Source organism: Dendrobates tinctorius, unplaced genomic scaffold, assembly GCF_039654945.1.
Source record: "Dendrobates tinctorius isolate UK_male_01 unplaced genomic scaffold, ASM3965494v1 ptg000046l, whole genome shotgun sequence".
Classification (NCBI taxonomy): Eukaryota; Metazoa; Chordata; class Amphibia; order Anura; family Dendrobatidae; genus Dendrobates; species Dendrobates tinctorius.
In genome coordinates, this window is record NW_027361714.1 from 73,160,134 (window position 1) to 73,304,312 (window position 144,179).

Consider the following 144,179-nt stretch of genomic DNA (forward strand, 5'->3'; position numbering starts at 1 on the left):
TTTTATTGTGTGGCGATACAAATTCATTCTTGCTCTAAGTGTTTGCCCTGTGTCCCCAACATACAGAACCACAGCTGGACATTTGGTATATAATTACCAAATACACCAACTACAAAAACTTGGTGTCTGACCCTACACAGAACTTTTAGAAGAAACAAACAAATCCATGAGCCGATGACCTGATACCAGAGAGTCCAAGAATAGGTACATTCTATATGCTTTCCAAATCCACAAATCTGAAAAGCCAGGGAGGCCGATTAATTCATGTGTGGGCACGCTTACTGAGCAAGTTTCTGGATGGGTAGAGGGTATTCTTAAACCTCTGGTAAAGGATACACCCAGCTACATTCAGGACACAAGTGACCTATTGAATAAACTAGCAGCAATAGGTCCTCTACCAGAAGGAACCATCCTGGCCACCATGGATGTGGAATCCTTGTACTCTAATATCTCACACCAGGATGGATTTAATGCCTGCAAAGTCTTCATGGATAATTCAGGAATTGATGTTGATTTTGTGGTGAAACTTACATAATTTGTTCTCACCCACAACTACTTTGAATTTGATAACTACATATATCTACATACAGTGGGGCAAAAAAGTATTTAGTCAGTCAGCAATAGTGCAAGTTCCACCACTTAAAAAGATGAGAGGCGTCTGTAATTTACATCATAGGTAGACCTCAACTATGGGAGACAAACTGAGAAAAAAAAATCCAGAAAATCACATTGTCTGTTTTTTTTTTCATTTTATTTGCATATTATGGTGGAAAATAAGTATTTGGTCAGAAACAAAATTTCATCTCAATACTTTGTGATATATCCTTTGTTGGCAATGACAGAGGTCAAACGTTTTCTGTAAGTCTTCACAAGGTTGCCACACACTGTTGTTGGTATGTTGGCCCATTCCTCCATGCAGATCTCCTCTAGAGCAGTGATGTTTTTGGCTTTTTGCTTGGCAACACGGACTTTCAACTCCCTCCAAAGGTTTTCTATAGGGTTGAGATCTGGAGACTGGCTAGGCCACTCCAGGACCTTGAAATGCTTCTTACGAAGCCACTCCTTCGTTGCCCTGGCGGTGTGCTTTGGATCATTGTCATGTTGAAAGACCCAGCCACGTTTCATCTTCAATGCCCTTGCTGATGGAAGGAGGTTTGCACTCAAAATCTCACGATACATGGCCCCATTCATTCTTTCATGTACCCGGATCAGTCGTCCTGGCCCCTTTGCAGAGAAACAGCCCCAAAGCATGATGTTTCCACCACCATGCTTTACAGTAGGTATGGTGTTTGATGGATGCAACTCAGTATTCTTTTTCCTCCAAACACGACAAGTTGTGTTTCTACCAAACAGTTCCAGTTTGGTTTCATCAGACCATAGGACATTCTCCCAAAACTCCTCTGGATCATCCAAATGCTCTCTAGCAAACTTCAGACGGGCCCGGACATGTACAGGCTTAAGCAGTGGGACACGTCTGGCACTGCAGGATCTGAGTCCATGGTGGCGTAGTGTGTTACTTATGGTAGGCCTTGTTACATTGGTCCCAGCTCTCTGCAGTTCATTCACTAGGTCCCCCCGCGTGGTTCTGGGATTTTTGCTCACCGTTCTTGTGATCATTCTGACCCCACGGGGTGGGATTTTGCGTGGAGCACCAGATCGAGGGAGATTATCAGTGGTTTTGTATGTCTTTCATTTTCTAATTATTGCTCCCACAGTTGATTTCTTCACTCCAAGCTGGTTGGCTATTGCAGATTCAGTCTTCCCAGCCTGGTGCAGGGCTACAATTTTGTTTCTGGTGTCCTTTGACAGCTCTTTGGTCTTCACCATAGTGGAGTTTGGAGTCAGACTGTTTGAGGGTGTGCACAGGTGTCTTTTTATACTGATAACAAGTTTAAACAGGTGCCATTACTACAGGTAATGAGTGGAGGAAAGAGGAGACTCTTAAAGAAGAAGTTACAGGTCTGTGAGAGCCAGAAATCTTGATTGCTTGTTTCTGACCAAATACTTATTTTCCACCATAATATGCAAATAAAATGAAAAAAAAACAGACAATGTGATTTTCTGGATTTTTTTTTCTCAGTTTGTCTCCCATAGTTGAGGTCTACCTAAGATGTAAATTACAGACGCCTCTCATCTTTTTAAGTGGTGGAACTTGCACTATTGCTGACTGACTAAATACATTTTTGCCCCACTGTATATCTACAAATCTTTTCATAGCCAAGCTTGAAAGTGATTACTTGTCCTCTTGTCCCATCAGGCCTCTGGCCTACTACCATTACGTTGACAATATTTTAATCATCTGGACAGAGTGAGAGCAACTGTAAGGAGGTGGCAGAAACCCTCACATGCCTTCTCTCTCCAGGACACTGTTCGCATGGTTACATGCGACACCTCATTGTTATTGATGTGATATGTAATGTAATGCTAATATACTGTGATGTCATATACTGGTTATGGGATTAGGGGTAGAATAGGACCTTAGGTAGAATAGGACCATAGTGGGATAGAATAGAGGGGGCACATTAGAGACATATAATAGTATAGAATAGAGTAGGACACCGGCAGCACAGGGGTTAACTAAATGGGAGGGACAGCACAGAGCAGGGAAGTATAGTTGGGACACTTGCTGATTAGAGTCAGAAGCCCGGGCAGCCTGCCCAGGGCAGGGTGCATGCAATGTATGAGACAGTTACAGGCCATGGGGATAAAGCTGCGGATGGCAGTAAGGGGCACCAGGCTGGAGAGTAGTGCAGGCAGGCACCAGCTCAGCAGGATCATCTGCAGGAAGGATCCAGGGTCTACGACCAGGGCGGGAGTTGTTAAGATGGCACTCCTGGCACGTTTCCCATTTGGAACCGGACGTGTGGCTGACAGGGAGCTGGTGACGCAGGAAGTATGGATTGGACGGATTGTCCATGGAGACGGCAGGGATTGCCGGGAGAACAAAAGGAGAGAATATGGAAGGAATGGAGTCTGCCCAGAAGGCAGGGATAGAGCAGAATATTAGGCTCTGTGTGAACTGTGCTGCCAAAGTGATAAATGCCCGTGCTAACAGTAAAGTTGAACTGTTTGAAAAGGACTGTGATTCTGCAGTGTTTTATGGAACCTGGAATCCTGAAGCTGGAGTGACAGAGACCAAAGGGACTTCAGCAACTGAAGTGAGTACTGTACATACAACAGAAAAGACTCTGCATTCTATCTCTGGGGCGCCAGGGTGTGGGAACAGAACAGCCCGATGCCATGACTACCACCCTGGCCACCTTACACAAAAGTTAAAGATGTTCCATGAACACTTTAATCAATTTCATGCCACCATCAACTTAACACTAAACTACTCCTGTGCTGAAATTAACTTTTTGGACACCATCATTAAGCTACAGAACATTAAAATAGAGACATTCCTGTTCCAGAACCCACTTGACTGTCCAACATACCTTAAGCCTAGCCATCAGATACAACAGGATATGTTCCAACCCAGTGGACAGAGACAAACACCTTGGTGGCCTGAGAAAACCTTTTTGAACCAGGGCTACCATCCAAGAACAATTAAAAACCAGATTACAAAAGCCACCAGAATATCAAGGAATCATTTTCTACATTCCAAAACAAAAGAAGAAAACAGCCAGATGACTCTAGTAGTAACCTACAATGGAAATTTTGAGGTACTAAAGGTAGCTGCACGGAAGCTACAACCTTTATTACAAAAAGATGGCAGATTACAATCTATATTTCGAGATCCCCCACTTCTGTGTTTTAGGCAGCCCTCAAATCTAAAGTAACAGTGGCCTTTATCCCGGCGAGTCAGCGGAAGTGTGAGACTCTAATGTGCGCCATCTTGGAGTATTTTGCTAGTACTGTTCTACTTGTTGTCTGCCTGTTATGTGGTTCAATATAGTTATAGTATTACACTGTTTTACCCTCACCCTGTGTTGTCTCAGTAACATTACGCCCATGTTTAAGGGAGAGCAGGCGTTTGGTGGGACGATCCCTGGTCCATGTAGTTTCAGCTAGCGGACCTGGGCGTCCGATGACCCCTATGTCTTCATTGGCCCCATATAATACTCCATACATTAAGGGCCCCAAATATTGCTCCATACAGTATGGGCCCCATCAGAGGCGCAGATAGGGTTTTGGTTCGGGAGGGGCGAAGGTTCTGAGTGGGCTCCTAACCAGGTAACCTGGATTACAACTGGGTGACGCAATCTAATAGTGGAGGAGAACCTCAGCAGATGACCACGCTGTTGCTGAAAATAATCTCTATACAAAGACTAACATAGATATTACCGCCATATGGTCAGTGGCAAATACCAGTCCTACGGAACATATAAGTGATTACAGCATAGTTACAGATGGTGAATTACCGCTGTTGTTCTTTCTGATGGAATTGTTCACTTTTCTGGTCTTTTCCATCTGGCCCAGACCAACACAACTTCGTCCACCAACAGGGAGCCTGTATAGTACAATGCACGCCCATAGGCAGCCTGTATCATATAAAGTATTCCCCATAGGCAGCCTTTATAGTATAATGCACCCCCATAGGCAGCCTGTATAGTACAATGCACCCCCATAGGCAGCCTGTATAGTATAATGCACCCCATAGGCAGCCTGTATAATATAATGCACCCCCATAGGCAGCTTGTACAGTATAATGCACCCCCATAGGCAGCCAGTACAGTATAATGCACCCCATAGGCAGCCTGTATATAATGCACCCCCATAAGCAATCTGTATGGTATAATGCACCCAGATAAAGAAATAAAATCCAATACTCACCTCTCTTTCTCCTTATTGTTCCCATGGTGCTCTGAGCACCCGCACATCTCCAGACCATGGGTGCTGAATACTGACGTCATTGCGACCCCCTGTCAGTGTCAGCGTCTGTGACGTCAGACTCTGAGAGGGGGGTATAATGGGAGAGGGAGCGTAACGCTCCCTCTCTCATCAATGCAGTCAGCTATATCGGCATCTAGCTGATACAGTTGACCCTGCAATGATGAGGGGGGGACCCACTGCTGGCACAGGGCTCCCCACCGTCTCCTCAGAGGCCCCATAGTGACCGGGTGGTGGAGCAGGGAGATCAATTCTCCCTGCTCTGCTGCAGAATGTAACTGTATCGGAGCGATATGCTCGCTGATACAGTTACATAGCGTAGCTCCGGGTGGGCCCCCTCAGAGCGTGGGGCCTGGGGCCCCTGCTCCCGGGTAGCTATGCTACTGGACACCAGATAATGCTCCATACAGAATGAGTCCCATCTAATGCTGCATACAGAATAATAGGCCCCATATAATGCTCCATACAGAATGGGCCCTATGTTGCTCCATACAGAATGGGCCCAATATAATGCTCAATATAAAATAATGGGTCCCATATCATTCTCCATAAAGTCTAATTGGCCCCATATAATGCTCCATACAGAATGATCCCCATATAACGCTCCATACAGAATGGGCCCATATGTTGTTCCATACACAATGGGCCCAATATAATGCTCCATACAGAATGTGCACCATATAATGTTTCATACAGAATGGACCCCCTATAATGCTCCATACAGAAACATCCCAGTATATTGCTTGAGTTATATTTGGCTCCATATATTGCTCGATACAGAATGGGTTTCATATAATGCTCTACACATTAAAATAAAAATAAAAATCCAATTCTCACCTCTCCTTGATGGCCATAGGTCTGTCTCTTCAGCAACTCTTCCTCTCTGCATTGCTCAGGACAAAGGGCACACTGTAGTGATGTCATCATACCCTCTGCCCTGAGACATCACCGAGTCACAACATACGGAAGAGACCGGACCTGTGGCCAGCGGGGAATGAGGAGAGGTAAGTATTGCAAACAGTTTATAGCACGAGGGGGCCTTACGGGCCCCATAGCTTGCCTGTGTTCCCAAAGGCGAGTAGGCCCCTCCCACTGCTCAGGACCCTGGCACTTGCCAAGGTACGCTGGATGTGGGTCACATGGACTTGCATGTGATTAGCACAAACACATGGTCCATGTAAAAATAGAGAGGTGTGAGGATCACCAAAGATTTTAATGTGCGTGCATGTGTCTCCAGTATGTATGAAAATGGGCACAACACATACAAAAAAAAACACGGACATGTGAAAAAATGGACGCCACACATATCGGAAAAACAGACTTGTGAAGGGGGCCTTACATTGTGTAAACAAGGCCTACATTTTAATATTAGATTTTTTTTAGATCGAACTGTATGCCCCCCAACAGAAAGTAGCATGTTTGCTAATGAAACTGCAAACAAATATTGCCTTACACCTTCTTATCGCTAAGCCTGCATGCTTTCAGTGACTTTCTTTAGGCATTCAAAAAGCATATATAAAAATTGTTGTTTTCCTTCAAAGTGTGCTTTGCAATTTTAAGCTAGACACTTTCTGTGAAAATGTATTCTGGTACTTTCTATGTGAGCAACATTTGATTTACCAACCACAATGGTAGGGTGTACTGTCTTCTAATGGTGGCTTTATTCTTTCTTCACAATTTGTTTCTGCGTTGAATATCTTCTAAAAGAGAAATGTATGTCATTCATGTGTAATTGCTGACAGGATAGACGTATAGCTATTTTGTTATGTTTTTGTACATTTTTACTGCGCTTTACTTCAGAATAGTCTTGTCTATGCAAAATATTTATTAATCATTTCTGTGAGATTTTAGCGTTATTGCCTCACATATCAGTCTGGTACAGTACAGTTAAAAAGGCTTGGTGCTTGGTCAGGTTTTAAATACATTAAAAAGGCTTGGTGCTTGGTCAGGTTTTAAATACATTTATGAAAAAATGTGAAAAAAAAGAAATTTAGTAACAAATTACGAACTAACACCTAGAAAGGTATTACCAAATGTACAGAGGGGGTAGTATAGTAGAAATCAAGTGAAAAAAACTATATGAAACCCATAGCAATTTGTACTTTTAAATATTTCATATATAACTTATAGCTTATATCAGTACAAAATGCAGAAACAAGTTTATATGTAAGGTGCTAGTACAAAGAAATTGCATAGTCCCACAATGTAAAGTATATAGAAGGTGCTAGTGCATTATCAGCTAATCTATATAAAATCCACATGTATACATGCGCCAGTGTAAAAAGGCAAAGTTGCAATTATGAGCATATTGAATATACCAATTATAATCACATAATCACTTTTCCTGACACATATCTGTCATGTGTGAGCCAGTACCCATCACTTGTAGCGTTCATCATCACAGGAAATGAAGTAATATAAGGACTTACACTAACAAGCTCCCTCTTCCGAGTGGCGTTGATCCCGACGCGCGTTTCGGCTATCGCCTTTGCCTGACGTTCACATTAGTTTTATATGAGATATTTAAAATATCTGTATATTTGGTAATACCTTCCTGGGTGTGTGTCACTTGTCCCATCAGATTATGCCTGGCTACACACACAGACACCTGCAGACAGACACACACACAGAGACACCTGCAGACACCCGCAAACAGACACAGACAGACATGCACATATTCTCCACTCACACATAGTCTCCAACCACACACATATTCTCCGCCCACACTCTTCCTCCTTCCTTTCCACAGCATTTTTGGCTGGTAAATCCACAGCACGTCAGCAGGCCTTTTTACACCTGTGGTTTAGCTGTGGATTTGACTGACTCAATGTAAGTCAATGGGTGCAGAAGCGCTGCAGATCTGCAAAAAGAGTTGACATGCTGCGGAAAATAAAACGTTACAAATCAGTGCAAAATTTTCCACAGCATGTGCACACCAATTCTGGATTCCCATTGATTAACATTGCTTGAGCACTCCTTTGTGGATCTGGTGCAATTCCGCATGGAAAAAAGACTGTGGATCCGCAACAATATCCGCAACATGTGCACATAGCCTTACAATTCCAGCAAAGTGGATGGAATTTGTAGAACTCTCATTCCCACTGTGCTTTTCTTAAACTGACCTGCGGTGCGTGTTTTCAACATGCCAATTTGTCTTGTGGGTACTCTGAGTTTTATGTGCAGATTTTTTAAATAGAATTGCAATAGATGCAGAAAATCAGCAGGTAAAAAGCACACATGTATTTTTAGGGCTTTTATGAAATGGAAATGCATAAAAAAAATGCATGTAATCAGCACTTGACTGTATCACTTTAGTTTTATCAAAACCAAATGCCAGAAAGTATCAAAAACAAATTTAAAACATGATATCTCAACAAGAGACAAAAATACAGCATCAAAAACACAACAAAAACGCATATAAATACCCGCACTAAAAAAATGAAATAAAAAACCAAAGTAACCTAATTTACTTAAAAGGAACTGTTGATTCTGTGGATTCTGCCACTCTAGGATGTGGCCCGTCTTAATTGTCTGTGGCCGAATTTCCGAATAAATGGAAATGGACCCCATTGAATTTTTTTTCTTTTGGGGAGTACTCAAGGACAAAGTTTATAATCGAAAACCAAAAAGAGTCAGTGATTTGACAAATTACATAAGAGAGAGATGCATTTCAAGAAATTAATACCCAAAGAAACATGTGCAAAAATGTTTGTCGAAGTGTAAGAGGCAGACTTCAAAGCTGTGCAAATTGTGATGGAAAACAGTTTGAGCACCTGCGTTGTTAAAATTTAATGGCTTTTGTATTATTGTTCAGAATAAAATTTACCGTATTTTTCGGACCATAAGACGCACTTTTTTCCCCCAAAATTTTGGGGGAAAGTGGGGGGTGCGTCTTATGGTCGCAATGCACGGTACCTGGTGCGGTGGTGGCAGCGGGCGAGGCTCTGCGGTGCGGTGGTGGCAGCGGGCGGCGCTCTGCGGTGCGGTGGTGGAAGCGGGCTGTGCTCCGGTGCAGGGGCGGCGGCTCCGCCGGCGTTTCTTCGCAGCCCGGAGGCCCCCGCACACCCCTTGCTGGGCGCCGCCATGTTGCGGTGGCCTCCGGGAGCATGGACGCCGGCAAGATGGCCGCCGGTCCGGGGACGGCGCATGCGCAGCTTCAGATTTCGTGCCGAGATCTCGGGGGACGAGATTCAAATCTCGGCAACGAGATCTCGTCCAACCGCACCGGAGCACAGCCCGCTGCCACCACCGCACCGCAGAGCGCCGCCCGCTGCCACCACCGCAGAGCCCACCTGCCCCAGCACAGCTGCCCCTGCCCCAGCCCACCTTCCCCAGCACAGCTGCCCCTGCCACAGCTGCCCCAGCACAGCTGCCCCTGCCCCAGCCCCCCTGCCCCAGCACAGCTGCCCCTGCCACAGCTGCCCCTGCCCCAGCCCACCTGCCACAGCTGCCCCTGTCCCAGCACAGCTGCCCCTGCCCCAGCACAGCTGCCCCTACCCCAGCACAGCCCACCCGCCCCAGCCCCAGCGCAGCTGCCCCAGCGCAGCTGCACCAGCACAGAGCCGCCGCCACCGCACGAGCCTGGACTACTGAATGCCCCCTGTGACTTCTCCACCTGTGCCGGATCCCTTCCCAGGTAAGCTGAATTCGGCCTGTAAGACGGACCCCCATTTGACACATTATTATTTTTTTCCCTATTTTCCTTCTGAAAATTGGGGTGCGTCTTATGGTCCGGTGCGTCTTATAGTCCGAAAAATACGGTAATTGTCAATGTTATGCTTGTGTTAGTAAATATAATTTTAGATATAAATCAAAATAAATGTTATTATTTTCTGTCCACCTACTTTTGAACCACCCTGTGTGTATATATTGTGGTGTGGTGACCACTGTGTCCGCTAGGGGGCGCTGTGTCGATGTCCGAGGAGAGAGGATGAATGGCAGAGTCATGAATGACCATTATGTATCTCAAGGTGGGTGGCCTTGAGATGGAGACTGATGTGTGTGTTGATAAGCAGTGATACTGCTGACGTGTTGTGTCAATGTGTCAGGGAGAAGTCTCCAGGTAGCTGGGGAGACGGGAGGCCCAAGTTACCTACAAACCCACCCAGGGGGTGTGTTTAAGAACGCTATTCCAAAGTGTGTGTGAATGGTTCAAGGACCTGTGATGAGGTCATAGCCATGTGACCCGGTGGGCGTGGCTATGGACAATGTAAGGTGGCCAGGGTAGGTCACATGTGGTAAATGCAGGGACCCGGTTGGTCAGTTTGGAAGGTCTCACTGGGAGATGTGTCTGCCTCCCTGAAGTGCCTGTGTGTAATGGCTGCAAGTGTCTGAGAGTTCCCAGAGGAGGGAATGGACGTCTGCAGCATGGAGAAGCAGCCATGAGGTAAAACCCTGATGGGGTGAGAACTGTGAGGCTAGAAAGCCTGCGCAATGGACATTGCATAACCTGTGTGAGTACAGGATAATCAGAGTGGAGCTCTGGCATGGACGCTATGCTGATTAAGTGAACTTTATGTTACTGCTGTGGGTTTATGGTGCTGAATAAACCTCATGGACTATGATTGTTTTGTTTAAAACCCGTGCCGGATCTGGTTTTGTGGCGGCTAAGTGAATATCCCCTACGTGAATAACAGTGCTACCTCACAATATATATATATATATATATATATATATATATATGTATATATAGCCATACACACATACATGTATGTATATATTACATAGTCTCCTTTATAATGTATATTGCCATCCCTTATTGTAAAATGCCCACTCATTATGTACAGTACTGTCCCTTACATGTTCGATTATATAGCGCCCTGTTTTTTATTACATACCGTCCTGTCTTGTTAGCTGTATACTGCAATGATGGCTGATGGAGCATGGGAAAGCTTCTTTTCTAATAGAGGAGCGGTTGGACTGGTCGTCTATCTGATGGACTGGTTACCGGACCTTCCGTCAGCAGTCATTTTATATCTAAAAAGAGAGGGGACTATGTAATAAAAGAGGGCGCTGTGAATAACAAAAATAGCAATACACTATGTAAGAGACAGCACTGTACATAACAGCAGCAGAAGCTATATAATAAGGGACAGCATCATATATAACTAGAGATGATGGTATGTAATAAGGGACGGTGTTATCCATTATAAAAGCGGAAACTATTTAACTAAGGATGCTGTTATACAGAATTAGTGAATACACTATATACTAAGGGACTGTGTTATACATAAGTACGTACACTATATACTAAGGGACTGTGTTAGACATAATAAGCGATAATAATGTCTTCCTCCACCTCTCCCTGTTCCTAAGTCCATTATAAGTCCCCCTTCCTCCCATCCCAATCCCTCACACCCCTAATTGTCCTCCTCCCCCCGGATCCCATTATTGTCCTCTCCCCCACCCCATCATTGCCCTTTCCACCACCTCCATCATTGCCTTCTCTTCTACCACCCCATCAATGCCCTCTCCATCACCGCCATCATTGCCTTCTTCCCATCACCCCATCATTACCTTCTCCCCATCACCCCCATCATTGACTCATTGCCTTCTCACCATCACTCCCATCATTGCCTTCTCCATCACCCCATCAGTGCCTTCCCCCATCATTGCCTACTCCCCATCACTCCCATCATTGCTTTCTCCCCATCATGGCCTTCTTCCCATCACCCCATCATGGCCTTCTCCCCATCACCCCATCTTGGCCTTCTCCCCATCACCCCATCATGGCCTTCACCCCATCATGGCCTTCTCCCCATCACCCCAACATGGCCTTCTCCCCATCACCCCATCATGACCTTCTCCCCATCACCCCATCATGGCCTTCTCCTCCATCTACACACACACATACACAAACACATCCACACATACATACACACACACATCCACACATACATACTCACACACACACACAGTGACAGCACCTCTCACCTGTCTGCAGCATCACCGCCTCCGGCTGCTTCCTCACTCTGGCACAGAGGCCACTGAATGATGACATCATTCAGGGGCGCTGCTCTCAGGAAGCGCTGGCGCCAGGCAGGAAGCGGAACGTATCCTTGCAACTCCGCTCCTGCTTCCTGCCCACTGCACATGAGGGTAATCTGGTCAGGGGCCCCCCAGAGTCTCGGGCCCAGAGAAACCGGCCAGATTGCCCTCATCATTAGCCGCCCTGCAGGGCCCCCCTGGAGCCTCTGGGCCCCGGTGCAATCGCACCGGTTGAAGCGGCGGTATGTCCGCCCATGACCTGCAGACAGTGTCAGGTCAGCGCCGTTATACTGATTAGGGCAGAGACACACTAGCGATTAAAAAATCTGTCTGATATTGATGCAGGAAATTCGGACGAGTGTAGTACAATTGTCATGCGAGTGTCATGTGTTTCTTATGCGACTACAATCCGATTTTTCACACCTAGCATCCGATTTACATCCAAATGCAGTGTGATTGCTATCAGACTGCAATGCGATTTTAACATGAGCTTTTAAATAGAGAAATGTTCTAAGTCATTTACACATCGTTTTAAAATGAAATATTCTTCAAAATATATATATATCTTAGATAGATAGATTAAAAGCCGGCAAATGATCTGCCGGGTACAGTATAGAATAAGTAATAAAGGAATATATATATATATGTCATTGACATACACACTGTTAGGCGTCGGATTTCTGAGACTGCACAACAGGAATCCAGAGCCGTACATCCAGCGGTCTCCCATTCCTCTCCAACCGCTCAGAGACCTGCTCAGCAATCCTGGCGATCCAGGCGTCCTGCTCAGACTCGCTCTGTGAGTCTGGATGTTGCTGCCACCTCTGGTGCAGCAATGGTAGCGCAACCTGCTTTGCAGGGAACCGCTCCAGAGGCTAAGTCCTCTCGCCGTGCTACTGGGCATGCCCGCAAGATGACCTCTCAGTGGAGAGCAGGGGTCACATGCTCAGGTCCTGCGTCGGATCTGATTGGTCCTTCCCAGAGTACTGGAAGGTCCCGGAAGCGCATGGCTATGAAAGGCCCGCATGGCGGCTCGGCCATGCGCTAGTGTAGACTAATAATGCTATGTGTGAATGGTGATGGATGCATGTGTCTGGTGACTGACTTATTTGAAACCCCTACCCTCTGATATTACGAATGGTAACAGAGTGTTGGTTTTAGTCAGCGCCAGGTAGTGGCTAGCTATGCGCCACTGAGCTTACCATGCCATACACTAGCGTCCGACGGTGACCGGTTCCCCGGCACTGTTGTTAAGCGGCTACAGTTTACAGCCGCGCTGCAGTCTGCAGTACCTTTTGGCGTTTGCGGCTGCGACGCCACACGCCGGCAGGTCCTGTGAGGTTAACAGGCCCGGCGACTACACCTAATTTCCTCTAGGGCATCTCTGTGCCTGTAACAAGAGATTGTCCTAGCACCTCGGGTGACGCTAAGCCGAATGTAGTGCTCCGCCTCATAGCGAGTCTGCTATTATCCAGCAGCAGTCTTTACATCTACCGCACGGTGGACCCCAGGCGGCGAACGCACCTCCTATTATTTATATTTGGTGCGTTCCGCCATCCATAACACACACAAATACATACATATATATATATATACAGTTGTGGCTAGAAGTATTGACACCCTTGCCATTCTGTCAGATAATACTCAGTTTCTTCCTGAAAATGATTGCAAACACAAATTCTTTGGTATTATTATCTTCATTTAATTTGTCTTAAATGAAAAAACACAAAAAGAATTGTCCTAAAGCCAAATTGGATATAATTCCACACCAAACATAAAAAAGAGGATGGACAAAAGTATTGGCACTGTTCGAAAAATCATGTGATGCTTCTCTAATTTGTGTAATTAACAGCACCTGTAACTTACCTGTGGCACCTAACAAGTGTTGGCAATAACTAAATCACACTTGCAGCCAGTTGACATGGATTAAAGTTGACTCAACCTCTGTCCTGTGTCCTTGTGTGTACCACATTGAGCATGGAGAAAAGAAAGAAGACCAAAGGACTGTCTGAGAACTTGAGAAACCAAATTGTGAGGAACCATGAGCAATCTCAAGGCTACAAGTCCATCTCCAAAGACCTAAATGTTCCTGTGTCTACCGTGCGCAGTGTCATCAAGAAGTTTAAAGCCCATGGCACTGTGGCTAACCTCCCTAGATGTGGACGGAAAAGAAAAATTGACAAGAGATTTCAACGCAAGATTGTGCGGATGTTGGATAAAGAACCTCGACTAACATCCAAACAAGTTCAAGTTGCCCTGCAGTCCGAGGGTACAACAGTGTCAACCCATACTATCCGTCGGCATCTGAATGAAAAGGGACTGTATGGTAGGAGACCCAGGAAGACCCCACTTCTTACCCCGAGACATAAAAAAGCAATGCTAGAGTTTGCCAAAACTTACCTGAAAAAGCCTAAAACGTTTTGGAAGAAAGTTCTCATAGAATCATAGAATCATAGAATCGTAGAGTTGGAAGGGACCTCCTGGGCCATCTGGTCCAACCCCCTGCTCAAAGCAGGATTCGATAAACCATCCCAGTCAGATGTCTGTCCAGCCTCTGTTTGAAGACTTCCATTGAAGGAGAACTCACCACTTCTCGTGGCAGCCTGTTCCACTCATTGATCACTCTAACTGTCAAAAAGTTTTTTCTAATATCTAATCTGTGTCTCCTCCCATTCAGTTTCATCCCATTGCTTCTAGTCTTTCCTTGTGCAAATGAGAATAAAGTTGATCCTTCTACAATGTGACAGCCCTTTAGATATTTGTAGACAGCTATTAAGTCTCCTCTCAGTCTTCTCTTTTGCAAACTAAACATTCCCAAATCCTGCAACCTTTCCTCATAAGACAGGGTTTGCAGACCGGTCATCATTCTGGTCGCTCTTTTCTGAACTTGCTCCAGTTTGTTGATGTCTTTTTTAAAATGTGGTGCCCAAAACTGGACACAATATTCCAGATGAGGTCTGACCAAAGAGGAGTAGAGGGAAATAATGACTTCACGTGATCTAGACTGTATGCTTCTGTTAATACATCCTAGTATTGCATTTGCCTTTTTTGCTGCTGCATCACACTGTTGACTCATATTCAGTCTGTGATCGATTAGTATACCCAAGTCATTTTCACATGTGCTGTCACTTTGCCCTATTCCTCCCATTCTATATATGCTTTTTTCATTTTTATTGCCCAGATGTAGTACTTTGCATTTCTCCCTGTCAAAAACCATTCTGTTAGTTGCTGCCCACTTCTCCAGTTTATTTAAATCTTTTTGAATCCTCTCTCTCTCTTCTCTAGTATTAGCTATCCCTCCTAGCTTTGTGTCATCAGCAAATTTAATCAGTCTACCCTCAATTCCTTCATCTAAATCGTTGATAAAGATGTTGAACAATACAGGGCCCAGGACAGAGCCCTGTGGTACCCCACTTGAGACATTCTTCCAACTGGATGTGCAGCCATTTACGACCACTCTTTGGGTCCAATCACTAAGCCAGTTATGAATCCACCTAACAGTTGCCTTGTCCATTCCATACTTAGTCATTTTTTCAATAAGGATTGTATGAGAGACTTTGTCAAATGCTTTGCTGAAGTCAAGATATACTATATCTACAGCATTTCCTTGATCCACCCAATCAGTGATACCGTCATAGAAGGAAATTAAGTTAGTCTGACATGACTTATTAGTTACAAACCCATGCTGACTCTGTTTGATCACTTCATTCTTATCCAGGTATTGACATACATGTTGTTTAATAATTTGTTCAAAGATCTTTCCTGGTATAGAAGTCAGACTCACCGGCCTATAGTTGCCTGGGTCCACCTTCTTCCCCTTTTTGAAGATAGGAACAACATTTGCTCTTCTCCAGTCTTCTGGCACTTCTCCTGTTCTCCAAGAATTTTCAAAGATTATGGAGAGGGGTTCAAAAATTTCTTCTGCTATCTCCTTCAGTACTCTGGGGTGTAATTCATCTGGACCTGGAGACTTTAATTCATTTAGGTTAGCTAAGTGTTTCCTCACTATCTTTCTGTTTATAGATATCCTGGATTCTTCTATTCCCTTAATAGGACAGTGAATAACAGTTGATGTTACATTTCGTTTCTGGGAGAAAACAGATGCAAAATAGGAAAAGTTCAGCCTTCTCAACATCCTGTCTTACCATTTCATCATTTTCGTCCTGTAAAAATCCTATAGCATCTCTGACTTTTCTTTTACTTTTGACATATCCCCAAAATACTTTATTATTGCTTTTGACATCTCTTGCAAGCCTCAATTCATTTTCAGCTTTAGCTAATCTGATTTGTGCCCTGCAGGTTCTGCAGACAGCATTATATTCTTCTTTAGATATGCCTCCCTCTTTCCATTTTATAAACATTTTTTTCTTCCTTTTTAGCATGTGCTTAAGTTCTGTGTTCATCCATCTTGGTTTCCTTAAATGCTTCCTATTCTTCCCTCTTTTCGGAATTGTTAACTGTGCTTTGAGAATTTCATTTTTCAAGATTTCCCATCCTTCCTGGACATTTTTGTCTTTAAGGATATCCAGCCATTGGATCCCTCCAATTATCTTTCTGAATCCCTTAAAATCTGCCTTTCTGAAATCTAACCTTGACGTCTGAGTCTTCACAGGTCTTCCGCCTCTAGTTATCCAAAATTCTAAAATAGCATGGTCGCTACCTCCTAGGGTTCCAGCCACTTTTACCTCCTCAACCATTTCCTCCCTGTTTATAAGGATTAGATCCAAGGTAGCAGTTCCCCTTGTTTTCTCCCCTACCTTTTGGAAGATAAAGTTGTCAGCAAGAGAGGATAAAAATTTCCTTGACCTGTTAGTTTTGCCTGAGAGAGATTCCCAACAAATGTCTGGATAGTTGAAATCTCCCATGACAACTATGTCATATTTTTTGGAGAACTTGGCCATTTGATGCATAAAGAGTTCATCCATATCTTCAGCTTGCACAGGCGGCCTGTAGTAAATGCCTACAATGGTGTCCTTTCCATTGTTCTGTCCTTGTATTCTTACCCAAACAGTTTCCACAGAACTCCCAGTCTCTGAAGCTTCAATCTCTGTGCAGATATACACGTTTCTAACATACAATGCGACACCCCCTCCTCGTTTATCAAGTCTGTTTCTTGCAAATAAGTTGTATCCTTCTAGTATTGTATTCCAATCATGTGTATTGTCCCACCAAGTTTCAGTGATTCCAATGACATCATATTTCTTTTCCTGTGTTAGTAGTTCCAATTCTCCTTGTTTGTTGCCCATGCTTTGTGCATTAGTATAGAAACATTTTAGTTTATGATTGGTTTCTCTTTCTCCAATATTTTTATTAATTAGATTCTTTCGTCTTTGTTCTTCCTTTCCACTTCTAATAGCAGAGTTCTCAATAGCATTTGTCAGGTGTATGGCTTTTTCTGGTCTTTTGCTTCCCTTCCCATGTTGTTCTAGTTTAAAGCTCTCCTTACAAGTGTAGCAAGGCGACTTCCAAATACATGCTTTCCAGTCTTCGTAAGGTGCACCCCATCTCTAGCAAGTAGTCCATCGTATAAGTAGTTCACTCCGTGATCCAGAAATCCAAATCGTTGCTGACGGCACCATCGAAGTAGCCAGTTGTTCACCTGCAGAATCTTATTCGACCTCCTTGTTCCATGGCCATCCACTGGGAGGATGGAAGAGAAGACCACCTGCGCTCCCAGTTCTTTCACTTTCTTGCCTAAGTCTTCAAAGTCTCAGATGAGACAAAAGTAGAGCTCTTTGGGCAAAGGCATCAACATAGAGTTTACAGGAGAAAAAAAGAGGCATTCAAAGAAAAGAACACGGTCCCTACAGTCAAACATGGCGGAGGTTCCCTGATGTTTTGGGGTTGCTTTGCTGCCTCTGGCACTGGACTGCTTGACCGTGTGCATGGCAATATGAAGTCAGAAGACTACCAACAAATTTTGCAGCATAATGTAGGGCCCAGTGTGAGAAAGCTGGGTCTCCCTCAGAGGTCATGGGTCTTCCAGCAGGACAATGACCCAAAACACACTTCAAAAAGCACTAGAAAATGGTTTGAGAGAAAGCACTGGAGACTTCTAAGGTGGCCAGCAATGAGTCCAGACCTGAATCCCATAGAACACCTGTGGAGAGATCTAAAAATGGCAGTTTGGAGAAGGCACCCTTCAAATATCAGGGATCTGGAGCAGTTTGCCAAAGAAGAATGGTCTAAAATTCCAGCAGAGCATTGTAAGAAACTCATTGATGGTTACCGGAAGCGGTTGGTCACAGTTATTTTGGCTAAAGGTTGTGCAACCAAGTATTAGGCTGAGGGTGCCAATACTTTTGTCTGGCCCATTTTTGGAGTTTTGTGTGAAATGATCAATGTTTTGCATTTTGCTTCATTCTCTTTTGTGTTTTTTCACTTAAGACAAATTGAATGAAGATAATAATACCAAAGAATTTGTGTTTGCAATCATTTTCAGGAAGAAACTGAGTATTATCTGACAGAATTGCAGGGGTGTCAATACTTTTGGCCTCAACTGTATATATATATGTTCTGTCCCCACGTGAGGCGAATGGAGGTATAGTTGATTGGGGCTGGGAGAGATTCCTAACTTCCGTTTCCTCGATGCAGAGCAGACAGGACCATTGTTGCTATTTTGCTGTTCATGTGTCCGGAGAGATGATACACACCAAGGATTGTGAAGTCCAGACTTGTTTATTGGAAATCTGGACATGCAGCGTAAGATTGGTAATGCAGTACTTCTCCACACATGCAGGTGTAACAACCAAGGTGGTATAGCAAAGTGTGTGCAGCAAGGTGTGGAGCACTTGTGCAGGAAATGTGCAACAAATGTGGTAAAAAAACTGATGCCTTTCACAGCTAGGTACAGGCGCATCTCTCCCGGGTGAAGTGAAACTAAGAATGGCAGCCAGCAGGAAGAGAAGGAGTGACTGACCCGGAAGTGGAAGGCATGTGCTAGAATTAATTAGCTGCAGGCTGCCATACAGAAAAAGGACAGCAGGTGGCAGCAGACCAAATGCAAGACTTATACAAAGAATGGTAATATAATTCAATCTATTAAACCATATAATCATAACTTAGACGGAACAGCACATTCCCCGTCTGAAATTCCGTGAGGGATTTCACTATATTATTTTTTGTTTTTCTTTAAATAAAGTTCAAAACCAAGAAAATAAACACAGATATGCATGCATGTAATAATAACTTCAAAACGAGGTAGGTAACAGACAGTTCCTGAGACAATCCAAAGATACAGATCTTCGGATCGGAGGAGCCGCACTAGGCCAAACTGCCTCCTACCCAACGGTAATCCAATGGACGAAGTACCAGGGCAGTGTTCTGTTCATGATTCATCCTACCGGAATGTCCTCAATTGGTAGTATCAATACGAGCTTGTGGATTGGCCTCTGAAATGTCTTAGGCTTGCCTTTCCTAAGGACCTTCAGCTCCACCTTCCGGACCTTACCGTCTTGACTAGGGAAAGTCTTTGTAACGATTCCCATAAGCCAGTCGATCCTTCGGGCTTGTTGTTCTTTCATTAGTACCACATCTCCTTCTTTCAAGTTCGGTTTATTCTGTCGCCATTTTCTTCTTCCTTGGAGAGTCACGAGATATTCCTTTCTCCACCGGTTCCAGAAGTAGTCAGCGAGGTACTGCACATGTTTCCACTCCTTCTGGTACGTGTTTGCGTGAGTAAACCCTCCATTAACTGTTAGCGGGTTCCCGGTCTTTTGGGTGAGAAGAGTAGCTGGCGTAAGAATGGTCGGTTTTTTGGGATCCATGGATACTGGGACAAGTGGTCTTGAGTTGATTATGGCAGAGACTTCAGCCAGAAGAGTAACCAAGGTCTCATGTGTAAGCCTTGAAGAATTTACGTCCATAAACATAGAGTTCAGGATGTTGCGTGAGATCCCGATCATCCTTTCCCAGGAACCTCCCATGTGAGAACTATGCGGAGGATTGAAGATTCAGGTGCAACCTCTTTCTGCCACTTGATCCTGAATTGGCTTGATGTTGATATTCAGGTCTCGACATGCACCAATGAAGTTGCTTCCGCGGTCGGACCTTAGCTGTTTCACCGGTCCTCTGATCGCTAGAAAATGCCAGAGGGCGTTGATCAGGCTGGATGTGTCCATAGACTCTATTACCTCTATGTGGACGGCACGGATACTCATGCAAGTGAATAGTACAGCCCAACGTTTGCTGTTGCGTGCAGATACAATCCATGGCCCAAAGACATCTAGGCCAACGTAGGTGAAAGGCGGTTTGGCACTCAGTCTGTCAGAGGGCAGGTCGGCCATTTGTTGATGAACCTGTTTTCCTCTGGTTTTCCAACATTGCACACAGCGATGTAGTGACCCTGCTACACGTCTTTTTATACCTATGATCCAAAGCCCTGCAGACCGTAACTTGCTTTCTGTGATCTGCCTGCCTTGGTGCTCAGTTTTTTTATGAAAGTGCCGGATCAGTAGATAAGTGATATGATGTTTACTGGGAATGATGCAAGGATGTTGCTCTGAAGCCGCAATCTTGGCTTGATTTAAACAACCACCGACTCTCAGCAAACCGAAGCCGTCCATTACTGGATTCAAGTGGGCAATGAGGCTTTTCAGAGGGATCTGCTGTTTGTGGTGTAGTCATTCCCATTCAGTACTAAATATGCTCTGCTGGACATAATGTATTATAAGGGACTCACAGTGAGAAATGTCCTCAGCAGAGTGGTTTATGGCAGACATGCCAGCCGTGACAGTCTTTGTCTCCAAGTGAGTTGTGATACGATCTCGCAATGTGGACTAACCTTGCTATAGTCTTGACGAGTTTCATCCAATTGGAGAAGCGTTCAAAGCGCTGGCAACCGAGGCTGGAGGTTGGTTTAGTGTTCGTCGCCAAAGCACTGACCTCGGAGCGGACTTCTGGATCACCATCCGGATCCTCTATGCTGAAGACTTCCTGGACACATTCACTTCCCTTCTATTCCAACAGAAACTTAGGACCTGAAAGCCAAGAAGAGTTAGCAAAGGACCTTATAGACATACAGTAGGTCTAGTGGCATGGTCAGCTGGATTAAGTTCAGATGGGATATAGTGCCATTGTTCAGGCTTGGAAGACCTCCTTATTCTCTTGATGCGGTTACTGACGTACACGAAGAAGCGCCTTGTTTGGTTGTAGATGTAACCTAAGACAACCTTACTGTCACTGTAGTATTGTACGTCGTCTATGTTGTTGTCAAGCTCGTGCTGTATAAAGTCTGCGAGTTCTACTGCAAGCACGGTCGCACAGAATTCAAGCCTGGGAATAGTGTGGTCAGGCTTGGGAGCCAACTTAGCCTTGCAGAAAACGAACCCAACGTGATCTTGATTGTCGGGTCCCATCACCTTCAAGTAGGCGACAGCAGCAATGACTTCTGTGGATGCGTCCGAGAACACATGGAGTTCCTTCCTAGTGCTAGCAGTAAGTGAGGTTCTGGCGTAGCATCTCGGTATGTGGATCTCATCCAAGGCACACAATGACTGCTTCCAGGTTTCCCATTTTGGTTCCTTCTCAGGGGGGAGTGGGGCATCCCAGTCCTTGACTGTTTCGGAAAGCTGTCTCAGAAGGGATTTACCTTGTATGTTAATTGGTGCTACGAACCCCAGTGGGTCGTATAAGCTATTCACCACTGACAGGACACCACGTTTAGTGAATGGCTTGTCTGCACAGTTGATTTGGAAACTGAAGGTGTCGACTGACAGGTTCCACCTCAAGCCTAAGCTTCTCTGCACAGGCGGACAGTCTGGTCCCAGGTCTATGTCCTTGAATCCTGGTGCGTGGTCACTTGAATCAAAGGCTCTCATGACAGCCTGGCTGTTTGAAGCAATTTTGTGCAATCTAAGCTTAGCCTGGTACAGCATACCTTGGGTCCTCTTGAGTAGATTGATAGACGCTTCTTCTATGGGTAGAGATTTTAGTCCATCATCTACATAGAAGTCTTTCTCTACAAAGTCACTGGCATCTGTTCCATATTCGGTCTCTCCTTCTTGAGCGGTTCTCTGCAGGCCATAGGTTGCCACTGCGGGGGAAGGGCTGTTCCCAAATACGTGCACCCTCATGCGATACTCCACCATCTCTTTGCTGGGGTCATTGTCCTTGTACCACAGGAACCTGAGGAAATTCCTATGGTCCTCTCTGACTATGAAACAGTGGAACATCTGTTCAATGTCGGCGGTGATGGCAATGGGCTCTTTCCGGAACCTCATCAACACTCCTACTAGGTTGTTTGTAAGATTAGGACCCGTGAGGAGGACATCGTTGAGAGATACGCCTTGATGTTTGGCGCTTGAATCAAAGACAACTCTAATTTGCTTAGGTTTCCGTGGGTGATAAACTCCGAATGAGGGTAGGTACCAGCACTCCTCGTTTTCCTTTAAGGGAGGCGCTGGCTCCGCATGGTTATTCCGGAATATCTTGCTCATAAAGGTGACAATGTGTTCTTTCATCTCCAGTTTGTTGCTAGGTGTGCGCTGGAGAGAGTTGAATCTGGACAAGGCTTGTTCACGATTGTTCGGGAGTCTTACCCTGGTAGCTCGGAAGGGTAGGGGAAAAACCCAGTGATTAGTCTCATCCTTAAGGAACTCATTGTCCATTACCCTGACAAATTCCTTGTCTTCCATTGACGGGGCTAACTTGTCATCCTTAGTTTTATGAAACACCGATCTTCCCAAGTCGTCTGCATAGGGAGAAGGAATGACATCAGGCAGCTGGATGGGATCTGAAGGATTCTCTTTCACCTCATAGTGATGAAGGCATGGTTTGCAGAAAGTAGCTTGTCCGTTTCTGCGTACATAGGTCTTAAAGGAATCGACTCTTGTTCGGTCCAAGCACACATTTCCTATGATTACCCACCCCAAGTCGAGTCTCTGTGCGTAGGGGGCATAGTCAGGACCATTATACTGTTGGCGGACCTTATGTATCCTTATATTGTCTCTGCCGAGCAGAAGTAGGATTTCAGCATCTGAGTCCATAGGTGGGATAACACTGACTAGGTGCCTTAGGTGTGGTTGGTGGAACGCAGTTTCTGGGGTAGGGATCTCATCCCTTTGGTCGGGTATTTGATCGCATTCGATTAGCGTAGGTAAGGGTATTTCTACGCCTCCGTTTACAGAAGCAATGAAACCTTGTGCCCTTCTGCCGCTAGTCTCTATACGGCCTGAGCAAGTGTTCAGATTATATGGCGTTGCTGGTCCCTTGATTCCAAAGGCTTCAAAGAACTTAGGTCCAGCTAGGGATCGATTGCTCTGATCGTCAATGATGGCATACATTTTTACTGCCTTCTCTGGTTGCCCTTTTGGATAAACTCTGATTAGGCATATCCTGGCACAGCATTTATCACTTTGGCACTCCCCACATACCTCTGAGAATGAGCAGGAGACAGCCGTGGTAGACTTGGCATTATTCTGTGGCTCTCCACCATGGCTTGCAGCCGGACTGGAGATAACTGTGACTGCTGGATCGCTGGTGGCTGAGGTTGGATGCAAAGCTGATGGGTGTTTGTCACTATGGCACTTTTCACACTTAATGGCAGAATTGCAGTCCTTGCCCAAGTGTTCTATTGAGGTGCAGCACTTGAAACATACCCCAAGTTACATAGTTACATTGTTTTGAAGGCTGAAGGAAGACCTTATGTCCAAATAGTTCAGCCTATTTTTAGTGCAGCTGTTCTGCATTGTTGATCCTGGGGATGTCAAAAAACCCACAGAGTAGCAGCCAATTTTCTCCATAGGGAAAAAAGTTCCTTCCCCAAAGCTGGGTCAACCATCTACCTATAATATTATGTTATTCGTAACCTTCTATACTGTTACTCACAAGAAAAGCATCCATTCCTTTCTTAAATTCATTCAGTGAGTTGGCCATCACCACTTCCTCAGGAAGAGAATTCTAGAGCCTCACTGCTCTTACCGTGAAGAACTCTCTTCTATGCTGGTGCAGAAATTGTTTTTCCTCCAAGCGAAGAGAATGCCCCCTTGTTCTTGTCACAGTCCTTGGTACAAACAGTTCATTGGAGAGATATCTGTATTGCCCTCTGATATACTTGTACATATATATTAGGTCTCCCCTAAGTCTTCTCTTTTCTAGAGTAAATAGACCTAATTTTGATAACCTTTCTGGGTATTGTAGTGAACCAACTCCATTTATCATTTTAGTAGCCCGGCTTTGAACCCTTTCAAGTTCAGTAATGTCTTTCTTGAGCACCGGCGTCCAAAATTGCACACAATACTCCAAGTGTGGTCTGACGAGTGATTTGTACAGAGGGAGAATTATGTTTTCATCTCGTGTCCCCAGACCTCTTCTAATGCATCCCATGACCCTATTTGCTTTGGTGACAGCTGCCTGACACTGGGCACTCCAATTTAGCTTCTTATTGACTAAGATGCCTAAGTCTTTTTCCATGTCTGATTTCCCCAGCAGTTTCCCATTTAGTAAGTAATTGTAGCATCTGTTTCTCCTTCCCATGTGCATAACCTTACACTTATCTGTGTTAAACCTCATTTGCCATTTTTCAGCCCAATTCTCCAATTTACTCAAATCTGTCTGTAGTTGCAAACTGTCCTCCTTTGTGTTAACTCCCTTACATAGTTTTGTATCATCTGCAAATACTGATATTTTAGTGTGTAAGCCATCCACTAGATCATTAATAAATATATTAAATACTAGGGGGCCCAATACAGAACCCTGTGGTACCCCACTGGTAACCCTGGCCCAATCTGAGTATGCACCATTAATAACCACTCTTTGTTTTCTATCACTAAGCCAGCTACCTACCCATCTACACACATTTTCCCCTAGCCCAAGCTTTCTCATCTTACTTACCAATCTTTTATGTGGGACAGTGTCAAATGCTTTAGAGAAGTCGAGATAAATGACATCCAATGATTCTCCTTGGTCCATTTGAGAGCTTACATCCTCATAGAAGCTGATCAGGTTAGTTTGACAGGAGCGATCCTTCATAAATCCATTTGATATGGAGTTAAACATTTATTAACATTGAGATATTCCATAATGGTATCCCTTAGAAACCCTTCACAAATTTTACCCACAACAGATGTTAAGCTTACCGGCCTATAGTTTCCAGGTTCCCTTTTTCACCCCTTTTTGAATATTGGAACCACATTTGCTTGCCGCCAATCAAAAGGAACAGACACTGTTTCTATAGAGTCTTTAAATATAAGGAATAGAGGCCTGTCTATCACATTACTTAACTCCCTTAATACCCAAGGGTGAATGCCATCAGGGCCTGGTGATTTGTCAATTTTAATCTTACTAAGGCGGTTCTGCACTTCTTTCTGGATTAGGCAGGTAATACTTAATGGGGAGTTTACATTATCACTCTGCATTTCCCCTGGCAAATCTTTTTCCTGTGTGAACACTGTTGAGAAAAAAGTATTTAAAACATTTGCTTTTCCCACATTGCTCTCTATGATTTCACCCTCATTGTTCTTTAAAGGGCCGACACCATCAATTTTAATCATTTTACTGTTTATATAATCAAAGAATAGTTTGGGGTTTGTTTTACTTTCCTTAGCAATGAGTCTCTCAGTTTCCACTTTTGCTAAATGTATTTGTTTATTACACATTTTATTTTTTTCTCTATAACTTTTTAATGCTTCTTCATTGCCTTCTTGTTTTAGCTTCCTAAATGCCTTGTTCATGTTATTTATTGCCTTTTTACATCCTTATTTAGCCACATTGGTGTTCTCCTGTTCCTAGCCCTTTTATTTCTGTATGGTATGGCTAGCTCGCAGTGGGTGTGTAAAACTGATTTAAATATTTCCCATTTATTTTCTGTGCTCCTACTTTTGAGGACATTGTCCCAGTCAATTCGGCGAAGGTCCTCTCTAAGCTGATCAAACTTTGCTTTCCTGAAATTCAGCGTTTTTGTAACCCCCTTCCAGGGCACCTTACTGAAGGACAAGTGGAATTGTATTATATTGTGGTCACTGTTCCCTAGGTGCCCATCGACTCGTACTTCTGTTATTCTATCTGGCCTGTTGCTTAAAATTAAGTCCAGAAGGGCTGTCCCTCTAGTTGGGCCCTGCACAAGTTGTGACAGATAATTATCCTTGGTCACTGACAGAAATTGGTTTCCTTTCTGAGATCCGCAGGTTTCAGTTTCCCAGTCTATGTCGGGGTAGTTGAAGTCCCCCATAATAATCACCTCATTGTGATTTGCTGCTTTGTCTATTTGTTTCAATAATACATTTTCAGTGGCTTCTGTTATATTTGGTGGCTTATAACAAACCCCTATGAGGATTTTATTACTTTTCCCTCCTTGTATCTCCACCCAAAGAGACTCCACCTCTTCATTTCCCTATTGTATATCTTCTCTTAGTGTGGGCTTTAAAGTGGACTTTATATATAGACAGACTCCACCCCCTTTCCTTTTTTTACGATCCCTCCTAAACAAATCATATCCTTGCAAGTTAGCGGCCCAATCATAGCTGTCGTCTAACCATGTTTCAGTTATTCCTACTATGTCGTATTTTTCCTCATACATTACCAACTCCAGATCTTCAATCTTATTGGTCAGGCTCCTTGCGTTGGTCAGCATGCAGGAAAGAAGTTTTGCTTCCTTTTCTTAGCTTCCTTCTGAGTACCCTGTCTGGGTCCTCTGTAGCACATCTAGTATCCTTGATTAGTTTGTCCTTCTGCTGCATGTTCTTGTCTGCTGTTTTTCCTCCCATCCCCTCTTCTTCTAGTTTAAAGCTCGCTGAGGATTTTCTTGCGCTCCTGCATGGTTTTGGACCTGAAGCCTCTACATTTGTTCAATGAGTGTGGTTTTTTGTGAATGGGACACTCACGATTGAAAGACTAATCTATCGATATAATAGTGTACTGTTTATCGGCAGTTACTGCAGGTGGTGGCAGGTTAGTCTTTCTGACACTTATACTGCTCCTCAAGTCCTTGCATCTATGTGAGGCGCTTTCATACCTTGATGACTGTGTTGCTGGAGCTGTAGTGTTAGACTCCAGGAAGTCTAGGCTAGGGTCATTCCTCATTTGGGCCTGTTCATCGACAAACTTGCAGAACTGAATAAACGGAGGAAAGGTGACATCATGTGACCTTTTGTACCTGGAAACGCACACTGTCCATTTCTCTTGCAGACTATGTGGCAGCTTTGAGACGATTGGGTTCACCCCATGGGCGATGTCCAGGTAGCACAATCCAGACAGATGCGGGTCTCTTTTTGCAAGTTCCAGCTCCATAAGCAGATCGCTTAAGTCCAGAAGCTTGTGGGCTTCCTTAAGGTTGATCCTTGGAACGTTCTGCAGTCTCTTGAGTAGGGACTTTTCTATGGCTTCAGCTCTGCCATAGGTTCTTTCGAGTCTCAGCCAGGCAGCAGCGAGACCTGCTTCAGCTTGCCCCACGTAGACGGTCCAAAGACTCTTGATACGGTTTGTGGAGTCAGGACCCAACCATTTTACCATGAGGTCGAGCTCCCGTTCTGCCAATAGGCTGAGGTCAGCAATGGTGGCCTTGAAGGTTGCTTTCCAGGCTCTGTAGTTCTCAGCACAGTCATCAAACTTTGAGACGATGGTGCTGGTTAGATCTTTGCTCACGATAAACCTGGCTAACTCGGGCATATCCGATCCTTCACTCCTTGTTACCATGTTAGCTTGTGTTGCCCCTCGGGCGTATAAGCTGTGTGGAGTGGAAGGGTGAATTGTTCCCTGGTAGAATGATGTTGCTGCAGGGTTGAGCTGTGGTTTAACCTCTGGAGATTTCGATGACTGCGGCTTGAACTGTGGAGATGGACTGGAGTGCATCTTGTGGTCGTCTTGTGATGATTGCTGGTCCTTAGGGGACACATTATGGCGTTGGTCTTGGGTCTCTGCAGATGCTGTGGGTAACACTGGCACCGTAGGTTGGGCTGACTTGGACGTTTCCACATTGTTGGGTTGAACGTCGCTGGAGAAGGTGTGTGCTGCAGATATCTGTTTCTGCATGTAATCACTGGTACGGATGGCTGGGTCCTCTTCTTCCAGTGCTGGTAGGCAAATCGGGTCGAGGTTTTTTGCTTCAATGCTTGCTCAAAAATTTTTACTTCAGCTAGCGTGATTTCTTCCTCCATTTCTGTTTGAAGAATCTTTGCCAGAGCCTCTACTTCTGTTTGAAGGATCTTTGCTTGGGCCTCAGCATCTGCTTTCTTGGCTTCTGCCTCTGCTTCTGCTTTCTTGGTTTCTGCCTCTGCTTTTGCTTTCGCTTTCTTGGCTTCTGCCTGTGCTTCAGCTTTCTTTTCTGTGTAGGAACGTCTTAGTTTGGATCGCTCTGCGTTTAAACGGGCCTGTAGGAGTCTGTCGCTGAGGGTTGAAGTTCTTGACCAGGATGATTTGAATGACCGAGAAGAGTGTCTGGATGAGCCTGACCTGTGGGATCTTGATTCTTGCAGATGAGCAGTACGGAGCTCCGCTTTTTCTTTGGCGTCTTGCACGGCGGTGTCCCTTTCTCTTTCTGTGGAATCCACTTTGCGTAATTCTGATGAGGCTTCATCAATATTAGAGTCTTTTAGGAAGGCAACGTACCTTACGAACAGTCTCTTGTATCTTTGTGGGCCATGTCTAGCCGTTTTATAGTGTCCTGTAGACTCGCTGCATCATTTTTGTGGCGCTGAATGCCTGACATGAGGGAGGTGACTCGTACCCATAGGTCGTCCAGGTTGTCAATGAACTCATCCTTCATATTGTGATAGTTTTCAACAGCCTTTATGGTTGGTTTGACAGAGCGTTTTGGTCATGAGTCTTGGTCTGTTTCCCCCTCTTCATAATGGACAGTATCGGGTTGTATTTGCTCTGTTTCAGCAGTGGGAGACTGTGCAGGGTCTTTTTTGGCCATTTTGATTTAAGGTGCACTGTCTCTTTAAGAAACTGGACTTTTGAACTGGGGGCTGGAAATCGAAGTGCAGCTTAGTTAAGACATCCTGACAAGATCCCCAATGTGTTTTTAGAGAATTGTGGGGTTTGCAGTCCGACAAACTGCAGCGATATTGTATAATATACAGAGAGTCTCTATGCACAATGCGGACTGGGGTGACACTGCAGAGCTTTTTAGCAGAGCAGGGCAGCAGTATGTGAGCGGGCAGACGGGTTAGGATATAAGGGTGATATTTTGCCCGGCTTCAAGGCAGTTTTTTGACTGTCCTGTCCCCACATGAGGCGAATGGAGCTGTAGTTGATTGGGGCTTGGAGAGATTCCTACCTTATATTTCCTCGATGCAGAGCAGACAGGACCATTGTTGCTGTTTTGCTGTTCATGCATCCGGAGAGATGATACACACTAAGGATTGTGAAGTCCAGAGTTGTTTATTCGAAATCTGGACATGCAGCATAAGATTGGTAATGCAGTACTTCTCCAGACATGCAGGTGTAACAACCAAGGTGGTACAGCAAAGTGTGTGCAGCAAAGTGTGCAGCACTTGTGCAGCAAATGTGCAACAAATGTGGTAAAAAAAACTGATGCCTTTCACAGCTAGGTACAGGAGCATCTCTCCCGGGTGAAGTGAAACTAAGAATGGCAGCCAGCAGGAAGAGAAAGGCTGTGTGCACACGATGCAGATTTGTAGCGGATCCGCAGCAGATTTTACCGCACAGAAACGTTGCATTTCTGCATTGTGATGTACAGTAGCCTTAAAATCAATCTAAAAAAAAAACGCTGTGCAGACGCTGCGGATTTTTCCGCGCGGTTTTCCCGCGGTACAAAATCCACAGCATGTTACTTCTTTTGTGTGGTTTTCCATCTCCCCTGTCACCAAATCCGCAGGGGGAAAACCACGATGGAAAACCGCACAAAAACCGCATGAAAACCGCATGAAAAATGGAAGAAATCCGCAGGAAAAATGCAGGTCATTTGACCTTTCCGATTTCTTCCATTCTGCACGGAAAAATCCGCAGGGCCAAAAAGTACGTCTGCACTCACCCAAAGAGTGACCTGACCTGGAAGTGGAAGGCATGTGCTAGAATTAATTAGCTGCAGGATGCCATACAGAAAAAGGACAGCAGGTGGCAGCAGACCAAATGCAAGTCTTATACAAAGAATGGTAATATAATTCAATCTATTAAACCATATAATCATAACTTAGATGGAACAGCACTATATATCTTTATAATGCCTAGAGATATAGATAGAAGATTAGCCCTTAATTCATTTGTCGGATTCTGTAAAATCAATGCAGAAGCCAACAGGATAGGAGACACGGTTTACATACAGTAAACCCATGCAGAATGGTTAGATTTATTTATGTCAGTGTCTAATACTGTATGTGTGTGTAATATTTGGGTCCTGTATGTATTTATGAAAAGATTCTTTTCAAAGAAAAAAATGGCGTGGGCTCACGCGCAATTTTCTGCACCAGAGAGGGAAAGGCAGTGACTGATGGCAGATATTATTAGCCTAGAGAGGGACCATGGTTATTGCCCCCCCACCCGGCTAAAAACATCTGCCCCAGCGACCCCAGAAAAGATGCATCTGTAAAATGCACCAATTCTGGAACTAAGCCTCTCTCTCTTCCCATTGCCCTGTAGGGATGGCATATGGGGTAATAAGGGGTTAATGTCACCTTTGTATTGTAAGGTGACATTAAGCCTGGCTTAGTAATGGAGAGGTGTCAATAAGACACCTCTCCATTACTAATCCTAAAGATTGTAAATGGTTAAATAAACACACACCCATGCAGAATAAAGTATTTCAAAGAAATGAAATAACACAGTTTTGCCATCTTTATTCTCTTGCTAATCCAAATGATGCCCTCGATCTCCTGTAATAAATAAAAAATAAAAACCAACAATAAACCATACCTGGACGGCGTAAAATCCCACGCTGTAATCTGTATCTGGAGCCATATACAGTTTACAACTAGGAGCGGTGCTAATGCGACCGCCCCGGCTGTAAACTACTGCTGAATGACTGATCTGATGCCAGTGTTTGCTTCAGAGACAAGCGCTGATGTCACTGAGTTTGCCCTCGCTGCTGGCCTGACCCGCGCTGAACTGCAACGTGGGAGAATGAACTGGCATTTTCCCACACTCCAGAGTTCACTGCGGGTCAGGCTGCGAGGTAGCGCGGCATCAGTGACTAGCGGGTTCTGCAATGATTTTACAGAAGCTGACAAATGAATTGTCGGCTATTCTGCTATCTATATCTCTATGAAATATAAAGATATATATATATATATGTGTGTGTCACTGACATTTTTCAAAGGACACAGGTGCGTAAAAATCGCACAGCACTCGCATGGTGCGAGTGTTGTACGATTTTTTTATCGCACTCATTGACTTCTATTGCGGGATGCGATCCGATTTTTGCTGACAATCGCTGCATGCTGCAAATTTTTTCCAGCCCGATGTTGATCCGATCCGAGTTGGAAAAAAAACGCAGATGAGCTCACCTTCATCGATTACCAATGGTCCGAATTCAATCCGATTTTTTATCGGATTGAATTCATCCGATTTCATCACTAGTGAGCATGAGTCCTTAAAATGATACCTTGGTTGATGAAATCTGCCTTGTGGTTGTTGTTTAACCCCTTTCCGACATCGGGCGTACAATTACGGTGATGTCGGACTCCCTCCCTTTGATGTGGACTCCAGCGGTAAGCCCACATCTTTCCAGGGACATGTCAGCATTTTGAATAGCTGACAGGTGCCCGTAATAGCGGCGGGTGGAATCGCAATCCACCGTCAGCTATTAACCAATTAAATGCCGCTGTCAAACTCTGCAATTCCGCCGGAAATACGCCCACCGGTGACCCACGTCACGTGATCGCGGGTCACTGGTGTGTTGGCATGACAACCGGAGGTCTCCTGGAGACTTCTATGGTTGTCAGTGTTGGCTTGCTGTGAGCGCCACACATTGGAAGGCGCTCGAAGCAAGTGAGTAAATCTGCTATATAGAGGCGATCTGATCATCGCCTCTATCTAGCAGAGCCGATCAGGTTGTGGCAGCTTCTAGTCTCCCATGGAGAATATTGACGCAAGCCAAAAGCAAAAAGAAAATGTTTTTACAAATATGAAAAAAATTAAAAAAAATATAAGTTCAAATCACCCCCCTTTCACCCCAATCAAAATAAAACATTGAAAATAAAATCAAACATACACATATTTGGTATTACCACGTTAAGAATCGCTGGATCTATCAATAAAAAAAGTATTAACTTGATTGCTAAATGGCGTAGCGAGAAAAAAAGTCAAAATGCCAGAATTCCGTTTTTCGGTCACCGCGGTATTGAATTAAAATGCATTAACGGGTGATCAAAAGATCATGTCTGCACCAAAATGGTATCATTAAAAACGACAGCTCGGCAAATAAAAAATAAGCATATGCATACCAGGATAGGGGGGGTGAGAGGACCATGCATATCAGGATAGCGGGGTGAGAGGACCATGCAAACCCGAATACAGGCGTGAGAGGACCATGCATACCAGGATAAGTGGGTGAGGGGACCATGCATACCAGGATTGGGGGGTGAGAGGACCATGCATACCAGGATTGGGGGGTGAGGAGGTCATGCGTACCAGGATACGGGGGTGAGGGTACCAAACATACCAGGATTGGGGGGTGAGGGGACCATGCATACCAGGATTGGGGGGTGAGAGGACCATACATACCAGGATAGGGATAAGGGGGTACAATGCATACCAGGATTGGGGGGTGAGGGGACCATGCATACCAGGATAGCGGGGTGAGAGGACCATGCAAACCCGAATACGGGCGTGAGAGGACCATGCATACCAGGATAAGTGGGTGAGGGGACCATGCATACCAGGATTGGGGGGTGAGAGGACCATGCATACCAGGATTGGGGGGTGAGGAGGTCATGCGTACCAGGATACGGGGGTGAGGGTACCATACATACCAGGATTGGGGGGTGAGGGGACCATGCATACCAGGATTGGGGGGTGAGAGGACCATACATACCAGGATAGGGATAAGGGGGTACAATGCATACCAGGATTGGGGGGTGAGGGGACCATGCATACCAGGATAGCGGGGTGAGAGGACCATGCAAACCCGAATACGGGCGTGAGAGGACCATGCATACCAGGATAAGTGGGTGAGGGGACCATGCATACCAGGATTGGGGGGTGAGAGGACCATGCATACCAGGATTGGGGGGTGAGGAGGTCATGCGTACCAGGATACGGGGGTGAGGGTACCATACATACCAGGATTGGGGGGTGAGGGGACCATGCATACCAGGATTGGGGGGTGAGAGGACCATACATACCAGGATAGGGATAAGGGGGTACAATGCATACCAGGATTGGGGGGTGAGGGGACCATGCATACCAGGATGAAGAATAGGGTGCCATGCTTACCAGGATTGGGGGGGTCAATGCATACCAGGATGAGGAATAGGGTACAATGCATACCAGGATAGGGATGAGCGGTGCCATGCACACCAGGATAGGAGTGGGGCAGCACATACCAGGATGGGAAACCATATACCAATAAAAATTCTCATCACACGGGTGTAGAACGGGTTCATAGCTAGTATATATATATATATATATATATATATTGGGAAAAAAACCTTCTGCAGGCGGGTGCTGGTCTGTCACTGTCCGTAAGTTACTGTGCACAATCCTGCTGACAGTTTCCCTTTAATAAGTGCAAAAAATCTGCAACATAAAAAGCTTACCAAATACTCTACAGGCTAAGTTCCCACAATGAGATTTTGATTTTGTTGACTTCTCGATTTTTCAGAATTGTTGTACCTATTATTTAAATTAGGTTACTTGCATTTTTTCATTGTTTTTGTGTGCGTTTTTTAACATGCGTTTTTATTTTGTTTTTGCAACTGTGGTTTTTGTCTATTGTTAAAGAGGTTGTGAGGTCCACTCTGTGTGTGACTGCAGACTTAGGCTAAGTGCACACGTACCGGAATTCTCGCGGAAATTACCGCGAGAATTCCGGAATTCCAGTCCGCGGGAAAATCGCATTTTAAATTCCCGCGATTTTCCTGCGGAAAAACTAGCATTTTGCAAGCGTAATTAGCTTGCAAAATGCTAGCGTTCTCCAAGCGATCTGTAGCATCGCTTGGAGAACTGATTGACAGGTTGGTCACACTCGTCAAACATAGTGTTTGACGAGTGTGACCAACTTTTTACTACTGAGGCCGCCTATGCAGCATCAGTAGTAAAATATAGAATGTAAAAAAAAAATAAAAAACGGTGTTATTCTCACCCTCCGACGTCCCGCGCATCCGTTCCCAGTAATCCTTTGCGAAAATGCCCGCGATGACGTCAGTTCTCGCGGGATCGCGACGTCTCGCGGTCATTCGCGATGACGTCGCGCGAATGACCGCGAGACTTCGCGATCCCGCGAGAACGGACATCATCGCGAGCATTTTCGCAAAGGACTACTGGGACCGGAGCGTGAAGAGAAGCGGGAAGACTGCGCGGGACGTCGGAGGGTGAGAATAACAATATTTTTTATTTTAAATTCTATTTTTTACAGGGATATGGTACCCAAAGCCCGGAGGACAGTCTCCTCTCCTCCGGACCATGGGTACCATCCGCAATTGTTCTGCTTACTTTCCGCATGGTGTGCACAGCCACATGCGGGAAATAAGCGGAACAATGCATTCCTATGGGTGCGGGATCGCCGCGATTCCGCAAATTAATAAGCATGCTGCGGTTTTTACCGCGAAGCGATTCCGCCGCGGTAAAAACCGCAGCATTAGCACAGCATTGCGGAATCCCATAGGAATGCATGGGATGCTTATTTTTCGCATTTTCGCGGCAAAATCGCGCGGTTAAAACCGCCGCGGAAACGCGAAAAAAATGCAACGTGTGAACTCAGCCTTATACACATGTGGTCAAAATTGTTGGTACCCCTCGTGTAATGACAGAAAAACTCACAATGGTCACAGATATAACTTGAATCTGACAAAAGTAGCAATAAATAAAAATCTATGAAAATGAACAAATGAAAGTCAGACATTGCTTTTCAACCATGCTTACACAGAATTTAAAAAATAAAACTCACTATATAGGTCTAGACAGAAATGAACCCATGAAAATAATGTGACAAAAGGGAAGTGTTAAATCACGGTGTGTCCACTAATTAGCATCACAGGTGTCTACAATCTTGGAATCAGTGAGTGGGTCTGTATAGAGGGCTACAGATAGTCACTGTGCTGTTTGGTGACATGGTGTGTATCACACTCAACATGGACCAGAGGAAGCAAAGGAAAGCGTTGACTCAGAAGATTAGAAAGAAAACTAGATGTGTATTTCCTGAAGGAGGTACAGATGGTGCTTTGAAATGGTGCCCGGGCTGCCCCTTTAAGAGAGACTTGCCTGCTGCCCCTGCAAGACTTTCAACTCAGGATCCATTTTAACTGTGGGTGCCTCTCAGGGGCCACTTTGGCCTGTGTGGCCCCTCAGGGTCTGAATTGGTGGGTGGGGCCCCACAGGATCCGATTCGGTGGCCTTGGCTCCTCAGGGCTTGAATAGTTGGACGGGATTCCTCAGGGTCCGATTTTGTGGCCGAGGCCATTCAGTGTCCGATTTGGTGGGTGGGGCCACTCTGGGTCCGATTTGGTGGGCGGGGCCACTCAGGGTCCGATTTTGTGGGTGGGGCCCCTTAGGGTCTGATTTTGTGGGCGGGGTCCCTCTGGGTCCGCTTTGGTGGATGGGGTCCCTCTGGGTCCGATTTGGTGGGCGGAGCCCCTCAGGGTCCAATTTGGTGGGCGGGGCCCCTCAGGGTCCGATTTGGTGGGCAGAGCCACTCTGGGTCCGATCTGGTGGGCTGGGCCCCTCAGAGTCCGATCTGGTGGGCGGGGCCCCTCAAGGTTCGATTTGGTGGGCAAAGCCACTCTGGGTCTGATTTGGTGGGCGGAGCCACTCAGGGTCTGATTTGGTGGGCGGGGCCCCTCAGGGTCCGATTTAGTGGGCAGGGTCCCTCAGGGTCCGATTTGGTGGGCGGGGCCCACTCTGGGTCTGATGTGGTGGGCGGGGCCACTCTGGGTCCGATTTGGTGGGCGGGGACCTTCAGGGTCCGATTTTGTGGGAGGGGCCCCTTAGGGTCTGATTTTGTGGGTGGGGCCACTCTGGGTCCGATTTGGTGGGCGGGGCCCCTCAGGGTGCGATTTGGTAGGCGGGACCCCTCTTGGTCCGATTTGGTGGTCCGGGCCCCTCTTGGTCCGATTTGGTGGGCGGGGCCCCTCAAGGTCCGATTTGGTGTGCAGGGCCACTCAGGGTCTGATGTGGTGGACGGGATCCCTCAGGGTCCGATTTTGTGGCCGGGGCCCCTCAGGGTCCGATTTGGTGGGCGGGGCCACTCTGGGTCCGATTTGGTGGGCGGGGCCACTCTGCATCCAATTTGGTGGGCGGGGCCACTCTGCATCCAATTTGGTGGGTGGTGCCCCTCTGAGTCCGATTTGGTGGGCGGGACCCTTCTGGGTCTGACTTGGTGGGCGGGGCCCCTCAGGGTCTGATTTGGTGGGCGGGGCCCCTCAGGGTCTGATTTGGTGGGCGGAGCCCCTCAGAGTCCGATTTGGTGGGCGGGGCCACTCTTTCCGATTTGTTGGGCAGAGCCCCATAGTGTCCGATTTGGTGAGCGGAGCCACTCTGGGTCCGATTAGGTGGGTGGGGCCCCTCAGGGTCCGATTTGGTGGGCGGGGCCACTCTGGGTCCGATTTGGTGGGCGGGGCCACTCTGGGTCCGATTTGGTGGGCGGGGCCACTCTGGGTCCAATTGGGTGGGCGGGGCCACTCTGGGTCCAATTTGGAGGCCAGGGTGGCTCAGCCTCCGATTTGTAGGCCAGGGTCGATCAGCCTCCGATTTGGAGGCCTGGGTGGCTCAGCCTCCGATTTGGAGGCCGAGATCAATCAGCCTCCGATTTGGAGCCTGGGGTCACTCAGCTTTCGATTTGGCGCGCCGGCCCTTTAAGACTCATTTCGGTGCACCGGCCCTTTTAAAATCACTTTGGCGCGTCGGCCCTTTAAGAGCCAGTTTGGCTCACTGGGCTTCTAAATCCACTCTGGCGCACATTCTCTCTCTGGGGCATGCGTCATGTGATGAAGCTAGATTTGCATTCGTGCTGTGGGTTTTGCTTTAAGAGCTGAAATTATCTGGCAGAAACTGTGTCCTGCTGGGGTCATGTGAAGTTCGTAGGCGTTGGCATAGTAACTGGGTCTGGCTGCGCATATCAAGAGCTTTACTGCCATTTAAATCGCCTCAGGGCATGTTTTCCCTGTGGCAAAATTTTCCCATTGAAATGCATTGAGACAGTGCATTCCAATGACGGGAAAAAAATGTTCAAATGCAAATTGCGCAAAAACTACAAATCCGATTGACACGAAAAATACTTAGCACACCACTCGTGGACGCTGGCTTCGAAACGACACCTCAACGGAGTCTGTGCGTGTAGCGGTTCGGGCAGCATTAATTGCGGAAATCAACTGAATAATAAGAAGAAGAAGTAGAAGAAAAAGTTAGCAGCATTCGGATTACAATATACAGTTGTGGCCAAAAGTATTGACACCCCTGCAATTTTGTCAGATAATAGTCAGTTTCTTCCTGAAAATGATTGCAAACACAAATTCTTTGGTATTATTATCTTCATTTAATTTGTCTTAAATGAAAAACACAAAAGAGAATGAAGCAAAAAGCAAAACATTGATGATTTCACACAAAACTCCAAAAATGGGCCAGACAAAAGTATTGGCACCCTCAGCCTAATACTTGGTTGCACAACCTTTAGCCAAAATAACTGCGACCAATCGCTTCCGGTAACCATCAATGAGTTTCTTACAATGCTCTGCTGGAATTTTAGACCATTCTTCTTTGGCAAACTGCTCCAGATCCCTGATATTAGAAGGGTGCCTTCTCCAAACTGCCATTTTTAGATCTCTCCACAGGTGTTCTTTGGGATTCAGGTCTGGACTCATTGCTGGCCACCTTAGAAGTCCCCAGTGCTTTCTCTCAAACCATTTTCTAGTGCTTTTTGAAGTGTGTTTTGGGTCATTGTCCTGCTGGAAGACCCATGACCTCTGAGGGAGACCCAGCTTTCTCACACTGGGCTCTACATTATGCTGCAAAGTTTGTTGGTAGTCTTCAGACTTCATAATGCCATGCACACGGTCAATCAGTCCAGTGCCAGAGGCAGCAAAGCAACCCCAAAACATCAGGGAACCTCCGCCATGTTTGTCTGTAGGGACTGTGTTTTATTCTTTGAATGCCTCTTTTTTTCTCCTGTAAACTCTATGTTGATGCCTTTGCCCAAAAAGCTCTACTTTTGTCTCATCTGACCAGAGAACATTCTTCCAAAACTTTTTAGGTTTTTTCAGGTAAGTTTTGGCAAACTCCAGCCTGGCTTTTTTATGTCTCGGGGTAAGAAGTGGGGTCTTCCTGGGTCTCCTACCATACAGTCCCTTTTCATTCAGACGCCGACGGATAGTATGGGTTGACACTGTTTTACCCTCGGACTGCAGGGCAGCTTGAACTTGTTTGGATGTTAGTCGAGGTTCTTTATCCAACATCCGCGCAATCTTGTGTTGAAATCTCTTGTCAATTTTTCTTTTCCGTCCACATCTAGGGAGGTTAGCCACAGTGCCATGGGCTTTAAACTTCTTGATGACATTGCGCACGGTAGACACAGGAACATTCAGGTCTTTGGAGATGGACTTGTAGCCTTGAGATTGCTCATGCTTCCTCACAATTTGGTTTCTCAAGTCCTCAGACAGTTCTTTGGTCTTCTTTCTTTTCTCCATGCTCAATGTGGTACACACAAGGACACAGGACAGAGGTTGAGTCAACTTTAATCCATGTCAACTGGCTGCAAGTGTGATTTAGTTATTGCCAACACTTGTTAGGTGCCACAGGTAAGTTACAGGTGCTGTTAATTACACAAATTAGAGAAGCATCACATGATTTTTCGAACAGTGCCAATACTTTTGTCCATCCTCTTTTTTATGTTTGGTGTGGAATTATATCCAATTTAGCTTTAGGACAATTCTTTTTGTGTTTTTTCATTTAAGACAAATTAAATGAAGATAATAATAACAAAGAATTTGTGTTTGCAATAAATTTCAGGAAGAAACTGAGAATTATCTGACAAAATTGCAGGGGTGTCAATACTTTTGGCCACAAATGTAGTGCTTTTTCAAAGCACTATAATAAGTTAGCAGCGTTCGGATTACAAGATAGTGCTTTTTTCAAAAGCACTATAATTATAGACAAACATGTTAAAGGTAAAAGATATAAGAACATCTCCAACCAGCTTGATGTTCCTGTGACTACAGTTGCACATATTAATCAGAAATTTAAGATCCATGGGACTGTAACCAACCTCACTGGACGTGATTGCAGGAGGAAAATTTATGACAAATCAAAGAGACGGATAATACAAATGGTAACAAAAGAGCCCAGCAAAATTGGGGTTGATGTCAGTTTTGCAATGTCAGCTGGCATCAAGTTCAAAGGTTAGTAATGGAGATGCTTCTATAAGACACCTCATTACTAACTCCATAGTCAATTGTAATAAACAAATAGACCGAGTAAAGTCCTTTAATTGAAATAAAAACACTCAAATTTCTCAGGCAGCGAGCGGCGACGTCAATGAGGTCACCAGAGTAGATTTGGTTTCCAGTACCATCTCTATGCTGATGACATTCAATTATACGCTTCTTCTCCTAACATCACGCCAGCCTTTCTAGAAAACACCGGCAATTGTCTAAACGCTGTGTCTAACATCATGTCCTCACTATATCTGAAACTGAACCTGTCAAAGACTGAACTCCTTGTGTTTCCTCCCTCTACTAATGTACCTATACCCGACATTGCCATTTCTGTGTGTGGTTCCACTATTACTCCCCAGCAACATGCCCGCTGTCTTGGGGTCATACTTGATTCCGAGCTTTCCTTTACCCCCCACATTCAATCACTTGCTCGCTCTTGTCATCTGCACCTCAAAAACATTTCTAGAATTCGATCTTTTCTTACTTTTCACTCTGCAAAAACTCTTACTGTTTCTCTTATTCATTCTCGTCTCGACTATTGTAACTCTCTTCTAATCGGTCTCCCTCTTACCAAACCCTCCCCTCTCCAATCTGTCTTGAATGCTGCAGCCAGGATCATATTCCTCACCAATCATTACACCGATGCCTCTACCTTGTGCCAGTCATTACACTGGCTACCCATCCACTCCAGAATTCAGTATAAACTTATTACCCTCACCCACAAAGCCCTCCATGGCTCAGCACCACCCTATATCTCCTCCCTTGTTTCAGTATACCACCCTACCTGCGCCCTCCATTCTGCTGATGACCTGAGGTTAGCATCCTCAATAATCAGAACCTCCCACTCCCGTCTCCAAGACTTTAAACGTGCTGCTCTAATTCTTTGGAATGCACTTCCCAGGTCAATACGACTAGTCCACAATCCCCACAATTTTAAGCGTGCCCTGAAAACGCATTTATTCAGACTGGCCTTTCTCCTCAACACATTAACCTAATCTATCCCTTTCTGGCACAGCCAAAAGTTTTACCATAACCAGGTTCCCCGCATCATGTTCCCACATGCTTTATGCATTCATTAGCCCTCTATGTCTGTACTGTTACACACTTAACATTATGGCTGGTCCATACAATCAGGGCATCTGTTACCACCCACCTTTCGTGTCTACCTCTTTCCTCATAGATTGTAAGCTTGCGAGCAGGGCCCTCATTCCTTTTGGTATTTGTTATAATCTATGTGATTATTGTTATGCTGTAATGTCTATTGTCTGTTCAAATCCGCTCTGAAATGTAAAGTGCTGCGGAATATGTCGGTGCTATAGAATTAAAATTTATTATTACATCTATGACGTCCAGTCACCTTTGCTGATGTCAGTGCTCGATACTGAAGCTGCGATCACACATGCAGCTCATTGTCTCCTGGATGCTAGCTGAGCAGTCGTATTTTATGTGACCATTCAGCAAACATCCAGATGTAGCTAAGTTGGACTCGTCGATGGACAGGTGAGGAATACTGTTATTTTTTATTTTACATTAATAAATGGGTAAAAGAGGATCAGGGAGTTGTTATTTCAAATAAAGGTGTTTGTGTTTTTATTTCAATTTAAGGACTTTGCTCAGTATGTATATTTATTACAATTGAGTATGGGGTTAGTAATGACGGTATTCTGTAGACACCTCTCCAGTACTATCCCCTGATTAATTTTACCTAACATTACAAATCTGATATTAACCACAATACTATTACCCCACTTGTCACCACACCATGGCAAGTGGGAAGCGCAGAGACTAAGCGCCAGAATTGTTGCATCTAATGGATGCGCCATTTCTGGGGTGGCTGAAAGCTGATGTTCTTAGTCTAGGAGGGTGCCTATAATGTTCTGATGTTATTAGTCTAGGAGGGTGCCAATAACCATGGCCCATTCCAAGGCTATTAATATTAGTCCGCAGCTGTCTGCTTATCCTTTACTGGTTATTAATTATAGGGGGGACCCCACGTAATTTTTTTGGGGGAGTCACCAATTGTTAATAACCAGTAAATGCTAAGTAGACAGCTGTGAACTGACATTATTAGCCTGGAAATATTCTATGTTTATTACCCACTTCCCTGACTATAAACACCAGCCCCCAGCTGTCGGCTTCCCCTCAGCTGGTTAAAAAAATAAGGGGGACCCCATGCCATTTTTTTTATTTATTTAATTCTGAGCTAAATGCATGTACAATAATCTGCAGTGCACTGATTATATATCTCAATGGCATCTATGTATCTGTCTATCTATCTATCTACAGTATCTATCTATCTATCTATATCTATCTATTTCTATCTATCTATCCCATATCTATCTATCTATCTATCTAAACAAGGAAAAAAGTAAGAGCAGCACAAAAATTACATAGAATCATAGAATTGTAGAGTTGGAAGGGACCTCCTGGGCCATCTGGTCCAACCCCCTGCTCAAAGCAGGACTCACTAAATCATCCCAGTCAGATGTCTGTCCAGCCTCTGTTTGAAGACTTCTATTGAAGGAGAACTCACCACTTCTCGTGGCAGCCTGTTCCACTCATTGATCACTCTAACTGTCAAAAAGTTTTTTCTAATATCTAATCTGTGTCTCTTCCCATTCAGTTTCATCCCATTGCTTCTAGTCTTTCCTTGTGCAAATGAGAATAAAGTTGATCCCTCTACAATGTGACAGCCCTTGAGACATTTGTAGACAGCTATTAAGTCTCCTCTCAGTCTTCTCTTTTGCAAACTAAACATTCCCAAATCCTGCAACCTTTCCTCATAAGACAGGGTTTGCAGACCGGTCACCATTCTGGTCGCTCTTTTCTGAACTTGCTCCAGTTTGTTGATGTCTTTTTTAAAATGTGGCGCCCAAAACTGGACACAACATTCCAGATGAGGTCTGACCAAAGAGGAGTAGAGGGAAATAATGACTTCACGTGATCTAGACTGTATGCTTCTGTTAATACATCCTAGAATTGCATTTGCCTTTTTTGCTGCTGCATCACACTGTTGACTCATATTCAGTCTGTGATCTATTGGTATACCAAAGTCTTTTTCACATGTGCTGTTGCTTAGCCCTATTCCTCCCATTCTGTATATGCTTTTTTCATTTTTATTGCCCAGATGTAGTACTTTGCATTTTTCCCTGTTAAAAACCATTCTGTTAGTTGCTGCCCACTTCTCCAGTTTATTTATATCTTTTTGAATCCTCTCTCTCTCTTCTCTAGTATTAGCTATCCCTCCTAGCTTTGTGTCATCAGCAAATTTAATCAGTTTACCCTCAATTCCTTCATCTAAATCGTTGATAAAAATGTTGAACAATACAGGGCCCAGGACAGAGCCCTGTGGTACCCCACTTGAGACATTCTTCCAACTGGATGTGCAGCCATTTACGACTACTCTTTGGGTCCGATCACTAAGCCAGTTATGAATCCACCTAACAGTTGCCTTGTCCATTCCATACTTAGTCATTTTTTCAATAAGGATTGTATGAGATACTTTGTCAAATGCTTTGCTGAAGTCAAGATATACTATATCTACAACATTTCCTTGATCCACCCAATCAGTGATTCCATCATAGAAGGAAATTAAGTTAGTCTGACATGACTTATTAGTTACAAACCCATGCTGACTCTGTTTAATCACTTCATTCTTATCCAGGTACTGACATACATGTTGTTTAATAATTTGTTCAAAGATCTTTCCTGGTATACAATAAGGTTGCAAGGCCCCCCAGGCATATAACAAACCTTAAAAATGGAGGCAGCGCACCGTTCTCATTCATGGATTTAAGGTGCTTAAGTTTAATAGCACATCACTGCAACCTTTCGGTCCTAGGTGTGGACTTCTATCTATCTAGCTATCTATCTATCATCTCTGTATAAGATTGTTTTATTAGTTCGCAAACAGGCTTAAAATGACAGAGAATTACTGTATGTAAAAGCTGATATTAAAAACGCATTGCATGAGGACTGCATATGCATGTCATACAGATGATAGGTGAGAAGAATTGCATTGTTCTCTCATGACCCTCATTTACATTCCAGGAACAACATCGGATCGTGAGTGAGCCCAAACACATACATACACTCTTGTCCTGGTTCAGAAACCGACAAATCCCCACAGTGCACAGTGCATGCTCTGGGAGGATTCATAAGTCTGCAGTCACACAGAGTGACTGCAGACTTATTGATTTGGACTGTACAACCCCTTTAATGTGTCATGCTTTAAATAAATGAGAAAATGGAAACGGTCTTAGGAGCGCAGGAAAGAGACTCAGACAAGAGATGGGTTTAAACCACAACGCGTTTCGACGGAGGATCCGTCTTCAGTTCTACCTGATGAAGACTGATCCTCCGTCGAAACGTGTTGTGTTTAAACCCATCTTTTGTCTGAGTCTATTTCCTGCGCTCCTAAGACCGTTTTCCATTTTCTCATTGCTCCTATCCTCCATTGGAGGTTTTCGGCTGGAGCTGCGGTGGAGACCAGACATCCTTGTCTGCCCCTGGGTTGCTTCCTATGCGCTCCTTTATGACCGCTTATCACTGACTCTTATGCTTTAAATAAGGTTGCTTTGTTTTTGAAAATTCCAGGTATTTGGATTTGACAAAAGTGTATTGATATACGGAGGTGCGGATTACAAGCGTTTCTGATGTGTTTCAACAGCAGAAACACGTGCATTTTTTACCTGCAGCATTTTTGTACCTAATGTAAGTCTACGGGGAAATTCCACCCAGAAAACTCAACCTAACTGCAAGAGAAATTGACATTCTGTATATTTGAACCACACAACACAGGTCAGCTTATGCTGTGCAAAAAGAAGCACAGTGGGCATGAGATTTCTATAAAGCCCATCCACATTGCTGGAACTGTAAGATGCTGCATTTTTGATACATAAAAAATACTTGGCATCATAAACGCACCAAAATCTCATTATTTGAACATAGCCTTATAGCTTTTTTTGTACAGTTTGTCATAGATAACATATACCTTTGAGAATAGAAGTCTAGAAAAACTCCAATATATTTTTCTATGATTAGGAATACTGTATACCGTAATTATTTTCACATTTTACTAACTTATTTACAACTACACATAGCACACGGTATCTACATGGTTACTGCATGATGAACATAAGTATAACACAGTTAATTGTTTTCAATTCTTTACATAGTTAAAAAGCATTAAATAGACATTCTCTCCATGATGATTGTGTCAGGAAAGGCAGATGTTCTTCTTTCCTTCTCCTATTTGCTGCAGGTGTTTCCCATACCAAGTCAATGTAGTCCATTACCTTTCCCATGACAGACCTTTCTTCAAAGGGCATTAGCATTGGTATATTACCACAGTAACAGAGTATGAAATCATAGTTTATATTTTCCACAAGACACAAAGTAGGATCTTGGTATAGACAATGTTCCACGTTAGAAACATGACTTAGAGTACATTCAAAATTGAATGGTTATGTCTAAATGTCTAAAAAGTATTCAGCTAACACAGGGGTGTACAAAATAATGAATACATATTCAAAAGAGACAGACAAGGAAATAAGGACAGGAAATCAGGGAAGAGTAATCCAAAGGATGACAGAGGAAACATTACTGAAACTGTAAAAGCTAAGGGCCCAATTCATTACAGCGAGCATGTCATCAGAAAAAGCTTTTTAAACTGCAAACATGGGCCCGAAACCGCAAGATCAGCATTGCTCATGCCTGTCTGGATGAGGAGATGTGCTGGAGTCAGACACTCCTGACTCATTGGGAAGCATATGACCAATATTGTAACTTGAATGTAATGGGCCCCAATGCGAAAAAATCCAACGGAGCCCTCAATTATTGCAATTCTTTAATAGTAATGGTATTGTCATATAGACCAAAGGGACTTTTGGGGCCCTTTAGGCACCAGGGGCCAGATGTGATTACAACCCTTGCACTCATTGTAGTTAGACCCAGGCTTATGCCTCTTCTTGACTCAGGAGCCTCGAACAAGCTGCGTAAACCTCTAAGTGTGCCTTGCCACAGATCCTACCCCAGTCCCTGATGTCTCCGTAGTGAGTGCCACAGCTCACCATGAATTAGACAAGTGGTAGTCGCCACGTCCCTGTCCCTTCCCACTTTGTTGGAGCTGAACGAAAATGCCATGAGAAAGCCCAAAAAAGTCACATAATTTTAGCCAACTGCTAGTTGTACCAAAATTATGCAACTTTTCAAAGCTTTTTACTCTTGAATACTGGCGTAATGGCTGTGATGAATTGGACCCATAGAGTTAGGGCTCATTCCCACCTGCGATGAAATCGGATTGAATTTAACTAATATTATTCTATGATTGTGTCTTCATCTGTGTTTTTTTTCCAGCTTGGATCGGATCATGATTGGACTGGAAAAAAATTGCAGCCTGCTGCTATTGTAATCAGTATTCGGATCGCATTCCGCAATAAAAGTCAATGGGTGTCCGATTTTTATGCACCGGTGTCCTTTGAAAAGCCTGCAATTTATGTGCGACTACAGTAAAAACACTGACAGCTTAGAATAGAATAGATAAATACACAAAAAAATACATATATATATGTCAGTGACACACACATATATATGTATTTATATTGTATAGAGAGCTAGATAGAAGAAAAGCCGGTAATACATTTGCCGGGTTCTGTAAAAATCACAGCAGGAGCTGACAGGATAGAAGAGATCTTTTACATACAGTAAAGACAAATGGAATAGGTACTGTAGATATATAGATGTCAGTGACACATACAATTAGTGCAATGTGTGTGGAAATTTCTGTACATGTATGTAATTAATAAAAGATTATTTTTATGACTGCTGTCCTAGGTCATCTGGATAATATGGTTTTGAGTGAAAAAATGCTACTTGTGAAGCGTTATATATGTCAATTAAACATCCAGATGGATTAAGAGCAGTCAATTGGTTCCTCCAGGCAAGTAGTATCGATAAACCAATGGCTGATCTGTTGATCACCCTATTGGAATTTATCTTGACCCACAACATTTTTAACTTCAAGAAAAAGATCTATTTGCAGCAACAAGGTACTGCAATGGGGACGGCTTGCGCCCCCTCATATACAAACCTCTTTGTAGGATATTGAGAATGTGAAATATTCCAGAGCAAATCCATTTCTGGTATTGATAAAATCCAGAAATGGATTTGCTATATTGATGGGTTTTTTTTTTCATTTTTGAAGGTACAACTAATGAATTGGAGGAACTTATGGGGAAATTGAATGATAACAGATTTAATATCAAATTAAAAAAGAGATATATATGGGCTTATTCATTTTTGCTTTTTTTGAGCAATATCATTATTTCATGTTAAAATTTGAGAATAGAGATGAGAGACTTTGCCTTTTTCGGGTCGAGTCAGGTTTCATGAAACCCGACTTTCGCAAAAGTCAGGTCAAACGCAATTGGCCGATTGTCATGAAAAGTGGAAGGCTGACTGAAACACGAAACCCAATGCAAGTCAATGGGGGAGAAAAGTCGGCAGTGAGAGGAGGACAGGAAACACACCTACAGTGCCCATTTTAATGCCAAAAACATCAATTTTCATTACTTAAGTTTGTCAACCTTAATTTACTTTATAATAATAGTTAGGCATTGAAAACTGGGGGTTATTTGGCTAAAGTTGTGGGGGGGGAAGGGCTGGCTCCAGATTTTGATGGGCCCAGGGCCAATGTGTTATGATACCAGTGCTGGATGACCGCACTTCTGGGGTTAATGTTTTGATCTCAGTGCAGACTCTTACCTGCACACCTGGTACCTATTATGGTGGCCTCTCATTGGTTCTGGGAAAGCTTCTTATAGCCTCAGGAAGCTCCCATCCCCCGTCAGTTATACTTTCGCCCTTGGCATTGTGTGGTGACCTCTGAGTGTGTTTGTGTTCTGGTTGCTTGATTCTCTGTGTACGACTCGGTCTGTTCTCTGGTTATTGCTTTGGATTCTGCTTGGTACCTTCTATGTCTGTTTGGTTTTGACTTCTGCTTGGCCCTGACTATCCGTTCTGTCTCATCCCTGGTACTTTACTGATATCTCTGTGTATGACCTCCGTTTTGCCTGACTCTGAGTATTTCTGTATAGTGTCCTGCCTTCTCTGAAAGCAGGATGCTAAGCCCCGCCCCCTTGCAGTCACATGACAGGTCCTGTGACTGCTTGCTAAACTTCAGCGTCCACAGGTCCTGTGTATCTGTACCTTCCGGCTGTACCTGACCCCAGGCCCCCCTTTAGTGCGGGCGAGTCCCTGTTCAGCGGAGGCTGCACGCCGGCACTGACAGGATCCTGACACAAAGAGTGTCACTGGGCTCCTTTAACACATGCCACAATTCATGATCCTCTGATACGGCAGAGAAATAGCGGTATTGTACAATGAAAAATACTTCACTTCTTACATCACATGACTGATGTACATTTTAAATTCTCCAATAGCTCCAAAAACGGACAGTATATTACTCCATACAGTATTATGGCCACCGCATAGTGCGCCATACAGAGTAATGAGGCCCACATATTTCTCCATACAGAATCATTTGGTCCCATATAATGTTCGATACAGTATATGATGAGCTCCACATAATGCTACCTACAGTATATGTTGGTCCCCATGGATGAAGCTCCACTGTCTTATGGGCCCAAATAATGCTCCATATATAATGGGCCCCATTTCTAATGCTCCAGTGTATAATGGGCACTGTAAATGCTGCTCCAGTGTCTGATGTCCACCTTTGGAATGCTCCAGTGTATGGTGGGCCCCATATATCATTCTCCAGAGTATAGTGCTCCCCAAAAATTGCTCCCAACCTTTAAAACAATTAAATAAGTCTCCTCGCTAGGGAATCCCTGTACTCTGGACTCCTCATCGTCCCCATCTTCCATCTCTCTGCACTTGGATTGTTTAGGCAGAGGGCGTACAGACGTGATGTCATCGCACTCTCTGACCAGAATGTCACTGTCAGGAAACGCGGAAGACATCACGGCGGTGGAGCAGGGAGAGGTAAGTATTTAAACTTTGCAAGTGCTGTGATCCTGAGCAAGCAGGAGGGACCCACTCGTTGGCGACGGCTCTGGCACAGGGCCCCTCATAGTACGGCAGTGTGTCTGACGGCGGGTGGGGTGGGAGACTCTTCATTGTACTATGAGGGACCCTGTGCCAGTGCCATCGCCCAAAAGTGGGCCCACCCACCTGTCCAGGGCAACGGCACTCGCACGGGTGTGTGCGCCAGGTGGTGACCCCGGCCCTGGGGGGGAGGCAGCCCAGTTAGGGAGGTTGAAAAAATGGCATATGTTGATGTTGGACATTCAGCAGCTGCAAATGGAGGAATTGGAGAAGTCCGAGGAAGAGGAGGACAAAAGCGAGCCATTTTTCTGGCAACCTATGTGTCATCAGGGGAAGGTGGGACAAAATCCTTTGAAACCCATGCATGGTTCATTTTAATGAAGGTTAGATCATCAACATTTTGGGTCGACAGACGGGTCCTTTTTTCTGTCAGGATTGATTCAGCAGCACTGAAGACTCTTTCGGATAGCACACTAGCAGCAGAGCAAGCAAGGTCATGTAAGGCATATTGTGCCAATTCAGGCCTGGTGTCCAGTTTACAGGCCCAATAGTCAAAGGGGAATGACTTGTGAGGGAGAACATCGATATGGGAGGAGAAGTAGTTTGTAACCATAGTTGACAACTGCTGTCTACTGTCACTTTCAATTGATGCAGTATTACCAGTCGTGTGAGCGGTACTTGAAAAATCAGTCCACAACATAGTCATGAAACCCCTGTCTCCAACGCCACTTCGGATGTGTGTACCATGAACACCTCTTCCATGTTGCCCCCTACGGCTCGTGTGAGAACCATCACCGCTGCTGTGTGCTGGGAATGCCTCAAGCAAACGGTTTACCAGAGTTGCTTGTTTGTTAGCCAATATTAACTCTAGGCTCTCCTGTGGCATGATGTTTTGGAATTTGCCTTTATAGCGTGGATCCAGGATGCTGGCCAACGAGTAGTCGTCATCGTTCATCATTTTGGCAATGCGGGGGTCCCTTGTTAGGATCTGCAAGGCATAATCACACATGTGGGCCAATGTTCCAGGTGTCAATGATGCACTGTGAGTGCTGGGTGGAGGAGCACTTTCTGGCAAATCCACATCCCTCCAGTCACGCACAAACCCTGTACCTGACCTTGCCACGCCAAGATTTTCTCTTGCCCCCTGAGAAGCATCCTCCTCCCTTAAATAATCATCCCCATCATCCTCCTACTTCTCTTCCTCTTCTTCCTCCACCTCGTCCAGGAGAGTTCCCTGAGCAGACAATGGCTGACTGTCATCAAGGCTTCCCTCCTCCTCTTCCTCTTCCTCCTCGGCTGCAGAAGCCTGCTCCTTAATATGCGTCAAAGTTTGCATGAGCAGACCCATAAGTAGGATGCTCATGCTTATGATGGCGTCATCTGCGCTTACCAGCCGTGTGCATTCCTCAAAACACTGAAGGACTTTACAGAGGTCTTTCAGCTTTGACCACTGCACACCAGACAACTCCATGTCTGCCCTCAAACTGCCTGCGCGTGTATCCTCCCACAAATGCATTACAGCCTGCCTCTGTTCGCACAGCCTCTCAACCATGTGCAGGGTGGAGTTCCAGCTTGTTGCAACATTGATAATTAGGCGGTGCTTGGGAAGGTGGAGCAATCACTGCAGCTTCTGCATACGACTGGAGTGTACGGGCGACCGGCGTATGTGCGAGCACAGTCTTCGCACCTTATGGAGCAGGAATGTTAACTCCGGATAATTATTGAGGAAGCACTGCAACACCAGGTTCAAGGTGTGAGCCAGGCAAGGTATGTGTCGGGGTTTTGAAAGGGCTATGGCTGCCACAAATTTCCAGCCGTTATCACTAACTACCTTGCCTGCCTCAAGATGTAGACTGCCCAGCCATGACTCAGTTTGTCGCTGCAAGTAGTCGGCCAGTACCTCCGCGGTGTGTCTGTTGTCGCCCAAACACATCATCTTCAACACAGCCTGCTGACGCTTACCACTAGCTGTTCGATAGTGGGACACCTCATGTGCAACACTGGCAGCTGCGGATGAAGTGCTCGTGCGACTGCGCTCTGTGGAAGAGATTTTGCTTCTGGAGGAGGAGGAGGGTCGAACGCCTACAGCCAACTGTTTCCTATACCGTGGGCTAGGCAGCACTGTCCCACCGCCGCTGTCCCCTGTGGACCCTGCATCCACCACATTAACCCAGTGTGCAGTGATGGACACGTAATGGCCCTGGCCATGCCTACTGAACCATGCATCTGTTGTGAGGTGCACCTTTACACTCAGTGATTGCTTGAGTGCATGGACAATACGGTCTTTCACATGCAGGTGGAGGGCTGGGATGGCTTTTCGAGAAAAGAAGTGCTGACTGGGTAGGTCATAGCGTAGTACTGCGTAGGCCATGAGCTCGTGGAAAGCTTTGCTTTTAACCAACCGGTAGGGCATCATCTCTAACGAGATTACTTTGGCAATGTGGGCGTTCAAACACAGTGTACGCGGATGAAAGGATGAGTACTTTCTTGTCCTACTCAGAGTCTCTGGTAGGGTGAGCTGGACTTGAGAGCTGCATATGGTGAAACTAGCGGTGGACATTGCGGACTGAGAAAGGGTTGGTGATGGTGTTGGTGGTCTTGCTGATGGCCTAGATTCAGTCTTTCATAGCAATAACATTGTGATTCCCTGACTGCTCTGGCCTTGCGACGACACCTCAACATTTGCTGCTGGTGGTGTGCTAACCGGTGGGCTTACAGTGGGGGAAGCGATGTAGCATTGCTGACTACATTCATTCGGAGCAGGTGCACATGTACGTGAGGTTTGGTAGTCCGTCCACGCTTGCAAGTTCATGGTGGTTAAATGTCTAAGCATGCAACTGGTATTCAAATTTCTCAGATTTTTCCCTCAGCTAAAGGTCTTTGCGCACTTCTTACAGATAACCTTTGCCTGATCATTAGGATTTTGTTAAAAAAAAGTGCCACACTACACTCTTCCTACTATGGAAGACATTTTGAGGCCTCGCACGCTGTGCTAATTTGACCATGTGGCCAAGCTGTCCTGCAACTCATTTGGTTTTTGTAACCCGTTTTTGAACTGCTACTGGTATTAGGAACGGCGGAACGCACTAAATAAAATAATAATAAAGTGCGTTCGCCGCTCGGGGTCCACCGTGCAGTAGGTGGTATAAGTGCTGCTAAGTGGTGGCAGACAAGCAATATGGAGGTATGATGCACACGGGTTAAACCACCCGGAGTGCGCAGAGCGGCCTCTGTTCACACACAGAGGAGCCGCAACAAAAAACATACAAGACGCTGAACCTGTTAGTGACACAGGCTTCAGGTAGATGCACACACGGTATCTGGTCACAGGAGCAGGACCCAAGACAGAGGAGCTGTGTCCCTCTAGACCCACCGTGTGTGCGGCATTGCTTCTGCGGACACCAAGGAGGGCTGCAACTGTAGCGCGGCGTAGGACACTGCCGCTCGACGACAAAGCAGAAAGCAAGTGCGACGTCGGACGCTAGCATAGCGGTGCGGTGAGCACAGTGGCTTAAGACTTGCCACTGACTGTCGCTGACTACTAAACTAATTCCCTATCCACATGTGTATTATCAGAGGGAGGGGGTTTCAAATGAGTCAGTCACCAGAATCATGCATCCGTCACCATTCACACATAGCAAGTATAGTCTATACTAGCGCATGGCGGAACGGCCATGCGCGCTTTTTATAGCCGTGCGAGACCTTCCAGATCTCCGAGATGGACCAATGAGATCTGGAACAGGACCTGGGCATATGACTCCCGTTCTCCAATGGGAGATCGTCTCATGAGCATGCCCAGTAGGAGAACAGAGGGACTTAGTCTCTGGAGCGGTCTGCTGCAAAGTAATCTCCTCTGCAGTAGAAATATAGCAGGAGACCGCAGAATGTGAGGCTCTGGATTCCTGCAGAGCAGATGCAGAAACCTGACGCCTAACAACTGGCCTGCCAGCTAACAGCTGTTGCGATGTCGATGCCTGCTGCGGATCTTCCTCCTCCTCTTCTGAGCTATTGGCAGCGGCACCCTCTTCCCGCAATGGATGCCAATCTGGGTCAACAACTGGGTCATCCATCACCTCCTCTTCAATTTCATGTGCACCTTCCTCTGTGTCACCGTCTAAGGTGGTATAGCATGCGGGAAGGAGCACCTGAGTTTCGTCAGGGTCAGATTCTGGCTCAGTACACTGCGAGGACAATGTAGTGCTCTGAGTGAATGTACCAGCAGAAAAATCTAGCAGTGGCTGTGCATCAGTGCACTCCATGTCAGATTCATCTTGGACTGGGGAATTCACGATTTGACTTGATAACCCAGGCATGGTATGTGAAAAGAGCTCCATGGAGTAATCTGTAGTGTGGCCTGCCGCATCCTTCACTTTTGGTAGGGGTGAAGGACACAAGGAAAGGTGTTGTTCCTGACCAGGAGCCTCCACTGACGGCTCAGTGCTTTTATTTTGTGAAACTTCAGAAGAGGAGGCGATAGAGCTGGAGGCTGTGTCAGCAATGTAAGCCAAAACTTGTTCCTGAAGCTCCGGCTTTAAAAGCGGTTTACCTACTCCAAGAAAATGGAGCCTTCGAGGCCTTGTGGAGCCAGATGATGACGCAGGCTCAGCACCTCCTGCCATAGGTGCTATTGTGCTTTTGACACTACCAGCAGATGCACCACCACCACCAGTACCAGCTGGCAACCCCCGCCCACGTTCACTGCCTCTTCCACCATACTTCCTCATTTTTGGGAAAATGTACCCAAAATACCACCAGCTATATGGTACTGTAAAACAAGGTACAAGGTGTATATAGTATTGGGGAGAATTTGAATCTCCTTAGAGATTTTAGGAGGCTGAACTATCATCTCAGGCCCACTATAGATTACACCTCAATTTAACAGGCTGAAATTGGCTGGTGTATGACAAAGTACAAGGTGTATATAGTATTGGGGAGATTTTGAATCTCCCTAGAGATTTTAGGAGGCTGAACTATTATCTCAGGCCCAATATAGATTACACCTCAATTTAACAGGCTGAAATTGGCTGGTGTTTGACAAAGTTCAAGGTGTATATAGTATTGGGGAGAATTTGAATCTTCCTAGAGATTTTAGGAGGCTGACAATGATGCTCTCAGTCCAAGTATGGCAGCAGGTAGCCTAATAAGCAGGACTGCTGCACACAAAAGTGTGGAAAAATGAACACTTGGTGACTGTGCAGAAAAGAGAAAGAAAAGTATTTTTGCTTTTACAAGAGCAGTTTGCACAGCAATGTGCAAACAGCAATGCAGCTATCAGGGAGCCTTATAAGGCAGCCTAATAACCAACAGAGCTGATGCACAAAAATATAGCCTCCCCCGTCACTGCACACAAACTGTTGTGTTGTACAGGCAAAATCGCTACCAGCAGAAGCAGTTTTTTGTTCTTCTTCCCTGCCTAACGCTCTCCCTTATTCAGAATCAGCAGCAGCAACCTCTCCCTATGCTAAGATCAGCAGAAATAAGATGGCGGTCGGAGTGCACGCCATTTTATAGCCCCTGTGACGCCACACAAAGCAAGCCAATCACTTGCATGCCCTTCTCAAAGATGGTGGTGACAGCTGCCCATGTCATCACGTTGCCCACAGTGTCCGTCCTCCATCATTGACTGACAAAGGGCGCTGGAAGCATCATTTGAAACGCGACTTTGGCGCTCTGGTCGCCAACCTCATGGCCGACCTCACGCTATGGTCGAGTTTCATTACATGAAACACGAATTTAGCGAAAGTCGGCGACTTATGAATTTGACTGACCCGTTTCGCTCAACTCTACTTGAGAATATATTGCAATCCTTATATAACGTGTTATATGGTACATATTAGATAATCTGTAGCACTATGCACTTTATTAGTCATTAGTAGTAGTGATGAGTGAGTATACTCATTGCTCGGCTTTTCCCAAGCATGCTAGGGTGGTCTCCCAGTATTTTGGCGTGCTTAGAGATTTAGATTTCGTCATCTCAGCTGCATGATTTGTGACTGCTAGACAGCTTGAATACGTGTGGAATGCTTGTTTGCTAGGGAATTCCCACATGTATTCAGTCTGTCTACAAGTCGCAAATCATGCAGCTGAGACGACGAAATCTAAATCTCTGAGCACGTCAAAATACTCGGAGACCACTCGAGCATACTCGGGAAAACTCGTGCAACAAGTATACTCTCTCATCACTAATTAGGAGCATTTTTATACTGCAAAATACCGTATATATTCTGCTGCTATTAATAACATTAATACCTAAACTGTCTGCCTTATGTATGTCATTTGAAGACTTTTTTCCAGCCTCCATTTTTTCCAGTTATCTTATGTACCTGATATTTTAATTATTTCTTGTATGAATTAATAAAAAAAATTCAAAGGTTTTAATATAACTTTCTGTGGTCACTTCTATGGATTTTTGTACCGTATAAAATGATTATGGTGTACAAAAATAAAGTTTAGTAGTTTGTTTAAAAGAAGTGCTTCCCCGTATCAATGGGCATTTTGTTATAATAAGGACTTGTGTGTGATCTAATTTTCATAATCAGCAGAGGATATGCCAATATTTCTAGCCCGGGAAGGGGGTAATACCCATGGAGCTTTCCAGGCTATTAATATCAGCTTCCAGCTGTGTACTTAGCCTTTCCTGGCTATTAAAACGGGGGATCCAAAAAAAACGACGTGGAGTCGCCCGATAATTAATAACTAGCAAAGGCTATGCAGACAGCTGTGGGCTGATATTAATAGCCTAGGAAGGGGCCGTGGATATTGGCCCCCCTGCTAAAAACATCAGTTCTCAGCTTATAGATGCGCCAATTCTGGCACTTAGCCTCCGCTCTTCCCACTTGCCCTGTATCTTTGTGACATCAAGCCCCGAGGTTAGTAATGGAGAAGCATCAATAAGACGCCCCTATTACTGACCCATAGTCAAATTGTAAATAAAACACTGACTCCCAGTAAAAACTCCTTTAATATTCTTAATTAAACAATATTAACGACGTAGCCTAATTCCTCGATCTCCTGCAACAAAAATAAAATAATAAACCAGCACAAATACTTCCTGTCCAACGTAGTCCATTTAGTAATGAGTGTCCCATGACGATCTCACGGCTTCCGGTGACACATTGATAGGAGGTGATCCTCCTGCAGTGTATCAGAGTTCATCGGAGTTTGGGCTCTCACTTTACGGCATCACTGCTTGGGAATTTTCTCACGCAGCGGTGCCGCAAGTGACAGCATGAACTCTGGTGAACTCATGGCGACAGGCTGATATACTGAGGGAGGATTATCTCCGGTCACTGTATCACCAGAGGCCCTATAGAGCAGTCACATTGCCCGATGTGACTGTTCTACACGTGAGATCACCGTGGGACAATAGTTATTAAATGGACTATGGTGGAAAGGTAAGTATAGGTTGGTTTACTATTCTATTTTTGTTACAGGAGATTAAGGGCGTCGTGGACTAGCTGTTTGGTGAGTATGAGTATGAATGTGGGTTTTTTCTACTATTCAACACATTCGCCGGATGATGGGACTATAATTCCATCATTGGCTCAGGATGTCACTGTATATGTGACAGCAGACATAGCCAGATGGGAGTAGAAGTCCCATCAGACGATGCCTGCCTACACACAGACACCCGCACACAGCTGCGCACACGCCCGTAGACACACAAATACACACAGACACCCACAGACAGACACACACATATTCTCTGCACATACATAGCTCCGCCCACACACATATTTCTCCGCCTACATACTTCCTCCTGCCTTTCTGCAGAGTATTTCGCACGTACATCCGCAGCAAATCTGCAGACCTTTTTACACCTGCGGATTTGACTGACTCAATGATAGTTAATGGGTGCTGAAACACTGCAGATCCGCAAAAAGAATTGACATGCTGCGGAAAATAAAATGCTGCAAATTCACGCAGATTTTTCCGCAACATATGCACACTAATTCTGGATTTACATTGATTAACATTGGTTGGGCACTACATTGCAGATTTGGTGCAAATCCGAAAATGCTGCGGATCCGCAACAAAATCAGCAACGTGTGCACATAGCCTTAGACTCTGTGCTGCCTCTCTGATTAATGCCCTCCTTGCCCTGACTGAGAGTTTTGATGGGCAGCCCTCTGTTGGCAGGTTTGTTGTGGTAACGTATTTTTCTCTCTTCACTTCACCAACTTAGACTATTTAGTGCTGATGCATCACACATAAATCGGATTACAAAAATATTTAAACACAAGTTGTAATGTAACAAAAGAGGTAAAAAGCAAAGGTGGGTGAATAATTTTGCAAGCCACTATAGATAGATAGAAAGTCGCTGCTCTCTGTCACCTCTAAATAGCGGTCACTTTATTGCTATTCACAGATGCTGGAGACAGAATTGAAGAATGTGGACTACATCAGACCTGCATGGAAACATTTTGGGTAATTGGTGGATGAAGGACTGTCTATTGTAATTATTTCTTTATATGTCTTTCAGATATCTTTTTCTGGACTACTTCAAATTTGTTTGATTTCTTCAGAACTGTGTGGAATTTTTTTTTCAATAATTTGGTGAACAAGGGATAATGTGGGGAAGTTTTTATTCAAATAAAGTGATATTTTTGTTTTTGTTATTTTTTTATTACTGGGTTAGTAATGGTGGTAGCTCATAGACACTTCTCCATTACTAACCCCAGGACTTGATGGCAGATGAGATTTTTGACAAATCACAGCTGTCATCAACCCCAACTACCATTACTGAAATTGCCACCGCACCAGGGCAATCGGAAAGAGCCGGGCAAAGCCCCTGAATTGGCATATCTAATGTGATGAGCCGATTCTAGGGTGGCTGCAGGCTTGTATTTTTAGCCTTGGAAGGGCCCAATAACCAGGACAATATAAACCTGATGATGTAAGCCCACAGCTGTATTTACCTTGGCTAGTTATTAAAAATAGTGGGGGACCTCAAGTTACTTTTTCATTTATTTATTAGGTTAATCCATGCACAGTAAACTACAAGCACATGGCGCTAATTATATACCGTGTATACTTGCATATAAGCTGAGATTTTCAGCCCATTTTTGGGGCTGAAAGTCCCCCTCTTGGCTTATATGCGAGTCATATACCGGGGGTCAGAAGGTGAGGGGGAGCGAGGATGTCAGAAATCATACTCACCTCCTCCTGGCGCGGTCTCTGCAGCCCCCCTGCTTCTTACATGGTCTCGGCGCCTGTGTTCAGCGGTCACGTGGTACCACTCATTAAAGTCATGAATATGCGCATAAATATCCCCCATATATTGCTGCACAAGGGTTAATGGTGGCCCAAGAAGATGCTCCATAGATAAATACCCACCATATATTGCTGTTGCCACTGCTGCTATTAAAAGAAAAATGACATACTCACCTCTCATCACTGGGGCCAGGTGCCGGTGACCTGAGCAGGCGGGGACACCGGCGTACTATGTGGGACAGGTGCCGGAGTCGCTGCTGGCTCAGGCCCCCCGGCACTGGCGATATTCACCTGTCCCCGTTCCATCGCTGCACGCCGCTCTGTCTCCCGGGTCTCTGTAGTGACGTTCAGCAGAGGGCGCGCACTGACCACGTCATCGCACCCTCTGACCTGAAGGTCACAGTCAGAGGACGCAGAGGACAGATTGGCGCCCGGCGGTGGAATGGGGACAGGTGAATATTGCACTGCTTCCCGTCCTTCCTCGTCATACTCAACCCCTCCTGGCGCATGGTCTCTGCAGCCCCTGCTTCTTACATGGTCTCGGCGCCTGTGTTCAGCGGTTACATGGTATCACTCATTAAAGTCATGAATATGCACATATTCATGACTTTAATATGCGGTACCACATGACCGCTGAAACCTTGAAGAGCTGTTGCCGAGACCATGGGAGAAGAGGGGCTGCAGAGACCGTGCGCCAGGAGGGGGTGAGTATGACGGGGAGCAGTGCAATATTCACCTGTCCCCGTTCCACCGCCGGGCACCAATCTGTCCTCTACATCCTCTGACTGTGACCTTCAGGTCAGAAGACGCGATGACGAAGTCATTGCGCGCCCTTTGCTGAACGTCACTGCAGAGACTCGGGAGACAGAGCAGTGTGCAGCGTTGGAACGGGAATATCGCCAATGCCGGGAGACTGAGCCAGCGGCGACACCGGCACCTGTCCCACATAGCACGCCGGTATCCCTGCCTGCTCAGGTCACCGGCACCTGGCCCCCAGTGACAAGAGGTGAGTATGTCATTTTCTTTCTTCAATAGCAGCGGCAGCAGCAATATATGGGAGGTATTTATCTATGGAGCATCTTCTTGGGCCACCATTAACCCTTGTGCAGCATTTTATGGGGGGTATTTTTCTACGGAGCATCTTTTTGGGCCACCATTAACCCTTGTGCAGCACCACCCTCTGCTTATACTCGAGTCAATAAGTTTTCCCAGTCTTTTGTGGCAAAATTAGGGGTCTCGGCTTATACACGAGTATATACAGTACTTCATGAATATCTGCCCCATTTCTATCTATATCTTTGCACCGCTAATAGCATACCAAAGAAAGACAAAAACGCATGCATCAAAAACGCATGCAAAAACACAAATGAGCTGAGGTGCGAGAGTCATGCGGAAATTCAGCTGCACGAAAGTCTGAACAAACACTAATCGTGGGAACATACTCTAAAAGTGGAGTAATACTCTGACCCCATTATTCCCAGCAGCGCCCTGGGAGTCAAAGATGCTTCCAGGCATCTTCTCCATGCTGTACCCATTCCATATGTATTCCCTATAAAAGATAAATTATAAATTATGCTTTTCTTTTTCTGCTTAACCAAGAGATGGATGAAAATAATTTGGAGTTCTAACCTGATTCATAAATGAGGACTTCCATCTTTACAATTTCCCCACACAAAAGAATATAAAAAAATACACAAAAATAAACAAACAGAACTTTCTCATTGGTTATAGTATAACATGAAATATCGCCTGAATGTCAGTCATGTGCATTGGCATAGATTTTCCACCCAAATGATCTTTCTACATAAATGAACAAATACAGTTATATTCATCTGATCTGCCTAAAGCTCCTCATTGGGTTAGTTGCACTTTACTAAGACTACATTTTACTGGAAAAATTAGTCTATTATCCAAAAGGTTATAAAAAAATTTCTTTCTGTATATAAGGCTAGTTTCACATTTGCAGTTGAGTCCGCAGCGCATCGTCCCCAACCGCAAACGTATGCTAATGCGTTTGCGGTTGCGTTCGATAGGACAATGCTTTTTCCACTGGAATTCCCTGGACACAAGCCATGCCCAATGGGTGTGTCTTATGTAAATTCTGGCGTATGCTTGTGTGACACCCCAGAGTCCGGTTGTCACAGTGACATTGCCTCCCTCTAAGAGGTGAAGTCATGCTTGGAGGCAGAAAGGGGACCCCCCATGCCAGGTAACATTTTAAATCACAATTCCTGCTGCAGGTCAGAAAAGGGAGCTGCCTTATAAATTCTGGCCAGCAGAGGGGGTTGGTGAGTCAGCTAGAAGTGAGCTGAGGGAGTTGTCATAGAAACGAGAGCAGCTGTGAGCAAATGACAAGACAGTTAAACGTGAGGTAAAAAGATCTTTCTGGAAGATCCAGTCAGTTCAAGACGGGGAGCTGATTTGTGAGGAGCTGGTTAAGGGAAGCTGATCTGTGAAGAGGGAAAGGACAAGAGCAGAGACAGAGAGGCTCTGGGGAAGCTAAAAAACTGCATATAGCAGACCCCAGAGTGAAGCGCTAATAGAGAGAAAGAGGACGCCAGAGTCCTAGGTTGACAGAAGCTGTATGCCCTGATAGCCGAATCTGAAAGTACAGGGGATTGTAAATTCCTGTGTGACATTGAACACCTGAGGGCACGGCAGCAGATAAGGAGCCCGGGACTGACGGTAAAAAGGACGGTACCCGTGGAATAGACTCATGCTGACAGCCGTACAGTTTAGTGAAATCATCATGCAATTGAGGGTCTCATCTTAGTTACAAACAGCAGAGACCCACACAAAAAGTGCAGAAGGAAGGTCCTAATCCCCCACCTGGCAAGGTGGATCCCCTGAATGCCTCTAGGTGAGCCGGACTCAAGCCATCACCTGTATGTGGTACTCCAGATTGCAACCAATTGCCAGTAAAAGGTAAAGAAACTGCACCTCTCTGTGTCCTTCTCTCATTTCTCTGCAACCCAACATTCACAGCCATCTTAACTATTAATCAAACATCTTTGCCCTGGGAATATTGCTCTACCTGTGGAGAGCTATTTTCCCCTCAGCTGCGACACACTAAGTCTCAGGAGAACAGCACCGCAGCGCTGGTCACCTCTGACCAGAATACCACAGGTGGCGTCACGTATTTAATCATCTATAAACTTTATCTTCTTTTTTATCACATCTAACAACATCACAAACAACTTTCCCCCCCTATTTTATTATTTAATGGACGCCCCAGGGCCACGGACCGGGTCGCCGCCGCCGTGACACCGTCCCCCCTTGAAGTCGATAGGCCCGGTACCGAGACCCCCACGGCCCTGCTCCGCGCGCTGAGCGCCGAGGGCGTTCCAACTGGCGTCACGAACAGGATTTAGCGAGCCTAGCAAAGCTGGGTAAAGGAGCCTGGCAAAGCTGGGTACTGTGCCATAGACTTTATTAAATTGAGTGCTAAAGACTTTAATGAGCTTTCAAATAACCGCCATAACTGCATAACACAGTGTGTGCAAGCAGAGAGGGGCGTGCCAGTGAAGCTGGAGCTGTGCTCTATTGTGAGCAAGTGAAAAACTGGAAGAAAATGCCCAACGCGGGTGAAGATTCAGCGGCGGTCACAGCCGCAGCCTCCATAATGCCGCTATCAATGTCATATATACCAGGAGCAGCCTGGTTACCACAGTACTCGGGGGAACCTGAGCGATTTTAAAGAAAGACTATGTAGTTTGTTCCAAGTGTACCCCCTGTCAGAGAGCCAAAAAGTCAGTATCCTCATTGGCCAGGTAACTGGTGCCGCCCAGAGGTAAGTAAAGTCCTGGCCGGACACTGATAAAGGGACTGGCCAACAAATCCTGGCCAGCCTGAAGAACACTTTTGATAACAATCAAAGGACACAGCTATGCATAATGGCCCTACAAAATCCTGAATTGGACTTTGCGCACTTTAAGTATAAAGCCATACGGGTGCTACGTGAACCAAATCCTAGCAGCACAGAGCCCTCTAAGCATCCAGCAATTACATACCAGCAGGAGGCAGCATCCTTTCCAAAGACCTCTATTGAGACTGACAAGCCATCCCAAGATGATGACTCTGCTGCAGACTTACGTCTCCAAGTCAAGGAACTAACCAAAAGTGTTGTTGCACTCACAAAGACTGTGCAGTCCCTACAAGTGACTCCGAAGAAGAAGATCCAGCTGGCCTCCAGTCCAGATGACGTCCCATGGCGACAGCAGAAGAGGATCCCACCAACCAGAGGGAGAGACAGCGATCGTTACGACGAGGACGGACAGCCCATCTGTCGCCGCTGCAACAAGGGGGGGACACCTAGCAAGATCCTGTCATTTAAACATGCAACTCCTGGGGCAACCAGGCCCACCAAATTGGCGAGACAAGTATGTAGGAGGACGACCAGTCCTGCCTGTCGTAATTGACGGTTTTCCGATGAATGCTTTACTGGACACCGGCTCCCAGGTGACAACGATGCCATATGTTCTTTTTAAGCAGTACTGGGCAGATTCAGACATTACTCAAAGCCCAGATAAAGACCTTTCCATTTTTGCCAGCAATGGTCAGCCCTTGCCTCAGATGGGGTATAAAGAGGTGACCATCAAAATTGGCCGAGTAGAATTGCAATCGCAAGTTTTGATTATAGTAGATATTGACAAACGAGAATGCCATCCTATGATCACTTTAGGCACTAATGTAATTGAAAATTATCTTGGAGAAATTATTGCTTTGTTACATCAGGTAGCCGAGACCGCCAACTCCAGTCAGCAACGGGTTCTGCAAAAGAAGATCAGAGCCCTGATGCAGAGACAACAGGTAGAGCTGTCTGGTGGAGAAGTCGGCAGTGTCAGAGTAAGTGATCCTTTCCCCATTGCAGTATCTCCCAGAAGTGAAATGTTAATTTGGTGTCGGGCAGCAATAGGCCTAAGGGGTCAAGATTACCAAGCCAAGGTAGAACCCATGTACTCTGATAGTAGGCCCACTATCCTGACAGACAGAGGGGTAGTTGATGTCCGCAAGGGGAGAGTACCAATATGCATCTTAAATTGTGGGGAGAGAGAGGTCCAGTTACCCCGGTATGCCACCCTTGCTAAGCTGTTCACTGTCAGCAACAATGCAATAGAGGCACTAGAACCCTTGCTTCCGACAAGGTGGAAGAGAATGGCTCTGAAGGGCAGCAGGAGGATTGGTGTCAGCAGCTACACGTAGGCACTGATTCCACCCCTTCGCACCAAAAACATGGGGCTTACCGGGTTCAACATCATATCCCCACCGGAGATCATCCACCCATTAAAGAGAGACACCGGCCTGTACCCCCATCACACTATCAATGTGCCAAGAGTATGTTACGGGAGATGAAGGAGGCTGGGGTAATCAGAGATAGTTGTAGCCCCTGGGCAGCTCCATTAGTCCTCGTTAAGAAGAAAGATGGTACTATGAGAATCTGTATAGACTACAGGCGGATTAACAGCATTACACATAAAGACGCTTACCCATTACCTAGAATTGAGGAATCACTAGCTGCACTGAGAACTGCTAATTATTTCTCTACCTTAGATCTCACCAGTGGGTATTGTCAGGTTCCTGTGGCAGAGGCAGACAAAGAGAAGACAGCGTTTACAACACCAATGGGCCTCTGCGAGTTTAACTACATGCCATTCGGGCTCAGCAATGCGCCAGGAACATTTCAGCGGTTAATGGAATGCTGCCTTGGACATAAAAACTTTGAAACCGTCCTGCTGTACCTGGACGACATCATCGTCTTCTCCAAAACCTACGAAGACCATTTGAAGCACCTAGCCGAGGTATTCGAAGCCCTGTCAAACTTTGGCTTGAAAGTAAAGCCATCCAAATGTCACCTTTTGAAACCCAAGGTGCAGTACCTAGGCCATATGGTGAGCGCGGAAGGTGTGGCACCCGATCCTGACAAAGTCACCGTTATCCGGGACTGGAAAAGACCCAGCACTATTCATGAAGTGAGGCAGTTTCTTTGGTTAGTAGGCTACTACCGAAGATTTATCAAGGACTTCACCAAAATAGCAGCACCGCTGCAAGATCTTCTAGTAGGCCAATCCAAGAAGGCCAAGAGTCTTCCGTTCGAGTGGAACAAAAGGATAAAAGAGTCCTTCACCAAGTTGAAACTGGCCCTCACGGGAGATGAGGTCCTGGCCTACCCTGACTATGACCAACCATTTGTACTTTACACTGACGCCAGCAACGTGGGATTGGGAGCAGTGCTTTCACAAGTGCAGAAAGGCAGAGAGAGAGTGATTGCCTACACCAGCAGGAAGCTTCGTCCCACTGAGAGGAACCCCGACAACTACAGTTCCATTAAACTGGAGTTCCTCGCCATAGTCTGGGCAGTAACAGAGTGCTTCAAGCACTACTTGGCTTCAACAAAGTTCACCATCTACATGAACAATAATCCGCTAACCCACCTTGAAACAGCAAAGCTCGGGGCACTTGAGCAGCGATGGATGGCCTGGCTGTCCAACTATGAGTTCACCATCAAGTACAGAGCAGGACATAAGAACGCTAATGCGGATGCATTGTCCGGGATGCCCAATTCACCAGACGGGGGAGAAAATCCAAAAGAACTCGAAGAAATCGAGTTACCAGCCTTCCACCATCCAATTGCAGCCCAGCGCTCCCAAGGAGTGAGGAATAAGCGCTTGTCGTACAAGAAGCAACGTTGAACCAAGTACCCCATCATGAGTGGGCAGAGACACAAGATAGTGACCCAGTGGTTCGCCTAGTAAAGGAGTGGCTGGCACAAGCTGATGCACATCCTGGACCAGATGACCCACAGGAAGCACAGCAGCTATGAAAGGAAAGAGGCAAGCTGTTCATCTACGAGGGTAAACTGTGTCGGAGGAAAGTCAACTTGCGCACACACGAACTGGTCTGGCAGGTGGTAGTCCCAAAGAGGGATGCGCCAATGGTCTTAGAGGCATACCACAATGGAGCAGGACACTTCGGTTGGAAGAAGTTGGAGGTCCTACTTCCTGAAAGATTCTACTGGCTTGGCATGAGGAGTTCCATTGAGAAGTGGTGCCGAGAATGTGGCCCATGAAACCTGCGCAGAAAAGACCGAAACAGCCAGCGAGCCCCATTACAGCCGATCATCACAAAATAGCCGCTTGAACTGGTAGCCTTGGATTACGTGAAGTTAACGCCAAGTAGGAATGGCTACACCTATGCTTTGACCATCTTGGACCATTACACAAGGTTCTTGGTAGTCGTACCTGTTAAAGACCAAACAGCGACGACAACAGCCAAGGCATTTCAGCAACACTTTTGTCGACCGCACGGATACCCTGAACAAGTGCTCACCGACCAAGGGCCAGCCTTTGAAGCAGAAGTGTTTCAGGAGTTCTGTAACATGTAAGGTTGCAAGAAAATCAGAACGACGCCGTACCATCACAGACAAATGGCATGTGTGAGAAGATGAACCAGGTGGTAGTTGACTTATTGAAGACCTTACCTCTGGAAGAACGAAACCATTGGCCAGAGAAGTTGCCAGATCTGGTAGATCTATATAATCATATACCTGTAAACTACACAAACTTCACTCCGGCCTACTTGATGAGAGCGAGACCTGGCAAGTTACCCATTGATTTGGACATGGGAGTCTTAACACCTGAGACAACATCACCAGATGCAGACTGGGATACAGAACGACAGCAACAATACCGCAAAGTACAAGAATGTGTGGAGAAAAGTTTGTCCCAAGCAAGACAGAGGCATTAAAGAAATTACAATCAAAATGCCCCTGCAGTTCCCTTGACACCAGGAGAACAAGTGCTCAAAAGAAAGAGACGTGTTCACAAACTAGATGACCAGTGGGAGGCAGAGCCATACACCGTTATACCTTCAGACTTTAATAACACCAAGGTATGCCCCATCAGCAAAGATGTTGGAGAAACCTTAGAAACAGTCTCAAGAGATCATCTAAAGGTGTGCCCTGATCAGTTGAAGGACAAGAAAGAAGTCCAAGACACTCCACGGCCCATAGTAGAGGTGGAAGAAAAGATCCAAACTATCCTTGGAGAATTTTCTCGGACGTGGACACAAGTAAATCAGGCAATAGTAGTGGGTCGCCCTCCCAGGGCCGTGGGGTACTCGGTACCGGGCCGGTGTCAGTGGGATGTGTCACAGCGGTGGTGACCTGGTCCGTGGCCCTGGGTGCCCAGTTAACAGGGGAAGTTGAATGGTGGAATGAATTTAATGGAATAGTTCGTGACACCACCTGTGGTGTTCGGCAAGTGAGATGTTGAGCCGACGCTGCGTGCAGATCCTCTGGGGCTGGTGGTGTGTTGCAGCCAAGATGGTGAAGCTCCCCACAGGTGGAGCTGTAGCCCCAGGGCAGTGTAGATGTAGGGGTAGAGGAGAGGCACAAGCGGTGTAGAAACTGGTACCCCGATGTAGCGGTGCTGGGTGTGTTGGCGCCAACTATGCAACGGCAACATGGCCCACCCCCCGAGGATTTCGTATATTGACTTGGTATGGAGGAGCTGGAAGAAGACGCCGCCCCAAGAAGGAGGAGCGGAAGCCAGTGGTGGGAAAAGAGCCGAGACAGGAAGAAGAACGCCATCTTGGAAGGAGAAGGGAGGAGGCCTGCGGAGTGCGAGGAGGTTATGCTGGACCTCCCCGGCGCCATGGCTGAAGGCTCCAACCCCGTGTCCGAGATGAACCACCAGCAGCTGGAGGACAAACTAGCCCAGCTAACACGCCGCCTGCAACTGAGGCAGGAAGCGCTATGGACCTTAAAGCTGCAGCGCGCCCAGGAGGTGCCTACACCTGCGGTACCCGCACCACCGGTACCCGCCGCTGCTGCACCGGAATCTTTCCAGGCAGACCGTGTGGAGCCTGCAACCGCTGCCATACCACCGGTATCGTATAGTGTTCCCTCTCTGTCGCTACCACCGGAGTAGTTGTACACGGCTCTGGGAGCCGAAGCGGAGGAAGAGAAGCCCCCGTACGGACCTGACGTGGCAGCGCAGGTCCCTCCAGAGACCCCTGCAGACCCGGAGCCGCCATTAGCTCCACCGCCGTCCCCGGCTTCCCGGCGAACGGCGTCCACCGCCACTATGCCTGCACCGGAGCAGAGACCGCACCGCCGTGAGGCACCAGGTATATACCCCGGCCCTCCTAATGGGTTGCCCTCCGACTTCACGTTGTCGGAGGCTGGCTTGCGGGAACTCGAAATGGGGCAGTTGGAAGAATCAGCTGGGGGCACTGGGCTGTCGGAGATGGGGAGGTGGAGGAGGTCCCTACTGAGAAGGGTACGGCTGGAACAAGCACGCACGATCCGGCATCTTCAGGGCCTAGAGGAGTCTAGGTCGCTTTGGGATATTGACATTGGGATCCCTTGGTTGCAAAGCCCCTGCGTAGCCGCCTATCAGCGCCAACAGGCTGCGGCCTTCCTGGATGTTAGGCCCTGCACTGGGGCAGCGGAACCACCCACCCATAAGGAACAGCTGTTGGGCATTGATATGCATCATGGGTTCCCTTTACCACAGCTTCAGTGCCCTAGGCAGCAATCGCACCAGCTGCCATCACCATGCCCTATGGCAAGCAACCAGCGACAGGATGAAGACACCCAAAGTCCAGAAACCCCAGGAGGGGACAACAATTAGTCAAGATGCTTCTTTAAAATAACTCTCGTTACCCAGGAGGGTATTTGCACCGTTGTGCCTTTTGTTTCTTATTTTGACCATCATGGTTTAGTTTTGTTTTTTCCAGTTGTTGCCCAGTTGTATTGGCAGCTTTCCCCCTTGAACTGCAGAGATCATGAACGCTGAATGGTCCAGAACTGTTATTGTATATAGTTTGCACCTCTTTAGGTGCTCTCTCTTGGTTTTGCATAGGACTCTCTCTTCTTGAAGGAAGAATTACCTCAGCATAAGGACATTTCCAGACATGTTGGCCGGACCTGTGTCTAATATTTGCACTTATTGATAATGGTTAATATATTTTTATGTGAAGCGAAAAAAGGAGAAATATGCAGCACTCACCGATATAGCTGAAAAACTGTGCGTCTTTATTTCACATAAATTCCATCAATAGATATGTGGACATGCAGGACGTTAGAGGAATGCTAGGGGAGGGCGGTGCCGGACAACAGCCGTTTCGCGATTACTCGCTTCTACGGGTCCTTTTTTCGCTTCACATTGAAATATTCATGTTTTTTCATGCAAGCACCTCCGTTTTTTGACTGAAATATATACTGCAATACTTCAGATAAATAGCTCCCTCTGTTAATGTGGTGATTTGTGTGCCCTACTATGCCGTTTATCTGTTTGCTCTTTGCTGGGGTTAATATATTTTTGAAACAGAAAGCTAGAAAGTGATAATGCTTAATGACAGATTGTATAGTGAATATTTTACAAATGTCGAAATTTAGGCATTGCTCCCACCTAGCCAGAATCCTACTCCACACTGATGAGGGGCAACACCCTGAAACAGCTGTCTGTGGATGGATACCTGGCCTTGGTATTTCCCTTGTCATATCTGTAAACTCGTAAAGAGCTGGATATTGATTTAAAGGGCCACTTAATATGGTGGTAATGGTGGTTTCCGAAAGGAGCCACTCCCTGGCTGGGTCATTCCCTGGAGGAAGATCTGGCTAGTCCCATGTTTGAGACTCTTAAATGAGGCTCCACAGACTTTATTTGCATATTCATATTTCCCAGGGAGCAATGCACCTAGGATTTCACTGATTGAGCACCTTTGCCGGCTGCCGCAGTGTTTTCTTTGACTGGTCTCCCTGAGGTCAGTGATTGTTTCGTGATGTTGGTCTACTAGGCATTGCTCCCACCTAGCCAGAATCCTACTCCACATTGATGAGGGGCAACACCCTGAAACAGCGGTCTGTGGATGGATACCTGGCCTTGGTATTTCCCTTGTCATATCTGTAAAGTCGTAAAGAGCTGGATATTGATTTAAAGGGCCACTTAATATGGTGGTAATGGTGGTTTCCGAAAGGAGGCACTCCTTGGCTGGGTCCTTCCCTGGAGGAAGATCTGGCTAATACCGTTTTTGAGATTCTTAAATGAGGCTCCACGGACTTTATTTGCATATTCGTATTTCCCAGGGAGCAATGCACCTAGGATTTCACTGATTGAGTGCCTTTGCTGGCTACCGCAGTGTTTTCTTTGACTGGTCTCCCTGAGGTCAGTGATTATTTCGTGATGTTGGTCTACTAGGCATTGCTCCCACCTAGCCAGAATCCTACTCCACACTGATGAGGGGCAACACCCTGAAACAGTGGTCTGTGGATGGATACCTGGCCTTGGTATTTCCCTTGTCATATCTGTAAATTCGTAAAGAGCTGGATATTGATTTAAAGGGCCACTTAATATGGTGGTAATGGTGGTTTCCGAAAGGAGCCACTCCTTGGCTGGGTCCTTCCCTGGAGGAAGATCTGGCTAGTCCCGTGTTTGAGACTCTTAAATGAGGCTCCACGGACTTTATTTGCATATTCGTATTTCCCAGGGAGCAATGCACCTAGGCTCACTATCAAGGTTGCTGTTGTGCCGCCAAGTCTTAGTTGGGAGTAGCGCATTTACAGCCCACTACTCCACCGGTGTCTGCTGTAGGACCATTAGTATTAGGCTAGGTGGGAGCAATGCCTAGTAGACAAACACCACGAAATAATCACTGACCTCAGGGAGACCAGTCAAAGAAAACACTACGGCAGCCGGCAAAGGCGCTCAATCAGTGAAATCCTAGGTGCAGAGCACCAAAAGAACCCGCAAGCGATTTCAATTTGATAACTACACTCCTCTAAGAATTCATCTAGTGAAGTAGTGAGTATTTTTAACCTACAGGTATCTCGTAGAATTTTATGACATTGGGACAAAAAGATTAAAAAAAAGAACTTTTACTAAAAACTTAGCTGCAATTTTTCATTTTCACAAGGGTGATTGGAAAAAAATTAGCCCCATAATTTATTACACAATTTCTCCAGAATTTCTCCATTTGCAGAGTCCCTCAAGTGCGAGAACTGCAGAAAACCTCTAAAAGTGACTCTGATTTTAAAAGTAGTAAACTCCTTAATGAATCCATCTATGGATGCAATGATTATTTTGACTCAACAGGTGTTTTTCAGAAAAAGAGCATGCAGTTGATATTGCTGCATGAAAATTGCAAATACAGTATGTCAGCTTTAGGATTGGAACCATGTTGATTTTCCTGAGCCTTTGTGCTACCAGTGTTGTGGACATCCCCAATTTTCTAGTTGACTAATTATGAATCTGAGTGAGGACTTGTTTTTCATGGGTTGAGTTGCAGTTTTTAATGGTAGCATTTGGGGGTACATAACATTTTTTGATTGCTGTTGTTACGGCTTGGTTCACATTTATCTTTTACTCTATGCTGACAACTTACCTTGGAATTCCCATATAAATTCCCCCAAAATTAGACTCCTTGAATGATCCAACAAAACCATGCACTGTAATAAGTTAGATGGAGTTGCACTGAGAGCTATAACTATTTTAGTTTTTTGTGGGACAAGATGCAGTTTTCAGTGATTTTTTTCACATACAGTATGACATTTTGACCACTTTTTATTCCATTTTTTTGCTTGTCAATATGATTAGCTGTTTGTATCCAACAGGATAAATAACATTACAGTTTTATAGTTTGTCATTCTGGAAGTGGAGTTAAAATTCTTTGTCCTTTTTAAAATATGTTTTGTTTTTTCACAAAAGTTTAGTTTTGAGTGGCGAAACAGATTTTTGTGTTTGTTTTTTTTAACACATTGTATTTAAATAAGTTTTACATTTTTCTATAGTCTCACTATGGGACTGAGGTCTCCACTCAGTTTTTTTGGCAGACTTTATAAACCCAATTACAATGCAGGGATTGTCTCCCAGGCAATGACATGCCGCAGCCATCTTTTTTGTGATCGTGCAGTGACTGGCTGGCCGCACAGCATCATCAGGGGTATAAGAGACCGGACGCCGCCCTGCTTGGCACATTCAGCTCTGGATTGAGATAGTGTAGGGAGAACTGCTGCCGAGATAGGGTCAGATTTGGGGATTTATTAGTCAGTGTGGGTTCTACCATCGTAAGCTACTCAAATCCAGCTAAACCAACAGTCCTTCTAAGGACTAATTCCGGAGTATATAGGTTCCAATATTAGGTAGGCAGGCTAGTGCACGTCGCTCTATACACATCAGTGCAAGGCCAGCATTCACTGTGTGTATATACATATCACTGCATACATCAAGAGTGTCCATCCCCTTCCTGTGTTTTGGTGCTGCTGCTGCTACCTGTAGGATATATTGCCTGTATATACCTAGCCCCAGGTGTAATTGGCTTTGAAAATTTTTTGGCCAGGGTTAATAGAGCTTTTTTTTTTACTGCAAAAGCAATCCAGAGCCCTTTATTTTTTTTCTCTCCATTTGCTTTTTGACAGTGCACAATACAGCCAGATCCTTTTCCTAGCACAGCGTGAAAATCCAGCAATTTTAAAGGGGTCCCAAAAATCCCTTTTGGGTGCACAGTGAAATATTTAACTTTTATGTGGTACGGTTGAGTAGATTATTTTTTGGAGTGTCTTACACAATTTCTTGACCCTAATTTGCTGAAACCCCCCCCCCAAAAAAAAGGCCGCAAATTTTACAGTGCAACATATCTGTGACACGCCGTCTGCTAAAAATTTTGTTTTTTTTAACCCTAAATTCAATTTTTTTTGCTGTCGGTCACTGTACTTATATACAGCACTATTTAGCTCAAATATAAAAAAAATACAGGCCACACATTTGTCGTAGTGGTATTTCCATGCTAGCTGATATCTGTGCGTGCTAAAAATTTGGCCAGTTTAGGCCGGTTCTCCTTTTTTGTCCTGGGTGTCACTGTATTTATATACAGCACTATTTAGCCAAAAAATAAAAAAAATAGAGGCCACACATTTATCGTAGTGGTATCTCCATGCCAGCTGATATCTGTGCGTGTTCAAATTTGGCCATTTCAGGCCGGTTTTCCTTTTTTGTCCTGTGTGTCACTCTACTTATATACAGCACTATTTAGCAAAAAAAAAAAAATAAAACAGAAAAAAACACAGGCCACACATTTGTTGGTGTGGTATCTCCGTGCCAGCTGATATCTGTGCGTGCTCAAAGTTTGGCCAGTTTAGGCCGGTTTTCCTTTTTTTGTCCTGGGTGTCACTGTACGTATATACAGCACTATTTAGCCAAAAAAAAAAGCAAAACAGCCCACACATTTGTCGTAGCGGTATCTCCATGCTACATGCCAGCTGATATCTGTGCGTGCTCAAAGTTTGGCCATTTTAGGCCGGTTTTCCTTTTTTGTCCTGTGTGTCACTGTACTTATATAAAGCACTATTTAGCCAAAAAATAAAAAAAATACAGGCCACACATTTGTCAGTGTCATATCTCCCTAACAGGCCTCATTTATCACTGCCAAAAATTTGGCCATTTTAGGCCTACGGCTACGCATTGTATTTTTTTGCAGTCTAGGAATGTACTTATTGACACAAATCTGAAAAGGCAAAGTACATTTTTACCTACAGTCCAGATAGGTAAAAGTGCGGTTTTACAGCACACGTATCACATACAAGTTGCCTCCCAAATCAGGCATTTGTAGTGAACTTGTATAATATTCTAGTCCATTTACAGTGTGCAAGGTGCGTGGCAAGGGATGGGGAAGTGGACGAGATGGTGATGGTGCAAGCCAAGGCCGTGGGCAAGCTGAAGTTGGGCCACCAAAAACAACCATATCTTCTCGCTGGACCTTAGCGTCTGAAGTCCTAGGGGACCGCTACAAGACAGCACTATTGAGGCCTGAGCAGTGTGAAAAGATTGTTGGCTGGATAGCGGATAATACTTGCAGTTACTTATCCACCACCACCAGCACCCTGTCTTCCACACGGTCAAGTCACAGTCGGCGTGAATCTGGACCGCATATTCCTTACCCTGATCCTCCTTCCTCCTACCATGCTAAGTACCCTGAGACAACTGATCCCACACTCGGACACACCGAAGAGCTGTTCAGTTTTCCATTTGGAGATTCGTGCCTCTCGCCCGTTCCACTTGAAGCGGGGCAGGATATTCCATGTAGCGATGCACAAATATTTGAGCAGCCACGGTCACAAGAGGTGAATGATGATGAGACACAATTGCCAGAAATTCAGGAGGAGGACCAAGGTGGGGAAGTGGAAGATGAAGTGGTGGATGATCTACTAGCAGACGCAACCTGGCAGGAGGACATGCAGAGCGAGAACAGCAGCACACAGATGAGGTAGGCGTCACACCACTTCAGGCAGGAAAAAGCAGTGTGGTGGCTGCAGACAGAAGGTGTGCAACCGTTCCCCGTAACACCAACATGATGGAAGTTGCCAGTCCAACTGTTAGGTCTTCCCGAGTCTGGTTATTTTTTAAAGACTCTGCCAATAACCCCATACAGGCCATTTGCAACACCTGTCATGCCAGCATCAGCAGGGGTAGCAAAACTACCAGCCTTACCACCACCAGCATGATCAGGCACATGGCAGCAAAGCACCCGACTTTGTGGGCCCAACCCCATGCTGCAGGAACAGTGTCTGCGGGTGACACCACAGCTTCTTCCAGTGTTGTGCGTGCAAGCCAATCCCCTGTTCACAGTGCATGCGAAGATGCCACCTGCCCTGAACCTGCTGTTGCCCACAGTCAAATAGCACCATCATCAAGCACGTCCATGTCAATAAATTAACCCTTTGTTGTTTGCACCTCATCTTGTGTACTGTAGTCTCCATGCATTGTGGTGGTCCCCCGGCCATTGCTTCATATGACTTGGTAGCAGGGCAGGGCTTGCAGTTAATGGATAAGAAAAGAGTTTGGGATTATGAAATGAATAATGTTAAGTGGATTTTCCTGTGCCCTTCCAGTACGTGGCATGAAAAGCTTACTGGGGTGCATGTAACTTTGGGGCAAGCCTTGCATTCAATGCAACATTTTTTTCTGGAAGCCCTCCTGGACCTCTCCAGAGAGGGCTACTGGACTGCGTAATAATTCTTGGCAGCCGTCCACTCACTGCATAGGCAATAACAGTTTAGGAGACCCACTATTTAATAATGGCCCTTTAAGAAGACTAATGCTGCCTGATGCCCCAGTAAAAATAGGCTCTGTGACTTTAAGAGTCCTTCCTATATAAATAAAACAAGATGTGTCTGCTTATGTGTCACACACCACATGGCCAGCTAGGGTTGTTAGATGTTACAATCACATTTCCCAGTGAATGCATTTGTATTGGTTGAAAGCAATGTTAAAGTTGAAAAACGCTTCAAAAACGCTACGTCTGTACATAGCCCAAGTGGTGGATGAACATTTTGGTCTGGGGTTAATTATTTTGCCTTATATACAAGTTATTAACCTGAAAAGGATGTACCTTAACATATTTCCCAGCAAATTCCGTTTTGGTTTCATTTAGGTATGTTTTTGGTGCATCGGTAAAAATGGCATGAAACGCTGACAACATTATTTAAAGCTGTGAACTAGGAGTCAGGAATGCTTCCACAGGCATTGCTTCCATCATTTTCACACGTTTTTCGACCTTAAAAGGACCCCCCGGGGGGGATCACGGTAAAAATGCTTGGGTCTCCCATAGACTTACATTGGGCTCGTTGTTCAGTCCGAGTAATCCAATTTGCTCGACCGGAGCATTTTAGTGCGCGCTCATCACTACTCATTACAACATCATATGGCAGAGAGTTTCATAGTCTCACTGCTCTTACAGTAAAGAATCTGCATCTGTGATTATGATTAAACCTTCTTTCCTCCAGACGTAGAGGATGCCCCCTTGTCCCCTTCACAGGTCTAAAAGTAAAAATATCATTGGAAGGGTCTTTGTACTGTCCCCTCATATATTTATACATTGTAAAAAGATCACCCCTAAGCCTTCGGTTTTCCAAATTAAATAACCCTAAGTGTAATAACTTGTCTTGGTATTGCAGACCCCCCAGTTCTCTAATAACCTTGGTCGCTCTTCTCTGTTTTGGATTCTCAGATAGTGATATGATGAGGATGGTAATGTAGCAAGATAGAAAGCAGAGTTATGGGTGTGAGTTAAGTTTTGGGTATGAACTTATAGTGAATGAAGTCTTCTAATGAAAGATATTTTCTGAACTGACACACCTAAAGCAATGCTGGAGAAAACGTGTTTGCATCATGTACCAGGGTTACCATGTATGTGTTGATTTATTCTGTGTGTAGCAGGTGCTGCTTCATCTAGGGCACATTTCAATATTATATTACAATGTGACAATGTTAAGTCTGGAAAGGAGATGATTGGAGCTATATAATAATCTTTATTTTTATATAGCGCTAACATATTCCGCAGCGCTTTACAGTTTGAACACATTATCATCACTGTCCCCGATGGGGCTCACAATCTAGATTCCCTATCAGTATGTCTTTGGAATGTGGGAGGAAACCGGAGTACCCGGAGGAAACCCACGCAAACACGGGGAGAACATACAAACTCCTTGCAGATGTTGTCCTTGAAGGGATTCGAACCCAGGACTCCAGCGCTGCAGTGCTATCCCCTGAGCCACCGTGCTGCCCATATACACTCACTGGCCACTTTATTAGGTACACCTGTCCAACTGTGTGTTAAGACTTAATTTCTAATCAGCCAATCACATGGCGGCAACTCAGTGCATTTAGGCATGTAGACATGGTCAAGACAATCTCCTGCAGTTCAAACCAAGCATCAGTATTGGGAAGAAAGGTGATTTGAGTGCCTTTGAACGTGGCATGATTGTTGGTGCCAGAAGGGCTGGTCTGAGAATTTCAGAAACTGCTGATCTACTGGGATTTTCACGCACAACCATCTCTAGGGTTTACAGAGAATGGTCCGAAAAAGAAAAAAAATCCAGTGAGCGGCAGTTCTGTGGCCGGAAATGCCATGTTGATGCCAGAGGTCAGAGGAGAATGGGCAGACTGGTTCGAGCTGATAGAAAGGCAACAGTGACTCAAATTGCCACCCGTTACAACCAAGGTAGGCAGAAGAGCATCTCTGAACGCACAGTGCGTCGAACTTTGAGGCAGATGGGCTACAGCAGCAGAAGACCACACTGGGTACCACTCCTCTCAGCTAAGAACAGGAAACTGAGGCTACAATTTGCACAAGCTCATCGAAATTGGACAGTAGAAGATTGGAAAAACATTGCCTGGTCTGATGAGTCTCGATTTCTGCTGCGACATTCGGATGGTAGGGTCAGAATTTGGCGTAAACAACATGAAAGCATGGATCCATCCTGCCTTGTATCAACGGTTCAGGCTGGTGGTGGTGGTGTCATGGTGTGGGGAATTTTTTCTGGGCACTCTTTGGGCCCCTTGGTACCAATTGAGCATCGTTGCAACGCCACAGCCTACCTGAGTATTGTTGCTGACCATGTCCATCCCTTTATGACCACAATGTACCCAACATCTGATGGCTACTTTCAGCAGGATAATGCGCCATGTCATAAAGCTCGAATCATCTCAGATTGGTTTCTTGAACATGACAATGAGTTTACTGTACTCAAATGGCCTCCTCAGTCACCAGATCTCAATCCAATAGAGCATCTTTGGGATGTGGTGGAACGGGAGATTCGCATCAGGGATGTGCAGCCGACAAATCTGCGCCAACTGTGTGATGCCATCATGTCAATATGGTCCAAAATCTCTGAGGAATGCTTCCAGCACCTTGTTGAATCTCTGCCACGAAGAATTGAGGCAGTTCTGAAGGCAAAAGGGGGTCCAACCCCTTACTAGCATGGTGTACCTAATAAAGTGGCCAGTGAGTGTATATGCTATATATGACATTACAGTGTTCAGAAGCTGCTGGGTATTGATGGCTGATATATTTTTTATGTGGAGAAAGGTGAGAGAGAAGGATAGGAGAGTTGAAAAAATTGTACACTGACCAAAGACTGAAGAAAACCTGGTCCAATGTATTCCCATCTTCATGTGTCGGAGAATTAGTACGCTGTGAAAGGCCAAGAAAGAAAATTATAGAAAGACCACTAGTAGCAGATGCATAAATATATTGCCAAGGGGGAAGTTAAAGTCTCCCTTGATGAGAGTGAGAATATCACAGGATGGTAAATGTGGAAGCTGGATTGCAAAGTAATCCAAGAACTGTTTGGATTTGCCTGGAGGTTGACACACAACTGCCATTTACTGGGAGAAGGGTTGAAAAACGTTTGGACCTCTAAAGAAGGAAACCTAAGCGAGAATACTGGGGGTATAATCGGAAAGCACATTGTGATGCTGACGTCATGCTGATGAACAGCGGGTTACCCACAATTAGGCAGCAGGGAGTCAAGCACCATCAACAGAGAAGTGTGGAAGAAAAGCAGCTGTTTTGTCGGCACAACATGTAGAATCTTTGGCAGAGATCAGTGCAGGGTAGAATGGGCAAGTAACTTATAAACTGCCTAAGAACTAAAGGTTCCGTTACATTTAGCGATGCACCAGCGATCCCGACAACGATACGACCCGGTCAGGTTCACTGATGCATCGCTAAATGGTCGCTAGTGAGCTGCCAAACAGGCAGATCTCACCAGCGATGCAGCAGCGGTCAGCGGTCGTTACTTACCTGTCAGATGGCAGCTCTGCTGACGACTTCCTCCTACGTCCATGGAGTCGCTCGTCGGCACCAGCAAGAAGCTGACGACGAGAAATGGAGCAGGACGCTCTCGCGCGATCAACGATAGCCATTGGGGGGCCGGTCGTAGGTAAGTGTCACATGTCGCGAGATCGCGCAGGATAGCAAGACCAAGCTAAGCCACAGAAAACCAGAGAGGTTGGTAACTAAGTGGATTGCAGACCCTTGATCTTATCCACACAACTAGCAGTAGCCGTGGAGCGTACCTGCGATGATTCTAGACGCCTTGACACAGCCGGAGAACTAAATAAGCCTAAAGCAAGAAAGGGGAAATCTAAACTGCCCCAGAGCAGACCCGAAAGGAATAGATAGCCCCCAAACATATACTGTCGGTAAGACAAGATGAAAACAAACGCAGGTAGGAAAATAGGCTGAGCAAATGATGGGGCCCACACTAACTAGACAGGACAGGAAAGGAAAGACACTGTCTGCAATCATGCAAAAAACCCTGCAAAAAATGTCCAACACGTCTGATAGAAAAATACTGAAGTCACTAGACTTCGCCCACTATATCAGCACTCTGGCATATTCTGAAAGCAGAGCAAAAAGAGGCCAATCTAATAAGGGACAAAAACAAACTGGCACAAGCAATAACATAAGGATGGAAATTCAGCACAGCCCCAGCCGGGGCTGGCTGACCACACAAAACTGAATAGACAAAACCAAATGAAATGTGAACAATAGCAAAGAACACTTAGCTTGAGCATGCAGGGACTGAACTGGAAACTAAGACCTCAGGAGGCAGGAAAAAATCACCAGCAGGGATAGAGGGAGTCGGCTGTCTTAAATCCAGTCAAAAACTCCAGATGTCCAATCGTCCTCCTCATTATCAGGTGACAGGCCTCTGTTAATTAGATCAGCTCCATTACCTCTTGTAACCACCAGAGGGAGCCCGGAAAGAAAACTCGCGACCCCTCTGTCAATACAACCAGCTCCGCTACCTTCACTAGCAACCAGAGGTAGGCCAGAAAGTGAATTCACAATAGATATTGCTGTTGCGTCACAAAATCGGTGACGCTTTAGTGATATCGCTAGCGATCTCGCTATGTGTGAAGGGGGCTTAACAAGCAGGTAAAGAGTAAACAAATAAAATAGTCCTTGATAACCCTTTAATCAACATTTAGTCAACAAACTACAGACCAGAGCAGGCAAGATTACGCAAAGATAAAGAAACACCCTGGACAAAAAAGATCATGAATCTTCAAATGACTGAGAAAGCTTTGAACATTTACAAACAGACGCAAGAAAAATTACTATATACCAAAAATGAAATTTTGCAATAACAATATTAGCAGTTCACACTTGACAGTGGTTAGCGCGTATATACCAAAATTGAAATCTTGCAATAACAAGGGGAAGTGTTCACACCTGATAGGGGTTAGACATGAGAACACCATAAAATCTTGCAATAACAAGGGGAGATGTTAACTCTAGACAGAGGTTAAATGGTAGAACAGTGAGTATATACCTGTATGAAGAGAAGAGAGATGAATATTAACTTCATGCTATGTGTAACTGTACATACACCGACAGTATTTTAGACGGATGTTGCACACGTTCACCCAGTACACATGATCGAATACTGAAGATACTCGGGGTGCTGAGGAAAGAGGCTGCTTACACTGCTGTGAGCCCTGTGACTCTGAATGACAGCACAAGGTATGTGGTTTCTCCAGTCAAAGCAGTGGAACTTCCTGTTAACAATCAAGTACAGGTTTCTAGGAATGGATTTATCATGACATTTCCTTTAGTTAGTTTTAATTTTTTTCCAGAGATTCCTTTAGTTAGTTTTAGTTTATTTCCAGATAGCCACTTTGAAGTAAAGGTTTCAGTCAAGCATCTACTACCTAGGTTTACCTCGTTAGGATAAACTGTTTACCATCCTCTGATGTGCATGCGCTATATATTCAAAATGACTAGACAGGAAATGTTAGGCATTTTTCAGCTAAATAAATGGTGCCTCTTTCTGTTTTAAAGGTAATTTCTTTTTGATATTTTCAGCACTAATAATCTAGAATGGAAAAAAACTATTAATGAAGTTGTGAATAAAGAGCAATCAGCTCACCTCTCCAGGTGCATGGCAAATTACTTCAGTAATAGGAACAATCTAAACAATAGCCGGCACTCACATCTTCTAAAAAGAATTGCGTTATTCAACCAATAGTATCGAAGGCCCAAAAATATAAGCGGCAGAAAATAAATATCCAGTGCGCTTGCAGGATGTTTTAGACCTGCATGAGCCTTTGATAAAGGACCCTGCAGGTCTGAAACATGTTGCCTGGGAGCGCAGCAGATATTTCTTTTCTGCCTCTTAAATTTTTCTACTGAGTGTTCATCTATTTTTAGTGCCTTTTATAAGTGTTGTCATTCCACTTCCTTGGAAGCTTCAGACGACCATATTTCACAGCCATATACAGACCACAACGTCCTGCCTGGTTCCTGACCCGAACTTACAATCCCAGGGAGTATATATCAATGAGGATTCATTATGTTGAATCCTTAGAGTGTATAATATACACACTGTAAGGATTCCGCCCTGCTTGCCAGTTCAAGGGGTTTTCACGTGAAAATCTCATATGAGCGGTCATGTAATGAAAGCTCAAACTGGCAAGCGGAGCAAATCCTAACAGTGTGTGATAAAGTCACTGCCGAAATTGCTGCCTGGCTGTGAAAACCTCTTTTAATTAATTAGAGCAGGGGTCTCAAACTCAATTTACCCGAGGGCCGCTGGATGTAGAATCTGGGTGAGGCTGGGCCGCATCAGGTTTTCCACAAGAAAAGCTCTTACCAAAACATTCCAATGTTATCAAATGTCTTTATTTTTTCATCTTATTTTGTGCTAAAAAATAAAAATAAATTAACAAAATCATAAGAAAAAAATAAATCAGTAATAAATAAAATGAAAATGATAATAATACAGCAGATATAGAAGACTGAAGAAACCACATATAGTTGCTGACTAGAGAACTGTAATTATTATTATTTAGATTCAGATGTCTCTATTAACAGTTCTTTAACATTTAACTTTCTGAACATGAATGAACATTGACCATAAACTGTTTTGATCATGGCTTCTTCTGCCTACTTCTTGCTGCTAGAGATCTGGCAGCACTTACTCTCGCATAGCCGAGCCACATTTGGCTTAAGGGAGGAAGCAGTTGAGACCCTCAGTAGGGCTTGAAGATGCTCATCAGTAAGTCTGGACCTGTACTTGGACTTATTGAAGTTCAAGGTAGAGAAGAGCTTTTCGCACAAGTATGTGCTCCCAAAAAGACACATGGTCCGCTTGAACATTCGGGAAAGCTCAGGGAAGCTGGGATGGCAATTCTCTCAAAAATTGCCCGAGCTTGTCTGCTTTTCCACTCACCTCCCTGAACTTGTCTTTGAGTTCAGAGTTGCACTGCAGGTCAAGAGCTCCATTTGAAGCACAGGAGGGGCATCTTGCACATCAAAGGAGAAGGGGTCCACAAAAATTTGAAATGTGGCTCTGTGCGTCTTGAAGTCTGCAAATCTGTGATCAAATTCCTCCTGTAGCTTTAAAATGACATCCATATACACCTCACCACTGAATGGTGTGCCTGCTTCCATGAGTGCCTTGCGTGATGGGAAATGGCAAAGGTTTGTCTGAGAAAGCTGGGCTTTCCATAACATAAGTTTTGTAGAGAATGCTCTCACGTCGTCATAGGCAGCACGAACAAGTTGCCCCTGGCCTTGTAACTTCTTGTTCAGTACATTAAGCTCATGTGTGATACCAACAAAAAAAGCTATGTCCAGGAGCCATTTTGGATCACTTAGCACAGGAACAGCAGCCCCATCTTTCTCCATGAAGGCTTTCACTTCCGCTTTCAACTCAAAAAATCTCTTCAATATGTTTCCCCTGCTGAGCCAACGTACCTCAGTGAAGTAGAGCACATCCCCATATTCTGACTCCATTTCCACTAAAAAAGCACAAAACCTTCTGTAGTTTAAGCCCCTGGATCTGATCTGGTTGATGCATTTCACAACGAAAGACATCACATTGTCAAACTTCAGGCATTTGCTGCAAAGGGCCTGCTGATGGATAATGCAGTGCAGAGCAATGACCTCCTCCACACCTTCCTCTTCCAGTTTTTTTTAACTAGTGCCACCAGTCCATTTTTCCTCCCTGTCATTGATGGCGCTCCATCAGTTGTTATTCCAACAAACCTCCTCCAAGGTAAATGGGCATTCTCAATGGCATCACACAGCTGGTGAAATATCTCCTGAGTGGTGGTCTGGCCATGCATTGGAATCACTGTGAGCAACTCCTCTATGACTTCAAAATTATCATCAACACCACGGACATAGATTGCGACCTGGGCAGTTTCAGTGATGTCTGTGGTCTCATCAAGAGCGACTGAGTATACACTGAAACATTTTGCTTTCTCACACAGTTGATCATAAATGTCACTTGACAGGTCAGAAATGCGCTCTGCTACGGTGTTGGCAGAAAGGCTGATGTTGCTAAACTGACCTTTCTTTTCTGGACAGACAATACTTGCAGCCTGTAATATGCACTTTTTTTACAAATTCACCTTCTTTGAATGGCTTTCCTCCTTTAGCATTCATCTCACTAACCACGTAGCTAGCTTCGACTGCCGCAGCATTCTCTTTGGTTGCTTTCTTAAAGAAATCTTGTTGCTTCAGTAGATATCTTTTAAGATTAGCAACCCGGTTGGCTCTTTCATCTCCCTGGTATTTTGCATGCTCCTCAGCATGGCTAGTTATGTAATGACATTTCAAATTGTATTCTTTGTGCAATGCAACTTTCTCTGTGCAAATAAGACACGTCGGGATGCCCCTGTGCTCAACAAAGAAATATTGCACTTCCCACTTTTCCTGAAATTGTCTGTGCTCATCACCAACCTTTCTCTTCACTGCAGGCGTTGAAAAAGACATGTTTGGGGCTATGTAATAGATAATTCCACTTGGTGTCACTGTTTCAGTGTTAGCCGATGCATCTTTTCCGCTCTTTTTCAGTCTCGCTGAGCAGAAATTTCCGTGGCCGCCTCCGCTTCTGAGCCCGGGGTAATGGCGCAAATTCGCAATAAGGCCGGCTGATGTCCCGCCTCCGAAAGCAATATATTCCGCACAGCCCCACCGCTCATTTTGAACCCGGCGCACCTGAGTCTGTGGCGCGGTATGGTCCGGTCCCTGCTCTGCTGCTTCTGCTGCATGTGTTGTGAGTGTGACTCATACGCCTTGCCTGCTAACAGCTTGCTGCTGTTACTGTCTAGCCATCATCATACTCACCTCCTCCTGCGGCAGCTCCGATGGTCCAGTGCCGACATCTTCTTCCTGTATGAGCATGCGGTCACATGTCACGTGGTACGGCTCATTAAGCTCATGAATATGGGTGCAACGCCTATGAGAGTGGAGTGGCGTCCATATTCATGACCTTAATGAGCGGTACTACGTGTGACTGGGATTTCACATGCGAGACTCGGCCGTGTTTCTCGCATGTGTGATCCCGGCCGAGGTGAGGGCCGCAAACTATTGTCTCGAGGGCTCATGAGGGGAGGGCCACAAACTATTGTCCCGAGGGCCGCAGTTGGCCCGCGGGCCGCGAATTTGAGACCCCTGAATTAGAGGGTGGATTGCTTACAAAGACAGTTTCTCACTCTGAAAGATTTAAAACATTATTGAAACATTTTGAGAGCCTTTAATTTTCAAAAAGTCCTGTGTGGTGGTGCCAAAATTGAACTCTTGCTACTATATTAGCCCCACGGAATACAACTGATCTCTATAGGGCATAGCAGTGGGACACACTGTAGTCCGCTTATTGTCTATTATTATTATTATTTATTTATATTACACCATTGATTCCATGGTGCTGTACATAAGAAGAGGTTACATACAAATTACAGATATCACTCACAGTAAACAAGCTTACAATGACAGACTGATACAGAGGGGAGAGGACCCTGCCTTTTCGGGCTTACATGCTACAGGATGGTGGCGAATGAGACAGTAGCTTGGTGGGTTGCAGCAGTTCCGGTGTTGGTTGAGGTGATATCTCCGGTAATGGTGAGAAGGTAGTGGAGTAATTATAGGCTTTCTTGAAGATGTGGGTTTTCAGGTTCCATCTGAAGGATCCAAATGTGGTTGATAGTCGGACATGTTGGGGCAAATAATTCCAGAGGATGGAGGCTATTCGGGAGAAGTCTTGGACGCGGTTGGGTGAGGAGCGAATAAGTGTGGAGGAGAGAAGGAGGTCTTGGGATGACTGGAGATTACGTGAGGAAAGGTATCGGGAGATTAGTTCAGAGACATATGGGGGAAACAGGTTATAGATGGCCTTGTAGGTCAATATTAGTCATTTGAACTGGATTCGCTGAGGGAATGGAAGCCAGTGAAGAGATGTGCAGAGGGGAGAAGCGGAGGAGTAGCAAGGAGAGAGATGAATTAGTCGGTGTGCAGAGTTAAGGATGGACTGGAGAGGTGCGAGGGTGTTAGCAGGGAGACCACAGAAAAGGATGTTGCAGTAGTCGAGGCGGGAGATGATGAGGCGTGCACAAGCATTTTAGTAGATTGAGGGTTGAGGAAAGGACGGATTCTGGAAATATTTTTGAGCTTGAAACGACAGGAGGTAGAAAAAGCTTGGATGTGTGGTTTGAAGGACAGGGCAGAGTCAAGGGTTACTCCGAGGCAGCGGACTTCTGGTACTGGGGAAAGTGTGATGTCATTAATTGTGATAGATAGGTCAGGTAAGGAAGATCTGTGAGATGGAGGAAAGATGATGAGTCTAAAGTCCATTTCAGAAACAACAGATTTACAGAACCTGGAAACCTTTTTAACCCCATCCTGATGTGATGTACTTGCATGTCTGATTTCTGGTGCTAGTTTATGGAGTGGACCATCACTTGATCCTGCTTTATATACAGTAAACGCTGGCTATGTTACAAAGACCTGTAACTGAAGTTTAACTCGTTACATGTGCAGTGGCATATATTTGGTTAGACAGTGGACCCTCAGTCAACTTTGTCACCCCAGTACACATGGTGGAAGGAGCTAAAGCCCTTATTACCTGAAGGGTGAAAATGCAGCAGTTGTCAGATGTACACTATAGCTGATACCCTACTGCATCAGTCACGATTAATTTGGCACCAATCCTGGTTCTTTAATCCTTTAGATACTGCTATCAATAGGAACAACAGCATCTGGATGGTTACCAGAGAATGGGGGCTCCCTCTTTACTCTCATTGGCATCATCAGATCAAGATTGTGTGGTTCTAATGGTTGCAAAGGCAATCAATGTCCAAGTAATGGCCTTAGAGTCTGCCAACTATGGTGGCCTATTCAGATGTTAACATTTTATTGGTAGAAAATAACGTTTTTCATTCCTGTCATTCCACATTGCATGAATTCTTGAAAAGCAAGTAAAGGGTTAATAAACTATGCGACAGCAGTTTTGAATAATTTAAGGAGTGCTGTTTTTAAGATGGTATCACGTTTGGTGGTTTACAAATATATAGGTCCCCACAAAGTCACTTCAAAACTGAATAGGACACACAAAAAAAAATAAGTTTTGTAAATTTCCAAGAAAAATTGCAGCTAAATTTTGAAGCCTTTCTAAGATCCTGACAACATAAAGTATATTTTGCAAATAGTGCTGATGTAAGGTAGATATAAGATACTGTAAATGTTAGGAATACCATTCATGAAATTTAATTAATATCTGGGTTAGAGGTCTAAAGTTTGAAAATTGCAATTTTTTTTTCCATTTTTGGCAAATGTCTGATATTTTTATTAACACAAAACATATTGACCTAAATTTACCACCAACATAAAGTAAACTGTGTCACGAAAAGACATTCTCAAATTCACCTGGATATGTTGAAATATTACAGTATTATTGCCACATAAAATAACACAAGTCAAATTTGAAAAAAATTGGCCTTGTTACTAAGTGGCTAAGCCATTTCTATTGTTTATATTTTTGTACATAAATGAATGCTGCATTCAAAGAAAATAAAATTTGTAATATATTTTTGTTAAGATGATTAAATTGTCACCCCTGCTGGAGCTATACTCGGGCGAAACTGGAAGTTAGAAATTGAGCCTCCAGAAGGGGAACAATCTGAAAAAAACATCATGGTGGTGATACTGCGGTCAGAAAAACTGTTGTTACTCAAATAAACATATCATGACTTATTCTAAAAATTCACCAGAATGATAGATACATGTTAATGATTTTTTTTATTTTACAGTGGGAATTTGAGAAATATTTTGTTGTGTATAAATCAATGTTTGGCTTATTTCAATCAGTTCTAAATAAGTATTTTTCACAGCTTTCATTTTTTTTAAAGGCCTTCGTTCTCTTCAGAGGTTGTCTAGACCATCAAATTGCACCGTTGTTAGTTTTACTTTTCTAAGGCCCTGAAGTAAAGCATGTGTAATATTTATAGTAAAATAGAGATTGAGTGTATATTATTGTTACAGGAAAGTGGTCAACACTATATCATTCACACTTTAGAAGAGAACGACATGACAAATTTCATCATAACCAATGAAACTGGAAGAATTCAGATATAGGCAACACAAGAGTATAAACAAAGTACAAAACTGGGCAAAAGCCCAAGCCAGCTCACCAAACTGCCACAGGTGCTCAGAACTCCATTCAGACCCAACGTGGAGGTAACAAGAAGCAAAAGGATTGATGTTCCAGTTCCAGAAAAACAATTTTCTTTATTGAAAAAAATATTAAAATATCATAGATTGGCAGAAAAATCCTCCAATATAGTGAGTGTACACACAGCTGCTGGTATAATGGCAACGCGTTTCGATCTCAGGTGGATCTTTGTCATAGCTAGCCTTAGTTTAGCAGCAACAAACATATATAGGCTAAAGTAGCCAATAGGAATGGTCTGTTGTATCAGGTGATCAATTTCATATGGTCCTAAATAGGAACATATAACCTGAAACATAGTATCTATCAATACTACTATAACAGAGAAGCAAAAAAAAAAAAAAACTAATTAAAACCATTATAGAACTATTGCACACATTTAGGTTAACATATAAATGAATATTAATAATGAAACATTATATCATTTCTTCTATTTAAACCATCAAGATGTGTCGTGCCTACATTATATATCCAGAACGCCTCTCTAGTGAGTAGACCTCTGCGCATGTCGCCTCCCCTCCTAGTGTTTTTGATTTGCTCTATCGCTGTAATAGATAGAGAATATGTATTTCCATTATGTTTGATAACAGTGTTTTGCAACCATGTATGTATTACGAGCAACATTATCATTATTTATATCCCTAATATGTTCTGCAAAGCAGGTTTTCAGTTTCCTTGTAGTGCACCCAGTATAAATTAGCTGGCATGCCTCACAAAAAATTATGTAAACCACATATTTTGAATTACAATAAATAAATTGTTTGATATTGCAACTTTGTGTTTTATCATGGTTAACCCCTTCACTACCAAGGGTGGTTTGCACGTTAACTCCCGGGCCAATTTTTACAATGCTGACCACTGTACCTTTATGAGGTGATAACTCTGGAACGCTTTCATGGATCCCGGTGATTCTGACATTGTTTTCTCGTGACATATTGTACTTCATGGTAGTGGTAAAATTGCATTCAAATAACTTGCGTTTATTTGTGAAAAAAACAGAAATTTGGCGAAAATTTTGAAAATTTTGCAATTTTCCAACTTTGAATTTTTATGCCCTTAAATCACAGCGATACGGCACACAAAAAACTCAATACATAACATTTCCCACATGTTTACTTTACATCAGCACAATTTTGGAACCAAAATTTTTTTTTGTTAGGAAGTTATAAGGGTTAAAAATTGACCAGCGATTTCTCATTTTTGCAACACCATTTTATTTTTAGGGACCACATCACATTTGAAGCCACTTTGAGGGGTCTATATGATAGAAAATACCAAAAAGTGACACCATTCTAAAAACTGCACCCCTTAAGGTGCTTAAAACCACATTCAAGAAGTTTATTAACCCTTTAGGTGCGTCACAGGAATTTTTTGAATATTAAAAAAAAATGAACATTTAACTTTATTTCACAAAAAAAATACTTCAGGTTCAATTTTCTTTATTTTACCAAGGGTAACAGGAGAAATTGGACTGCAAAAGTTATTGTGCAATTTGTCCTGAGTACGCTGATACCTGATATGTGGGGGGGAACCACTGTTTCGGCGCATGGCAGACCTCAGTAGGGAAGGAGCGCCGTTTGACTTTTTCAATGCAAAATTGGCTGGAATTCAGATCGGACGCCATGTCGCGTTTGGAGAGCCCCTGATGTACCTAAACAGTGGAAACCCCCCAAGTGACCCCATTTTGGAAACTAGACCCCCCAAGGAACTTATCTAGATATGTGGTGAGAACTTTGAACCCACAAGGGCTTCACAGAAGTTTATAACGTACAGCGGTACAATTAAAAAATCATATTTTTTCCACAAAAATGATCTTTTCACCACCAATTTTTATTTTTCCAAGGATAACAGGACCCTAAAAGTTATTGTGCAATTTGTCCTGAGTACGCTGATACCCCATATGTGGGTGTAAATGACTATTTGGGCGCATAGCAGAGCTCGGAAGGGAAGCAGCGCCATTTGACGTTTTTGGCTAGAATTGAGATCGGACACCATGTCGCGATTGGAAAACCCCTGATGTACCAAAACAGTGGAAACCCCCCACAAATGACACCATTTTGGAATCTAGACCCCCCAAGGAACTTATCTAGATGTGTGGTGAGAACTTTGAACCCCCAAGGGCTTCACAGAAGTATATAACGTACAGCAGTACAATTAAAAAATCATATTTTTTCCACAAAAATGATCTTTTCACCCTCAATTCTTATTTTTCCAAAAGTAACAGGACCCTAAAAGATATTGTGCAATTTATCCTGAGTACGCTGATACCCCACATGTGGGTGTAAACCACTATTTGGGCGCATGGCAGAGCTCGGAAGGGAAGCAGCGCCATTTGACGTTTTTGGCTGGAATTGAGATCGGACACCATGTCGCGTTAGGAAAGCCCCTGATGTAGCAAAACAGTAGAAACCCCCCACAAATGACACCATTTTGGAAACTAGACCCCCCAAGGAACTTATCTGGATGTGTGGTGAGCACTTTGAACCCCCCAGTGCTTCACTGAAGTTTATAACGTCCGGGCGTGAAAATAAAAAAATCGTATTTTTTCCACAAACATGATCTTTTAGTCCCCATTTTTTTATTTTCCCAAGGGTAACAGGAGAAATTGGACCCCAAAAGTTGTTGTCCAATTTGTCCTGAGTACGCTGATACCTCATATGTGGGAGAAAACTACTGTATGGGCACACGTCGGGGCTTGGAAGGGAAGTAGTGACGTTTTGGAATGCAGACTTTGATGGATTGGTCTGCGGGTGTCATGTGCGTTTGGAGAGCCCCTGATGTACCTAAACAGTGGAAACCCCCCACAAGTGACCCCATTTTGGAAACTAGACCCCCTAATGAACTTATCTAGATGTGTGGTGAGCACTTTGAACCCCCCAGTGCTTCACAGAAGTTTATAACGACCGGGCATGAAAATAAAAATATCGTATTTTTTCAACAAATATCATCTTTTAGTCCCCATTTTTTTTATTTTCCCAAGGGTAACAGGAGAAATTGGACCCCAAAAGTTGTTGTCCAATTTGTCCTGAGTACGCTGATACCTCATATGTGGGAGAAAACTACTGTATGGGCACACGTCGGGGCTCGGAAGGGAAGTAGTGACGTTTTGGAATGCAGACTTTGATGGATTGGTATGCGGGTGTCATGTGCGTTTGGAGAGCCCCTGATGTACCTAAACTATTGAAACTCCCCACAAGTGACCCCATTTTGGAAACTAGACCCCCCACGGAGCTTATCTAGATGTGTGGAGAGCACTTTGAACCCCCAAGTGCTTCACAGAAGTTTATAACGCCTGGGCGTGAAAATAAAAAAAACATTTTTTTCCGCAAAATTATATTTTTGCCCCCAATTTTTTATTTTCCTAAGGGTAACAGGAGAAATTGGACCCCAAAAGTTGTTTTGTAATTTGTCCTGAGTAGGCTGATACCCTACATGTGGGGGTAAAACACTGTTTGGGCACATGGCAGAGCTTGGAAGGGAAGGAGCACCATTTGACTTTTTCAACGCAGAATTGGCTGGAATTGAGATCAGACGCCATGTTGCCTTTGGAGAGCACCTGATGTGCCCAAACAGTGGAAACCCCCAATTATAACTCCAACCCTAACCTCAACACACCCCTAACCCTAATCTGAGCCCTAGCCCTAACCCTAGCCCTAACCCTAGCCCTAACCCTAGCCCTAGCCCTAACCCTACCCTAACCCTAACCCTAGCGGGAAAATGGAAATAAATACATTTTCTTTTAGTTTTATTATTTTTCCCTAACTAAGGGGGTGATAACGGGGGGTTTGATTTACGATTTATGGCGGTTTTTATGTTTGGCGGCTGTCGCACGCTAAAAGACGCTTTTTATTGTAAAAATAGTTTTTGCATCACCACATATTGTGAGCTATAATTTTTCCGTATTTTGACCCACCGAGTCATGTGAGGTCTTATTTTTTGCGGGACGAGTTGACGTTTTTATTGGTATCATTTTCGGGCACGTGACATTTTTTGATCGCTTTTTATTCCGATTTTTGGGACGCAGAATGAACAAAAACCAGCGTTTCATGAATTTCTTTTGGGGGGGTGCGTTTACACCGTTCCGCGTGCGGTAAAATTGATAAAGCGGTTTTATTCTTCGGGTCAGTACGGTTACAGCGATACCTCATTTAGGTCGTTTTTTTTGTGTTTTGTCGGTTTTTTGCAATGAAAACAATTTTATATAAAAAATAATTATTTTTGTATCGCTTTATTCTGTGAGCTATAACTTTTATTTTTTTGTGGATGATGCTGTATGGCGGCTCGTTTTTTGCGGGACAAGATGACGTTTTCAGCGGTACCATGGATATTTATATGCGTCTTTTTGATCGCGCGTTATTGCACTTTTTGTTCGGTGGTATGATAATAAATCATTTTTTGCTTCGTTTTTTATTTTTATTTTTTAAGGGGTTCACTAAAGGGGTTAACTAATGGGACAGTTTTATAGGGCAGGTCATTACGGACGCGGCGATACCAAATATGTGTACTTTTATTGTTTTTGTTTTTTTTATTTTGAAAAAATGGATTTATTGGGGAATATTTTTTTTTTTACTAATTTATTTAGCGATTTTTTTTTAAATTATTTTTAACACTTTTTTTTTTTTTTTTTTTTTTTTTACTTTATTACCTTGTCCCAGGTGGGACATCACTGTCCTGTGACAGATCGCTGATCTGTCACATCACAGATCACTGTGACAGATCAGCGATCTGTCACAGGCAGTGCAGGCTTCCTCATGCCTGCGCTTTGCAGGCACTGAGGAAGCCAGCTTCCTCAGGCCCCCGAAGGCCCCCGTCGCCATCTTGGATTCAGGGGCCTGGAGGAAAGGAGCCCCCCGCATCAGCGCTGCACATTGCGCTGCTGTGGGGGGCTCAGGGAAGCACGGAGGGAGCCCCCTCCCTGCCGATGCTTCCCTTTAACCCCCGGTACACCGCGATCGCGTTTGATCGCGGTGTGCAAGGGGTTAACGTGTCGGGGGCGGTCCGTGACAGCCCCTGACACATTGTGCCGGGTGTCAGCTATGATAATTAGCTGACACTCGGCCGCGATCAGCGGCGCTCACCACGTGGGCGCCGCTGATCGCGATGACGTAATATTCCGTCCATGGTAATTAGGTCCATGGTCACATGGACGGAATATTACGTCAATTGTAGGTAAGGGGTTAAAGAATGTGTTCGTGACATTTGCTTATTTGCATGTTTTGCACTTGTTCACACCACACTTGTAAAACCCATTACACTTTAGCCAGTTTCGCATGAGGGGTTTAGATGAGAAAAATCCTGGTGAAAGCGTATTTCCTATAGTGGGCGCTCGTCTGACAACAATATTTATTACTGACTCTAGGATTTTAGCTAATACATTATCCTCATACAAAATAGGCAGGCATTTATTTATGATATTTTTTATCTCCTTAAATTGAGGACTAAAACATAGACAGACATATGGTTTATTATTATTATTTTGTTTAGTCTTTTCTATTTTTATATTCTACTATTAAAAAAGTTCTTTTTAGAGACCAATCTGGGTATTCCCGTTTTTTCAATTTATCATGAAGGAAGTTTAGCTCAGGTTTTAGGGAATTGTCATCAGAGCAATTTCTCTTTAGTCTAATATGTTAACCCACTGGGATTGATTTTATGACATGTTATGGGTGACTATTCCGTGCGGGCAAAAGCATATTACCTCTCACTGGTTTATGATGCGCTTTACTGGCTATGTATTGCTCTTCAACACCAGATAATTCCAAATCCCAAAAAATTATAGAGTTTTTATGCTGTTTAAACGTGAAACGTATGTTATAGTCATTGGTATTGATATAATCAATGAAGTCTGTTATGGCAGACACATCGCCCCCCCATATAATGAGGGTATCATTGATGTATCTGTGGCGCCCCTGAGGCTCAGTCGCCACAGAGGTACCGCACCTTCTCCTAAGGTGTAGTGCCCCACCAACTAGGTAAGTTGGGAACTCCTTTCCACACTCCAACACCTGCACCCACACACAGGATAGTTCAGCAATGGACCAGATTGCGGCTCCATGCTTAGAGGATAGCAGAGCACCTTTCGTGGGTCCTTGCTTCGTAACACGAGATGTGCTGGGAGGTGGGTGGAGTTGAGATACATAAAAGAGTGGGAAGGTTTAGAATTGGAGTCAGGTCAGTCTGGCAGAGGCCAGTTATAGAGCAAGCTGACAGGAGATCAGCCTGACGGGAGGTCAAGGCGGAGGAAGACAGTCAGTCAGGAGAGGCTGAGGACTGGTCTTAGTGGAACGAGCTCCCGAGGAGAGGAAGAGAAGAAGGAGTGCTGTAGCTGTCTCTGTGATCTGAGTCAGCTGGCACTGGGAAAGGAACAGAAGGAGAAAGACGTAGAACTGCAACCTAAGCTTCCATAAGAGAGAGAAGGAACAGCGTGGAACGAAGGAGTAGGAGAACAGAGAGGAGTTGTGGGTTGGAAGAGCAACCCTGCCTATAGGTTCTCAGCGCAAGGCCGGGGCCCGGTCCCCGAGGTTGTATGGACACTTATGGTTCTGCAGAAGACACCGGTGGAGTAGTTGGCTGTAAATGCACTACTCCCATCTAAGACTTGGGGCACAACAGCAACTGAATTGAGAGCCAGGACTCTGGAGAAAGGAGTCCCCGATAGAGGCTACAGCTGTCTGTCATACAAGTAGAGTTGTTAGGAACATCTGACAGGAGGAACTTCAGAGTTCCACGGTACTGGAGCTCTTCACACTAAAGGTGCAATAGAGGAGTCGTTCAGGAAAGGTACAAGTTGGCGGAGTGTTGGAGAGGAGAAGCCTGACTTGCCTGGGAGGTTGATTGAGTCTCTGCCCCGGAGGACACGGAATGGAAGCGGGCACCAGTGGTTACCAAGAACTGTGAGTAAAGCGTTGAAACTCCAAGCCCTGGTGTCCTCCATTCCTTCTTGCATCTGCCAGCACTGCTACATCCCCTGCCCCGGACACTACACCATCAAAGTGTCCCCACATCTACACTGCCCTGGGACAACAGCCCTGCCTGTGGAGGGCTATACCATTACTGCTGCATCACACCATCTGTCCCAGAGGATCTGTCTGCAGCGTCGGCTTAGGCCTCTTTCACACTTCAGTTTTTTACAATCAGTCACAATCCGCCAGGTTTTGAAAAAAACGGATCCTCAATTTTCTTTTGAGGATCCGTTTTTTTCCTCCATTGACTTTCATTAATGGCGGATTGTGACGGATTGCTGTCCGTTGCATCCGTTTTTTTTGAGGATCCGCCAAAAGTTGCTGTCCGTCACCATCCTCAAAGATTTCAAAACGGAGCTTGCAACGTTTTTTTTTCTGGCGGATCCTCCAGACACTCATTTAACCCCAAATTCTTGCTGGGTGCCGGACAAAAAAAAAAAAAATTCTCTCTCTCTCTCTCTCTCTCTCTCTCTCCCCTTTTCCAGGCTGCGATTCCTTTAAAATTCTTCATTTTGCGGATCCGTCTGAAAAACGGATGGGTGGCATCCGTTGTCATCAGTTCTAAAACGGATCCAGCATCCGTCCTTTTGGCGAATTTTGACTGATGCAAAAAACTGAAGTGTGAAAGAGGCCTTAACATCTCCCTTGCCGAACACCACAGGTGGCGTCACGAACTATCACATAAGCTAAATCACAAACCACCATTGATTTGGGCGCCCAGGGCCACGGACCGGGTCACAGCTGCCGCGACACATCCCACTGACACCGGCCCGGTACCGAGTACCCCACAGCCCTGTGACGGAGGGCAACCCATATCCGCCATACCAGACCAAGTGATCAAAAAAAGGATTATCAACAGAATAAATATAGTAGTATTCCCGATAAGCCATGGTTAAGTTTGCCAATGATGGTGAGTATTTGGCTCCCATTGGGACGCCTGCTTTCTACAAATAAATTACATCATAAAAAGAAAAGATATTAGATTTGAGCAAATAAAAAACTGCTCTCAATAAAAAATTAAAAAGCTCTTTTGAATAATGACCGTAGTAAATGAGAAAAAATTCCAATGCTATCATGGCCAATTTGTAAGGGATACAAAAATAGAGCAAAGCAAAGCCATGAATAATTTTCTTTCCATGTTGTAGAGGAGAGCACTGCCAGCACGTCTCTAGAGTCCTTTAGATGACCTGGTAATTTGCAGACCAATGGCTGTAAAAGAGAATCAGCCCATTTGCATAATTGTTCATTCATAGAGCCTATTCCGGAGACTATAGATCTCATTGGCGGGATACCCCTGGTCTTATGTATTTTTGGCAGTCCATAAATGATAGGCATAACACGATCAGAGACACATAAAAAGTCAGCTTGTTTTTTGCTGAGCACACCTTCTTTTAAACCATCAGCAATGATTTGATTAATTTCTTCAAAAAAATTGAGAGTATGATTATATGTTAATCTTTCATAAGTTTCCTCATCCGACAATAGTTCCAACATTTTTCTCTGATAACCTACAAAATCAAGCACTACTACCATTCCACCTTTATCACTTCTTTTGATGACAATATTCTGTATTTTTTTCAATTCAGACAATGCTTTTTTTTACCTTGGCAGAAAGATTACTGCGTCTTTTAATATCTTCCATGTTTTTATTTTTCTTTTCTAGATTTTTCAGTTCTCTCGCTACAATTTCTTGGAATTTATCCATACATGTAGCTCTTGCTTGGATAGGATAAAAATATGGGTTTTTTTACATTCAGATATTGTGACTGATTAATGGTTTTCTCATTATCCAGACTTTGTAGGTTCAGGAGCGCCATTTGCGCTTTAAAATTTAGTTTGTGAAATTCATTAACTTTTTCTTCAGACACTTGAGGTTGTAAATTAGTTGATTCATCAAAAAAGTGTTTTTTAACTGTTAAATTGCGGATGAATTTGTTAATGTCCAGTATTGTTGAAAAAAGATCAAATTTCATATTCGGAGTAAAGTTCAATCCCAATGACAAAACTTTGAATTGATCTTGACTCATATTTTGTGAAGATAAATTTAAAACATTTGTTTCATTTATTTCTTGGTTTTGTTCTTTTTGAACATAAGAGTAACGTGTGGTTTGTGAGACCGGTATTGTTCTCATGCGCTGTTTGCAAGTTGGTTGAGATTAGTCAGCCCTCCGATAGGTGCCTAATCTGAAAAAGTCATATGCAAACAGTGCAATATAAGGTGCTAGCAGCTAATGTTCCATTTAGGTTGGTTATACTGCTTTGGTAAAACTCACACCACTTCCTCTGTTTTCAACATTGCAGAAAACAACATGCACAAAGTCAGAAAAAGTCATGCTGCAATTAAACAACACGCTAAGTGAAGAGAACCAAAATCTACAATTAAAATATTAATTTTTATTGGTAAATATTTAAAACAGAGGACACAAAACATAATGCAGAAATACTACAGTAGGGGGACCAATGAGAAAAACCTACTCAGATAAAGTGCCAATGCATATGAATAGCTCCAAGACCAGTATATAGTGCAAGTACTGTAGTGACATCCAGGTATTGCTATAGTGGGATTATAAATGAATTTTAAATTTATCAGGATCCAAGGAATATGAGCGTGCCTAAGGCATCTCACTATAAGTTTATCCACATCAGAAATTAAGTTAAGCAAGGATAAGTAACATCACATCCAGCATGCGGTCCAGGGAGCACTTTTCCGGAAACCGCAATTTACATGGAGGGAGAAGACTGACGCATGCACCGTAACTCCCGGAATAGGTCACCACTGGAAGCACATCCGATCCCAGCATTCTTATTGGCCCCTACTTCTTTTAAAGAGACCTCTCCCCCCAATTATGGCATGCCCCCGGAAAAAGCTACAGGCGAATCGCGCATCGGGGCGAGAGGGCACCACCGGACCACCCACACTTTCTGCTAACCCTCTTGTGCTAGCTGTTACAGCTCCAACAGTTAGGTAATATGTTTTTATTACATGTGCAACTCTATATGTGATGTTACTTAGCCCTGTTTCACATTTCCGTTTGTTGCCATCAGTCAAAATCCGCCGTTATGCAAAAAAAGGATCCGCCATTTTTTTTGTGGATCTGTTTTTTCCCATTGACTTTCTTTAGAGGCGGATTTTCACAGATGGTCATCCGTTGGATCCATTTGTTGACGGATCCGCCATAATTTTGGCGTCCGCTGGCTTCAGTGGACAGACAATGAAACGTTTTTGTCTGCATCAAAATAGCAGATAGCAACGGATCTGCCGCTATCCGCCATTCATTATAATGGTCGCCTATGGGCGGCTGATCCGTTGCCAATCATTTATTGATGGAATCCGGCAACGGATCCACTTTTTGACACTGAGCATGCCCGGAATAATTTCCTTGAAAGAAATTTAACCCCAAATTCCATTCTGGTGGCGGAAAATCTCTCTCTCGTCATGTCACTTTAAATTTCATCACCTTGGCACCAAAAACGGATCCTGTGATATCCGTTTTTTTACACTCTGGCGTATTTTGACTGATGTCAAAAACCTGAAGTGTGAAACAGGCCTTATCCTTGCTTAACCTAATTTCTGATGTGGGAAAACTTATAGTGAGATGCCTTAGACACTCTGATATTCCTTTGATCCTTTTAAATTTAAAATTCATTTTTTATCCCACCATAGCAATATCTGGATGTCATTACAATACTTGCACAATTTATTACTGGTCTTGGAATTATTCATATGCATTGGCACTTTATCCAAGTAGGTTTTTCTCATTGGTCCCCCTAGTGCGGTATTTCTGCATTATGTTTTGTGTCCTCTATTTTAAATATTAATCAATAAAATGTAATATTTTAATAGTATATTTTGGTTCTCTTCACTTATCGTGTTGCTTAATTTCAGCATGGCTGTTTGTGGTTCTGCTCTATTGAAGTGCCATTTTTTGAATTACATAGGACAATTTTTGGTTTATTTTTATTTTTTAACCAAAGTCAAATAAAGAATTGTTATTTTTAAATAGATGGAATCGGAATGTGCGTTTTTCTACTTTCTACATTAATGTCTTAGTTGATGGTCTGCAATGTTAAATAACACTCCCTCATCCTTACACCAGTTTCCATTAATGCCCCCCGGGCAACAGAATCATGTATGTGGTATGCCCCGATTATCTGTTTAATTTACTGCTATGATCTCTATTATAAAGTTAATTATAGAAGGATAGGGAAAATGAAGGGAGGTCAGCTCACCAGTCTCGGTTGCGATCCATAATCCTCCTGCGCACGGAGTCACCTTGATCAGGGGTGTTGACTGAAGCAAAATAAAGAATGGAATCTCCAGCGCTGGACTTCAGTTAAAAATACATCATTTATTGTAAATTCTTAAAATAGAACAGAAAAAAGTATGGATAAGGACATACAGGCAGATGGGGTCTCTGGTGGTCTCCAACCAACGCGTTTCGACCTAGAGGGTCTTACTCATGGTTCCATGGTCGAAACGCGTTGGTTGGAGACCACCAGAGACCCCATCTGCCTGTATGTCCTTATCCATACTTTTTTCTGTTCTAGTTTAAGAATTTACAATAAATGATGTATTTTTAACTGAAGTCCAGCGCTGGAGATTCCATTCTCTATTATAAAGTTAGTTATGAAATGAAGTGGGACACCCTGATTGTGCAGAAGGCTAGTATACACTTATTTAATTGGAAATCATACGGTGACATGTTTTCTAGAACAAAATACAATATAGCAGGCTATATAGAATTAGCATTTTTGGCACTTTACTCTTACTAATAATTCTTACTGCTGAAAACAGTCCATGCCTGTAAGGCTCTCTGCGTCCTCTACATCACACTCCTGGGATGTAGTTACTAAAGTTGTCAGTAAACCATCTGTCATATTTCTGTGTCTTGTCTTCAGAAAACATCGAGATACTTTTTACATAAATTAACAAGAATTTAGACTAACACATACCGTATATACTCTTGTATTAGCTGACCCGTGTATAAGCCGACCCTCCTAATTTTGCCACAAAAAACTGGGAAAACTTATTGACTCGCGTATAAGCCTAGGGTTAAATGGTGGTCCAAGAAGATGCTCCATAGATAAACCACCCTATATGCTGCTGCACAAGGGTTAATGCTGGCCCAAGAAGATGCTCAATAAATACCCTCATAATATGCTGCTGCACAAGGGTTAATGCTGCTCCATAAAATGCTCCATAAATACCCCCCATATGCTGCTGCACAAGGGTTAATGCTGCCCCATAAAAACCCCCATATGCTGCTGCACAAGGGTTAATGCTGCCCCATAAATACCCCTCATATGCTGCTGCACAAGGGTTAATGCTGCCCCATAAATACCCCTCATATGCTGCTGCACAAGGGTTAATGCTGCCCCATAAATACCCCTCATATGCTGCTGCACAAGGGTTAATGCTGCCCCATAAATACCCCTCATATGCTGCTGCACAAGGGTTAATGCTGCCCCATAAATACTCCTCATATGCTGGTGCACAAGGGTTAATTCTGCCCCATAAATACTCCTCATATGCTGCTGCACAAGGGTTAATGCTGCCCCATAAATACCCCCATATGCTGCTGCACAAGGGTTAATGCTGCTCCATAAATACTCCACATATGCTAGTGCACAAGGGTTAATTCTGCCCCATAAATACCCCTCATATGCTGCTGCACAAGGGTTAATGCTGCCCCATAAATACTCCTCATATGCTGCTGCACAAGGGTTAATGCTGCCCCATAAATACCCCCCATATGCTGCTGCACAAGGGTTAATGCTACCCCATAAATACCCCCCATATGCTGCTGCACAAGGGTTAATGCTGCCCCATAAATACCCTTCATATGCTGCTGCACAAGGGTTAATGCTGCCCCATAAATACCCCTCATATGCTGCTGCACAGGGGTTAATGCTGCCCCATAAATACCCCTCATATGCTGATGCACAAGGGTTAATTCTGCCCCATAAATACCGTTCATATGCTGCTGCACAAGGGTTAATGCTGCCCCATAAATACCCCTCATATGCTGCACAGGGGTTAATGCTGCCCCATAAATACCCCTCATATGCTGCTGCACAAGGGTTAATTCTGCCCCATAAATACCCCCCATATGCTGCTTCACAGGGGTTAATGCTGCCCCATGAATATCCCTCATATGCTGCTGCACAAGGGTTAATGCTGCCCCATAAATACTCCTCATATGCTGCTGCACAAGGGTTAATGCTGCCCCATAAATACCCCCCATATGCTGCTGCACAAGGGTCAATTCTGCCCCATAAATACATACTCCTCATATGCTGCTTCACAAGGGTTAATGCTGCCCCATAAATACCCCTCATATGCTGCTGCACAAGGGTTAATGCTGCCCCATAAATACCCCTCATATGCTGCTGCACAAGGGTTAATTCTGCCCCATAAATACCCCTCATATGCTGCTGCACAAGGGTTAATGCTGCCCCATAAATACCCCCCATATGCTGCTGCACAAGGGTTAATTCTGCCCCATAAATACCCCTCATATGCTGCTGCACAAGGGTTAATGCTGCCCCATAAATACCCCTCATATGCTGCTGCACAAGGGTTAATGCTGCCCCATAAATACCCCCCATATGCTGCTGCACAAGGGTTAATGCTGCCCCATAAATACCCCTCATATGCTGCTGCACAAGGGTTAATTCTGCCCCATAAATACTCCTCATATGCTGCTGCACAAGGGTTAATGCCGCCCCATAAATACCCCTCATATGCTGCTGCACAAGGGTTAATGCTGCCCCATAAATACCCCCCATATGCTGCTGCACAAGGGTTAATGCTGCCCCATAAATACTCCTCATATGCTGCTGCACAAGGGTTAATGCTGCCCCATAAATACCCCTCATATGCTGCTGCACAAGGGTTAATGCTGCCCCATAAATACCCTTCATATGCTGCTGCACAAGGGTTAATGCTACCCCATAAATACCCCCCATATGCTGCTGCACAAGGGTTAATGGTGCCCCATAAATACCCCTCATATGCTGCTGCGCAAGGGTTAATTCTGCCCCATAAATACTCCTCATATGCTGCTGCACAAGGGTTAATGCTGCCCCATGAATACCCCTCATATGCTGCTGCACAGGGGTTAATGCTGCCCCATAAATACCCCCCATATGCTGCTGCACAGGGGTTAATTCTGCCCCATAAATAGCCCTCATATGCTGCTGCACAAGGGTTAATTCTGCCCCATAAATACCCCCCATATGCTGCTGCACAGGGGTTAATTCTGCCCCATAAATACCCCTCATATGCTGCTGCACAAGGGTTAATTCTGCCCCATAAATACCCCCCATATGCTGCTGCACAGGGGTTAATGCTGCCCCATAAATATCCCTCATATGCTGCTGCACAAGGGTTAATGCTGCCCCATAAATACTCCTCATATGCTGCTTCACAAGGGTTAATGCTGCCCCATAAATATCCCTCATATGCTGCTGCACAAGGGTTAATGCTACCCCATAAATACCCCTCATATGCTGCTGCACAAGGGTTAATGCTGCCCCATAAATAATCCTCATATGCTGCTGCACAAGGGTTAATGCTGCCCCATAAATACCCCCATATGCTGCTGCACAAGGGTTAATGCTGCTCCATAAATACCCCTCATATGCTGCTGCACAAGGGTTAATTCTGCCCCATAAATACCCCTCATATGCTGCTGCACAAGGGTTAATGCTGCCCCATAAATACCCCCCATATGCTGCTGCACAAGGGTTAATGGTGCCCCATAAATACTCCTCATATGCTGGTGCACAAGGGTTAATTCTGCCCCATAAATACCCCTCATATGCTGCTGCACAAGGGTTAATGCTGCCCCATAAATACCCCCCATATGCTGCTGCACAAGGGTTAATGCTGCCCCATAAATACCCCTCATATGCTGCTGCACAAGGGTTAATGCTGCCCCATAAATACCCCTCATATGCTGCTGCACAAGGGTTAATTCTACCCCATAAATACTCCTCATATGCTGCTGCACAAGGGTTAATGCTGCCCCATAAATACCCTTCATATGCTGCTGCACAAGGGTTAATGCTGCCCCATAAATACCCCTCATATGCTGCTGCACAAGAGTTAATGCTGCCCCATAAATACCCTTCATATGCTGCTGCACAAGGGTTAATGCTGCCCCATAAATACTCCTCATATGCTGCTGCACAAGGGTTAATGCTGCCCCATAAATACCCCTCATATGCTGCTGCACAAGGGTTAATGCTGCCCCATAAATACCCTTCATATGCTGCTGCACAAGGGTTAATGCTGCCCCATAAATACTCCTCATATGCTGCTGCACAAGGGTTAATGCTGCCCCATAAATACTCCTCATATGCTGCTGCACAAGGGTTAATGCTGCCCCATAAATACTCCTCATATGCTGCTGCACAAGGGTTAATGCTGCCCCATAAATACCCCTCATATGCTGCTGCACAAGGGTTAATGCTGCCCCATAAATACCCTTCATATGCTGGTGCACAAGGGTTAATGCTGCCCCATAAATACCCCCCATATGCTGCTGCACAGGGGTTAATTCTGCCCCATAAATACCCCCCATATGCTGCTGCACAAGGGTTAATGCTGCCCCATAAATACCCCTCATATGCTGGTGCACAAGGGTTAATGCTGCCCCATAAATACCCCTCATATGCTGCTGCACAAGGGTTAATGCGGCCCCATAAATACCCCTCATATGCTGCTGCACAAGGGTTAATGCTTCCCTATAAATACCCCCCATATGCTGCTGCACAAGGGTTAATGCTGCCCCATAAATACCCCCCATATGCTGCTGCACAAGGGTTAATGCTGCCCCATAAATACTCCTCATATGCTGCTGCACAAGGGTTAATGCTGCCCCATAAATACCCCTCATATGCTGCTGCACAAGGGTTAATGCGGCCCCATAAATACCCCCATATGCTGCTGCACAGGGGTTAATGCTGCCCCATAAATACTCCACATATGCTAGTGCACAAGGGTTAATGCTGCCCCATAAATACCCCTCATATGCTGCTGCACAAGGGTTAATGCTGCCCCATAAATACCCCCATATGCTGCTGCACAAGGGTTAATGCTGCCCCATAAATACCCCCCATATGCTGCTGCACAAGGGTTAATGCTGCCCCATAAATACCCCCATATGCTGCTGCACAGGGGTTAATGCTGCTCCATAAATACTCCTCATATGCTGCTGCACAAGGGTTAATGCTGCCCCATAAATACCCCCATATGCTGCTGCACAAGGGTTAATGCTGCCCCATAAATACCCCCCATATGCTGCTGCACAGGGGTTAATGCTGCCCCATAAATACTCCCCATATGCTGCTGCACAGGGGTTAATGCTGCCCCATAAATACTCCTCATATGCTGCTGCACAAGGGTTAATGCTGCCCCATAAATACCCCTCATATGCTGCTGCACAGGGGTTAATGCTGCCCCATAAATACTCCTCATATGCTGCTGCACAAGGGTTAATGCTGCCCCATAAATACTCCTCATATGCTGCTGCACAAGGGTTAATTCTGCCCCATAAATACTCCTCATATGCTGCTCATATGCATCAAATGGCCAAGTTCTCCAAAAAATATGACATAGTTGTCATGGGAGATTTCAACTATCCAGACATTTGTTGGGAATCTCTCTCAGGCAAAACTAACAGGTCAAGGAAATTCTTATCCTCTCTTGCTGACAACTTTATCTTCCAAAAGGTAAAGGAGAAAACAAGGGGAACTGCTACCTTGGATCTAATCCTTATAAACAGGGAGGAAATGGTTGAGGAGGTAAAAGTGGCTGGGACCCTAGGAGGTAGCGACCATGCTATTTTAGAATTTTGGATAACTAGAGGCGGAAGACCTGTGAAGACTCAGACGTCAAGGTTAGATTTCAGAAAGGCAGATTTTAAGGGATTCAGAAAGAGAATTGGAGGGATCCAATGGCTGGATATCCTTAAAGACAAAAATGTCCAGGAAGGATGGGAAATCTTGAAAAATGAAATTCTCAAAGCACAGTTGTTAACAATTCCGAAAAGAGGGAAGAATAGGAAGCATTTAAGGAAACCAGGATGGATGAACACAGAACTTAAGCACATGCTAAAAAGGAAGCAAAAAATGTTTATAAAATGGAAAGAAGGAGGCATATCTAAAGAAGAATATAATGCTGTCTGCAGAACCTGCAAGGCACAAATCAGATTATCTAAAGCTGAAAATGAATTGAGGCTTGCAAGAGATGTCAAAAGCAATAATAAAGGATTTTGGGGATATGTCAAAAGTAAAAGAAAAGTCAAAGATGCTATAGGATTTTTACAGGATGAAAATGATGAAATGGTAAGACAGGATGTTGAGAAGGCTGAACTTTTAAATTCCTATTTTGCATCTGTTTTCTCTCAGAAAGGAAATGTAACATCAACTGTTATTCACTGTCCTATTAAGGGAATAGAAGAATCCAGGATATCTATAAACAGAAAGATAGTGAGGAAACACTTAGCTAACCTAAATGAATTCAAGTCTCCAGGTCCAGATGAATTACACCCCAGAGTACTGAAGGAGATAGCAGAAGAAATTTTTGAACCCCTCTCCATAATCTTTGAAAATTCTTGGAGAACAGGAGAAGTGCCAGAAGACTGGAGAAGAGCAAATGTTGTTCCTATCTTCAAAAAGGGGAAGAAGGTGGACCCAGGCAACTATAGGCCGGTGAGTCTGACTTCTATACCAGGAAAGATCTTTGAACAAATTATTAAACAACATGTATGTCAATACCTGGATAAGAATGAAGTGATTAAACAGAGTCAGCATGGGTTTGTAACTAATAAGTCATGTCAGACTAATTTAATTTCCTTCTATGATGGTATTACTGATTGGGTGGATCAAGGAAATGCTGTAGATATAGTATATCTTGACTTCAGCAAAGCATTTGACAAAGTCTCTCATACAATCCTTATTGAAAAAATGACTAAGTATGGAATGGACAAGGCAACTGTTAGGTGGATTCATAACTGGCTTAGTGATCGGACCCAAAGAGTGGTCGTAAATGGCTGCACATCCAGTTGGAAGAATGTCTCAAGTGGGGTACCACAGGGCTCTGTCCTGGGCCCTGTATTGTTCAACATCTTTATCAACGATTTAGATGAAGGAATTGAGGGTAAACTGATTAAATTTGCTGATGACACAAAGCTAGGAGGGATAGCTAATACTAGAGAAGAGAGAGAGAGGATTCAAAAAGATTTAAATAAACTGGAGAAGTGGGCAGCAACTAACAGAATGGTTTTTAACAGGGAGAAATGCAAAGTACTACATCTGGGCAATAAAAATGAAAAAAGCATATATAGAATGGGAGGAATAGGGCTAAGTGACAGCACATGTGAAAAAGACTTGGGTATACTAATAGATCACAGACTGAATATGAGTCAACAGTGTGATGCAGCAGCAAAAAAGGCAAATGCAATTCTAGGATGTATTAACAGAAGCATACAGTCTAGATCACGTGAAGTAATTATTTCCCTCTACTCCTCTTTGGTCAGACCTCATCTGGAATATTGTGTCCAATTTTGGGCACCACATTTTAAAAAAGACATCAACAAACTGGAGCAAGTTCAGAAAAGAGCGACCAGAATGGTGACCGGTCTGCAAACCCTGTCTTATGAGGAAAGGTTGCAGGATTTGGGAATGTTTAGTTTGCAAAAGAGAAGACTGAGAGGAGACTTAATAGCTGTCTACAAATATCTAAAGGGCTGTCACATTGTAGAAGGATCAACTTTATTCTCATTTGCACAAGGAAAGACTAGAAGCAATGGGATGAAGCTGAATGGGAGGAGACACAGATTAGATATTAGAAAAAACTTTTTGACAGTTAGAGTGATCAATGAGTGGAACAGGCTGCCACGAGAAGTGGTGAGTTCTCCTTCAATGGAAGTCTTCAAACAGAGGCTGGACAGACATCTAACTGGGATGATTTAGCGAATCCTGCTTTGAGCAGGGGGTTGGACCAGATGGCCCAGGAGGTCCCTTCCAACTCTACGATTCTATGATTCTATGATTCTATGCTGCACAAGGGTTAATGCTGCCCCATAAATACCCCTCATATGCTGCTGCACAAGGGTTAATGCTGCCCCATAAATACTCCTCATATGCTGCTGCACAAGGGTTAATGCTGCCCCATAAATACCCCTCATATGCTGCTGCACAAGGGTTAATGCTGCCCCATAAATACTCCTCATATGCTGCTGCACAAGGGTTAATTCTGCCCCATAAATACTCCTCATATGCTGCTGCACAAGGGTTAATGCTGCCCCATAAATACCCCTCATATGCTGCTGCACAAGGGTTAATGCTGCCCCATAAATACCCCTCATATGCTGCTGCACAAGAGTTAATGCTGCCCCATAAATACCCTTCATATGCTGCTGTACAAGGGTTAATGCTGCCCCATAAATACTCCTCATATGCTGCTGCACAAGGGTTAATGCTGCCCCATAAATACCCCTCATATGCTGGTGCACAAGGGTTAATGCTGCCCCATAAATACCCTTCATATGCTGCTGCACAAGGGTTAATGCTGCCCCATAAATACTCCTCATATGCTGCTGCACAAGGGTTAATGCTGCCCCATAAATACTCCTCATATGCTGCTGCACAAGGGTTAATGCTGCCCCATAAATACCCCCCATATGCTGCTGCACAAGGGTTAATGCTGCCCCATAAATACTCCTCATATGCTGCTGCACAAGGGTTAATGCTGCCCCATAAATACCCCTCATATGCTGCTGCACAAGGGTTAATGCTGCCCCATAAATACCCCTCATATGCTGGTGCACAAGGGTTAATGCTGCCCCATAAATACCCCCCATATGCTGCTGCACAGGGGTTAATTCTGCCCCATAAATACCCCCCATATGCTGCTGCACAAGGGTTAATGCTGCCCCATAAATACCCCTCATATGCTGGTGCACAAGGGTTAATGCTGCCCCATAAATACCCCTCATATGCTGCTGCACAAGGGTTAATGCGGCCCCATAAATACCCCTCATATGCTGCTGCACAAGGGTTAATGCTTCCCTATAAATACCCCCCATATGCTGCTGCACAAGGGTTAATGCTGCCCCATAAATACCCCTCATATGCTGCTGCACAAGGGTTAATGCTGCCCCATAAATACCCCCATATGCTGCTGCACAAGGGTTAATGCTGCCCCATAAATACCCCTCATATGCTGCTGCACAAGGGTTAATGCTGCCCCATAAATACCCCTCATATGCTGCTGCACAGGGGTTAATGCTGCCCCATAAATATCCCTCATATGCTGCTGCACAGGGGTTAATGCTGCCCCATAAATACCCTTCATATGCTGGTGCACAAGTGTTAATGCTGCCCCATAAATACCCCTCATATGCTGCTGCACAAGGGTTAATGCTTCCCTATAAATACCCCCCATATGCTGCTGCACAAGGGTTAATGCTGCCCCATAAATACTCCTCATATGCTGCTGCACAAGGGTTAATGCTGCCCCATAAATACCCCTCATATGCTGCTGCACAAGGGTTAATGCGGCCCCATAAATACCCCTCATATGCTACTGCACAAGGGTTAATGCTGCCCCATAAATACCCCCATATGCTACTGCACAAGTGTTAATGCTGCCCCATAAATACCCTTCATATGCTGCTGCACAAGGGTTAATGCTGCCCCATAAATACCCCTCATATGCTGCTGCACAAGGGTTAATGCTTCCCTATAAATACCCCCCATATGCTGCTGCACAAGGGTTAATGCTGCCCCATAAATACTCCTCATATGCTGCTGCACAAGGGTTAATGCTGCCCCATAAATACCCCTCATATGCTGCTGCACAAGGGTTAATGCTGCCCCATAAATACCCCTCATATGCTGCTGCACAAGGGTTAATGCTGCCCCATAAATACCCCTCATATGCTGCTGCACAAGGGTTAATGCTGCCCCATAAATACCCCCCATATGCTGCTGCACAAGGGTTAATGCTGCCCCATAAATACCCCTCATATGCTGCTGCACAAGGGTTAATGCTGCCCCATAAATACCCCCATATGCTGCTGCACAAGGGTTAATGCTGCCCCATAAATACCCCCCATATGCTGCTGCACAAGGGTTAATGCTGCCCCATAAATACCCCTCATATGCTGCTGCACAAGGGTTAATGCTGCCCCATAAATACCCCTCATATGCTGCTGCACAAGGGTTAATGCTGCCCCATAAATACTCCTCATATGCTGCTGCACAAGGGTTAATGCTGCCCCATAAATACCCCTCATATGCTGCTGCACAAGGGTTAATGCTGCCCCATAAATACCCCTCATATGCTGCTGCACAAGAGTTAATGCTGCCCCATAAATACCCTTCATATGCTGCTGTACAAGGGTTAATGCTGCCCCATAAATACTCCTCATATGCTGCTGCACAAGGGTTAATGCTGCCCCATAAATACCCCTCATATGCTGGTGCACAAGGGTTAATGCTGCCCCATAAATACCCTTCATATGCTGCTGCACAAGGGTTAATGCTGCCCCATAAATACTCCTCATATGCTGCTGCACAAGGGTTAATGCTGCCCCATAAATACTCCTCATATGCTGCTGCACAAGGGTTAATGCTGCCCCATAAATACCCCCCATATGCTGCTGCACAAGGGTTAATGCTGCCCCATAAATACTCCTCATATGCTGCTGCACAAGGGTTAATGCTGCCCCATAAATACCCCTCATATGCTGCTGCACAAGGGTTAATGCTGCCCCATAAATACCCCTCATATGCTGGTGCACAAGGGTTAATGCTGCCCCATAAATACCCCCCATATGCTGCTGCACAGGGGTTAATTCTGCCCCATAAATACCCCCCATATGCTGCTGCACAAGGGTTAATGCTGCCCCATAAATACCCCTCATATGCTGCTGCACAAGGGTTAATGCTGCCCCATAAATACCCCTCATATGCTGCTGCACAAGGGTTAATGCTGCCCCATAAATACTCCTCATATGCTGCTGCACAAGGGTTAATGCTGCCCCATAAATACCCCTCATATGCTGCTGCACAAGGGTTAATGCTGCCCCATAAATACCCCCCATATGCTGCTGCACAAGGGTTAATGCTTCCCTATAAATACCCCCCATATGCTGCTGCACAAGGGTTAATGCTGCCCCATAAATACCCCTCATATGCTGCTGCACAAGGGTTAATGCTGCCCCATAAATACCCCCATATGCTGCTGCACAAGGGTTAATGCTGCCCCATAAATACCCCTCATATGCTGCTGTACAAGGGTTAATGCTGCCCCATAAATACCCCCCATATGCTGCTGCACAAGGGTTAATGCTTCCCTATAAATACCCCCCATATGCTGCTGCACAAGGGTTAATGCTGCCCCATAAATACCCCTCATATGCTGCTGCACAAGGGTTAATGCTGCCCCATAAATACCCCCATATGCTGCTGCACAAGGGTTAATGCTGCCCCATAAATACCCCCCATATGCTGCTGCACAAGGGTTAATGCTGCCCCATAAATACCCCTCATATGCTGCTGCACAAGGGTTAATGCTGCCCCATAAATACCCCTCATATGCTGCTGCACAAGGGTTAATGCTGCCCCATAAATACCCCTCATATGCTGCTGCAATAAAAAAAATGACATCCTCACCTCTCCGTTGCTGGGGGGCAGGTGTCGGTGTCCTGAGCCCCCGGCATCGGCGATATTCACCTGTCCCTGTTCCATTGCCATCCACCGCTCTGTCTCCCGGCTCTCTGCAGTGACAGTAGAGGGCGGACACTGACTACGTCATTGCGCTCTCTGCCGTCAAAGCAGGAGGACCCGGAGACACAGCAGTGCACGGCTTGGATCGGGGACAGGTGAATATTACTCTGCCCCGTCATACCTCTCCTGGCACTTCTCTGCGGCCTCTGCTTCTCCTCTGCTGTCTGCTTCCTGTAGTCAGATGGTCACGTGGTAGCGCTCATTAAATATGCGCATATTCATGAGTTTAATGAGCGGTACCACATGACCGCTGAATGCAGGAAGCAGATGGCAGAGGAAGAGGCTGCAGAGAAGTGCCAGGAGAGGTAAGTATGATCTCTGACACCCCTGCTCCCCCTCCCCCAGGTATATGACTCGCGTATAAGAAGAGAGGGGGACTTTCAGCCCTAAAAAATGTGCTGAAAATCTCGGCTTATACACGAGTATATATGGTAATTCACCTTTAAGCCACATGCACACGTTTAGTATTTGGTCACAAGTAATATCTCATGTAAGATTGTAGAGAAGGTTAATATGACCAGGGAAGGCTTATATGACCTCTGGGGCAGCCTGACAGGCTTTGCCATAATTCCTTGCAGGTATCAGATCACCTGGTGTAATACAGGCAATCAAGTCAGAGTATCATAGCCTGTATAAAAGCAAAGGCAGTGAATGAAGCAGCCATTTTGTGGTGAATCTAGATAGAGCATGTCACAGCTGAAGGTTTAGCCAGAGACAGGGAGAGAAATCCATGAGACAGTGAACACATTCTTCAAATAGTGTAGGTTGTAGAATAGCAGTGAAGAATATTAATGTATAGTGTGTGAAGAAAAGTGAATAATACTGAGATTCAATTGATTGGGAAAGAGGTAGGAGCGCTTGCTGTAACTGATCGTAGTGCTAACGTGCCTGTATTGTTGCTGCATTTCAATCACACATTTCTTTTTGCATTTATGCAGATGTAGGCCACCAAATCTGAAGACAGAAAAAACCTCACAAAGTGTGCGTGTTACAAACTATTGCTTTTTGCACAGCTGTTATATTACATGAATTTGACCTGCATACGTACCACATACAACACCAAAACTACAGCGTGTTGCCGCTGTTGCTTTTTGTCTTTTTAACTAGCATTTCTTTGTCCGTCCTTTCTGGGAATGGGAGAATTTTATTTAAAAGAATACATGAGAGAATTTAAAAAAAGATTTTTAACTTTGCAGCTCTCTGCCTCACAAAGTGTATGTGTCAGAAACTACTGATTTTTTACACACTCACTTTATTGGTCTTATTTTACGTCCATACAAACCTCAACAAATCTGGGTCTGTTGCCGCTGCTTTTTTTGACATGTAAATAATTTATTGGGTGCTCTTTTCTGACAGGTGCTGAACCTGTAAGGAGATGGCGGGGAACCTCATGTGCCTTCTCTCTCCTGGACACTGTTCGCATGGTTACATGCGGGCACCTCATTGTTAATGTGTGCTTTCCTACTGTTATTGTCAGGTACTGCAATGTGATGTATTGTGCTTTAGCTTAGGGATAGATTATGACATAGTATAGGAGCATAAGGGATTAGAGTACATGGGGGGCATCATAGAGATAGGATAGCAGAGAATAGATATAAAGGCCCCTTTACATTTAGCGATGCACCAGCGATCCGGACCACGATACGACCCGGTCAGGATCGCTGGTGCATCGCTAAATGGTCGCTAGTAAGCTGCCACACAGGCAGATCTCAGCAGCGATGCAGCAGCGGTCATTACTTACCTTTCAGACGCGGCGATCCTGACGTCCTCCCGCCCGCGTCCACGCGTCTCTCGTCGGCGCCAGCAGGAAGCGCCCGATGAGAAATGGAGCTGCACGATCTCGCGCGATCAGCGACAGACAGCGGGGGAGCCGGTCGGAGGTAAATATCACACATAGCGATATCGCTAGCAATATCACTGCTGTGTCACAAAATCGGTGACGCTTTAGCGATATTGCTAGCGATATCACTATATGTAATGCCCCCTTCAGAGTTAGTAAGGTATAGGTAGCATAGGGGTTGAGTAAATGGGAGGGGCACAGAGCAGGGAGATATAGGAAAGGCACTTCCTGAGTAGGGTCAGTAGCCTGGGCAGCCTGCCCAAGGGTAGGGTGCATGCAGTGTAGAGGATAGTTACAGGCCGTGGGGATAAAGCTGTGGATGGCAGTAAGGGGTCCAAGGCTGAAGAATAGCACAGATGGTCACCAGCTCAGCAGGACCATCCCCAGGTAGGATCCAGGGTCTAAGACCTGGGCAGGACCAGCTGAGATGGCATTCCCAACACCTTTCCCTAATAGATCCGAATGAGGGGCAGACAGGGAGCTGGTGACATGGAAGGTACAGATGGGACATGGATTGTCCAAAGAGGCTACCCGGATGGCAGGTAAAAGGAAGGCATGGACGGGATATGGATTGTCCAAAGAGACGACAGGGATTGCCAGGAGAAAAGAGAGAAGGATTACTGTAAGAATGGAGTCTGCCTGGAAGGCAGGGAAAGTGCTGGATATTCGGCTCTGTGAATTGTGCTGCCAAAGTGCTGTGTGCTCATGTTATCAGTAAAATTGAACTGTTAGAAAAGGACTGTGACTGCAGTGTTTTATGGAACCTGGAAACCTGAAGCTGGAGTGACAGAGACCGAGGGGACTCCAGCAACTGAAGTGAGTACTCTGCAGCACACATCACACACACAACAGAAAGGACTTGATGTTTTATCTATGAGGCGCCAGGGTGTGGGAAGAGTAAAGCCAGTTGCCACGACTACCTCTCTGGCCGCCTTACAAACCATCCATGGTTAAGTGCTAGGACTGGTTCACTAGGCAGCATCTATCCCCCCTCTTCCTATACGTCTTAGGCCTCTTTCACACATCAGGTTTTCGCCGTCAGGCGCGATCCGGCACTTTTGACAAAAACCGGATCCGGCGAAATGCAATGCCGGATCCGGTTTCCCCCCCATTGACTTGCATTAGAGCCGGATCGAGCCGGATGGCCATGCGTTTCATCCGGTTTTCGCCGGATTCGGCACTGTGTCGCGATCCGGCATCTGGAAAAAACGGCTACTGTAACTTTTTTGTCTCCGGCGAAAAAGCCGGACACGCCGGATCCGGCGTGTCCGGCTTTTTCACACAATGAAAGCCTATGAGCGCCTCAATGCGCCGGATCCGGCGACAGCCGGATCCGGTGGCCGGATCCGGTTTTTTTGGTCTGAGCATGCTCAGTAGCTCTGCCCACAAGACACATATATAAAAGCATGACAGTGGGACCCTCAGCCACACCCAACATGCCACCCAAGACAGCAACCAGACGCAGGAGACCACTGCAGCAGCAGCACCATCAGCACCACCACCACCCCAAATGGAGCAGCATGCTGAACAACGGGAGGGGAGTCCAGCAGCAGATGAGAGACGGTAATTATCAAATCCCCCATTCCTCCAAACTAGGGCCATGGAATATCAAGATATTCATTGCCCCTTTGTTTCTCTTTATTCAACAGCCGCCCAAGAGATGCAGCAGCAGCAACAGTGGCAGCACTGGCAGCAGCAGTAACACCACCCACAGGCATGGAGTCTGGCCAGCAGGAAGACAGCACATCTTCTTCTGGGAGCCCTCCCTCGCATCGTCAGCGTTTGACGGTAAGTTTTTATTTCCAAAATCCATCATCTCTGTAATATATGTCTATTCATTGCCTTTTATTTCAAAACAGGAATCACAAGCTGAAGAGGAGCTCCCAGAAGAAGAAGGGGTGGACAGACACCTGGAGTGGGCTCACAATTGGTAAGTTTTTTGCATCAAACGCAGAAACACAACATCACACTACACACAACACATAGAAAACAATGTTCTGCAGACCACACACAGCAAACAAATGCCTACATCCAAACACATAAATTTTTTTCTTTTCTTTTCTAGTCTTCCCAATCTGGTGCTCGGCCAAGAGGTCCTCGCAGTGCCTCCCAGGGTCGTTGGCGACAGCAACGTAGCGGTCACCAGCGTGTAAGTATAATATTTAAGTGAAATTTTGGTACACTTTTTATTTCATGTCTTAAGTGTGGTGACTAATTTTGCTATTTTTCTCTTTTACGTTAACAGCCATCACAGCGTGCTCCCGACTCAGACGGTGAGGATGGAGGAATTGATGTGGACCACCTCATCGATCTCGTCAGAGAAAGGGAGCCGCTATGGAATATGGCTGACCACCGCCATGCTGACCTGATCGTTACCCGACGACTCTGGGAGGAAATCTGTTCGCTCCTTGTGGGCCGCTGGGAGGACCTCGATGCTCGGGCCCAGATTAAAGAGCGTAAGTATATACAGTACCGGTTGCTTGATGTAAACCAGTGTTTCCCGAACTCCAGTCCTCGTGGTCCCCACGGATCATGTGTTCAGGATTTCTATCTACTATGGAAATCCTGAAAACATGACCCCTGGGGACCATGAGGACTGGAGTTTGGGAAACACTGATGTTGTATACTAACCACTTTGTCCTTTCTCGTTTCAGGGGACAGAACTGTGAAGCGGTGGCGGTCTGTGAGGGATCGTTTCAAGAAGGAGTTCAATAAAGAGATGCGGGCCCCGAGTGGATCTGGAGGACGCAGGAGCAAGTACAAGTACGCACGAGCCCTGTCGTTCCTCCGGGATACAATGGTCACCAGAAGGTAAATATTACACACCACATGTGAAAAAAAAATGTTTAGATGTAACAATTTTTTTTCAGCCAGGGCCATGCCATGTCACTCTTTTAATTGTTTTTTTTTCTCTTCATTCCATAGCACGGTGAGCAGCACTCGGGAGCCTGCATGATTGGACCCTTCTGAGGCGATCCCTGAGGAGACCGGCACCGAGGGACACTTCGACCGCCCCGGTACATCTGCACCTTCCCAGCCTTCCCACACATTCGACCCATCTGTCCCATCCACCAGCACAGGAGCATCGTGGCCGCCTACATTACATGAAGCTGCTGGTGAGGAGATCGCTTTCCCTTTACCCCACCCTTCTGCCCCTGCCACCTCTAGTACACCTGCGGGTACTGGGCGGCAGCGGCAGAGGGGTCAGGAAAAGACTTATGCGCCAGAGTTCTTGCATCTGAATGCATCTTTCCAGAACTGTCTAAAAGTCTTGTCAGAGCAAATCTCCGCAGGCTTTCAGCAGATCAACTCCAGCATTCTGGAGGTGAAGACACTTCTGCAAACCATGCATTCAGAAGCAAGATCTTCGCCAAACCACACCTTTTTCAGGTCTGTTGTGGAGCGCATGGAAACGCTCTCTCCTTCCCAGCAGATGCATGTAATGCATTAATGCCATGGTGCTCTCCAGCACGTTACCTCCCAACCTCCTCCTCCCACCCCAGTAGTTCCTCCATCTGCACCCCCTCCAGCCACTTTCCATCCTCCCCCTCCTATTACATACCATCCACCTCCCCAGTACCAGCAACCTGCCCCGTACCAAACTCCTTCCCCATACAACTTGCCATCAACATCATCTGCTCCTACAGTCCCTGCCCAACCCTCCACTCCACCGCCCACCACCTCTTCTGCCTCCCACATGTCCACCCATTCTGTAACTTTTTCCACACCTTCACCTCTAACTGTTCCTTCCCCACCACGATCCCAGTCCTCTCTCCACACACCCAGTGTCGAAGTGTCCCGCAGCCCCTCCAGCAGTATTTCCACCACACACTACACAGATTTATAATGTGTTTTTTAATAAAAATGCCCATTGGGTTTAAAACCTTTATTAAAAAAGTTTTTTGCACATTAAAAACATTTTACAAAAAAACAATATTTTAAATAAAAGTTAAATTATCGTTTCACAATGGTTGTCTGTCATTTCTTTCTGCGGCGAACTATGTTTAAAAAAAAGGTTAAATACAGGGTATTTCAAAGGTAAAAAGGTATTCAAAACCAGGTATATAACTGTGGGTAAATTTGAGCTTTTTGCCACAGTTGTATTCCTGGTTGTGTTTGAAGCAAAGTATTTCACCTAAAAAGTTGTGTTTATTGTTGGTGATTTCCTAACAATGTACACAACTTTTGTTAAAAGGTGAAATACTTTGCATAAAACACAACCAGGTACACACCTGTGGCCTAAAGGTAAAAATAGTAAGACCATGACAAGATAGCCAACTTTGGTTGGCAAAGGTATATACTGTTGGTACAGAAGGTACACAAGTTTGGTTAAGGGCACAAATCTTTCACACTCTGTCATCCTGCCAGTGTACTCTGCCTTGAGGTGACATAAAGTACAGTGCAAAATTGTCCCTCATTACTGAAACCGTCACAGAACTTCTAGTGGTAATGTCATGGTAATCTTGCAAGGTGGTTTCTTCAGAGGTGTCCTCAATGGAAATGGGTTCCTTGCAGATAACAAAATTGTGGAGTACCACGCAAGCTTTGATCACCTCGTCCACAGTTTCTGTCTTGAGGTTGATCGCAGTCAATAGGACCCGCCATTTGGCTGTCAGAATACCAAAGGTACATTCAACCATTCTTCTTGCTCTTGTGAGGCGGTAATTAAAAATGCGTTTTGTTCTTGACAATCCTCTGCTACCGTACGGTTTCAAAAGGTGTTCTGACAGCTGGAAGGCTTCATCCCCTACACAGACAAATGACATAGGTGGACCAGATGTTTGCGGCAGCGGTCTAGGGGGTGGGAACTGGAAGGTGTTTCCATACAGTTTACGCCCCATGGCAGACAGTTTGAAAACTTGAGAGTCATTGGAGCGGCCATAGGCCCCAATATCAACAGCAATAAATTTGTATTCCGCGTCAGCGATGGCCATGAGGACAATTGCAAAATATTTCTTGTAATTGAAATATTCCGATCCCGATCCAGCTGGCTTTACAATGTGGATATGTTTCCCGTCCATAGCGCCCAAGCAGTTCAGAAACTGACATATCTGTTGAAACTTTTCTGAAATTTCAATCCACCTCTCTGTTGTGGGCTCTGGTAAAAACTCTTCAGCTAAGGAGTCCCACAGTGCACGGCATGTGTACTTCACTATTCCAGATATGGTGGAAATCCCGAGTCTGTACTGGAAATGCAGTGACGAAAGGGATTCTCCAGTTGCAAGAAATCTGTGGGGAATTAAAAAACAATCAATTAGTTTTAAATCACAGCATTACATACCAAAACTCAGCTATAACACTTGGAGATACAAACTACCAACAACAAGATTGCAGTGAAAGTGTGCTCTGATGCGAGCATATCCAATAAATGTGGCTTACCTTAAAGTCACCATCAGACACTCTGCGGGTGAAACAGAGAAGCTGCAATAGGTGTCCGCTTTTCTTATGAGGTGTGCAATGCGCTCCACCAAGTAATAAAAATTCTCCATTTTCATCCGAACATATCCAAAAAATTTATCCGGGTTTCGTCGAAGGTCCATGCAGAGTGTAGAGTAGACCCCACGCGTCATTCTCTTGGCTGTGATGGGGTGGATCCACAAACGTCGTCTACGATGCCTGAGGCGCTGCTGTCTCGCTCTCTCCTTCTCCAGAACAATCACCCTCAAACGATTCGCCTCCGCTGTAAAATCCGCCAAATTCTTCAAAATATTTCCAATCACAACATCCATCTTCGCCAGTAACTTGCTCTTCTCTCCAACCTGCACTTTCTCCTCTACAACCTGTCAAAGAAGGGCTGTAGGAACACGCTATATATAGTTTTTCAGTAGCCAATCCTGTTCGGAAGGCCACAAGGGGCGATTTTAAAAACCAGATCCGGCGTAATCCGTCGAAAAACGGAACAAAAACCAGATGAGACGGATCCGGTTTTGTCTGTCAAGAACAAGACTGATCCGGCAGAAAAACGGATCCGTCACATCCGGTTTTACGAAATATTTGCCGGATCCGGCGCTCCGGCACGACGCCGGATCGCGCCTGACGCCGAAAACCTGATGTGTGAAAGTAGCCTTAAACATCCTTCTTATCACCCCATCCCCAACAGTATCAGGATAGAGCCATGCATCCATTCCCTGCTTTACTGCCTAAGTTTGATTCTGCTAATATTTTTAAACAAAACTAACAACATGAAGAAGATGGTGCCCTGATTGGCAACATTACAACATGATGGAATTTAACACTACAATGTTGGAGAGTCTGTATGAGCAGCGTAAAGCTGTGACTGACTAAATTATGCAACAGGCAAACAGGAGCTTGGTTTACGTTGAAATCCATTGTTGGCTGCTGGTGAGTGATGATTGTCATCTACGGAGGCTCTTCAAAGAGACCAATATAGCTCCAGCTATGTCATCCCGCTTATATTAAAATTGTAAAAAAAACATTCCCAGGGATGCAACAAGGGGGGAAGGATGAACACCAGCTTCTACGTGTTCTTTATGCTCTGAGGTTGTCAGGGGCAATGTCCCATATGGAGGAGGAAGAGGAGCAGCAGCAGGTGAATGTGGAGAAGGATACTGAGTTATCTCAGCCACAGTGATGGGATGTGGCTTGTAGTTAGTGTGAAAACTATGATTACAACTCTAGTTAAGATGATGATCAACTGTCAAAGAATGAGGTAGCAAATGAGTCAACCAGGACCTTGGTTGTGCTGGTGAGCATAGCAAACTTCATGCTGAATTGTTTGTGGACTGACAGGCGTATCGTTGTTATATAGGAAAGGAATGACTATTATATATCCATGCTTGATAGCCTTGCTATGAAAGCAAAATGGGGGAATTGCGTCTGGATTCTGTAAGGAGTCAATATTGGTGTACTACCAGGATTTTCTATGTTCCCTGCTTTGCAAAGCTGATGCTTGCCAATTGCGTGTCTGATGAGAAGACCCCTCTACACTACTCGTCATCATTCCCCCATCTGTGCTAATGCTACTTCTACAAGCAGATGGATCAATAGCCACATCAATTGCAAAATATAACACATGATGGATCAGATGTTTTATCATTTGCTATGCCAACTTGTTGCACAACTTCAATAAAAGATGTACCACTCGAACAATCATGGACAAAGGACTGTGTCCTTTCTTAGGCAGACGCCCTGACCCCATGGATTTCTGAACCAACATAATGGACCAGTGACAATAACTGACCCACTTGTTTACATATTTTTGTAATCCCAGTTTGTGTGTGATGCGTCAGCATAAATAGTCTAAGTTGGAGTGAAGTGAGAAAAATATAGGTATAAATTATGGGATTAAAAAACTAAAATTTGGCAGGTACATATGTATTCACCCCTTTTGCAATGAACCTCCCAAAAATATATTGGGCAACTAATTACCTTCATAAGTCATATGCTTAGTGAAAGGAAGTCTACCTGTGTGCAATCTAAGTGTCACATGAACTGTCAGTATATACACACCTTTTCTGAAAGGCCACAGAGGCTGCAACACCATTAAGCAAGAGTCTCTATTAACTAAACAACACCATGAAGACCAAGAAGATCTGCAAACAAGTTAAGGACAAAGTTGTTGAGAAGTACAACTCAGGGTTGGGTTATACAAAATAAATCTCGATCTCTGATGATTCTGTGGGGTACTCGGTACCGGGCCGGTGTCAGCGGGATGTGTCACAGCAGCAGTGACCCGGTCCATGGCCCTGGGCGCCCAATGTAAAAAGGGGGAGATTGGAAATGATGGAATGTAAATGAATAGTTCTTGACGCCACCTGTGGTGTTCGGCAAGTGAGATGCTAGGCCGACGCTGCATGCAGATCCTCTGGGGTTGGTGGTGTGCTGCAGCCAAGATGGTGAAGCTCCCCACAGGTGGAGCTGTAGCCCCAGGGCAGTGTAGATGTAGGGGGAGAGGAGAGGCACAAGCGGTGTAGAAGCTGGTACCCAGATGTAGCGGTGCTGGGTGCATTGGCGCATGAATGAATGGAGGACACCATGGCTTGTAGTTCCAAAGCATTACTCACAGTCTGTAGTACACACAGGTGCCTGCCTCCGTGCCGTGTCCTCCGGGTCAGGGACTCAGTCAACCTCCAGGCCAGATGGAATGCTCCCTTCCAACACTCCGCCAACATGTGCCTTTCTGAACGTCTCCTCTTATAGCGCCTTTAAGTGTGAAGTACTCCTAGTACTGAGTTACACTGGAGTGCCTCCTGTAAGATCTTCCCAAGAACTCTACTTGTACAGCAGACAGTTGTAGCCTGCTTCGGGGACTCCTTACTCCTGAGTCCCGGCTCACTATCAATGTTGCTGTTGTGCCCCCAAGTCTTAGATGGGAGTAGTGCATTTACAGCCCACTACTCCACCGGTGTCTGCTGTAGAACCATTAGTGTCCATACAACCTCGGGGACCGGGCCCCGGCCTTGCGCTTAGAACTTCTAGGCAGGGTTCTTCCTCTAACCCATGTCCTCTGTTCCCTTTTACTCCTACATTCCGTACTAGTCTTTCCTTCTTATGGAAGCTCAGGTTTTGGTTCAATATATTTCTCCTTCTTTCCTTTCCCGTGCCAGCAGACCCAGGTCACTGAGATCGGCTGCAGCATCTCCTTCCTCCATCCCTCTTCCAGGGATCTTCTTTCCTCACTCCTCTCTGAGTGACTCTCTGACTGACTGACCTACCTGTAATCCTAAACCCTCCCGCTCTTTTATGTATTCTAACTCCACCCGCCTCCCAGCACGTTTCATGTTCCATGCAGGGAGCCACCAAAGGTGCTCTGCTACACTCCAAGCAGGGAGCCACAATGTGTCTTTGCTGACTACTCTGTTGTGTGTGATGCAGGTGTTAGAGCGTGGTCAGGAGCCTCCAACTTACCTGGATGGTGGGGTACCACACCTCAGGAGGAGGTGCAGTACCTCTGTGGCGACTGAGCCTCAGGGGTGCCACAATTCCCCAAAGCACCATCAAATCCACTATCATCAAATAGAAAGAGCAAAGTACCACAACAAACCTGCCTTGGGAAGGCACCCAGCCCAGGCAGGGAGGGCATTAATCAGAGAGGTAGGACAGAGACCAAAGGTAACACTGAAGGAGCTGCAGAGTTCCCAGAGATAGGAATATATGTAAATACGACCAACATTAGCTGTACACTCCATATAGGTGACCTTAACCCCTTCCCGACCAATGACGCCACATAGGCGACATGAAAAGCTATGCCAATCCGACCAGTGACGCCTATATGGCGTCATGAATTAATTGCCCTCCTGCGGGTCGGGTGACCAGGGTCACTGAAAGGTCACCCGACCCGCACGTACAGGGAGCTTTGTACTTCACCACAGGGAGGGTGGCTTAGCCCTCCTGTGGCTACGATCGCTCTGATTGGCTGTTGAATGTGAAACAGCCAATCAGAGCGATAGTAATATTTCACCAATGATATTTAGTGAAATATTACAATCCAGCCATGGCCGATGCTGCAATAGCATGGGGCATCGCTGCAAACCGTGATCCGGCCCCCCCGCCACCTATTGATGGCGGCGATCGGCCGCCACCGTCAGTATTTGCTCCCCCTCCACTTTCCTCTGCCTTTCCATCCCCCCCAGAGCCCCCCCGGTACCTCCTGAGTCCCAGTACCTCCCGGTGTCCTGCCATCTTCTTTCTATGGGCGCCACCACCTTATAAAATGGCGGGCAAATGCGCAGTGTGCCCACGAATCTGCCAGCCGGCAGATTCATTCATTCATTTTACAGGTACATTTTGATCACTAAACTATCACAGTGATCAAAATACAAAAAAAAGTAAATAAAGCCCCCTTTTATCACCCCCATAGGTAGGGACACATAATAAAATAAAGAAAATATATTTATTTTTATTTTTCCTTTTTGGAATTAGGGTTGGAATTAGGGTTAGAGTTGGAATTAAGGTTGGAATTAGGGTTAGGGTTGAAATTAGGGTTAGGGGTGTGTTGGGGTTGGGATTAGGGTTAGGCTTGTGGTTAGGGTTATGGTTGGGAATAGGGTTAGGGGTGTGTTGGGGTTAGGGTTGGGATTAGGGTTAGGGGTGTGTTGGGGTTAGTGTTATGAGTTCATTTTCCCCTTCACCATTGAGGTCTGATGAACTCCCTCTTCTGGTGAAGGAAGGTAGTGAGGCTGATTACCAAGCACCTGAGCTGGGAGAGGATGACTGGGCGACGGGGATCTCTGACTGGATATAAGGCAGCCGACGCCCTTCTGCCTCGCTGTTTTTTTCTCTGTGGAATTCTAGGAGACCAGTCTGATTCCTGCTCCTCAAAAGCTAAGTTTTCTGCTTTGCCTTTTAGCATTTGTGTTTTGGTTTTAGTTTGCCTTGCTTTTCTGGATTCTGCCATTCCCTGCTGGGGTGAGCTGTATTCCTTTTTGTCGGTTTGCTCTGTCTTCAGAAAATACCTGAGTACTGACATAGTCTTTTTGAAGCCTAGCGTCTTCAGGGCCTTTTTCCCTGTCAGTCTGTTGGCTCTTATTTTGATAGGGTTTTTCGTGGATTGCAGACAGCAGCCTTCCTATCCTGTCCTATCTAGTTAGCTTGGGCCCCATCATTTGCTCAGTCTATCTTTCTATCTGTGTTAGTGTTTTTTCTTCTTGCTTCACCGTCATTATATGTTGGGGGCTGCCTATTGCTTTGGGGTCTGCTCTGGGGCAGTTTAGATTTCCCTTTCTGTCTTTGGGCTAGGCAGTTCTCTGGCTGTGGTCGAGGGGTCTAGGGCATCGTAGGAACCCCCCACGGCTACTGCTAGTTGTTGTTGATAGGTTCAGGGGTCTGCAATCCGATAGCTGCCAACTTCTCTGGTTTTCTGGACTTAGCTAGCATTTCTGTTTTTGCCTCGTACGGTGACTCATTCATAACAGGTTAGGGTTGAGTTAGAATTGAGAGGGATTCCACTATTTAGGCACACCAGGGGGTCTCCAAACGAGACATGGCGCCACGATTGATTCCAGCCAAGTTTGCTTTAGTCAAACAGTGCTTCCTCCCTTCCGAGCCCCGACATGTATCCAAACAGTAGTTTACCCCAACATATGGGGTATCAGCGTACTCAGGAAAAATTGCACAACAACTTTGGGGGTCTAATTTCTCCTGTTACCCTTGGGAAAAAAAATTGGGGGCTAAAAAATGATATTTGTGGAAAACAAAATGATTTTTTATTTTCACGGCTCTGCGTTATAAACTTCTGTGAAGCAATTGGGGGTTCAAGGAGTTCACCACATATCTATATAAGCTCCTTATGGGGTCTAGTTTCCAAAATGGTGTCACTTGTAAGGGGTTTCCACTGTTGAGGCACATCAGGGGCTCTGCAAATGCAACATGGTGTCCGATCTTAATTCCAGACAATACTGTGTTGAAAAAGTCAAACGGCGCTCTTTCCCTTCCGAGCTCTACTGTGCACCCAAACAGACAAATTGCACAACAACTTTTGGGGTCCAATTCCTTTTGCTACCATTGGTAAAATAAAAAATTGGGGGCAAAAAGATCATTGTGAAAAAAATATGATTTTTTATTTTTACTAAATAACGCTAATGATTGGAGCTAATTTTCCATTCAAAAGTCAAATGGCACTCCTTCCCTTCTGGGCCCTGCCGTGCGCCCAAACAGTGGTTTATGACCACATAAGAGGTATCGGTGTACTCAGGAGAAATTGCCCAACAAATTTTAGAATCCATTTTATCCTGTTACCCATGTGAAAATGAAAAAATTGAGACTAAAGAAAATTTGTGTGAAAAAAAGTACTTTTTTATTACGGATCAATTTGTGAAGCACCTGAGGGTTCAAAGTGCTCACTATGCATCTAGATAAGTTACTTGGGGGGTCTAGTTTCCAAAATGGGGTCACTTGTGGGGGTGCTCCAATGTTTAGGCTCACAGGGGTTCTCCAAAAGCGACAAGGCAACCGTTAACGATTTGGAGCCAATTTTCCACTCAAAAAGTCAAATGGTGGAACTTCCCTTCCACGGCCTGCCATGCGCACAAATAGTGGTTTATGACCACATATGAGGTATCGGTGTACTCAGGAGAAATTGCCCAACAAATTTTAGGATCCATTTTATCCTGTTGCCCATGTGAAAATGAAAAAATTGATGCTAAAAAAAAAATTTTGTTGGAAAAATTAAAATGTCCATTTTTTCCTTCCACGTTGCTTTAGTTCCTGTGAAGCACCTGAAGGGTTAATAAACTTCTTGAATGTGGTTTTGAGCACCTTAAGGGGTGCAGTTTTTAGAATGGTGTCACTTTTGGGTATTTTCTATCATATAGACCCCTCAAAGTGGCTTCAAATGTGATGTGGTCTGTAAAAATAAAATGGTGTTGCAAAAATTGGAAATCGCTGGTCAACTTTTAACCCTTATAACTTCCTAAGAAAAAATATTTGGGTTCCAAAATTGTGCTGATGTAAAGTAAACATGTGGGAAATGTTACTTATTAAGTTTTTTGTGTGCCGTATCTCTGTGATTTAACGGCATAAAAATTCAAATTTGGAAAATTGCGAAATTTTCAAAATTTTCGCCAAATTTCCATTTTTTTCACAAATAAACGGAAGTTATTTGAATGAAATGTTACCACTAACATGAAGTACAATATGTCACACAATGTCAGAATCACCAGGATCCATGGAAGCGTTCCAGAGTTATTACCTCATAAAGGGACAGTGGTCAGAATTGTAAAAATTGGCCCGGTCATCAACGTGCAAACCACCCTTGGGGGTTAAGGGGTTAAAAATCATGGTTATTCCACAAAATATTGATTTCTGAACTCTTCCTGAGTTAAAACAATATTGTTTCTAAATGATTGGGAACTTGTTTTCTTTGCATTATTTGAGGTCTGAAAGCACTGTTTTTTTAATTTGATCATTTCTCCTTTTCAGAAAGAAAAAAAAAAATTATTGCTTGGAAATTCGGAGACATGTTGTCAGAAGTTTGTAGACTAAAAGAACAATTTACATTTTACCAAAAAGTATAACTATACAGAGAAAAATCAGGCAAACTGAACATTTGGAAGTGGTCTCTTAATTTTTGCCAAAGCTGTATATGCAATGGTTACACATATAAAATGGTCAGATATGCAAATACAAGTGAAGTACAACAGATATAAGCCACAGGGGCTGCCACATGGGAGGCTGGTGGTCCCCTCTGTTGTTTGACTTCTCCTCATGTTATGTCCTAATGACCTCCACAGAGAAAAAGCAATAGACCAAGTTCTGCAGGAGCATTTAACCCCTCTGGATCATTCTCCTCATGTCCTCTGTGTTGAACATAAATCCCCTCCCCTTGCCTGTGCAGCTGCTAAACTTTAAAACCGATGAAAGATCATAACTCCGTTCTAGATGGTCCTAAGGCGGTGGTTCCGGTGCTATCGGATCCGGCCAGGCTCCTGATACGTGTCAGAACCAAACACAGCATTATTATTTGGTTTCTACTGGCTGTTCTAGGTGTCTCCTCACCCTGTGAGGCTAGGAGACCCAGCCTGGCGCTCGCCATGTTCTGGGGATCTTGGAAATGTAACCAGTGTGTGGTCAGGACATACGATAAGCCCATATTCTCATTATATCCTATCTGACTTAACAAAGCAATTTTGACCTCTTAGTCTTCCCATCACAGCAAGCCTATTGTTCTGGTCTGAGGTGGACAAGATGTCAATTATGTGACACACAGCTGTTTGACTTTCAACCCTCCACTGCTGCTTGGTATTCGGTTATAACTACACAGGAGGGTTTTTTCTTATCCCATGCCAAATAGAATACAAATGATTGGCATGGAATTATGTCTCCAATATTCTTCACACTCACATGCACAGAGCGAGAGCTGTCTGAATTTAATACCTGGCCCTCTTCATGCAGTGACAGTTAAGATGCACTATCATCCCTTTTCTCCTGCCCTCCGGTTCTTTAGGAGGAACGTGCAGTAACTCGACATTAGGGAATTTAGGTCCGAATTGCCATATAATAATTCTTTTGTTAGGGCTATCTCTGTACCTGCAGGCACCACTAGGGACTGTAGTGTCAGGATATCTATTAAATCAGATGTAGCTGACAATGCATAGTGTCAATGAGTGCCAAAACGACTATGCCCTTTTAGAGGGGGATCAAGATTAGAAGTTCAATGCATTGAATTATATCAGTCAAGAAAAAAAGGACATGGAAGAACAGAGTATCAATAAAAAAGTAATACTTTATTAATGAAAAACATAAAAAAGAATTAAAAAAAAGAAGGCGGCACTCAAGCCAAAATGCACGTAGGGGCCGTGGCACCGCAGGTCTGAGGTAAACAACTACCACAATTATGATCTTTATGCCTGTACATCTTCTCTTTACTTTGGAGTAATGTCCACTTATGGATTGACTTCCCTTTCTTCACCTGGTACATACCAGTATATTTATACTTTTACACGTGATGTTGTTTGGGGCATTTTGATTTGCTTATATTCCTCTGACCTGCAATCCATCAGTTTTGTTTTTTTCACTCGTCTTACCATCCTTTGTATTATCTGTACCGTACATGTTATTCCTTTTTATGTTTTTCTTTAATAAAGTATTGCTTTTTTATTGATACTCTTTGTTCTTCCATGTGCATTTCTTCTTTATATGATTGTCAGGATATCAAGTCTGTACAGGAACCAGCAGGCTGAGTTGTGTATGGGTCGCCCTCCCAGGGTCGTGGGGTACTCGGTACCGGGCCGGTATCAGTGGGATGTGTCACAGTGGCGGTGACCCGGACCGTGGCCCTGGGCGCCCAAGTAATAGGAAGATGTGAATGTTATTAAATGAATAGTTCGTGACGTCACCTGTGGTGTTCGTCAAGGGTGGTGTTAAGCCGACGCTGCATGCAGATCCTCTGGGACAGATGGTGTGGTGCAGCAAGGATGGTATAGCCCTCCACAGGCAGGGCTGTTGTCCCAGGGCAGTGTAGATGTGGAGACACTTAGATGGTGTAGTGTCCGGCGCAGGGGATGTAGCAGTGTCAGGCGGATGGACGCAGAAAGGAATGGAGGACACCAGGGCATGTAGTTCCAAAGCTTTACTCACAGTCTGTAGTGCCCGCTTCTGTGCCGTGTCCTCCGGGTCAGGGACTCAGTCAACCTCCAGGCAAGATGGAAAGCTCCCTTCCACACTCCGCCAACTTATCTGCCTTTCCTGAACGTCTCCTCTATAGCGCCTTTAAGTGTGAAGATCTCCAGTACCGTGTTACACTGGAGTTCCTCCTGACAGATGTTCCCAAGAACTCTACTTGCACGGCAGACAGCTGTAGCCTGCTTCGGGGGACTCTCTACTCCTAAGTCCTGGCTCTCTATCCGTAATGCTGTTGTGCCCTCAAGTCTTAGATGGGAGTAGGGCATTTACAGCTCACTACTCAACCGGTGTCTGCTGCAGAACCATTTGTGTTCATACAATCTCAGGGACCGGGCCCGGCCTTGTGCTTAGAACTTCTAGGCAGGGTTCTTCCACTAACCCACGTCCTCTGTGTTCCCTTTTACTCCTACATTCCGTACTTGTCCTTTCCCTTCTATGGAAGCTCAGGCTTCAGGTCAACGTCCTTCTTCTTTCCTTTCCTTTCCCGTGCCAGCTGGCTCAGGTCACTGAGGCAGCTGCAGCACTCCTTCCTCCATCCCTTCTTCCAGGGATCCCCACTCCTCTCCGAGTGGCTTCCTTCCTCACTGACCTCCTGTCAGACTGACCTCTCATCCTAAACCATCCCGCTCATATGTATATTCTGAACTCCACCCACCTCCCAGCACATCTAGTGTTCCAAGCAGGGAACCACCAAAGGTGCTCTGCCTCTCTCTAAGCAAGGAGCCGCAATGTGGTTATGCTGAACTATTCTATTGTGTGGGGTGCGAGTGTTGGAGCGTGGTCAGGAGCCCCCAACTTACCTGGATGGTGGGGCACCACACCTTAGGAGAAGGTGCAGTACCTCTGTGGCGACTGAGCCTCAGGGGCGCCACACATATATAAGGGGAAGGAACTAACTAGGCATGTCTCCTCCGTGAAGCGTCCGGAACCATCGGGGCTGTCACCTTTATTGCCGGGTAGAAAGTTTGAGACTACAGACCGTACTCTGTGTTTGAGAAAAGGGGGCGTGGCTAAGTGGACAGAGCTGCAGCGCGCGAGTGACCAGACAGTTTGGCCGAGAACTTCGGGCACACGGGACGCCTGTGAGGTAAAATCAGCTGAGAGGCATCTGGGCAGAGCAGAGCAGAACCTTGGACGGCAGAGCGCTTTGACAGGAGACCGTCGACTGAGTACTGCTCAGACACCGCTGTCCCAGCCGACAGCACTGCCCTCGCTTAGACCGCTGACACAGCCGACAACACTGCCACAGCCATCCCCCTCTGACAGCACTGACCGTGAGAGACAAGGTCTGTGAACGGGACTTAGGCATGTGTCGATTCAGCACAGCGAACCGGGCTGCCATTGTAAACTGTGTTTGGGCAGTGCTGCAAATCTCCGTAGTGTTGGGACTCACCGCTGAGGATAAGGACGTATCCCTTTTCATCACCTCATCTGCTGGACCCAAGACAGGCATCAGGATCCCGAGGATTCGCCGCCATCGTCAGGACCATGGGAGGACACCACCATCAAAAGATACAACATCATTTACCTCAGGATTGTGACAGACCCCCACTGCGATACAATCTAGGCAGCACCAGTTACAGACAGAAGTTCAACCATGACTGGCGCCTGAGTGATAAGTTATATTTTATTGTATTGTCGTCTTTAGTTGTCCCTGTTCCTTAAGTTATCCCCATTAGCCTTTTGCTGTATTAGAGAATATTATCCCTCTGTTTTCTCCCTGCGTGGAGTTTCTACTGTTTAATAAACACCTTTCACCCTTGGTCTTTGTACAGTCCGTTACTGCATCCTACGTGCCTGCAGTCTCCTCACATGTATTTTTAGTGTCTAACCTTTTAATCCTGAGTAAGTTATTAAACAATCATAACCTAAACGCTGGCTCCTGCTAATACAGACCATATCAGATGGTGGTGCTAGATGTTGCAATGTGCTGACATTTCTTCCATGCTAATCCTCATTTCCAAGGTTTTGCAGATGCCTGAGCAGTGTCATTGACTTTTTCCTCCTCTGCCTTGTGCTTCCACTGAGCCCCAGCTGTCAGGTGAGGATGCTCTAGTGACAGAAGTAAGGATGGCATGTTGTGCTTGTACTGGGAGTCCAGCAGGGTGGCCACACAGTAATCAGTACTTGTAACAATTCGGGCCTCTTGGCGGTCGTTGGATAAGCACAGCAGCATATATTGCCTCATGTGTGCTAGGCTGCCCAGAGGCAATGACATGCTGTCCTCGGTGAAAGATGTATGGTCTGGGTCCTGTTTATCTGTATACTCTGTATCCCCTCCAGCCACGCTCCAGTGATGTCCGTGAGCTGCTTTGAGTGCCACTCTGCTGTGAACATGGTTCCTCATCCTCCAAAACCGCCCCCTGGCTGGACATTGTGTACCTGGCCGCTGTTGATACTGGAACCCATATTTCAAGACGGGTGCACGCCTGGCCTGATAATGGTGTTAATGGTCCATGTTCTTCCTCCTTTTCCTCTTGTTGCCCGCATCTCATTCATCATCGCCTGAAGATTTGTTTTCTAGGAGGCATAGAAGTGGGATAGTAACACTGAAGATAGCATCATCAGTGCTGCCTATGTTTCTGGAGTACTCAAAGCAGCGCAACAGGGCACAGATGTTCTGCATAGAGGCCCACTTGTTGGTCTTGAAGTGGTGCTCTTCCGCAGATTGACTTACCCGTGCCTGCTGTAGCTGATGCTCCACTATTGTGTCTAGCTGGTCACACAGTCCCTCTAGAATATGCAAGGTGGAGTTCCACCTTGGGGGTATAATGCATATGAAGTGGGGAGCAGGAAGGCAGAAATGATGCTGTACCGCAGATAGACGAGCAGCATCTGGGTGAGAACGCCAAAAGTGTACACAAACAGCCTGCACTTTCTGACCAGATGAGGACACAGAGAAGGAAGCAGAGTAGGAGAAGGCAACTGTCACGGGTGTGTCAGAGGCTGCAGACTGTCGCTCTGCATCTGACTGCAGAAGATCTCAGCAGTTTGCTTTGCAGTCTTCTTTCTGGTCCTTTTGACTCTAGCACCCAATGGCAACCTTCTCCTGGCTCTAGTTGACACACCTGGACCAGGGTGTTTATTACTCCCAGTTGGTTGCTGGGAGTTGCCAGTGATATTTCCATTTCCCTGTTGAGACTTGGAGCTATAGCAGTCGGCTAGGTTCCTCTCTGGGGTTTGGAGGACGTCTGTGTTTCTCTCTGAGTCTATTCAAGCTGTGTTCTTATTGTTTATGTATCCCGTCTGTCTTTAGTGGTAGTGGGGATTGACTAGTGTGCATCCTGTCCTTCCTTATACAGGGCTTATAGGCCAGGGTCAGGCAGGGGTTAGGTATCCTGCTCGGCAATAGGTGTGGAACCTATATAGGGATGCTGTGGTCAGACAGGGTGATGTTAGATCTGCTTAGTGGTCTCCACTTTCCCCTTCATTAGTTTTGGGTTCCCTTACCCTTATCCCTTTATGTTAGACTTAGTCTTTCATACACTGTGCGTGACAGCAACATGGACATAGAAAAGGGGCTGCGGTGCACATTAGCAGTCAACTTAATGGCTAGGGGCCAGCCTCTGCACTTTTGAACCCTGCTCCCTCTTTTACTGTGCAGCTGGGGCAACGTGACACACCACTTCTTTCTCCAAACTGCCCACGTCACTCAGATGGCCTTGACTCCATATGGGGTCTAGGACCTCATCATCCCCCATCGTGTCATCACACTTCTCCTGTCTGTCCATAACTCTGCTGCCCTGCTATTCCACTTCCCTCCTCACTACTCCTCCGCTTCTCTCATCTGCAAATCCCTTGTCTCCAATTCCACATCTTATTCACTTCAAGCTACTAAAACTGACCTACAAAGTCATCTATAGTCTGTCTCCTCCATAAACAGTATCTCTGACCTGGTCTCCTAATATCTACCACAATGTAATTTCTGGTCCTCTCAAGACCTCCTTCTCTCCTCCACAATCGTACGTTTCTCATCCAATCACCTGCAAGACTTCTCGCGAGTATTCCCCCATCCTGTTTCTTTGGCCCAACACATACAATTATCCCCTATATTCAGAACTTTGAAGAAGAACTTGAAAACCAACGTCTTCAGAAAAGCTTACTGTCTGTAATGACCCATCTGCTACTTCGTCAACACCAGAGCTTTTGCAACCTCCTCCCTGAACCTCCTGTCTCCCTCCCCATTATCCTGCAGAATGTAAGACCGCCCCTCTGTATCTGTCTGTCACTATTTGTTTTTTAATTGTAATTTCTATTTGTGTTTTGCATGTAACCCCTCATCATGTACAGCACCATGGAATTAATGGTGCTCTAAAAAGAAATCATTGTAAGAATCTCCCTCATGATTTTCCACCCAGTCCTCACCCCTACCTTCCTTGCAGGTGTGCACAAAGCAGAAAGCTGCAGCTGTTGGCACCTGTGTTTGGTCATCTGCATCATCAGAGATGTGCTGCAGTGGTCTGCTGACCATTTACACTACCCCTCCCACATATTCATCCTACAACAGAACAAGTGGTTGGGCAACAGTGCACTCAATCTCTTTGAATTGTGGGGCAGGACCTCATGGATGGTTGTTGGAGATGAGGTCCAAGCAACGAGATGGGCCGGGGACCGAGCAACAAAAGGAAGGGATGAGGCCAAGCAATAAGATGAGAGGAGAATGGGGCGAGGTCCAAGCAACAAGAGAATGGGACGAGGTCCAAGCAACGAGATTAGAGTAGAACCAGACAGGGTCCAAGCAACAAGATGATAGGAGAATGGAACAGGCCAAGAAAAGAGAATGGGACGGGTTCTAAGCAACAAGATGAGTGGACTTCAGAACCGCAATGGGACTAACAGGATAAGTAGTTGTTGAGTGGGGGTGTTGGAAAATGTTTGGTGCAACAACTCCATTCCTGTCTATGGGTGTTCAGTTTCTAGATTTGTATGCTGTTTATAAAGTTAAAAAAACTCCCAGAAGCTCGCACAAGGAAAGCATGTGACTATTTCCTGTTTTTTTCCTGTGTCTGTGTATGACAGAAGCAGCCTGCTGTAGATGCTGCACAGATAGAGACACACAAATGATATATTCCTGATCTATTAAGATTATCATATATTGTTCCTGTTTGTTCCTGAATAAAGAAGCTCTATTGTCACACGCTTGGAGAGTATCCTGAATAATCCGCTGCCAACAATAGCCCACAGAACCACAGCCGGCAGAGTCTTCAAAAAGCAGAAGTAACTGCTGCATGACTTGAGGCTCAGTCTGCTAACAAGATTTGAGTGAGATGCAAGACAGATGCCCACGATGAGCCGCAGGAGCAAAATCTGCACTTTAAGCAGGGGACCGTGTAAAAGATAAAGCAAAAGGACTGAAGGCACTCTCAGCCACCCAATCTAAATCCACCTCTACTTGTTCTGGCCTTACCATTCATCCAACTGTGGGAGGAATGCCCCCTGTCGTGTGTCCAGGCCAGAGCCAAGGGAGCCGTCATCTGGGTTCCGGGGGAAACTATTCCCAGGGGACAGAGTTCGGGGACAGACCGCTGCGTGGAATTCCTGGGACGATGAGTCAGCAAACCGGGACAGAGGCAGGAGGAGACCGTGGGAGCGACTGAAAGCTATAGCGACTTACCAGTGCCAGGGAAGACGCTCACTGAGGACTCCAGAGGGACGGCGCCTAGACCATCATCCGAGACTTGCTGCCCCGCTCCAGCCCGCGGCCACTGCAGCCCCAGTTCAACCCGCGGCCGCTGCCGCCTCACCTCAGCCCGCGTCTGCGGCCTACCCGCGGTCGCCCGCGGCCGCTGCCGCCTCGCTCCAGCCCGTGGCTGCGGCCTGTTCCCCACCACCTGCAGCCGCCCTGCTCTCACCAGTGGTCGTGGCAAGTGCAGTGCCATCGGCAGCCACCACTGTCCCGCTCCGGTCCGCAGCAGGGGCCGAGCCTCGGCTTGCCGCGGATCCCCCGCCACAGTCGTTAGCTGCGCAGGTGGCCTGCCCTTCGCCACCCCACATTGCTGTCGCTTGCCCCAGTCCGGGGGCTGCGGCCCATCCATCCAAGGACTCCGCCAAGGCCTTTGGGGCACCCGTGTCATCAGAGCGCCAGAGCGCGCGAAGACTTCATCAATGCCTCAGCAACTGGGCCTAGCGACTGCTACGCCGAAAGACCACCATCCCGAATGGTGAGGGTCGTCTGGACGGCTAACTTGGCTATATAATTAAGGATCCGTAGTCGGCCATACCGCAGCCCTATAGTGACTGGCTATTGCTGGACGTAGTCGTGTTCTACCCCATCTGTGTTGGATTGTATAGAGACCCTGCGAGGGCAACCCTTGTTACCCCTTTTGTTGATCACGCCGGGACTGAGGAAAGTTTCCTCTAGTCCTATAAATGTTATTATAGAAAGCACCAAATCGTCTCGCGACTTGTCACTGCATCCTGCGTACCTGCGAGCAGCACATTTTGGCGTAGTCGGCAGGATGCAGTCTCCGAGCGCAGACGGTGGTGTGCCTGATCAGAGTGGGGCCACAGTCGCTGATGATGATGGGGGCCCCCGCTCCAGCATCTCCCTGGGGGCTATGCTAAGTAACTTGCCCCAGTTTTCTGGCTCCGATACGCTGTTGTGGAGCTGGACAGAACGCATGTGGGGCCTTTTCCGCATGCACCCCATGACCCCTGATTTAGAGGCTGAGATGGCCCTTATGGCGCTAGATGGGGAAGCCCGGAAGTCGGTAATGTTGAGACCCCCGGGACGTCGCAACACCTTCGCCAGGGTCTTGCAGATCCTGGAAGAGACCCACGGGGATCCAACAGACGTGGGGGAGTTGAGAATCCGGTTATTCAGTTGGATGCAGGGGGAGGGGGAGACCATCACCCAGTATATGAACTCCCTCCAGGAGCTATACACCGCCATAGAAAGGAAGGACCGAATAGGGGTAGGGCCCATCGACATTACCCTGCGTGACCTGCTAGTGACTAGACTCCGGGACCGCTAATCAAGCAGGCATTGCGGGAACAGGTCCGATTGAACCCACATATAGCCTTCTCCGAAGTGGGGAGTCAGGCCCTGGTATGAGAGCAAGAGCAGGGGATGATGGCTCCTGTTGGGAAGGCCCGGAGCATGGAGTCTTCCGTAAGCGCTGTCGAAGAACCTCAATGGATTGAGGAAATGAGACGAGAACTGAAGAGTATCTGGGGCGAGCTGGCTGAAGTGAAGAAAAGAACGGAGCCCGAACTCGGCCGACATGGCTACAATTCCGGGCCCTGGGGGCCTCGCAATACCCGGGGTGGCCAAGCCTCACCACCCCGGTGTTGAGTGTGGAGAACTGGGCCACTTCGCACGGGAGTGTCCGTGGCGTGGGAAATACCCACCCTGGCGGACATTAAACTAGAGGGCTCCAGGCATGGGGGACGCTGCTCGGAGCCGGAAGCCACAACTAGGGGTGGTGGAAGTCTCGAAGAACTGGTCGCAAGGTGCCCAATAGTATGGGCCGAAGTCGAGGGTCATGCTGTGCGGTGTCTAGTGGATATGGGGTCGCAAGTAACGACCATGCCGGCAGCTTACTTCCGGCAGCATTTCCCGGAAGCGGCAAGGCCCCAGTGGGGGCCCATGATACGACTAGTGGCCGCAAACCAACTGCCGGTACCGGTCGCCGGAGTGGTGTGGCTTCAGATGACATTGTGTGGTAAATCCCTCGGCCGCCGGGGAGTGGTCCTATCCCAAGGAGAGACTAACGACCGTCATCCGATCATCTTGGGCATGAACATACTGCGGGAGTTCGGCAATCTACTCAACGATTCCACGCAGGAGTCCCTAAGTCAGTGGGGTTCTCGCACGGCCCAGGGGCAGGTCTTCCAGTGGTTGGTGCGGGAGGCGCGAGTGCTCCAGGAGTGTCAGGAGGGTGAGGCGCTGGGCAAGGTCATTGCGCCGGCGGCCCCCCAGCTCGTGCTTCCTCCAGGGCAGACGGTGGTGGCTCTGCCGATCCATGCCCCGATGCCACTGGAGGGCGTGGAGGTGCAGGTGAAACCATGTTACTCGGAGCGCCTGCACCCTGGCATCCTGGTGGCCCGCTCCCTGGCCACAGTGTGGGAAGGGACCGTCTTGGTGCATTGTGTTAACCTGGAAAATCTAGATATCGCCCTGAAGCCCCGGGCCGAAATGGCCAAACTAGTAAGGCAATTGGAGGAGATGCTGCCGGACCCCGCAGTCCAGTTGAGGGTGCAACCTGAAGATCCCTGTGCAGTAACGGTACGGACCCAACAGACTGCCGCGTCCTCGGCCCGAGAGAAAGGTCGAGCCATCCTGGAGAGAATGCGGGCCGAACTCTCCGACCTAGCGCCAGCCCAGCTTCTCCAGGTAGAGACACTTCTTGGACAATTTTACAATGTCTTCGCCAGTCACGAAGGTGACTTCGGATGTACCACGGCCATCACGCATGGGATCCCCACGGCAGGAGCGGCCCCCATCCGGGAGCGATATCGGCAAATACCACCGCAGCTATACCAGGAAGTGAAAACTCTATTAGCCCAAATGTTCCGGAAGGGGGTCTGTTGTGAGTTCATTTTCTGGTCCACCAGTTGTGAGTTCTCCTTCCAGTCTCCCTCTGGTGGTAACAGGAGGTAGTGAGGCTGATTTAATCAGTGGAGATCTGCCACCTGATAAGGAGGATGACGATTGGACCTCAGGAATCTCAGACTGGATTTAAGACAGCCGACGCCCTATTCTGGTGCTGTTGATTCCTTCTGGCTTGTCAGGTCTTGGTTTTCAGCTCTGTTCCAGTCATCTAAAGCTAAGTTTTTCTGCTAATGTTCACACTTGATTTTGTTGGTCTATTCAGTTTTTTGTGTTGTCAGCCAGCCCCGGCTGGGGCTGTGCTGAATTTCCACTCTTATTTACCTGTATTTGCCAATTTGCTTTTTGTCCCTTATTGGATTGGCCTCTTTTTGCTCTGTCTCAGAATATTTCAGATTGCTGATATAGTGGGAGAAGTCTAGTGACTTCAGGATTAATTTTGCTATCAGAAGTGTTGGACATTATTTTTGTAGGTTTTTTTGCAGATTGCAGACAATGTCTTTCCTTTCCTATCCTTTCTAGTTAGTTTGGGCCCCATCATTTGCTCAGCCTATTTTTCTGCCTGTGTTTGTGCTTTCATCTTGTTTCACCATCAATACATGTGTGGGGGCTGTCTTTCCTTTGGGGTCTGCTCTGGGGCAGTTAGTTTTCCCCTTTTCTTGCTTCAGGCTTATGTAGTTCTCTGGCTGTGACGAAGCGTCTAGGATCATCGTAGGTACTCTCAACGGCTGCTGCTAGTTGTGTGGTTAAGATCAGGGATCTGCAATCTGCATAGTTACCAACCTCTCTGGTTTTCTGTGACTTACCTTGTTTTGTTTTTTTCTCCTCGGTGACCCATTCATAACAGGGGTCATACGAGAAACCAAGAGCCCTTGGGCGGCCCCTATTGTCCTGGTTCGGAAAAAAGATGGCACTCTGCATTTTTGCGTGGATTTTCGGAAGTTGAACGCTTCACCATCAAGGATTCATATCCACTGCCCCGCATAGAAGAGTCTCTGTCCGCCTTGGGGAACACGGCGTACTATTCAAATCTAGACCTGGCCAGTGGGTACTGGCAGGTGCCGATGTCGGAGAAAGACCGAGCCAAGACGGCATTTATCCTTCCCATGGGACTGTTCAAGTTTAATCGGATGCCGTTTGGGCTGGCCAACGCCCCGGGAACCTTTCAGCGGTTGATGGAGCGGTGTCTAGGAGACCTCAACTTTGAAGCCACGTTGATATACCTTTACGATATTATCATCTATTCCGCCACGTTCGAGGACCACCTGAGGTGGTTGGGGCAGGTGCTCGGCCGGCTGCAGAAGTACAGGTTAAAGGTAAAGCCCCAGAAATGCCACCTGTTCCGCACCCAGATCGAATATCTGGGGCATACCGTCTCGGCGGAGTGCGTCCGACCATCCCTGGAAAAGGTCGCTGCCGTCCAGGTTTGGCCTACCCCCGAGACGGTGAAAGACGTGCGGGCCTTCTTGGGGTTGGCCGGCTACTACCGTCGGTTCGTGAAGAATTTTGCATGCCAAGCCCGAGCCCTGCAAGACCTGCTGAAGGGGGCTCCCACCGTGGCAAATGGACAGAAGATCCAGTGGCAGCAACCGCAAGAAGATGCATTTCGAGATCTCAAAGCTGCCCTCTCGGACGCCCCGATATTGGCATATGCGGATTTCTCGCAACTGTTCATCCTGCATACCGATGGGAGCCTCCAGGGACTGGGAACTGTGCTGTCACAGGTGCAGGACAGCCGGGAAAGAGTGATCGCCTACGGTAGCCGGTCGCTGCACGACTCAGAGCGCAACCCGGACAATTACAGCTCCTTTAAGCTCGAGCTCCTCGCAGTAGTGTGGGCAATGACAGAGCGATTCGCAGAGTACCTGGTGGACTCCGAAGTAGTAGTGCGGACCGATAACAACCCGTTAGCCCATTTGGAGAATGCCAAACTGGGGGCCCTAGAGCAGCGGTGGGTGGATTGGATGGCCAAATTCAATTATAAGATCATCTACTAACGAGGAGCTGAAAACGTGCACGCCGCCCGCTCTCCAGAATCCGACACAGCACCCCAGGGAGAAATTGAGACGACGAATTAGAAGCAGAAGAGACGCCATTCACCCTCACCACGGCCGCGCTTACAGTCAACATGCAAGAAGCGCCTCATCCGGGATCCCTAGGAGGGATACAAGAACAACCCCGCGACAAATGGATTCAGCAGCAACAGGAAGATACAGAAGTTGGACTCCTGCGCCGATGGGTGGCCACCGGTAAATTGCCCACTGACTCACAGAGACAGACTTTGACCCAAGATATGTTGCTGATGTTGCGCCAGTGGGAAAAGCTAATCATCAAAAAGGGACTTTTATATCGAAAAGCCGTGTCACGGGCCACGTCAGCTACGATATGGCAGGTGATTGTGCCCGGAGCCCATCTCAACCAACTGGCCCGGGAAGCCCATGAGAAGGGGGCCCATTTTGGTGCTCAAAAGACTTTACAATGGTTGCAGCAGATAGTGTACCACCCACGCTTGCACACTGCTGTAGAAGAAGTTTGCCGAACCTGCTGCCCGTGCGAGCTCGCTAAACCCCCCGCGCAACGAGCCCCGGTGCAGACTATTGTAACATCAGTCCCTCTGGAGCTTCTTAAGGTGGACTATCTGACCATAGGTCCTGCCTATCAGGGGTATGAACATTGTCTCGTTATGGTGGACCATTTCACCAAGTTTGCCGTGGTCACCCCCCACCCGAGACCAAACAGCGGAGTCAGCCGCCTATGCGATTTGTAAAAACTTTATCCAAGTGTACGGCTGTCCGCAACGAATACATTCGGACCAAGGAGCGTGCTTCCTGGGAAAAGTCATGGAAGAGCTACATCATCTTTACGGTATCGATAAATCTCGAACTACGCCGTACCACCCGCAGGGAAACGGAGCCTGCGAGCGATTCAGTCGTACACTAACCCAAATGCTGCACACCCTGGAGAGCGACCGCAAGACCCGCTGGCCTGAATATGTCCCTGAGCTGGTGTGGGTATATAACAATCAGGTGCATCGAGTGACTGGTTACACCCCCTACTCATTGGCATTGCTGTTTGGACGGGAAGGCAAGGGGATTACGGAGGTGGAATTGAACCCGGAGGAACCCCAACCCTGGACCGGGGTATCCTCGTGGGTCAGAAACCACTGGCAGACCCTCCACCGAATCATCCATACAAAGCTCCAGGACCTGCAACACCCGGGGGAGCACTGCCCCCACCCATTGACTTTCAGACTGGGGATCGGGTACTCATACTTGATCAACGTCCCCAAAACAAGTTAGAACCACGGTGGGAGATGAACCTGTACTGAGTGTTGCGCCGGATAAGCCCCGACGGGCCTGTGTACGAAGTACAATCTGAAGGAAACGTGCCTCTCACTCGGGTTGTGCACCGTAACATGTTACGGCCTTGTACGCCTACTGATCCCTCCGCAGCTCAAACTGACCCCTCAGGTCCCCGACCCCCCGCCCACGGTCTGGGACCTGGATGACGAAGAGGACTTCCCTGTCGCATCTGCGGGTCACCCCAGTAGTGGCACTACAGTAGACCGGGGAATCCCACCAGAACCAACTATTCGACCACCCTCCACCACTCCAGTAGACTCCACTACACCCAAGCTTCGACGCTCCGAGCGGTCAACAGCTGGCAAACCCCCTGAATGTAACGAACAGGACCAGTTCGTATGGCGACAAGGACTGTCGTCCCAAAAAACTAACCCGAGTCTACGAAAACCCTCACCCGAGGACTGGCAAGCATACAGGGCGGGGGGGTGTGGGTGGAACGGCCGCCGTCGAGTGTCCGGGCCGGAACCAAGGGAGCCATCATCTGGGTTCCAGGGGAAACTATTCCCGGCGGACAGAGTTCGGGGACAGACCGCTGTGACAGACAGATGGGCTGGCGGAGGGACCAGTATAAAGGGGGCGGGGAATTCCTGGGGCGATGAGTCAGCAGACCGGGACAGAGGCAGGAGGAGACCGTGGGAGTGACTGAAAGCTAGAGCGACTTACCAGTGCCAGGGAAGACACTCACTGAGGACTCCAGAGGGACGGCGCCAAGACGATCATCCGAGACTTGTTGCCCCGCTCCAGCCCGCGGCCACTGTGGCCCCAGTTCAACTCACGGCCGCTGCCGCCTCACCTCAGCCCGCGTCTGCGGCCTACCCGCGGTCGCCCGGGGCCGCTGCCGCCTCGCTCCAGCCCGCGGCTGCGGCCTGTTCCACGCCACCCGCAGCCGCCCTGCTCTCACCAGTGGCCGGCGCAAGTGCAGTGCCCTGTCGGCAGCCACCACTGTCCTGCTCCGGTCTGCAGCAGGGGCCAAGCCTCGGCTTGCCACGGATCCCCCGCCACAGCCGTTAGTTGCGCAGGTGGCCTGCCCTTCGCTACCCCACATCGCTGCCGCTTGCCCCAGTCCGGGGGCTGCGGCCCATCCATCCAAGGACTCCGCTGGGGCCTTTGGGGCTCCCGTGTCATCAGAGAGCCGGAGTGTGCGAAAACTTCGTCAACGCCTCAGCAACTGGGCCCAGCGACTGCTATGCTGAAAGACCACCATCCCGAACGGCGAGGGACGTCTGGACGGCTAAGTTGACAATATAATTAAGGACCCGTAGTCAGCCATACCGCGGCCCTATAGTGACCGGCTATTTCCGGACGTAGTCGTGTTCTACCCTGTTTGTGTTGGATTGTATAGAGCCCCTGCGAGGGTAACCCTTGTTACCCCTTTTGTTGATCAGGCCAGGACTGAGGAAAGTTCCCTCTAGTCCTTTAAACATTGCAATAGAAAGCACCAAATCATCTTGCGACTCATCACTGCATCCTGCGTACCTGCGAGCACCACACAACGGTACTCAGGCCTACGAAAATTACACAGAACGTCCCATGGTCTGCTTGCGCCAAAAGAAGGTGTTTCATTTGGGCGCATAGCAGACACAGATCGACCATACCCTCTCTCCCCCGGCAGCAGCTACATAGCCACCACAAGCAACACTGGCAAATCTCCTATTTGATGCTCTCCTCATTGTTGTCAACCAAAAAAAATGCAGAATATTACACGGCCTATATACAGAAAGAGAGTAGTCAGCAGATTACTAAACTGACTGTTTTCAGAGTACACACCCAAAAAATCAATAAAAAACAAAACACAAAAACAGTATTGGCTACCTCTTTCTCCTACACCTCTGCCGCCATCTCCATCTCCTCTACTGCCTCCTCCACTTGGACCTCCACCTCCTGGTTCAATGTAATTTTTTCTTGTTTTTTTATTCTCTGTTATTTGATGTCATTTCCCTATCCACATTTGATTCAGGGCAATTACCCTGCTCTTACCCCCATTTAGCTTCCTTTTGCAGCTTCTAGCCCTTACTCCAACCATTTATAGCACTGAAGTTCGGGTCCCCATTGACTTGAATGGGGTTTGGAGTATGGAAACAAGTTCAGGTTAATTTTGAGTCCCGAACCGGACTTTTTAAACTGTTCGCCAGAATCCAGCGAACCTGAACATCCACAGGACCGCTTATCACGACAGACAAGACATTATTCTGTATCTGTACTGTAGGAGTGATAACGTTATCTGTAAAATCATTGTGTGACTGACAGATTTTTTAATTGTACAACACACAGACTTGTAGAGTTTTATATGTCCATTCACACATCCATGAAAAACACGGATCTGGGAAAGAGATCTGTGAGGGTCAAAGAATGTCCTGTTCTGATCTGATTTTGAGGATTAGAATAGGACATGCTCAATGTCTCTGTGCACACTGACACTGCACACGGATACAGGAATGTAGCCTTATTATGTATAGCACAGTCCCTTAGTATATAGTGTACTCACTTAATATGTATAGCGCTGTCCTTAGTTACATAGTTTCCTCTTTTATTATGCATAACACCGTCCCTTATTATGTACCATCCTCTCTAGCTATACAGTATATGGTGCCATCTATTATTATATAGTTTCTTGTGCTGTTATGTATAATGCTGTCCCTTACATAGCATGTTCTCGTTATTTTTGTTATTCACAGCGCCCTCCCTTTATAACATAGAGTCCTCGCTTGTTAGATATAAAATGACTGCTGATGGGGCAGCATCTGGCCAGAAGACCAGTCCATCAGACACCTCCATCAGAAAAGAAGCTTTCCCATGTCCATCAGCCATAATCTCATTATATATCAAGCAAGAGATAGTAATAAAAAAAAACCGGGCTCTACATAATCCAATATCTAAGGGATGGTGCTGTACATTACAAGAGAGGGCACTGTATAATAAGGGTCGGTAATATAAATAATAAAGGAGTGGTCTCTTAATTTTTGCCAGAGCTGTATATATATATATATATATATATATACACTCACTGGCCACTTTATTAGGTACACCATGCTAGTAACGGGTTGGACCCCCTTTTGCCTTCAGAACTGCCTCAATTCTTCGTGGCAGAGATTCAACAAGGTGCTGGAAGCATTCCTCAGAGATTTTGGACCATATTGACATGATGGCATCACACAGTTGCCGCAGATTTGTCGGCTGCACATCACTGATGCGAATCTCCCGTTCCACCACATCCCAAAGATGCTCTATTGGATTGAGATCTGGTGACTGAGGAGGCCATTTGAGTACAGTGAACTCATTGTCATGTTCAAGAAACCAATCTGAGATGATTCGAGCTTTATGACATGGCGCATTATCCTGCTGAAAGTAGCCATCAGATGCCTGTTCTTAGCTGAGAGGAGTGGTACCCAGTGTGGTCTTCTGCTGCTGTAGCCCATCTGCCTCAAAGTTCGACGCACTGTGCGTTCAGAGATGCTCTTCTGCCTACCTTGGTTGTAACGGGTGGCAATTTGAGTCACTGTTGCCTTTCTATCAGCTCGAACCAGTATGCCCATTCTCCTCTGACCTCTGGCATCAACAAGGCATTTCCGGCCACAGAACTGCCGCTCACTGGATTTTTTTTCTTTTTCGGACCATTCTCTGTAAACCCTAGAGATGGTTGTGCGTGAAAATCCCAGTAGATCAGCAGTTTCTGAAATACTCAGACCAGCCCTTCTGGCACCAACAATCATGCCACGTTCAAAGGCACTCAAATCACCTTTCTTCCCCATACTGATGCTCGGTTTGAACTGCAGGAGATTGTCTTGACCATGTCTACATGCCTAAATGCACTGAGTTGCCGCCATGTGATTGGCTGATTAGAAATTAAGTCTTAACACACAGTTGGACTCATTTCTTGCACAGGGGCCCCAAACTGTCAGTGTCTGCAACTGCATAGAACACAGATTAGGAAGTGAAAGACATTTTTCAATTTCATTACAAAAAATTAATTCAACTAGAAATTTATTGCAGCACATCTCACAAATGTTGGAACAGTGATAACAAAAGGCTAGAAAAATAAGTGGTACTACTGAAAAACAGCTGGAAGGTCAATTTTCAATTACGTCATGTGACTATGTATAAAAAGAACATGTTATAGAGTCAGAGTCTCACAAAAACAAATATGGTCAGAGGTTCAATAATCTGTGAACACATGCATCTAAAAATTGTATAACATTTTCCAAAAATCTTTCCTTGATTTAAAATTGAAAAGACCTTGAATTCATCATCTGCAATACATAATAACATCAAAAGATTCAGAAATTGTGGAGAAATCCATGTGCTCAAAGGACAAGGCTGGCGGTCAATTTTGGATGCTCGTGATCTATGAACCCTCGGATGGCACTGCATTAAAAACAGAAATTATTCGGTTGTGCAAATCACTGCATGGGATTATCGCAGCTCAAGCTGTGGATAGAAGGGGGCGCCAAACTGAATATTAGCCCTGGGTGCAGGACAACATAGATTTACCTTTGCTTTATGTCTAATTGGGTCCAATAAAAAGGATCACTTGAACATTATAAAAATAAACAAAGTAATAACTAGTTATGTAAGTTAAGGAACATGAGCTAAAGTGCTATATTATTTTCAATTATTTTGCAAATAAAGCGATTGTTTCTTGCCAAAAAAAAGTTATATTTTTCATTTTTTTGATTACCTTTTAATGTTTCATTACTTCATCTCTAAAAAGCATGGTTCACATCTGCCTAAAATAACAGAGTAAACATATGATTGCGGTAACATACGGTCACTTGGTTGTGGTGAAAGTGATTATAAATATAGCAGAATAATGATATACTATATAATTGACATGTATGTCTGTGATCAAAGGCATAAATGCTGGCTCTTCCAAAAGGATGGACAGCTCCTCTCATGTACTGCAAGTCAACGCCGTCGACATCGAGCATCTTACCTCAAGATAAAATTATAATTTAAAATAAAGAAGCAGCCATAATTCTAAATCCTTATCCTGATATTATTCATGTCTCCTTTAAATATAAGGATATGCTGTTTTGGAAAATGGAAGCTTCCCCTCATTTAAATCTCAAAAGACTTTTCACAAGAAGATTGGGGGATCTGTGCTATGTAGTGTGAACATGAGATAAAGTTTGTTCAATTACAAAGAGCTGTCTACTTTGACCTATGCGTTTGTAATAAGAGTATCCTTTTGCAAATGCTTAAAGCACCAATCCAGGATTTTTTTTTATTATTGCACTGCTGCAGTGGTGGTCTAAATGTAAGTCTCCTGCCCCCTATCTGACACACACCTGCCACCACCTTTATCCTTTTCCAGCGTTGCTCTGTCTGTCTCCGGTGAAAAGTTACCTGCCGGTAGCTCCAGTGTTTCATGGAGTGACGCGTCATAGGCCACTTTTTAGTGCATAGACTTGTACTGAGTTCTTGTGACATAACTTCTGACTTAGAGCCAGTAAGAAATGGGCACAAGGTGGTGCCGTGAGACCAGAGCAGAGTCAGTTAAACGTGGAGCTGCTGGAAGGTGAGTATAAGGCTGTGTACACACATTGCGATTTTTAAGCGTTTTTGCCGCGATTTTCGCCACGAAAACGCTTAAAAAACACATACAGCACGCACTCCATGCATTCCTATGGCATTCCGCACATGCTGTGCTAATGCTGCAATTTTTTCCAAGGCGGAATCGCATCGCGAAAAAAACGCAGCATGCTCATTCTTTTTCCGGAATTGCCGCAATTCCGAAAAGAATTGCCGCAATTCCGCACCCATAAGAATGCATGTGATCCACTTACTTCCCGCATGTGGCTATGCCCACTATGCACAAAGTCAGCGGCTCATTTGCGGATGGTACCCACGGTGTGGAGGAGAGGAGACTGTCCTCCAGGCCCTGGGTACCATATCCCTGTAAAAAAAAAAAAGAATAAAAAATAAAAAATCGGGTTATATTCACCTTCCGGCATCCCGCGCAGCCTTCCCGGGCCTCAGCGATGCTTCCGTTCCCAGTAATGCCTTGCGAGACCTTTGATGACGTTGCGGTCTCACGATAATGTAGTGGTCCCTATTCCTTGCGTGACCGCTACAGCATCATGAGACCACGACGTCATCAAAGGTCTTGCAAGGCATTTCTGGGAACAGGAGCATCGCTGAGGCCCGGGAAGGCTGCGCGGAACGCCGGAAGGTGAATATAACACGCTTTTTTATTTTTACTATTATTTTTAACATTAGATCTTTTTACTACTTATGCTGCATAGGCGGCCTCAATAGTAAAAAGTTGGTAACACTCCTCAAACACTATGTTTGACGAGTGTGACCAACCTGTCAATCACATTCCAAGCGATGCTTCAAATTGCTTGGAAAGTGCTTGAATTTCACACGTGAAAATCGCGGGAAAAACGCGAAAAAAACGTGCAAAAATAGCGCAAAAACGTAGAAAAAGACGCAAAAAAACCTGCACGTTTTTTCTGGGAAGAAATGCGGTTTTTTTCTGCATAGCCTAAGAACGGGGGTTAGGGGGCTTACATTTAGGAATAAAATAAGAGCAAAAACTGTCCCCTTTTGACCTGATAACAGGACCTTTTAAAACAATTAAACCTGTTGTATACAACATTATTTTAATTATGCAAGAAAGCACTGGACATACAATAGTATTGTACAATCAATACAAAGACATTAAGATTAACTATGTGAAGAGTGACCAGCCATGCCTGTCATGT